General features: G+C 38.4%; 7 protein-coding genes across 9 annotated transcripts; 3 read left to right on the forward strand and 4 right to left on the reverse strand.

The window, feature by feature from the left end:
• Nucleotides 1-2,444: 2,444 nt before the first annotated feature.
• LOC139145696 (mitogen-activated protein kinase 7-like) lies at nucleotides 2,445-9,981 on the reverse strand. Its single transcript, XM_070717002.1, has 4 exons — nucleotides 9,837-9,981; nucleotides 6,875-8,666; nucleotides 3,701-5,051; nucleotides 2,445-3,218 (listed from the first exon to the last, which is right to left on the reverse strand). Exons 2-4 carry the CDS (start codon nucleotides 8,631-8,633, stop codon nucleotides 3,065-3,067), a joined length of 3,264 nt encoding a protein of 1,087 aa, XP_070573103.1. The 5' UTR covers nucleotides 8,634-8,666; nucleotides 9,837-9,981; the 3' UTR covers nucleotides 2,445-3,064.
• A 79-nt stretch (nucleotides 9,982-10,060) lies between these two features.
• On the forward strand, nucleotides 10,061-31,261 carry LOC139145697 (max-like protein homolog 2). Its single transcript, XM_070717003.1, has 3 exons — nucleotides 10,061-10,831; nucleotides 12,541-12,679; nucleotides 22,983-31,261. Exons 1-3 carry the CDS (start codon nucleotides 10,519-10,521, stop codon nucleotides 23,188-23,190), a joined length of 660 nt encoding a protein of 219 aa, XP_070573104.1. The 5' UTR covers nucleotides 10,061-10,518; the 3' UTR covers nucleotides 23,191-31,261.
• On the reverse strand, nucleotides 31,190-38,264 carry LOC139145699 (vitamin K epoxide reductase complex subunit 1-like protein 1). The gene is made up of 5 exons (XM_070717005.1): nucleotides 38,158-38,264; nucleotides 35,624-35,931; nucleotides 34,609-34,718; nucleotides 33,442-33,975; nucleotides 31,190-33,348 (listed from the first exon to the last, which is right to left on the reverse strand). The coding sequence occupies exons 2-4, from the start codon at nucleotides 35,803-35,805 to the stop codon at nucleotides 33,791-33,793; spliced, it is 477 nt and encodes a 158-aa protein (XP_070573106.1). The 5' UTR covers nucleotides 35,806-35,931; nucleotides 38,158-38,264; the 3' UTR covers nucleotides 31,190-33,348; nucleotides 33,442-33,790.
• A 4,403-nt stretch (nucleotides 38,265-42,667) lies between these two features.
• Nucleotides 42,668-47,360, forward strand: LOC139145698 (vitamin K epoxide reductase complex subunit 1-like). The gene is made up of 3 exons (XM_070717004.1): nucleotides 42,668-42,884; nucleotides 43,672-43,781; nucleotides 44,970-47,360. The coding sequence occupies exons 1-3, from the start codon at nucleotides 42,691-42,693 to the stop codon at nucleotides 45,182-45,184; spliced, it is 519 nt and encodes a 172-aa protein (XP_070573105.1). The 5' UTR covers nucleotides 42,668-42,690; the 3' UTR covers nucleotides 45,185-47,360.
• Nucleotides 47,361-48,050: 690 nt separating this feature from the next.
• LOC139145701 (protein rolling stone-like) lies at nucleotides 48,051-61,400 on the forward strand. 2 transcript variants are annotated; one of them, XM_070717007.1, is made up of 4 exons: nucleotides 48,051-48,191; nucleotides 56,599-56,723; nucleotides 58,245-58,479; nucleotides 59,852-61,400. In XM_070717007.1, the coding sequence occupies exons 1-4, from the start codon at nucleotides 48,164-48,166 to the stop codon at nucleotides 60,379-60,381; spliced, it is 918 nt and encodes a 305-aa protein (XP_070573108.1). In that variant the 5' UTR covers nucleotides 48,051-48,163; the 3' UTR covers nucleotides 60,382-61,400. The 2 variants fall into 2 exon arrangements, with proteins under 2 accessions (XP_070573108.1, XP_070573109.1); XM_070717008.1 differs by having other exon boundaries at nucleotides 48,064-48,191; nucleotides 56,410-56,723.
• A 1,835-nt stretch (nucleotides 61,401-63,235) lies between these two features.
• On the reverse strand, nucleotides 63,236-92,348 carry LOC139145700 (glutathione hydrolase 1 proenzyme-like). The gene is made up of 11 exons (XM_070717006.1): nucleotides 91,781-92,348; nucleotides 83,878-84,078; nucleotides 78,073-78,293; nucleotides 72,280-72,472; nucleotides 70,632-70,789; nucleotides 68,320-68,466; nucleotides 67,931-68,067; nucleotides 67,309-67,502; nucleotides 66,623-66,863; nucleotides 65,387-65,500; nucleotides 63,236-64,753 (listed from the first exon to the last, which is right to left on the reverse strand). Exons 1-11 carry the CDS (start codon nucleotides 92,029-92,031, stop codon nucleotides 64,607-64,609), a joined length of 2,004 nt encoding a protein of 667 aa, XP_070573107.1. The 5' UTR covers nucleotides 92,032-92,348; the 3' UTR covers nucleotides 63,236-64,606.
• Nucleotides 92,349-95,722: 3,374 nt separating this feature from the next.
• LOC139145702 (syntaxin-1A-like) lies at nucleotides 95,723-107,009 on the reverse strand. Of its 2 annotated transcripts, XM_070717009.1 has the most exons (10): nucleotides 106,634-107,009; nucleotides 103,755-103,859; nucleotides 102,999-103,098; nucleotides 102,600-102,674; nucleotides 102,294-102,373; nucleotides 101,836-101,944; nucleotides 101,335-101,408; nucleotides 100,631-100,768; nucleotides 100,244-100,354; nucleotides 95,723-97,831 (listed from the first exon to the last, which is right to left on the reverse strand). In XM_070717009.1, exons 1-10 carry the CDS (start codon nucleotides 106,661-106,663, stop codon nucleotides 97,754-97,756), a joined length of 900 nt encoding a protein of 299 aa, XP_070573110.1. In that variant the 5' UTR covers nucleotides 106,664-107,009; the 3' UTR covers nucleotides 95,723-97,753. The 2 variants fall into 2 exon arrangements, with proteins under 2 accessions (XP_070573110.1, XP_070573111.1); XM_070717010.1 differs by lacking the exon at nucleotides 100,631-100,768 and having other exon boundaries at nucleotides 106,634-106,925.
• Nucleotides 107,010-112,694: the final 5,685 nt, after the last annotated feature.

A 112,694-nucleotide genomic window follows, 5' to 3' on the forward strand; every position in this document is an offset into this window, starting at 1 on the left:
GACGACATCAAACACCGGTTGAAACCACCTCTATATCACAACTTCCAGTTGTGATAAAAATCAGGAGTCAACGCGTTGTAAAGAGACATATATAACTGAAATGTACCGTCATTTGTACCGGTAATGCAAAATGACTGCCGTCCCTATTAAAATTCTATGGAGAAAAATAAAAATTTTGTTTTTCTAAAAAATAAGGCAGTAACAGTTCATTTACTCCACAAGCTATAAAATGAGCCAATATGAGCGATAGACCAGAAAAGTATTGTAAAATTCTGAGTCTGAATCTGTTCTCGAGGCACATACTGTACTACCATAAATTAGTCTAGATGACATGAACAAAATCAGGGTACATCAGTAATGTACGTCTTGATGTCAATACTTGGAAAGTATTAATCATGTATTTTGCTGGAAATTAATTATTCAAACCTCTTGGGGAAATATCAGTTGATTGCTTTGTCAAATGTAGTCATCATACATAATTAATCGCATAAATTACTTATATTAATCACTTAAATGTTGTGGTGTATGTTTTCTACTATGCTGATTTCTTTGCAGTTACAATCACATATGTTCATGTTTTTGAAATCAATAGCCTTCTCTGTCATTGTGTTTGATATGTATGTATCAACGAAAATTGCATCTTAATAGAGTTAGATATCATTGACTTTCAAAAACTACCAGGCAGATTAGCTGTACAGTCATTCACATTTAAAAACTGCTATGCATACTTTGTGGAAAACATCTAAGATTTTTTTAGCTCAGATGAAATTATTCAATGAATATGAATGAATACTATATCCTATCATGTTTGAATTTATCTGCTACAAGGTATTGAAAGAGTAATAAGTAGCTTTTTTTAAATGTCCTTTCTCTGATCAGTGATACGGTAATTCATTGCTCACAAAAACAAGGAATTAAGGTTTCATCATATAACGCAGTGCCTTTCTAAAATAATTGATTTGGGAAATTGTCCTTTCATGTGTGCTGAGGGACAATTCAATATTTTCCAGATATCTACAATGCGATAACCATTCTCTGATTTGACATATATGAGTGTCATAACACTGCTAGTGTCATCATTCATAGATTTAACCATGTACAACACATGTGCCTTCCGTAGGATAATCTTCTGACAGCCAGATATAGTTTTTATACATTATCCCACGGTCAGCTGCTTTTAAAAATTAATCACTTTGACAAATTACTATTTAGATATGTACAGAGTCTAGTATTAAATTTTCCATCCTCAACTGATTTCCTCCTGAGGCCAGACATCTGATATTGGGAGTTAGTATTTTCCTCATTGAGAATCGTGTTTTTCTTCTTGTACACCTAATACTATGGTTACAGTAATGCTCACAACATAGTGTGTTGTGTTTTTGTTTCTGTATGTACAGTGATCAGGTAAGATTTCCATAGATGTAACATACTACCTGCATCGGTTTGTACTTTGAAGACATAATTGTTTAATTTCATTCTTCAACAGAAACACAGTATTTTGAGATTTTCAGCATTTTTTGCCATTACATTATTGTTGTTACGTCTTTACATCATACATTTATTTTTCATAGTGTGGATCCACAACAGAGATAAGTATAAAACAGTCAATCAAAGTGTATTTGCAGGTGTCTATGACAAAACAACTTCAAAGGGACTGGTGTAAATAAATACTTTCATGATCTCGACTTCACTGATAGAACTTTATATTTTAGTAAATAATCCAGTTAATCAAAGTTCAAGGCTTATTTCTGAATGGACATCATAATTACTGGTAGACGATCTCACAAGGATTTCGTAAATTAGAGAATTACATACATGTTTTAGCTATTGAAACACCAGAGAGGTCTGGACTACATCACCAAACAACAGATAAAGACATATACACACTGTGGTGTATCAACTGCAATGGTTGACTTTCTGAGAGCAGGCAAAAATTACTCAGATACATGGGATATCTGTCAGATGGAGCAATATTGAATCACAATCAAGGAATTGGTAAAAAATAATCCTCACTGCTCAGTTATTGGGTTGGTAGGTTGACAAATGAAGAAAAAAATGCATATTAAGTGATGGACTGTGGATAAGTGTTCAATTGGGTATTTAGTGTACTGTTTTGTGACAGATCAGTTGTATTCTCTCCATACATTTTACATCGGAAATTCACTCCTTACATACTCATGATGAAATATGTTCAAAATAATTGTTTAAAAAGGGATTCATGTGGGTGAATCCATATTGAAGGGGGAGGAGGGGGGAGAAGCATTACTGAGAGGTTGGTATTGCTGTCTGTCCATTCATTCAAAATTTTGATGCATAGCATTAAACACTGGTATTTACCTGCAGGGGATCATGACTTAGATGGATTGAACCATGAACATCTGTGCACTTCAAACCAAAATCAGCTAATACCAACATAGCAAAGTGATTGCACTCAACATGTACTGTTTTCATATAAAAGCTGTGTTTTATTCTGATTCATCACCATAACACAAGTACTGGGGATAATAATAAATTATAAAAAACAAAATAATGCACTTAGTATATCAAAACATGATGGATCGCTCAATGAGTATTATCTATGTTATCAGTCTGTTTCACACTGCCTGCCACAGCAGAATAGCTTGGGAACTGTCCATGTGTATAAAGCCTCTATCATGCGATTTGTCAGGTGGACAGTGCACCATTTGTCAAAGTGCGGTCATTTCCTCTTTCTGGAAAAACTTTGTTCTAGTGAAATTATTTACTGGTACTTTCAGACAACATTGAAAACCTAAATCTTCCAGCGTTCCACTCTAAAGCAATGCAGTGCAGTAACCAATGGATTTAATTAATGCATTTGTGTCTGTTCATGGCCAAAATAATGTTCTCTTAAAATTTAAACGAGTTTGCTTTTACCATATGTCTTGTACAAAGACTCGACAAACTTTTGTTTCAGCCACGGCTGTTGGAGATCAATTGGACTAGAGGGCAAAATCTCTTGATGAAATATTCTGACATGTTGGATGATGGTGAACTTTGACACATATCAGGCTAATTGCACGTCATGAAGGCAAATCTCTCTTTGTCATTGGTTGGTTGAAAAGTCCTGGAGGTCACCAAAGGTCATGGGTGATGTGATGCCCAATTCCTGTTGCAGTTCCATCATGTCAGCCTGATCCAGGTGTCGCACATCCAGCCAATCAGCTATCAGGGACGCTGAGAGGGGAGCGGAATCTTGTCTAAAAAATAACAATAAGTAGAAAAAGTAGGTTAGTCATTGTCATATCAAGTGAATAAAAATATAATTAAAGGCTGACTCTCTGAAGCATAGTGTGTTGTAATAGAGAATTAATCAAGGTATTTGGGACAGGAGAGGTACTGACATCAAGCACAATGACAAACAGGTTCAACAAACAGGAGGTATATACACTCAACACTCCAGCATGCAAACACCAGTGAACACAATATTTGCTGTACTATTTCTGTATGTAAATAAAACCACTACAACCAGACGATAATTTGAGTGTTCATAAAATCTACGAAAGCATGAATTTTCCCATCACATGGATGGATGATCTGCACACTGCGGTTCACTGCCATCAGAAAATAATCTACAGGTACTGATTTAATTGAACTGTGCAGTCCGGCTGGCAGTCAATGTTAAGTTTGCAAGCTATGCCAGATAGATTTGACACAAATTTCACTTAGTATTGGTTCTTACCTTTCTTTTAACACATTACTTTGGAGCTGAGTCTCTGGAATGCCAAGCGATTGGTTCAGGAGTTCATCAATGTCAAAACCAAGTCCATAACCAGAGCCATCTCCCTTGGGGGTCAGTTGAAGCAGTGGTGGTAGTGTGTCTTCCATTATATTCCTAGACAACTGCTTGGTTACCATGGCAAGGTCCGGTGGAGAGTTGTGAGTCTTGGCATAGAGGTCAAGGGTAGGGAGGAGCGCATCGGCCGGTGTTTGCTGATTTGCTGGTTGCTGGGCAACAGATGTTGGGTTGTTGGTCTGCATTGGCGGATGTTGTGCCAATGGCTTTACTAAATTTCCAGGCATTCCACAGGTCACAGTTGTGGTACTAGAAATTTGTTTAGTTGCCATGGCAACAGAATAGGTCGGAGGGGATGTCTGGTTGGTTGTTGGTGGGGAAGGGGTGTCTCTTTCTCTTGGCGTTCTGTACTCGTAGGGACTCTCAACAGCTGGGACATCACTGCTATTTGTAGCTTGCACAGGAGGTAGCAAGGTTGTGGGTAGGTCTTGAGAAACCAGTGGTAACGTTGCAGCAGATGGCTGAGATGTTGATGCTGCGGAGAAGGATTGACTTAGCTGAGCTGCTGGCCTGGGAACAGTCAGAGATTGCGTCACTTGGCCCAGTCCCTGACAAAGCTCTTTGTTCTCCTGGTTTGCCGTAAATAGTGACACCGGTAATGACTGGTTAAGTATGGTTGTTGACTGGTCATTACACACTGGCTGAATAGTTGATAACTGATCTGTCAGTTCTGCTGTTGATGGTAAATTATTCACTACTACCTGTTGATGGTTGGGAACACCTGCTTGTGATACAGAAACATCCTCACCATCTCCGTTCAGACCAGCTACATTCAAGTTAAAAGTTGCCAAAGGCTTGTTGACTAATGGTTGCATCTGGTTAACTGGGAGCTCTATTGGTGTAAACCCTGTAGTCAGTGGCTGACCTACAGATAACTGCTCAGAATTACTGTCCCTACCCATACCTTGTCCAATTACTTTCACATTTTTCCCCAACTTGCTCTTTTTCTTGTCACCTTTCAGCTCTTCTAACTCCCTGAGATGATTTCTGATTGGATGCACAAATGGCTTTGTTGTCTCTCTCATTTTGTTCCAACGTTCCAGCAGCTGCCGGTCGCTGGCTGTAAGCATTAGATTATCCGACTCTTTGGTTTTGTTCTTCTCCTTCAGTTTCTTTTGCCGCTCCATGGATCGCTGGAGTTTCTGCCGTCGTTTCTCCTCTCTTTCTCTCTGTCTGGACATGGCTGTCACTGGCTGCTTAACTTTCTCTTTCTTGCCATCACTCTGGGTTGAACAACCTGATGCAGTAGAAAAGGATGGATATAGTTAAGTTGTGTCATGCTTGGGACAACAATGATCATTGCAAAAAAATAATTCTGATGATTTCTGATTGTAAGGCGACTGAAAAAAACATTTCCATATACCTAAATTCTCTTAACTTCTTCCATTTTCTTATTCCGAAATAAATCATTATTAAAAGAGATTTTACCCTTAATCAATAATGCTTTGATTCATTCACATGCATTTAAAAGGGAAGTTACAGGACCATAGGGGATTACTGATGGCGCAGCCATTTGCATACACCGGAAAGGAGTTTTTTGAATTCTCAGAACATTGCTTTGACAGTATGAAAAATTTGCATAATCATGATCGGTACTTTCATATGCAAAAAGGGGTCAAATGGTGTACAGGGAACACATTAAAACAGAACTTTTTTCCGTTTATTTTTGACTCAGGTTTAGTCACTACATATTCACAGACATCATATGCCAGATTCAATGACAATGAACACCTGAATCATGGCAAAATTATGGAATTCTTGCACCAAACATGGCACGTCCGATCAGTAGCATGGCTTTTTTATCATTTGCATAGATTTATGATAATCTGGCTTTACGATAATCCTGTTTAACTGGCTTGGCAAACTTTTACACAGAACAGTATTGCTTCTCCTCTGACTCAAGAAAATACTACATATTATCACAAGTACTAATTGGTATCGGGCTGATTCAAGGAAAACTAAAGGTATTCATTTACTAACTTCAAGAGTTCAGAATTATTGCAAATGAGAAGAGATGTCAGGAGTAAGCTGTACAGCTTGGCTTGGCAAAGTAACAATAAGAGTCACAGACTTACAAGAAAACTACAAGTTTGAAACATCTAGCAATAGATCAAAATCAAAAAATACCGCAATTATACGGTGTCGCTCAAATTTGATCAGAATTGGTATATACCAGTATGGGTACCAAAGATCAACAATAAATGTTGTTCCTATCTGTTCAGTGCAGGAAAATTCTACGTTGGGTTCTGCACAGTAAAACCAGAAAAACAACAAGAATATTTAAACCAGAAAAACAAGAATGACAAAAGTAATTAAGGTCTGAAACTTTAGCAACATGCATAGCAGAAAGGCAGCTAGCCCCTCTTAGTTTGAGCATAGACGGTCTTCCCCCTCTACTGTCTATGGTTTGAGCAGGTCTGTTAATATATAACAGTTGATAAACAATGACAGGAAATGACTCAAGGTCAGTGGAGTTTGCCTGTTTCAAGTCACTGGCATGCCATCACTCCTGCACATTTGCAGGATTTCCCTTTTTCTTACCTCATTTGCATATTTTTGACACTGACATGTTCATTTGAACAACGTCACATCTCAACCTCTTCATCTACCTGTACACCAAATACTGAGCTGGTAGCTTTGGCGGTATGGGAGCCTTTGTGTGTGACAGACATACATCTGCACATACATACATACCCACATACAGATGCCACCGACTCATCATATAAGCTCTTTTTGGTATTTATATACAAAACCAAGTTGAGATAAAAATGAAGTTCAAAAATGTGCACGGCCAGTTCAATCAACACTGAAAATAATAGCTTTTAATTGGTAGACATACAGACATACACAGCAGTGTGCCCTTTAAGCCAAAGTGACGTGCCACGGTGCAAACGAATTGCCTGTGATGCAAGCAAATTCTTTGGTTTACATGTAAAGTTATAGGGCTGATGCAAAGAGTTTTCCACCATTCCTAAAATTCACGCAAAGTTTTCATAGAAACATGTTAGTCAGAGGGCATACCGATATACAGTGATCTAACGCTTTTCCATATTGTCTCACCTGGATTTTCTTTCATTTTGTTTCTCATTGCTGAATTCAACAGCGCTGCCTTGATGAGGGCCTTGGTGTTTTGAGATACAGTCTTTGGTTGAGAGGGCACACTGGATCCTTTATTTCCAATTTCACTCTCTGCAGAACTCTCTTCCTTCCCTTCCAGGATATCCTTGGGGCCTTCTCCAGTTGCGCTGATCATCACCACATCTGAAGTAGCTGCAACAAGATTCCTGGTGTCCCTTGCTGTCATGGTGACGGGGTCCCTATCATCGGGCAAAGAAGCACTGTTCATGATTACATCATTTGTTTCTATGTTGTCTGTGTGTACTTTAGGAGGAAAGAGTGAAGCCTGAACAGTAATCTCTGCTTTCGGTGATGGCCCTTTTGTTGCCATGATTTCCGGGATTTTGAAAAGTGACTCTGTATTCCCATCACACTTATTTCCAACACTCTCTGAAGGCGGTAAAGATGGTACAATTTGAGAACCGACTTGTCCCTGACTTTCAGAATGTTTCACTGCTTCTTTGCCAGCCTGTAGCAGACTCTCCCACTGCCTTAACAGAGAGGGCGCCATGTCACCACCATTATCCTTGGGCACTTCCTTAGTTGATTTTGAAGCTGGCTTTAAGAAAACTTCAAGTGGTACGCTTTTCTGCATCTTTGGTTTGTGGAATTCCTTGATAAGGTCACTGATGGCATTCTTGATTTGATCTTTGGTCATTTCTGTCCTTTCAAAGCTGAAGTCAAAAGCTGGTCTGCAGATGGGCTCTGGCGTGGACGAGTGATACTCTGCCAAGTACGGGTGTTTAAGGGCCTCCTCCGTAGTAATCCTTGATGCTGGGTCAAACATCAACATCTTTGTCAAGAGATCCAAGGCATCAGAATGCACCCTGGGGAATTTCAGTTTCCATGGCAGGGGCAATTTATTCCTATATTTTTTGGAGAAAAACTTTCTGACCTGGTCGCTGGTTATCATGCTAAGCACAGAGTCTGGGGGTGTGCCTAATATATCCGTGATCAGATCCATCTGATGGACAAAGTTCTTTCCCCGGAAAAGATGCTGCCGGTTGAGCATCTCAGCAAAGATGCATCCAACTGACCATATATCGACAGCTTGAGTGTAGTCGTCAGAGTAACAGAGAAGTTCTGGAGCACGGTACCAGCGAGTCGCCACATACGTTGTCATGAAAATTTTGTTACTGTCCTCCGAGTTTCCTTTCCCGCTGAGTCCACGGGCCATGCCGAAGTCTCCGATTTTCAAATCACAGTTCTCATCCACCAGCAAGTTGCTCGGCTTCAGATCACGATGAATTACGTTAGCCGAGTGGATGTACTTCAGTCCTCGGAGTATCTGATACAAGAAATACCTGCAGTGCTCATCTGTGAGTGGTTGTTGTGAATGAATTATTTGATGTAAGTCACTCTCCATGAGATCTAACACTACATACACATCTCGGAATTTCTCCAAGTCCTCTGTCGGAGTAAGGATATCCTTGATTGCGATGACATTATCGTGTTTAAAATGTTTCAAAATTTTCAGTTCCCGATATGTGCGTTTTGCTGTCACCAACACATCGAAGGCATTTGGAATTTTCTTGATTGCAACTTTTTCTCCAGTCTTCTTGTTGAAGGCTGAACAGACCACGCCATATGCCCCAGTGCCAATATTCTCAATGGGTCTGTATTTTGTATTGACAAGGTCAAAGCTGACATCCAGGGACCTCCTGGATAGAGTCTGGAGATTTTTCAGAGTTGCCTCTTGCATCTTGCTTCTTGTTTTCTTAGTACTTCAATACACCTTAAAGTAAAAAGATACAGCATGTCACAAATGTGTATTGTAGGCAATACTTCACAGTACCTTGCCCTCAATCTTTAACCCTTTCACCTCCATGGTTTAGCCCAAATCCATTGTTATCACTGGTGAAGATGGCCCTGTTTACAGCGTTTTGGGGTTGAATTGGCTAAAACAAACTATCAATTTCATCTCAGCATTTGAAAATAGTCAATTTGTTTGTACATAAAGTGGATGTAAGCCATAGCTGTTACGCTACAGTATTTGGAGTTCTAAAACTGGGATATGGCATAGACCCTCGAGAAAGTTTTTCTCAAGGGTCTATGGATATGGCAAGTGATGACAGAAAAGTTATGTACGTGGTAATTTATCACTTCACATTCACTGTGCATTCAACACGTTTGATGTGCATCCGATGAGGACTAATACCCTAATGGAGACTATTAAAATTCCACATCACTGTGGTTGTTGAGTGGTGTAATCTCATTTCCTTTCCATTCTTGAATAAACAAATATTATAACTAAACCAGGAAGTCAAAAATATCCTCGAATCAATGAATTGCGTACAAATCAGCTTAAAGTCACAAAGTTTTCACAATGAGCCTACATTCTGTGGCTTTCTTATAATTAAGAATACGTTTTAAGAATACATGGATGAGTGAAAGATGTCATGCGTTCACACGCGCGCGATTTTCACTATCAAGTTTGTGCTGAGACAAAAAAAACTTCAGTGTGGCTGTGTGTATTATTTATTTATACATAACAATATTCCTAATTGTACATAGAATTTGCAAATGTCTTCCCCATTCATTATTCAACTTTTCACACACTATTATCATAATGAAGATGGCGAATCATAATTAATGAGACGCTTTAGCTTTCAAAAGCAATGATGACCTTGTCCAGATGTTGTACCGCGTTTTTCTCGTGGTCCCCAAGCCAGCGAGCTCATGATATGTAGAAACAACACAGAGCCTTTAAATATTACGATAAAACAATCGGTATTTAAACAGCGGGAGATTTGGGGCACTTTTATCACGGCAATCCCGCAGGCGCAAAGCGTTGAATGAAAACATGGCATGCACCCATCATGCATCAACAGAGAAATGGTTTTTCACATCAGATCAGAAATTATTCGATTTCTCACTATTCAAGATGAACACGGGGGAAGCTTACCTGCTTTATTTCATTTGAGGGTTACTTTAAGTACATCTGGGTCCGAGTGTACGCTGTAAGGGCCGTAAATTTAGGCAGTAAGGCACATCACATACTAGACATGTACACCAAACACTACCGCCATTTTATACTATGGGAAACCTGTACCTAAAAATAGACTGTTGCTACTTATGTCATCACTGGCCAATCAGATCTAAACTTACTCTATTAGCATAAATATGAGCCCCTTGCCTCGCCATCTTGAAAGTGACAACAGAACAAAGGCGACGAGTGCATGTCTAATTTTATAATTTGATCATCATATTTTATATCCTTTCAGAGGCCCTTCTACACCGCGTTTTTATGCATCACGCTTTCATGGACGAGTCGATGGGGACTATTGTTGAGAAGAATGAATGGTGTAGATACATTGACTGAGCTCTAGAACCACTGTAATTTGATTGTTGTACACTGTACTGCAGATCCACATGAGACAAGACACCGAAGTAGGAAAGAGGTTAGCCCCGAAAGATGTAATTATTTTACGGTTTAGTAATTTTGCAGCTGGTGAGCGGTTTTTCCTCGATATCTTAAGATATAGGACACGGAGTCTACGCCACAGTGATTTCAGCGGAGCGGAGTCTACAGATTGGTGTATTTGCGCTGAAACAAGTGATGTTTTCTTCGCCGAAACTGTCAAATTATGAGTTCGGACGGAAACTCGGACACAGCCAGCACCAGTAGCCCGAGCGGTAGCAGTGCCTCCCAGAGTCCTCTCCTGGACTCGCAGAACAATTTTTCCTTCGACAAAGACGGCTCAGTTTCGTCTACAGACGATTTCGAACTTCACTTGACCAACCAGGTGCACGCTCAGATTCGCAAGGCCACCCATAAACTCTCGGAGAAAAAACGCCGAAAAGCGATCAACAAAAGATACGACGAGCTCAAAAAACTGCTACCGGGGCTGAGCGTAAACGGCAAAACCGTCCATAGCAAGCAAACCATTCTCAAACACGGTAAGCTGAGTGCCTTTTTTTGTGTGTGATTTTATTTTGAAACTTGTTCGCATTAAATTGTGGTCATGTTAGTAAAACTACTTGTCTTTGTGATGTTTTGTCGAACACATGGCGTAAGCAACAAAGAAAAAGATGTCAAAAGAAGCTCGAGTCTTTTTGTCCTTCGAGGACCATTCGACACTATTGGCTAGAAGTAAGATTCGTTTATTACGACCTTTACGAATTACATCCGTTTGTGTGCGGAGAGTTTTACAGAAGTGGCCGTGTTTATGGCATACTGCGAAACGATGGGTTTGTTTTGGTATTGATCCGAGATAAATTTACCCACTGAACAAGGGGGATTAGAAAGATTGCAGGTGCCACTCACATCAAACAGGTGGTTCACTTTTGGCAAACAACATGGACTACAACTTACTGTTGTGTTGTGATCAAGAGCATGATGGGACGAACCAAAACAAGGCTACCAATTCACAACATTAAAGCTGACTCGGAGGGATTTTTCGGCTAGTGGGGAATACATCCGACGAGAAAATAAAACTATACAATTCATGAATGGAAATTTTTGTGAAAGGGAATACAGCTGACCTTGAATCTGGATTACGACCAATGGGATCTTGTTAATAGTCTAGTTGGAGAACATCTGTTGCAGTAGTTCTGACCTTCCTAGCAACAAACTGTTTATCATATTTGTATCATGTTTGATCATTCATCATCGATGATTTTCAAAATTTGTCGACAGTGATGATATTGTTTAATGTTCGCCCCCATACATTACTAATAACCCTTGTTATGACATTAGATACCCATCCACAAGTACAGGTTTTTATTCCATGTTGACACACATGGAGGGACCAGAGGGACCGTGATGTTGATTAACTCGTCGTAGACTCATTTTGTACATCTGTTTCAATGATTATGTGTACTGCTTATTCAGTTATTGGCATGAATTGTTATAACAATACTTGTGGTTTGTATGTACTATATACTGTGTATTTAGCTAATGGTTTTATTGCTTTACACATATGGTACACCAAGTGTCAACAGAATCAGGTGGAAACTTCCCTGAAAAAAAGAAAAATTACTTTTATTCAGACACAGAATAAATATAAATATGGCACTGATAGGCACTGTGCAATTTACCAACAGGTTAAAAAATTTATGGCTTCAGTAGAGCGTGAATTAATATTTTATTGGTAGCAGTCGTATATAGAAACAGCCGCGGGGATTTCGGTCAAGTCCCAGGATTGAAACAAGCTTAAAGATATCACCGAGTAAAGGTCTATTTATTGGATGCCTTTAGAAAACCAGTGTTGAATATATATATCTTGTAGCTTGCAGGTTACAAAATATGCAGTATTCTGATAAACTTCTGATAGTCAGTGGATGTCTTCTATTGGTTACACTAATCATGTTAATCTAAACCATTGTTTTAGAGGAAATGTGTTGTGATTTTAATTGTGTGTTCATGGCTTGTCCAGGTTATACCCAAGATATCAAGGCAGTGTCATTGACAAAGAACACTCTTCAAATTATCTGTTTGGTTTTCAAGAACTTTACATATTGATCTTTTTGTCATGTGTATATGTATGTTAGGTATCAACCACACACACAGAGGACAAGAGAGGTATTTAAGCATTTGACACCTCATCAGTCATCAGAGCCATGCAACAAAATATGAAGCTAAATGATTCATCAAATTTGTTTTTCAGCTGTACAGTTTATCGATAGGTTGAAAGCTGACTGCAGGCTCTCGGAGCGACTTCTCAGAGAATTGGTCAAAGAGAAAGAGAGAAACCTTGCCTTAGAATCAGAGAAGAAAATGTGGGATGAAAAACTTCGAAAACTCAGGTACGTTTATTGAAAGTTTCATTTGTAATGTGGTGGCAATGATTAGTTTTCGAACACTGTGAACACTGTCTCCTCCAGACTAAGTTGTTCGGGTAGTCCATTTTGTTTTGTGGTGAACACCTTTTGTCCCTCCCCAAACACTTCCACCCCGACTGCTAGAGCAGTGGTCCAACTTTGCTTGTAAAATACAAGCATTGGGTCAAAGTGTATGACAGATCCTACAAATTTAACACCTTCATACCAAACTACTCAAGTGAACTAGTGAGCTAGCACAAAATAAATGACATTTTTTGAAGCCAATGTCTACTTACTATTTTCTGTTAGGTATATAAATTTTCTTAAGTAGTCTGTAACAATAGAGAAAAACGTTTCCACTTTTTTGGATTGTATATGAGTTTTTGACATTTTCTTTCACAAGAGACTGATGTGTGCATTCCAATTTATCAAGCGGCAATTCCCACTTGCAACTTCAAAACGCCCATGAATGGTGCAAATATTCTATCACCAGGTTGTGAACAGTATTAGGACGTCTAGATATTATTTATAAGATTACATTTCTTTGTCATGGTAAGTTGACCCAGGTGACCACTGTCCAGCTTTCCCCGCAACTTTTTTTGGTCCTCACACATGAGAGGCTTAGCTGGACACTGTTGTGAGTGGACATCATGTTATTATTTACATCGGCTGACAACTTTGCAATCCATCTGTGTATTTCTTTCACCACAAACAATTTTTTGTCCCGCAAATTTTCCACAATTGCAAAGCAAGCAAAATTGTTGGCTTCAAGTAAACACAAACTAAAGGGAAGGTTTGTAAATGGGTTTTTCATGCATGTTTGTTTTGTAATAATGTTTGTATATGGTTTTGCAGATGGTGATAAATTCATCATTGTTGACCAAAGTATGTTTGATGTTGTGAAGGCAGCTCATTCAGCCATGTAAACCCAAGTAAATATGCATTCTCACCCCTGTCAAATCTCAATTGCAAGTTGACTTCAAATCTTGGAAGCTAATAGAAGATCGAATACAGTCTGTCAGCTATTAAGCCAACACTAAAAGGCTTATCTATTGCACTGGCCGCAGACTTGATTATCCCATAACCTTATGGATTACTCACTTTGTTATACAAGCCAATTTACTGGTATCACATGTACAGTTTATCTGTATGATTTTATAAATTGCATGGTTTCAACTGTTAGATGGTTTTAAAATTGAAAAGTGTCAGTGAGTGACCAATCACATTAATACAGTTGTACACCCGATGATTCAAGTTTAAAACCTCAAGATTGACGCGAAGGGGAAATTAAGTTTTCATGTCAAATTTTAGAAAAATGCATAGTGCTTTGGTGAATTAATCACACCTGTGGTCTTAATTAAGAAATATCTTGAATTTCATATGCCTAGATTGATGCAGTGAGACAAATTTTATGTTGATGGTTTTCTTGAGTAATGTTTCTGATCCATTTGTGCAATTACCAGTGAGACAGTCAAAAATTAGCAGACAGTGGTACATGTAGGCTGTTACAACTTCACTCATTTTGCCTCCATCTCTGTAATGATGACGTACCCAGACAGTTATGGCTCCATTCTGAATATTCATCAAAGTTTTCTCTATATAGGACCATAAAATTATCACTGATTTGCCACATTTTCAGAAAAATACTTGACTGATTCACAAAGTTAATTACCTAGGGGTTTATGGAACATCAGCTTTCACATTGTAGTCAACAATTACAATAGGAGTATTACAAATGAAGACGTAATATTTATTACCAAATATGTATACTCTTTGTTGTTTGAGAGAAACCAAACTCCTGATTTCATTACCAACTTTATCATCTCTTATGGGTTTGAATCCTTTTATCTGAAGTTTGGCATTCTGTAATCGGTAAATGTATACCTGCTTTCAAAGCTGTTGACGGTATAGTGGGTTCTGTAGGAAGACTAAAGTTTAGGGCACAACAACAGCTTGTACAATAGAATGGCATGGACAATACTGGTACCGTAGCAGTCTGTTTATAACACTCACTGTCCGAATAAACAACCGGGCTGAGTTTTTACTAGCAACGCTGTACAGGTACAATTTGCTGGTAGGAAAGGAAGATTAAAATAAACCAAAAATATTGTTTTAGTACTGGCAATACATTATTTTCAACACGTGGCTGTAAGCTGTTTGTACTGTTATTTGGTGACAACGTATGTATTTTGAAATATCTTGAGGTTGTTTTGATCTTTCACCCAGGTGACAAAATGCCCTACAATTTGTCGATACATGTAACGTAGAAAGAAAGAAAAATGAGGTGCATCTTCAAACATGTAAAGAATGTTTTAACCCCTGGTTTGGTCCAAATCCATTGTTATTAATGATGATTGTAGACCTGTTTACCTGTTCAACCTTTTCACACACATTTCTAATTCTGTGTTCATGTCCACACTTGCCATGGAAACCATGGGGTGTAGCAAAATAGTTGAATTTCATTCGATTGATGCCTGTGACTTTTGTCCACTGGCAAAACGTGGTGGTTTTTGTAAAAATCTAAGTTTGACTGGTCAAAGGGTATTTTGTAGGTTGATAGGTTAAAGGCACCTTGGCTGGTCAAAGGTCAACCATAGGGTTGTGTTATTTCATCCATTGAATTCTCTGTCATTCGTTTGTCCTATTCACAACATTTTCATCAATCCTCACTGTCACAGCTGTGTTTTAGATTTATGAAGGTTGCCAAGTTGCGTTGGCATAGACTCTCTCAGTGACTGTGCCCTGACTGTCTTAGAATGTAGGGTTCCCCACTCTAGATGAACCTTTCATGGGGTACGCTGCTCCAATCACTTGAAATCACGTACATGTCTGTGTGAGAGAGAAGAATGGCATGTGTGTGGTGTGTCAAGAGAGTGTTTACTTTTACCTTCGGTTCTCTTGTTACTACGCTGCTTCTTACAAGTTGTGGCGACATCTGCTAAAATGGCCACAATCTAGACTTAAAGCAACAAAATTGTTGTCATAATGCAGGTGATATGACTGATATGACCGTATATATATTAAACAATAAAATAATACTCTCCATAGGGTTTTGGCATTTCTGTCGCTCTGTTACCTAGTGTCTAATGACAGAGCACAGTGAGATGTCCCATGAAAAAATTCAACTGATTGGCTACAATGTAGCAAAACACAAAGATTGTTAAATAAAGAACACCAATCAAAGACTTGCAAATTACTGTGTGCAGTTGAAATTACTGTGACTATTACAGGGTCTGGATGTATGTAGAAAATTGTGGCTCAATTCTTGTTTCTGGGTTTTGAAAAGGACAAAAAATCCTGAAGAACAGTATAATGTGTGTTGTCATGATTCTGTCGTCACATATATCTTTTCATTTTACATGTTGGAAATAAACTCAAGTGTTCAGTTTTGTACTTTACATGGTATACATGTGTACTTCAGTGGAGTAAGTGCCTTTGTGTTGATGTTTGTTGACCCTGTCAGTTTTGTTGGACAACTTTGTATCAACATGAAACAGAGTCTGTCAGTGATGGCAACAGCTTGTGAATGAAGCACATGAAAAAACAAATGAGGACTGTTTGTTGAGCCTCCACATTACAGCCGTTTACAAGAATAAATAACAGGGAAACCAACAAAATGGTGATTATTTACACTGTTCACCAGCCAACAATCATTGGGTAAATTTTGTAGTAAAAGTGAGGTTTTAAGGTCAAGTGGCCAGCAAATTCAGGTCATGACCTTTCAACTCGAAACCATAACGACAACACCATCACAGTAGTCCGCAGTCCTCTGCAGAATAAATACAAATCATTGCAAATACCATTATCAAACTTCACGTAATCTTAAGGTAGCATTGCACATAACACAGTGTGTTTTGTTCAAAAGAGCTTTTTACAGACTGATTCGTTCAATTTTCATGAATTTGTTGACCCAAAATACTGGTAGAGTTCACCTTTTAGTGTGACTGGTATGAAGTTGAGTGAGTGTAAAATTATGCAAATACACTGTACATGTACTTACCCAATTTCCTGGCTTCATTTTTTTCTTCAATGTTCAACCTTTCAAAAAAATTTAATACCAATTCTAATTTAGAATCATTTCAATTTTGCTGGTTATGAATTTTAGTCTGTTCTTTTTAATGTCAGTCTTTCAACCTCTGCCATTTATGAATCAGAATAAATAATTCAAAACAAATTGTTGTTTTTGAATGTATATATTCTAGTTTCAATTGAGATATTAAATTTCATATAGTAGTATTAAGTGTTTGACTTAAATTAATCTGTATTATAATGCCCAAATTGAGGTTTTCTATCCCAAATACATACCCCTTCACCCTTTGAGTAAACTACTGATACCGTACTAAACGTAAGATTCTCTGGTTGTAGAAAATATATAGTACAAGGGGGTTTTCATGTCATCTTTGATAAGAAATATTGCTTTGAAAAAACTGTGTTGTTATGCAACGCTACCTTAATCTATATACACTGTGACTATCAGCCACCATAGAGTGGATACAGGCCTACAAGGAAGTATGGCCTACACAAGATACTACTTGTACGATACTAGCATGTTCACAACACATCACAAGATTATCCCTAAATTGCAATATTCATGACATTTATGATCTAGCTTTCAATCAATCATCTGCTGCTGAGCTATTTAGATATTTTGCTTGCGTCCAACTGATGATTGGTCATGCATTTAGAGATCAATGTAAAAACTTGTGGTATTTTGTGATCTAAATTTCATTCACTCACCGTCGTACTGAGATAGTTATTTTAATGGTATTTTCTTACCTCCAAAATTTAAGAGTGTATCACTAAGTGATTAATATGAAAATTGGAAGTAGAGCAGTTTAACATTTTAATCCAAAGATACTTACATATTGTGGCAATCATATGCAAAATAATGAGGAAATTTCTCATCTTTGTTTCTTTTGTATTCAGCGAAGGCTTGAAGAAGGAAACTTTAACAAATGGAACAATATAACTTTAATTTCCTGATGTGAAATAGGTAAATTCAAAGCATAGCTCTTCTGTATAGAGAGAATACGTCTACCATTCTGTATGAAGTAGAGCATAGCGGTAAACTGCATGGACGATGTAATAATTTATTTACATTGTAAATACGCAATTTTGATGTTATAGTCAAATGTGAAAACAAATGAGAAGACTTGTTTAATTAAGTATTCCTGTCGATGAAAAAATTGTAGAAAGGTAAAGTTCTTGTAGGTCTTAAAATATTCATGAACTGTTTTACTATATTGGCAAGAATAAATTAGTCGTTGCTGAACAGTGGCACTTCAGGAATGTTGCGGTTCTGTGAAAACCGTTCTAGATGTAAATTGAGTAGGAATTACACTCAGAATTGGTCTCCAGTGGCCGTCTGTTTCTGGTTTAAAAAATTACATGCTAGTACATTTGCATTTGCTTGGTAGATTTATCCGGAGAGCCCATTCCAGCATACAGATGAAAGTTATAGTAGTGTGTCAAGAAAAAAATTCGATCTGGAAATACCATTTAATTTGAATACTTCTGAAGTTGAGAGTATGGAAACTCAATATCATCAGAAGTCTTGTGTCATTGACATGTTTTGAATGTAGATTTGTTGTCCAGAATGGAAGTTTCTATCTACAAACAACAAGTTTCCCTGACAGAATTGTCCTCAGGTTCTGATATACTGTTCGTTGCTGTATGTTACAACAACAGTACATGTACTTATGGATGTCGTGTGTAGTTAATATGTCTTCATTATTTGAATATTAAGGCAACTGTCATAGTGTGCGTACTTCACATATCAAAGTCACATTGTTCTAGATACACACTGTGATACTCAGAACAATTGTGAGTGCTATTACATGTATGTGTCCTATTTGTCCAGATGGTTTTCAGCGAAAAAAATCAACACATCACAGAGTTGCAATATTTTCAGTATTTATTTCTATTCTGGAGAGATGGTAATAAAAATGACTTGTGTAAGAGTACAACAGAAGTTTACATGTTGTCAGGCATGCTTATATAAATAGTGAATCTGCAATTTTTCCTGTTTTAAATGCGACACACTGTAGGTTTTTACTAAAAAGGATTGCAAATATTTTTAATTTTCCTTAAAGGTCTCGTTCTGGCTTTCTAAACCTGCAAATAAATTGAACTTTTGCTGGCAGACAAACTTGTAGAGGTCAAAGTTCAGAGTTCTCAAAGTTTTTGATGTTCTTTGTGTTCTGTTCAATAGGGTTTGTACACTCTGACATTCATGTCAGTCATTGTTCAAGTTTGATCTGGCAAATAAATGTAGACGAATAGTGCATTTATGTTTATTGCAGAATGAAATGTCAAATAATATAAGAACGACTCAAATTTTAAGAAATTGTGGATTATGGATTATCACAAACCTTAAACATTTTTTTATGCTACAAAATTTCCCTAATCGTGCTAATGTGCATTTACAATATTATGGAGAAGAATCTGTGCAATATAATCAGGGAAATTAAATCAGTAAGTTGTCATGTTTATAAAGAATACGGGTAATTAAAATATCAATTTTTCATCAAATTTAGCAAAATTTTATGAAATTTTCATACATAAGATAAAATAGAGAAAAACCAGGCGTAAGTTGTCTAGCATTTATGCAGTTTGTATGATTTGCTCTTTTTTTTGACATGATGGTAGCAAAGGTTGATTACATAACCTTTGAAGATTTTCTTATCTGCTTTTACCACCCATTAGCAAAATTGTGATTTAGATGGCCAAAAATTTCCATAATATGACTAATTTACCTCATAGTTTTGATTGCAAATTTGAGTTTTGAACATCTATGTAAATTGTATGTGGTGTAGTTTCTTACACAAAAAATATCGGTGTAATAAAACGGTTTTAGGATACTGTGTTATGTCACTAGAAATCGTTCACCATGATTTTAAAATGTTTAAAGTAAATTTTTTCATTTCAGTTTTGATAACCTACATAAGGTATACATGTGAGTGAAAAGTAGGTAATTTTACACAACAAAAAGTTACCCGATTGCTTTACAGAAAGTTTGTCACCCACGGCATCCGTTGCAAATTTCCTGCTCATTGAAATGAAAAGTTGCCCTACTTTCACAGATGTTGACGTCAGTTTGTTGTTAATGTAATGGTCCTGTGAGAGAGAGTGCTTTTCAATCATTTTATAAGCAAAATTCAGAAAAGAAACCAGATGTCAAAATTTCCCAAAAAACAAGATTTTTTTCCGTCCCATTATAAATCTCTTATCACAATTTTATATCCTCAAATATGGAGAACAGATAAGTTCAGTTACATCTTTATTCAACTAATCTAATTAAAATTGATAACAAAAGAAAACAGGCAATCATTGAAAGTGGTAAAAATCATTTTAATGAAAGCAATTATTGTTAAAGTGATTATATGAGCAAATATAACCATGAAATATTTCTTTAGAAGTGCCTATAAATGCTCTTCTTAATTAACCTTGAATTTAATACATTACATTCATAATTTTAGTTTCCATGGCAACAGTGAATACGGCCCGCATGTCATATGTTTTCATGTGTTACAAGTTCCTGTTTTTCCCGGAGTGGGTTCAGTTGAATGGATCTTAAATACACTTTTGAAGTACGGTTGTTTTGCCAGCTCTGTCTCCCCTAGGGGTATGATACCATTTACCAACAGAGGGCCATTCTTGTTAGTTGTTGAACCGTGAACAGGTTGCCAGGTGGGTTGTGTCGTCTGCGAAGGCTGTTCTTCTAAAGTGGACTCAAACTATTTGCTTCACCGTTTCCCAAAACAGCAAGAAAAAACTTCTGAGAAATTTTCAAAAGATGAAAAAAATATCTGAATACTTAGAAATAGTTACCTAAATTATGCAATTTGTCAAAATTATGTGCGTCATTCCCTCTTAATTACAGTACCTCATCCTACTTATTGATTAAAGTTCAGTAAACATATAAAAAATAAATCATATGATAATTTCAACTGGTTGTTTTCATTCATTTAATTTGAGTGTCTCAGTATTTTATAATACTGAAATGGCTTTCTGCCTTTGGAAAAAGTGAAGACATTTCAGCCCAACCCTTGTGAAAATAGTGTATTGCCAACATCGCTATCACAAAGAGCCTTGTGAAACAGGTCATTCATCTATCTTCAGATACTGCAGAAATAAATAAATATTCTAATGTTTTCAATCAAATGACATTTCACTAATGCTGAGGTTCATAAAGTGTACTGTAATATTTGCTCTCATCTTGAGTTTCACATGATTCTATTCCCAATAAAAAAGTGCAACAACATAAACACATGTAATTCATTTAAAGAAATCAGAAACATTTCTCTCACATGATTGTTCTAGCCGAATAAAAGAAAAATGAATTTATAATGAAACGATTGTGTGACATTTTCTGCCAGATTTTCTGTTCCAAGTATTGTCGGAGCACAACCAGTCACGGTGAGAAACCTTGAGCAGAAAAAAATCAATAAATAGTGAATGGAGTCGGTGTATTTCTGTCAAAATAGAGTGAACATGTGTCTTGTGAAAACAGTCAACCTGTGCTTAGCTTTTAGTGCTGTAAAAACAAGATTATGCTTGGCATGGTGTCCATGAAAAGCAAACACGGAAAAATAGTACTATAACATGATACAACTCCTTTGTAAAACCTATGTGTAAGGTTGTACCGTTAGTAGACAGGTTTAACTGACACAAATATGTCAAAGAAAATCTAGGGGAAATCTGAGGGTTTTTCATGGAGATTTGCTATATTTCTTTTCTATTTTAAGTATTTGAATGAAAACTTAGCCTGTTACAGACCATCATCTTTGGTACCGCAACTTATATTGCTGAATGCCAAACATAATGGATGCCTGGAGAGCGACTTCCATGATCCCAAATTAATTAGATTGGAATAGTTCGCCGAGAAATGAAATTATGAAGAAAAAGTCTTGATCAGATGGGATTGGCATTGTTTGACTTCTTGATCTGTATGTCTGTACAGGGAATTTGTCGGTTGTTAGAGGTACCATACCGCTGTCTGCTAATGTACAGAACTTATTAAATTTCTCTAGAATGAAATTCCAATGCTTGCTCATTGCATTGTGATTACCCAGTCAGGGCCTGATACCTGCCTAAACTGACAGTTTAACAGATTCATGCAGGGCCAATCAAATGACTTGTTTTAAATTTGAAAAATGCATATATAAAGTGACTTCTGGTTGGTTATTTTGTATCAACTTGATCAAATTTCCCACCCCCACCACCATAAAAAAAAATCGCCAAATTTATTTTAAATGTATGATTGACACTGCAAACCTAATGTATATAGCATTATCTAACCATTTGGTCTCTCACACAACAAGAATCACAAGGTTTTAATGATATATGATTTTATGAAATACCAAGAAGACAAAGTTCAAGGAGAAATTGCAAGCTCTGACACAGATGCAAATCTCCTGTCAGGTTTTATTCAGAACAGCGGGTGATTTCTGTTGAAGTGATCTTTTCATTCATACATATGTCAGTGATTTCATTCACTGCCACAGATATAATGGCATGAAATACTTGGCAATATAGACATTTGTCAGGCTTGTATTCATGATTTGCAGATCAGAAGTTTGACAGAAAACATGACAGCCATATTGTCATTTGTGTCCAAATCATCTATGCCAAGTGATCATTCAAATATACATTTCAGCAATCTGCCGGAGTTGCATGTAAAGAGTGAATAATTGTATATATGTACAATCACTAAAGGAGAAATGTTACCAGGCTTCCCAAACCATTTGGCCATATTTCCCAGCTTTGGCGAAGAGAGTCATTTATTTTCTGTGTTCAGTTGTAAAATTTTAGAAATTTTAAGTTTTGCATTGGTTATAGGCCTGTTCAAGGAAGCAGGTCTGTTACCAAACATTGCTGAATGTGGGCCATGTTGGATACCGCTGCTAGAAATTCAGACGAATTTTGTCAATGTTACATGCGTTGCTGTTGTTGCAGCTTGTAGTCTGAGCTATCAATATATCTTATCAGTTGTCCATCATAACATTGGCCATCACCTAGTTAAGTTATACTTTCAGTGCTCTTGTATGCATTATTTCAAAAATCATAATGTTCAGACTTATATTTATATTTGCATATTAATGAGAAAACAATGATATCATTTGTAAACAGCCCTTTTGTGAGGATTGGTAATCACTTATATTGCGTGACAAAGTATTGCGTATTGCCAACTAATGTACATCTATAAATTCAAATGGAAAGTGACGGTTAAGATTTATGAAGGGAAGACTTTGAAGATTGATGTCTGTTTGTTTGGTTTTTCTTTCAGGGAAAGCAGAGGACTACTTCCTGTCAGGCCTCCACAAGCCATCGCTACCACGGCAACCATAATACAGACTCAGCCAATGTTACAAGGCCACATAGCTCAGCAGCAGACTATACAGTTACCTATAGCACAGTTGCAAATTCTCAATGGACACTTGCCAAATATAGACTTATCAAAAGCCTTAAATATTCACCCGACGACCAGGGCGTAGCAAATAGTCCCTGTTGGTTCTGATGATTAGGATGATACGAAGATGTCAAAGACATTATGCTTTTTCATGAAATATCATGCAGCTTAATTTAGGATTGCGCTAAATGTTTGATGGCAGCCACAAAGAATGGATCACTTCTGCAAGGTGACGGACATATTCTTTCTAGTTTCTACACTTTCCAAAATGGCGTCTCAGGATTGTAGCGTGTGTGGATAGAGTTTGAAAGTGACAACAGTCTCAACGCAGTGCTGCAGAATAATAATAATAGTTATTGCAAGACAGAAAAAACTTCAAATGTGGCAGCATTTCAACTCTGACAGCATCCACAAAATGGAAAAGATTTTTTTCTTTGAGGAAATTGAAGCTCAAGAAACTGGCCGTTCAAGAAAATTTGACCTGAGGAATACAGCTTCAAAATTGGTGTATTTTAATTTTTAAAATGCCAATAGAGCCAACGTGTGAGGTGAAGTTGTTTTCTTTTAATGTTTAATGACTTTATAAATAATATTGTTTTTGGCTTGCAAAAGCTGATGAATCCATTCAGAATGATATTTAATGTGCCTTTCCAATTTCAAAAGAGTACTAATGTGTTTGTAGGGCGGGATAAACAACTTTATTTACAATGAACTTGACTGACAGAAGATGTCAGAACAGTTCAGCATATCATTGACAACAGAAAACCAAAACGCAAGATTCGTGACTCTGTGTCCTCTCTCTGATGAGAGGAACGTCACGATTATTGTAGAAAATAATACTAACACAATTAAATATTTCCTTGTCACTGACAATACTAATCTAAAAACCATTATATGGCAGGCAGTATGCGATACGTATTGCTACATTTAATAATTTGTAAATGTGTTTCCCCAAGTAATAGGGATGTTCACCAAAGGTTTGTTGTATATGTTCAAAGAATCAGCTGTATGTTTCTGTATGCACAGTTCACACCCATTTCTGGATTTCTAGCAGCATACAGTTTCTATGAGATCGAGGTTAAAGGTCATAACCTGCGTACGTGTGTTGCACCACTACTCTATAGTTTGCCTTGTGAGGGCGCTCTCACATCCATGATGAATCCAGGCAGCAAAGACGAGTACAGATTTTGCACCTTGTCAAAAATTTCCATGTGCCAACATACTTCAAAAGCGGATATTTTGTAACTTAAACCAAATGAGGGAACATTCTTTATTGATGTAAAAATACATCAGGAGCGGTTAAGTGTGTTAAATGTTCCAACTGTGTTTGTAATAATGATTGCTATTTTAAGGGGAAAAGTGTATTTTGTAACAAAACAATTATCAAAGCAGGAAATTGATAAGTATTTTAACCACCCTCTGCACAATTACTTTTATTCTTGGATAACTTTAAGATTTTCATGGCTATTTGGTAAATGGGCTGTAGTTACTTATATTTTGCTGTTTTATCTCAGACTCTTTGATGTGGCTAAACAACAAGCAAAATTCATCAAAAGTGACTTTATTTATCCTAACTTTGGTACTTTGGCACAATGCTGAAGTTGTGAAGATAGTGCCAGATTATAGGCAAATATGTCAAGATAGATTTCGGGATAAATTTCCAATAGTAATAATGATAGGTAATCCAATTCATGGTTTTAGTTATAGCGTGATTTCTATCTCCGTTTTTCCCTGCAACTGACCAAGCATTTGACAACTGTGTCATTAAAATGTTGTAGTGAAGCAATATTTTTAAACATCTGTCGATCAGAGTGAAGATACAACACCATCTCTGATTGGCTGCTCAGAAATGAAATAAGAGTGTACAAGGCCATTACTGATTGGCTGAACAAAGACAAATTGAGTTGGCAGGTACAGGGCCATCTGATTGGCTAAAAAAAAATAAAAAAGCTTTGTTTTGTTTTAAATTTAGAATTCATTCAGAAATTTGGTAAGTTGTTCATAAAATGTCGTGGCACATTTATGACAGCGAATGTGATTATTCATAAGGTTCACAACTTGAAAACGTATCAAAAGCTTTCCATATAAATGCTTACTTTAAATCAAATAAAACTTACATTGGTCAGTATTTAAAATCATAAACAAAGATAACTGAAAACTCATTGTGAAACTAACCACTTCAAATCAAAATCCATCACCATATCAAATTCAGTGGATTGAAGTGAAACATGCCGTTCATAGATTGCCTGCTAGGACTATCAAAGCTGTGCTGAATAGTCATGTCTTGTGGCCAGTGATTTGTCCATGGCTGTCTGTGAGCCATCAGTCAGCCAATCAGAGGGGGCTTTACATCAGCGGTTTACTTGCCCATTATAAATTTGACATGAAGCATCCCCAGTGTTGCTTCTATCGAGAACAATATATACCTTATTTTAACCAGATTTATTCATAAGATTTGTTTTATCGTGCACAACGACCAATCAGAAGTGTCATTTTTTTCGTAGTGTGGATGTCTCACGTAACACACACTGGAAAATGACATTTTAAATAGCTTAAGTACACACAATGCAGTTACCAACAGCTTGTGTTGTCTTGTGACAACATAATCACATTATTATTATTGAGATAAATGTATAGCATACTCAAAGGTGTGAAGTTTGTCAGGCTTATACTGGATGAAGCTGCCACACTGCATGCAAGATGCCAATCCCTCATACCAATGTAAGAACCACAACTTTGCACTGCAAATGGACTATCCAGTAAGGTTGTTCAGAACTTTACAGTATGACTGGTGTACCCTCTTCCAATACACAAAGTTTCTGAGCTGTGTGAGTCAATGCAGAATTTTTCTGAAACATTCTGTGCATCAGCTCACTTATTCCTTGTGTTATGAGAGAAACAAACTGTCTTGCAGTATTACATGGTAGAAATCCTTTTTATTTGCCTAGAGGGCACGTTAAACTTTGTCTGATTTGAGATAAAAACCCGTCAAATTAGCACTTGAACCATAGATCCTCCAGAGTGAGGAGAGTCTATGCTGGAACCTTTCTATGAGTTCACATTGAAACTTATCATATTGGCTTAGAGGGCGCTCTAACCTTCGTTCATCCGAATTCAGAGAAAAGTTGACAACCAAAGTTTGTGAGTTCAGCAGCTAGGTCGTTGTGCATACCGGTAATACAGATACATTAACAACATGACAACATATAAATTTTATGTTTCCAAATCATTAATCAGGATCATTATTTCCACAGTGGTATTTTTCATCTGACGAAGCAACCTCTGTTGCAAGTTTTCATTTTCCTAACACATGTATGGTTTTATCACGACGGCACCATTTCATCAATGGTAATTCAACAAGATATTTAGTATTAACCCTCGGGTCACATAGGTTGAGGTTCAGACAATTTTTTTGAAATTTTTAAGACAGAATGTCTTGTGAAGTTAAAGCAGGTGGTTCTTACACTGTAATGCAAATTAGGTACTATGAATGTTTATAGAAAAGAAATGGGATTTTTGTCACTGATTGCATTCTCTGAACGCTATTCACAAATACTATACCTTCTCTTGATCACCGCTATGTTTTTTTAACAAAGTTAGACATCTCTGTAGGGAGATGGAATTGTTAAACTGTCTTAAATGGAAACATTTAGAAATCTATGCAGATTTTGGAATTTTCAAAATCATATTTTCAAGAGAATAAGTTCATTTTCTTACACTTTGCATAATCTTGTAATTTTCTTAAAGAGTTTTGATCTCAGTACATTTGAGGTGATTACCAGCAGTTTTAACTCCTCCAATTTCCAGATTCAACAAAACTATTAAAGTTATAATACGCCTCATGGACAGTTATCTGGACTGTCAAATTTTTACTATTCTTTTCTTATCTACCATGTGTGAGGACTCATTTAAAAGCTCTTGGAATATGAAGAGTTTTTTTCGTCTCAGTTTTCTGAAAATTGACAGTTTAATTTTTCTCAGTGGTAGCAGCCATTTTGAATTTCAAAAAGCAGTAAATGTTAGGTAATTTGTTTCTCTGGAACAAAATTTTGCACAGAAACCCCTGATTTTCTTTCTTGATTTGGTAAAAGAATGGTGGAAAGTTTCATTGAAGAAGGGTTGAGCAAAAGTATAAGTCTTACACTTTCAAGTATGTGAGATTTGTTAAGAAAACAAATACTATAGAGAATGGTGCAAAAAATATCCCATCTTCAAGACACTGTCCACTCTTCAAGACATTGTCCACTTCTTCAAGACAGTGTCCATCTCTGTAGAGCAACAACTTTTTGAGATTTGTGAGCTTGAACTTTAATTGCCAACAAAATTCTGGCAATGTGCAGTGCCTCGGAAGGTTATGTGGGATTGATAAATTGTTATTTACAGCAACTTAAGGAGTCTAAAACTAGGGCTATTCTCTACCTGATTGGCTGTTTTGAAATAATAAGAACAATGAGTTTCTGCCAACCAATTGGCTAAAAGCTTCTGAGAGACTGCATATTAGCCTACAAAATTTATTTGATAAGCAAATCCTATACCATATGAGAAGTTCCATATTTCATACTTTGTCCTTAATTCCTCACCACATTTCTAAACATCATAAGCTACCTTCAAAGTAGAGTGAAGAACAACTTGCTAGACTTCAACAAAAGACAGATGAAAAGTTTTTTTGCTTTTTAAGTAATTTATTTAAATATCCATTAAATGACAAAGTTCTACCAGTCCACGCAAGATAGAAAGTTGACATACTGTTTGTTGGTTGTGAAGCAGTGGTGATTGTATTGCCAAAACAAAGAGATATATGTACATGCAGGCCAGGAGAACAGAAAACAAACGTTGGCATATGTCTGTTGCAAGTTGCAGTGGCCATGCTTTAGCAGACAAATTTAATTCTTCACGTTTAGCCCAAGCAGTTACAACTTACATAGCTTGCTCAAGGTGCCTTTATTTGTTTATTTGTTTTGTTTTATTTTTGTTTTGTTTTCATCAACAGTTACCACTCAAATGTACCACTAAGGTTAGCCTTGCAATTCTGCCACAGAAGAAAGTTAGTTTGTCAAAACAAAAGACAATATAATCTTGCTAAATATGGAGAAGGAGAGATATTAAGATCATGGTACTCTGGAAGAATTCACAATTTTTGAACATCCCAGGTTAAAACTGCTTTATGATCGTTTTGCAATTTTTAAAAATTTAGTTAATGATTTCGGAATGAGATGTCCCTGGCAGACATACTTCATTTTCCCAGAATTACACACTGAGAGGTTGGTCAATGTAACAAACAAAAAACATACATAAGTGTTAGGAATAAAATGATCAGGGATTTTCCTTGTTTTGTCTGAGATGCCGCAGCTTTTCCAACTGTGCAGCTGAAATTGATGTGTTGGTGCCATCTCTGACTTGAAAATCAATGTTGATAACATAGTTGCATTCAGATTGAGATTAAGTATGTACTGTGAAGGATATTGACACCCATTACCCATGTCTTCAGTTCCATAAAACTTTTAAAGATTTTCTTTGCATCAAACTAGTTAGAATGCTGCAAATCAAAGCGAGGAACAGATTAGGGGTTGGATTTACTGTTTCAAGTTTTTTTCATGTTTGCACACTTCATCCAATTTTGCACTCAGCAGGTTCAGGTTTGCCTTTTAGCAATATGCAATAGCATTACAAGTGTACTATTGCCTGTTTAGCGCATGGGCGTGATGTCAACTCCAGGTAATAATAGCAATGTGATATATTCAAAGTGAGACGGCATTACCATGTAATATGTGAAATGACAGTAAAATATTGTACTGCCAAAGACTTTTTGGAGCCAGTGAAATATTTCTTTCATATAATATTATTGTTCTGTCATGCATTCGATGCAATATTACCTGTTTGTGATGTCAATCCCATGTAATACAAGAAATATGAGTTATTTGCTTATAAGAGATTATTTTCTTAGTGCACGCTGTCATTTCAATTTTATCGCTTTAAAAGAAAGTTTCTATCAAAAACACTGGTCTTTTGAATTAGAGGTTAGCGTGGACTTTTATGTGATCGCTGTGTTTTTTTGCGACAGCACAATCATGTGTAGAGAAACGGCCGCTGAAGCGACCATGGATCTGTACCAAAGTTGTCAATGTTGGCCGCTGTGCTCTGCTCCGTACAGATCCAACTTTCAAGACAGTAATAACAGAATTGTTTAGACTGCAGGAGGAGGGTGGATGGAAAGAATTACCCAAAGTTAATGAAAATATTTTTTGTTCTATTTAAAGAAGCAATACTAACTCTATTTTTTCCACTTATCAAGGGATTTCAGTAAATCTAATTTTGTAGCGATAGTTCTGTTTTTAGAATTGCTTATATCTTGCCAAGCTCTTTCCATGAAATATGTTTTGCTGTGGTTTTTCCTTACTTTAGTTTCTTACATTGTATGAAAGTGTAGATTTTCTTTTTAAGGGAATATCATAAGCCAGTGGTAAATTAATGCTGCCTATACTTTTCAACAGACTGTAAATTTCAATTTGTTGTCATACAACACAAATATATGCTTTTATGTTGCAGTGTTTCCCTGTATATCAATTTGATATTTTCCAGAAATCAGACAGGAGCGTATGTATTTCCTCACTACAAAAAAGATGTTCTGTGAAATGTGGCCTTGTGGATGCTTTGCTAATCTGGAAACTTCTCAGCTCCAGATATGTTTGTAAAGCTGAAACTTATCAGTTGAATAAGAGTTTGTCTATCAAGTCAGAACTTACCCCTTTTATCAACCTGGTTTTACCCAAACCCATTGTTATCAATGGTGATTGTGGACCAGTTGATAGAGATTGAGGGCTGAACACAATCAGGGCAATACTGATGCCAAGCCTCAGTTCTTAGTAGCCAGAATTCCCTGCATTATTGAAATCTTCCCTGAGACAAAATTTTACTCCGTACTCCTGCCATGACTAACTGAGCATCACAACATGTAGTGTACTGTTCTATGTTTTTCATATTTTTCAGTGTGACAACTTAGTGAACTGGGAAAGTTGTCCAGAATGTTCAATATTTTTAGTTATCTTGGGGCTTGCACCAAATAGATCACCCAGTAGATGTGCCAGTTTCAGGTCACAATGTGATCAAGTCATTTTGACAGCAAATTTCATCACATAGTTTAGGATATCCCATTCTAAAGAACTTCAAACTCCTCTTCAGCAATGGGCATCCTTGCTCTCTCACCCCCTGATTTGATGGGAGTGTATTCATTTCCTTTGTTGTTGATGGACCTTAACATTAGAAATAGGGGTGACAGGCTGTTCTCCCACTGCTAGCTGACTGCCGACACTGCAATATGCACGGACTGTCATGCTGCAGTGAAGTCCAACCTCTGTGTTTCTCACACTGGTATTACTCCAGTCCCCACTACCATCCATCATCAAATGCACACTAGAAAATGTTAATACTTGTTTCATATGGTGTATATGGTGGCCAGGAGAAACAAATTTTATATTCACATCACCAATATCTGTACAGTCCCATCACAGACTTATGAACTTTTCTTTTTCTCCCCACATAGGGAAATGCAGCAGCTGAAACAAAATGCAAATTTCACATTTTCTTCGTATTACTTGTATTGTCTTTATTCCCCCCCCCCTCCCCATGGTTTGTTAACTTCCCCAAGGGCAAGGTACTCCCAGGGAAATTTTGACTTTTTTGAAGTATTTTCATCAAATGCACATGCTTGATACCTCTACGTTCAAGCGATATGTGCAGCCTCTCCCTGTCAAAATTTGTATTTATCGATGAAATTTTTCTGCTCTCTTTTCACACTGCCTATACTAGTATTACTCTAGGTTCCAGCAGCAGGAAAGTGCTCTAAACAGCAATATATATTCATGGTTCAGGGCCCGCCTGGCAAACCTATTGGTCAGTAAACATGCAAATCTCACCAAAGTGCTTTAGATGAGTTATAGAGGGCGCTGTTTTATTCTTGCTCTGTCAACTTTTCTTTTTGTTATTGATCTGTATTTGTATATATTTTGGTCCGTATGCTTTCTTCAGTTTGATAAATATGTCTTTTTTTATTTATTTGCACTATTTTGCTGAAGCAGAGCCTGTAGTGAGTTGATTACAATTTATTTGTTCTTAATACTGACATGAATCAAATAAAAAAGAAAATATTTTACATAAAAGGAGGTCTTTGTGTCTTTGTTGAACGTTGATGGTCAGAAAATATTTATATGTGATATACAAATTTATTGTTGTTAAGATTGTTGCTCTTAGTCTGTGCTATTTAAGCCATGTTTGTTGAAATTTGGAAAATCCAGCTACTAGACTAATAAATACTTCATTCTTTTTGGAACTTGTTTTGGCACATTTTAAATAACAGACGCAGCTTAAATTTGCTTAACAAAGCAACAGTTACCTTGCTTTGATTTAAACATCACTGACTGTCAAAATTCTGCAACGTGGTTTCTTGGAATGCTAGACATGAAGAAGGCCAGCAACAATTACTGAATATAGTATAATATTATACCCATCTCCCTCTGGTACCTTGTAGCTGTTGCATAGGATTGCTCAAACCCACAATTATGAATGGTAAGTTTCTCAATCATGTTGATTGGATTTTACATACTTTTATTTCCCTCCAAATTCCAGGCTATATTTTTGCTTTTTTTTTTGTCCGCGGTACCACTTTGATTCTGCACAGTCACTGTGGCTGGCAATAATACCTTTATAGATCACTGCTGTCAGTGCCGGCGTAGATTTCAGCATCTTTCAGGATTCTTCAAGGCGGTACACCGTCACTTCTTCATTTGGAAAGAGGGAGCCAAAAGCCAGTGCAAACAACTGAATACATTCCTGCTAATAGACATGTGACGTCATGCTGCTTCAAATGCCATAATGCATCATTCTTGAATTTCCCCTTCATCTTTCAACACAAAACTGTAACAAAAGCGGTCTTGCTCAAGTTCCCCATGCAAGAAAAATCCCAATGTTTCAAGCAATGGTTTCATCTCATAACAAAAAGGGACAGTGTTGACCATAACACATACCTTGTATTCAGCAAATTACATCTACAGATGCCCGTGAGTATAATGAACAGCAGTCCATACAGTAACACAATTATTACCAAGATTACTGAAATCTCTGGTATGAAACAAACCAAATTTCCTTATATAGCATTATTGATAGGATGCAGGCAAAAATATGATAAAAATGTCTGTTTTCAATCATATGGCTTTTCTAAACAGATAATCAGGAACTTTCTGGGGGTGGGGTGTCCTAAGACTCGAAGACACAGTCTACATTTTGCAGATTTCCTCTCTTCTCAGGATTTTGCCGATACATGTATGTGAAAGAAAGTTCAAGGAGAGAAAATACCTGAGCTTGACGAGGAATTTTATATAGCTGTTTTATTTTTGAGAACATCAATAAATATAACCATAACTCTATAAATATAACATTCTACATTCAATCTACTGACAGTTGACTCAAAAAAGTACATATAACGTATGGTTTAGATGTCCCACAACTTTGCTTTGGGCGTGATGTGATGATTACTGCTGCTGTGTACTCATTACGTGTGGCCGTCACGGTTCATGTGGGTTGTCTCTGTCTGGGCCACTGTGCATGGTCTGTGTGAGCGCCCCCAAACGCGCCCAAGAAAATTGCGCCGTCAAAAAATCACGATAGGCGCGAAAAAAGCTTTCCAAAGACAAATCAGCAAATCGAATCAGAACTAAAAAAAGCAGGAAAGAACTGACAATAACGGCCCAAACTTATGGTTAAGATGACCCATAGGTCTGGAACATCTCCGCAGTTTATGGCATGGTAAACAAAAGTTTTAGTACCATACCAAAACTCAGATGTTTTGAACAATTAAACCAACTAGAAATATGGATATTTGAAAGAGCTGGGAGTGTGGTTTTTAGAATGACGTAATTTTGTCGATAAATATCAACCAAATGTATACCTCCAGAGAGTCGACGTCCCTATGGCTCTTATTCTACGTTTCACATAATTTGTTTCAAATATAATACATACAAATATTTAGAGAGCTTAGGATTCGACATTTTGGTTAGGATTGGGAAAACGTACGACTTTCATGCATCTGTAACAGAAAACATGAACAAAACTCAAAGAGCGTCGTGGAGCTGAAATTTCTGTCGTGAAATGTGCATAGAAAGCTACTTGAACATTTCCAATGCTTCAATCAGCTATATCGTTTTACGCAATCTTGATGGTAGCAGCTGACGTTGTGTATCCTATTTCCCACCTAGCTCTGCATGGTAGGACAGCGTGTTAGCGGCGTTATACGGAAACACACAGCCGGTAACACACAGCCCTGCCATGCAGAGCTACTTCCCACCGTACGTGATCCTCCCTCATCCGTTCGACAAGCATATTAAACACGGTTCAGGACACATCGCACAGTCCCTTGTGGTTATGGTTATGGTTTGTACCCTGCGGACGACCCCTGTAACCAAGAAAACGTGTTTCCTGTGTCACAGGGGCTCTCCGCTATTTAACCTTACCCTGTGCGCAGTAACCTGTGCCCACAGTGCTGTTGTTTAGGGTGCTAGCTTGGAAAGAATAAACAAATCTTGGAAAGGACCTATTTCACCGATGAGGGCGCGTGTATGTACTGCTTGAAACGGAATTATCTCAGGTGTAGAGAAGCCAGCGGGCCAGGCTCGAGGGTTGACTTGATGAAGACATTATGCATTGATGTAATCAATGTAAAGCAGGGTAAAGTTCACGATGTAGGTCGCTATGCAGACGACACAGAAGTCATTGAGGACGAAGTACAGAATGTAACCCAGATAGATGGAGCCAATGCACGACATGATTGAACTGTACAGTAAGAACTGGATGAGAATGGCGTTTGCGTAGAACCACTGACCTGTACAGAGAGATATATATAACAGGAAATGACTGTTAATTTATAAAGATCTGATTTTAAAAGACAAGTTTGTGTTAATTGTTTAGCATTGATGTATGTTGTTTTTTCTCTGATTACATCGCAGCTATGCGTGCTACGCGTCTATGATGATTTTTTTCATCACAGAGCTGCAGAGGCTGCCCTAAAAAACCTTCTCCCTTCGATTTATCTGTGCCTTTCTTACTTTAGCCGTTCCTGTCCACACTTAAAAACCACTTCATACTGCTGTTTCAGCTCAACTTTACCTAATGGGTGCATTGGCAGATCTTCAGAAATGCCATGAGTAATAGTAGATGCAATTTTTTTCACATTTCAGACTCCACATAATTCATGAGCAAGCACACAACTTACAAATCAGTTTCAGGAATTCCACGAGCTTTCACTTTCCAGTCACGTGTAAATTGTTTTGCTGGTGAGAGGTGAGGCCGAATACATTTCTTTACCATTTCAACCATCTCAACTACGATCTAAAGATGCATCCTGTTCCCCTCTCTCTCTCTCTCTCTCTCTCTCTCTCTCTCTCTCTCTCTCTCTCTCTCTCTCTCTCACAAACACACGCACACATTCTGCACGCTGCACAAAACAGGAACTTGCCTATAATCAGCTGGAGGGAATAGAAGACGATTCCCAGTATAGGGTTTGGAAAGTTCAAGATGTGATCATCGCCAAGCAATGGACCAATGATACCAAAACCTTTCCCATATCTGAATGGAGAGAAGGGTTGTGTAAGTAAGGAATATGTGTACTTTTACGTCATGAACTGTCTGGTTTATGAACTTTTTAACATCGTCGTCGGTTGCATTTTGCGTAAACAGTAGTATATTTCGAGGCTAAGTGAGTCTGAAACCAAGTTGTTGTTTCCCCCTCCCCCCACAGTCAGCAAGGTAATTAAACCATAGACGAGAGCTGTGCACGACATAGACTGAAGTAGAGATTTATGTCCGGTTGTCATGGACACTTGTTTACGACAGATAGCAATGCCATTAATGTATGTACATGCGTACATCTGTTACCGTAGATCGAACGAATAATGGTAACTATCATTAAAATACGCATATTTCTACCTAGTTGTCAAATATAAAATTCAATGCCGAATCACAGGAAACCCATAACACTACTCAGGGTTTTTTTACTTTTGTTTTTTAGTGTCATAAACGTTTTCCTTTAAATTTCTTTTAATTTCCGTGAGGATGTAGGCACCAAAAATGAAATAATGCCGTTCTTATTTTTGTATGTTTCAGAAAATTAGCGGAAATAAACGCGGAAACAATCGACCAAACCCGCATAAATCATATACAAACTATACACTCCTAAACAGTACACAAGATTGCAGTCAACTGCCGATAACGGCAATCACAGGCAGTGGAGCAGACATATGTACTGTCTATGCTACAATAAATGTAGAAATCAAATTAGATTGTACCTCAAAGGTTTGCAAGCACCTATTACTGCTAGGGAACGGGCCTAGACATGTGAGACGATCAGACGGGTCGAGGTCTATGTCTATTTGTCGTATAAAAGCGCCTCAGTCCATTTGAAATAAAATTCCTCCTTTTAATATCAAATACACATTGCAACAAAATTTACTATGTAACTTCGTGCTACTTACGGAGACATGAAGGCTTTTGTACAACTCATCCGATCGCTGAAATCACATACTGCGACGTAGTTCGGGTCTCTGGCTTTACACAGCTCAACTTTCAAGGCATACGCTGACAGTAAAAGGCCAAGCACACAGGCGACGGCGTGTTCCAAACTCCAAATCATTCCATCAGACGCTAGACTTTCCATTCTGACTACTCACAATTAAAGACTTCAGATCCTATTCTACTGAAGTTTAGTGATTCTCGGCGCTGAATTCTCCGGGCCTCTTCTCGCAAAGCTCAAAGTGTCACTTGGTCAAGACAATCTTCACCTCTGTTGTGAAATACGCACAGGCAAACTAGAAGTAAATAGTCTGAGAAATATGATACTAATGTCATAATTATCAAATAATATAAAATTAAATATTATTATTGAAATCATTTTGGTATTGCATCAGGGTTTGGCTTATTTTCTGTTCAGCAACATGCACTCGATAAAAATCACGGAACGTGTATGAATTATACTTTACATCATTAAGGGCGCGTCCTGATGAGAATTACATATACTTACAGGGCTCGCCGTCGACTATGATGTTAAAGCGCAGTGGTCGTCGCGCCGCGCTTGCGTGGTTTTTTGTTGATAAACATAAATTTTTGTAAACATAAGTCTTCTCAACTTCAATAGGAGTGAGATGGGAGCAGTCCCCCACTTTGTTAAGGCCTTTGTAAGACTCAACATCATGCAATAGTAAAATATTAAGATCGGAAACGAACTTCAGCGGTATAAACTCGTGTAGAGCTACGAACATTGGGACACTACACTCAGCACATTATGTCGCTGAGTTCACTGTACGCAGACACAGTGAACAAAAAGCTTTGATCGCGCGCGATCACGCTAGTTATACACAATGCTATGTACAGTACAGTGAAAATACATAACTAAAATGATCAACATTGCCTATATATGTAGACCAGCAACAAGCACAATGCCTAACACAAAAATTACACTCAAGACCATGATCGGCTAGCCTGAGCAGGACACGGGAGATGTCGTTGGGAGACGGTCACCGCGTTGACGTACACAGATATAGAGAATCCGGTCCCACAACGTACCGGCCGGCCCGCGACGACTTGGCCCACAACCAACTGTTGATCACCATGTCTTACTTCTCCTAGTATTACGTGGTAAGAAATAGTAAATGTCAGGAAACAATAGACAAAACGAGCGGGTTTTCGCGGCATTTGGCAGGAAAATTGCATGGCTACACCGTGCATAGACGTATCGAGAGATCCTGTGCCCCGGGCCTGTGCACGGTCATGCAGTGATCCAACCGGTGCTGGGCAAACTTCGTTGTTGTACCTCCTGATTGCCGGGTAGGTCTGAATCCTCTTTCAAGTGAGATAACCCCCACATAACAAGAAGACCTATGAAAGGTCCTTCGCTTGACTTGATACCTGTACTCAGAATTCTCGTTTGCACCCCAAAACGGGGTAAACTTTGTTGTAGTTGAGTTGGATTCTCCACAGCCGAGTGTAGCGCGCCATATACCCGGTTTGACACGGACGTTCATACAGCCCACGGAACGGAACAGATGCAGAGATGCTTCTTGCTGCAGCGGGCATTGCTCTGCGAGCTGTAGATTTCTGTAGTTTGAGTTGTTGTCTTTGTACAACTTGTTGTACTCCTGTCGGGCCTCTTGAAATGAAAGCTCTCGTCCTTGCTAGAGCCAGGTCGTTGATAGTCTGTTGGCGTATACATGCGTACATGCGTACGTCTAGCTCTATGGCTCGAGCGATAACAGTAGCCGAGCCCCATTCAACTGATTCAAGAAAATCATGAGCAAATGTGATCTCAATCCAGCGTGCAATTATTGTTCAATATTCAGCAGATATTTAACTTAGATTAATTGACCTTTTATTGCGTGTTACACTTGGTTAGTTGGTATGCTTGTGACAGATCAGCCGCCATTTTAACAAGCGGCAATATCGCAAACATTACAATCAACCCGTAACATGTGCGGCGTTCTTGGATTTGTTTACAACAGAGGGGGACCCCCTCAGGAGGATGCGCAGCGCGACGACCACTGCGCTTTAAGTGTAATTCATACACGTTCAGTGATTTATCAAGTATTACCTGGTATAAAAGAAGCTCTACCCTGATGCAAAACCAAGACGGTTTTATCGATAATATCACTATTTCATATTATTTCATAATTACGGCATTAATATCATATTTCTCAGGCTATTTACTCCTAGTTCGTCGTGAAATACAGTGTCTTTTAGTAATTCGGATCCCTCTGTCAATTCTGGCTTCCCCTTCATCGCAATGCCACTTACGAACCAATTAATTGTAGTGTATACGACTCCACAGAGAATGGATGCCTTTGTCTTTGTAGCGCACGTCTGGCAGGCGACGGCTTTTAGATTATATTACCACATATACGAATTAAAGCCTATACTTCATAATTTCGTCGCCATTTGGTTGAAAATTCGACAAAATTGGCACACGGAGATATAACGGCCTTGCTGAGGTGGCGAACCATAACTAGTATCAACTCACCGGTTAATTAACCTGCTGCATCAGACAGTAATGGTCGCTCAAATCATCGGCTTTTTGTGATAGTCGTTCAACCTTGTGAAGACTGAATTTTGAACCTTCGATCTCTGCTTACCGTGACGTCACGTGAAAAACGACCCCCTGTTAAAATATCATCAGTCACGTTTGCTTTAATAGTTATTTACCTCAAAACCGCGGAAATGAACAGTCTGTACTTGTGTTTGATTGATTTACGATGTAAGAGGCGTGACAATTTGCTAAACAATCCCCCCTCTCTCTCTCTCTCTCTCTCTCTCTCTCTCTCTCTCTCTCTCTCTCTCTCTCTCTCTCTCTCATTTCAGTCGTACTGACTATCAATGTAATGTGACTATATTTGAGGAGGGACCGTGCCTCTACCATGTTCGTTTTTTGTCAACCAGATAACAGAATCGACTCTTGATCGTGGTCATTAATCGTATTACATAGATACATAGATACACACACACACACACACACACCACACACACACACACACATATATATATATGTGTGTGTGTGTGTGTGTGTGTTATACACGAGGACATGAATGTCACTACGCGTGGGGTCCCGTAGAAGACCCCATTAGCCTGTCAACGCAACCTGTTATCATCTTGTGTCGTGTTTTCGACAATGTTAATGCACAATCCAAAATCTAATAAAGAGTAGTGTGCGTGTTACATTACAACCCGTAATAAATATACTAAAACAGGAACCTCTTTTATAACACATGTTCATTTCACACAGTATACAAAACATGATCGAATTCATTCTCTTAGGCAGTATGCGCCCCGAAATGAAAGACTTAGGCCTAAACTTTTTCTCAAACTTTCAAAGCGCATCTTTCAACAGGTCTCTTTCAAAATCAAGAATAAAACTTTGGGGTCACCGGGCAAAGTTTGGTACTGGAGCAACAAATTATCCAAGATTTATCGATAAATGAAATTCAAAATGGCCGCCATCCCTGTATGAATTCAACAAAGACAAATTAACTTTTCGATTTTCGAAAATTTCCGGAAAATTCAGACGGTGAATTTTTTTCTTACACCAAGAGCTTTAAAATGAGCCCCCATAAGTGGTAAATCAGAAAACTATTTAAAAGTTTGAGTGTCCGAATACCTGTCCCCGAGGCACATACCACCTTGAGATGGCCGTTGCGTATGCAACAATACACATTGAAGAACAACGATAACTTGTACACTGGCAAAATGTTACAGATATTTTTGTAATCGTGCAACAGTCCTATCAAGCATCGACTAATAGACTCAGTGAACTGCTTTGAATATAGGCAGGGCCAAAGGAATACAGCACCCTTACCTGTGATATAGTTTTACATTCAGGGAATCCAATTCATTAAACTCTCTCTCTCTCTCTCTCTCTCTTCTCTCTCTCTCTCTCTCTCTCTCTGTACTCAAGGAGTCGAAGAAAGCAAAATGTGACTGACTTGTAATATTATACAAACTGTTATAGGGTTGAATACCTTTAGAATGCCGAAGACGTCGACTGATTTTGTTAAGTTCAATTTACGGCCACCAACTCTAACAGAATCGAAGAGAACACTCGCCAAATTATGTGATACAAACATACGATACGTTAATTTCTAGAAACGGTCTCTGAAAAACACTTTTCATTTCGCGATACAAAGTCGACTTTGATGAAGCTCACTTGTCAGTCCCTATTCAAACATCGTACAAAAAGCGCTGACGCAGGAGCGGTAATTGGCACACTGTGCGGCTGCGATCAGGAACTTCAAGGGAAACGTATTCACACTTTCTTTGGAGGTCTCGATTAAAAAGTTTATCATTGTGAATGCCAACACTGGCAATAACTTGTTTTATATATGTACAGGACGCTCGACTTCTCAACGTCTGTAGCGTGTGCAACATTTTGTTCGGTACTTGTTCAGAATACGAAGAAAGGGACAATGTATGTAAGACGACACTCTAACAAATTAGGCCTACGTACGAAAGAACATTCAAAAAGAGGATTCAAAAAGCAGAAACATACATTCAGCTTTTGCACTGGCATCAATTTTTGTTAAACGTGCCAGCGATTGTAACTTTGTCAGCAACAGCTGATAGTCCAAACTACAATTATTCGTGCTATTTAGGGTCAAAGAACTTGGACGGAAAAGACGTTATGCCTATCTAAATCTTGGCGCAAGATGAAGATCACAAAGTACGTGAGCTTGAGAAGTAACGCACCAATAGTGATCAGTTTGACAAGATAAGCTTAATAATAACAGTACACAGTTATGATGTGAATATACCGTGCGCTCTCGGGTACGAGAAAAATGATATCTGGCCAAAATAATCCTCGGAACAAGGATAGTTTATTTAGTCTGATTTATATCAATTGTCATTTGTAATTAGACATAAAACATTCAGGTTGCCAGGCAGAGGCTAGCTGTGGTTCCATAAGCTTAGTTGTGGTGTTTTCAGACGGGATTCCTGCCTTTTACGGGGCTGATTTTGACTTTTGCAAATTTTAACGCCTCTACGACAGGCGTTAAAAGTTGTAAAAGTGAAAATCGGCCCGTAAAAGGCAGGAATCCCGTTAGGGACTGGTCAGTTTCTTCGGCCTGGGGGGGCGGTGGATTCATGGGGGTCACCCTGTTTTTGACTTTGTTGGAAGGGGGGTCACCATGTTTTTGAAATGCCCAATGGGGGGGGTAGTGTGTTTTTTTAATTTCGACATGGCTCATACTTACGAAAAATGCATTGTGCGAGCCACAAATTTCATCATTCAGTTGCATTTTTCGGCGCGCCCTTCGGGCGCATAACTTTAATAATAATGAGACAATTTTCAGAGCCCCGCCCTAGTGCAAACTTTATATGTATATATATATATATATATATATATATATATATATATATATATATATATATATATATATATATATATATATATATATATATATATATATATCTGACATACTTGTATGTTTAAATTTTTTCGGCGCGCCCTTCGGGCGCATTTCTTTAAAATATCAAACAATATTTTTCAGCATGCCCTTCAGCTACATGACTTTCATATATCAGATATGTATATATATTAGAGATATCTGGATGTTTAATATTTTTCGGCGCGCCCTTTGGGCGCAGTAAATTAATATATCAGAGATATTATGTCAGATATATCTTGATGTCTGTAAATTGAAAGTCTGTTTTGCAAAATGTATTGATCATTATGAAATCTGCATTTCATATGAAAAGCATGACAAGTTCCTGATACTTTTCTGTTTCCTCTATGAGAATTCAGTGTTAGAGAGCAACATGCACTAATATTTCAAAATCACATTTTTCTCACAACAGTTCTGGACATCTGCTTTATGCATGAAAAGAGTGGAGTACATTCACAGCTCATTCAAAATACTGTATTCAAACTTTAGAATTGACACTGTTAAGTTCCTACCTTACAACTGACATGACAACAATTTCATTAAAACACAGAATGACTGAATATTTAAATTACATATATATATATATATATATAATATATATATATAATATATATTATATATATATATATATATATATATATATATATATATATACACACACACACTGAATTATTCAATTTATATTCTACCTTTTTTACCGTTGTCGCGCGCGGGGGGTCACCCTGTTTTCGAAAGCTGGAATAAGGGGGTCAGCCTGTTTTCAAAAGTTGGAATGGGGGAGGTCAGCCACTTTTTGACGTCGGCAAAAAATAATCCACCGCCCCCCCCCCCAGGCCAAAGAAACTGACCAGTCCCGTTAGCTCTGCGTAGCAGGGCTGTGTGTTACCGGCGTTATACGGCCTCCGGTAACACACAGCCCTGCCATGCAGAATTACATGTAGAATCCCGTCTGAAAACACCACAGCTATGGACCCACAGCTACCGTTGGTACGCCGTGCTCTGTGTATGGATCTATCATGATGGTAAAAACACTTCAATCTGCTTTAATCTACTGTATAACAACTTGAATGCAGTCTGATACAGTTCACGATTCTTGAGACATTTCTCTTAGAGCTTGCTGTAGCCTAGCAACTTAGACCGAAGCTCACTAGGATTTACCAGAGGATGAGCTTAGGCCCTAATCACGTGAACAAAAAGAGAGAAAACACGATTGGAACTAATTTGGGACAATTGGATAGTGAAGTAATGCCGATTTAATCTACAAATGTAATCTTATCTGCTTTGCTTTTTACATTACACACTTGTTTTTATGAGTAATTTGCAATATTGCAACATTCAGCTATAAGCTTACGGCACCTCACGCTTTTGAGAAATTTGAAAAATATGAAAATCCAATTATCCCAAATTAGTTTCAATCGTGTTAGAAGTAAATTTTGAACTTGTTTCACTTTTATCATCTATATATTTTAAATAAAGTTACGTATCTCTGACATTTTCAAATGTATAGGCCTACACGCAATTGAAATGGGGAGGGGGGGGGGAGCACAGCTGCCAGGATTCAGATTAGACATCAGATCATCATTTGATATGAGATTACCCAGCATACACTTCGCTCAAAGATGGCGACGTCCAGGGGGAAGGGGAGACGTACTCCAGCGTGGCAACAGGTTGCACGATGTATATTGTGCACCGCAGGATTGGCGCTGTCAGCGTACGCCCTGTACGTCGAAACGGCAAAGGAACGCAATTCCGACTACAAGGCGATGTGCGATGTCTCTAAAACGATCAGCTGTTCAAAAGTATTCACTTCAAAGTAAGTGCACGAATGTATGTGTGTGTACAGTACTGTCTTGCAAGATGATAAACAAGAAACACAAAAAATCCTCTTTCGGTCCATGATCTATTCAAATAAAAGAGTGAAGCAGTGTGCACCTTTCGTGCTGCGGTAAGATCGAGGATTGTGGCCAAATACATTACCTAGTGTGCAACGGATCCCGGATCAATCGTCAGAGGTCTGCTGTTAAGTCATTTAGCCCTTGTTGCAACCAGCTGACTAGCTAACAGCTGGCATGACACGCAAATGTAATGTCAAGACACGGCCTGCACAATGACAGCAGTTGTTCGACTGTAAGGGTGGTCTTCAAGCCTGGCTTCGAGCCGAAAATAGTATTTCTAATCTTACTGTGAAAATGAACGTCACTGTTTACCGACATTTGTCTGTCAACAAGACAAGCTACAGTAACAATTTGACACGCAATATACTTTTACTTCCGGTTCAGCAGGAATGACTATCAAACTCATCCCCAAGTGAAAGCCATAGACCCTTGAGAAAACTCATTCAAGGTTTATGTTATAGCAATCGGTAATGTGACATCCCCAAATTTAAAGGTAGAGTTTGGCAAATACTTTTTGATCAAACGTCATCAATGTCTTGGTCAAATATTGATGAAAATAAGAGACTTAAAAAACTCTCCTTTGATACAGATCTTCAAGAATTTATACTATCACTGTGAAGTTCCACTGGAGGATATACCAGTATTTTAAAATGGAGGATTTTCAAAGAAGGAACATTTTTCTATTTTTTGTTTCTCTTCTTACAGATATGGACGGGGCTTTGGATTAATAGAACCACTCTTTGGCAGAGATTGTATACTAAACTTACCCAATAGTGTGTTTGGACTCATATTTTATGTCTTGCAATTTTTTCTAGGTAAGTGTCAAGCTAAAACTGTATTGTTTGTGGGGTGAATTGCTTAAGGCAGTATGTGCCTTGAAAGTGAAAGACTTAAACTTTTGCTCAAACTTTCCTGAATGAAACTTTCAACCATTCTCTAAACAAATCAACAATAAAAATAAGTGGTCACCATGCAAAGTTTGGAACTAGCAAAACAAATTACCCAACATTTTGCGATATTTGAAATTCAAAATGGCCGCCATTCCTGTGTTAACTCTATGGGGGTAATTCAATTTTGGATTTTCAAAAAACGAAGTCAATGAAAGTTTTTATTTCTCCCAGAGGTTTAAAATGAGCCCCCACAAATGGTAGATCAGAGAATAGAAATTTGAGAGTTCAATTATCTGTCCTTGAGGTGTGTTGTACCTTAAGCAGTTGATCATCAAAACTTCTAATTCCACTCTGTGTGTCGGTAGATTTGAGCAGCGAAGCATATTTGGCAGCAAATAACACAGAGACGTCAAAGTAGATATAGTTTTTGGAAAGTTGTCTGCCCTGCAAAGAGCTACCTGCCAATACCAGCTGCTAACAGGCAAATAAATACACACTTGTTAAACACTGTCAAACTACATGTGCATAACATTTATTGCAGTCAACTGATTTCAAGATCTTCTGAGAACCCCAATACCAGTCAGCTTGCTCAGTTTCAATAGCATGTTGACTGAGGGATATACCATGTGACACTATGTCCACTATGTTTGTATTGCCCTTTGTTGAATGTAAATATTGATTATGAACTATCAGTAATGTATCAATACTGATTGAAAAACAAAATTCTGCCAGCCCATTTGGATGGTAGGTTGTTAAATTTAACTGGCCTAGCTAAAACTGTTCATTCCTGGTCAGGCAAGCAGGCAGACAGGCAGCAATCATACTGCTTTTCCCCACAATAATGTAAGACAATAATATTTCATAAATACATGTATATATTTGGCATATAAAATATTGTATTGTTCACATGTTACATTATGCTTATGAAGCTATCGTATGAAGTTGGTATTGGCTCTCGGCCAACTGTTCCCTTCTGACATGGAGTGTCATGTCATGAACTTACCTTATCATGTTGACCTTTACCCTGAGAGTTGACAAATGCTGCACTCTAATATGCCTCTTAACCTTAACCTATGTAAATCTGATTGATCGTTACTTCTTTCCTCATAACAGGTCAATCCAGTAATCCGACAGCGTCACTGGTACTGGTGATTTTTTCACTTTTATCCAACCTGGCCACGGTGTATCTGGCGTACATCCTGTACTTCATTCTAAATGATGCCTGCCTGGTTTGTATCTCAACCTATGTTGTCAACGCAGCCCTGCTTATTCTCAATCTGCGTCACCACAGTGCAATCAGCCAAGGAGTTATCAAAAAGAAAGTATGAGGCTGCCAGGCTGCTGCTAAGCATAGCGCCCCAAGGATCTTTCCATTCTCCCAAGTCTTTAAAAATATTTTGAAAATACTATAATATACTGTAATATTATGCAACCTACAGTGAAGAAATAATAAAATCATACACACTGAGGCAAAATAAAAATATGCGTTTCCCTAATCTCAACCTACCAATTTTAATTTCCTGTCTGACCCTCAACTTTTTTTGCATTTTCAAAATCACACATGATTTTGCCAAATTTGCTTTTTTTCATGGGTTACCCTACGATAAACCCTTGAGAAAATTATAAATCATTTTAAAAATGTTCCCAACCAACCCAATCTATTTCCCTTGGGTAAACGCACTATATTTTTATTAATGCCATTTGTGATCAAAGCTGAAAAACATTTTCAGTGCTTCAACCATCTTGGAAATATCATTTCATTTATATACCTTTGAAACTCATAAAACTTCAAGAAATGTAGTCATTTTTCAAATGTTTAAGAAATTTTTCAGAATTACATTTATATCAATGATGCCTGAAATAATACCATTTGTAGGTCATTCCATGGCTATGTATCAGCACATTGCATATTATTGAAACATTAGTGTAAATTATTTATATCTGTGAGATATGTTGTAGTAAAATATCTCGGCAATCTCTCCTGTGAAAAACAATAGCTGTAAGGTCATTCCCATTGGTTGAATGATAACTATACACCTACAGTATGAAAGTATTGTTGGTAGATGTGATATGCGTGTCTTTAAGGAAGGCATGCATGCATATTTTAGTGTCAGCCTATTAAGTATTTTCTGTCCTAATATGACAGAACCCCATGGTGAGACAGTTCAAGTGTTGACGTATTCGGAGCATTTGCACAAGTGTTTGTGAAGTTTGCAGCCATCCAAGATGCTCGTGCGGGAACAGCAGCAGAATGCACCGCAATCCTTAATGAAAATACCCAGAGTACGAAGCACTTAGACTGTTTCTATGAGGTTCTGTTGTTATTTACATATGTGTTTTGGCAGTGCATTGCTGAAAGAAATCTAAGAAAAGCAAGATTTTACTCAATGATAATTCAGATAAATATCCTATAAATGTATTTGGTGATTTTATTTGTTAGGTGATGATAGTTGTTCTAGCGAGTCAAACACCATTCATAAATGATGAGTTAGAGCAGTGTTATTTTGAATGTATAGAAATGATAAGATGCTGAATTAGAAAACCCATAATGCTACCATAATGTATTAATATGCAACATTGTTCTTGTCACAGCTAAAAGGCAAATGAAATTGCAATGTCAGTGCCAATCTCACATACTGAAATATGTGCGGTATTTTGGTCACATTATCATGTTCCATAACATGATCATTTCACTCCAGCTCTGATATTTACATTATGGTACCTTGGACCAAGGTCCAGCTTTCGTTCACATGATCTCAGGCACATATCATGGATGTTAAGATTGTTGTCTCACAATGAATATTTAGCAATGCCACAAATATGTCTCCTGTATCTCTATGCTGCTACACTCATTTTTTCCTCAATCAGTGGAAATATTTTTATCTCCTGTAAAATATAATTTCATTCAGCAAAGCAAGTACATGTGACTTTTGCAACATTTTACAGACATGAAATGACAACTGAAGTATGGCAATCAAATTTTGATCACTGTGAATTTGGCAATTCAGGGTAACACATAATCGGAGTGTGTAGATCACAAAAGTGAAACTTGACAGTTTCTCATAGAGCACAATCTTATTTTACAAATAAAAAAAAAAGCTTTTCTTTTTTCTCAGGAAAAAAATAAAAGTTGTGTTGTTTCAGAATAGTCGTTGGAACTGCGCTCAAAGGTCGTATGGGACCCATACGACCCATGGCAACAATGTATCTAAGGCACAATGGTGATTGATGACAGTTAAAACATGTCTGTCATAATCTATCATTGTATAATTTAAATGTTGCAGCTATGATGATGAGGTGCATCTTGATATCATGCACGAAATACATTGTTTGTAAACAAGAAACTCGCACAGGCGCAGTTCCGACGACTATATCCCTTTAATGGAGTTGTCTGTGTAGTATCAAGGCAGCAAGCGAAAAGCTGTTATTTTTAATGTATTTTCCAGTACTTTTTTCCATCAGTAGAATAAAGTTTCTTGTGCCACTTCCAAGATAACAACGAAATACTTGTGTTCATATTGTCAGTACAGACAATATGGTATTGTGTGTGAGATAATCTGCTACTGTCTGCGGCAGATGTCCACTGTTTGTTTGACGACTGAATTTAGTTTGGACTGTACTTCATTCGTCAACAATGATAGTGTGTATGTATACAATGTGGGTGTTTTTTGCAAGGCCATCCTTTGTATTTCAGCATACCATGGGGAAAAATAAAAAAAGATTATGTAGCTCGTAAAGCAAAACTATCAACTAAAAATATGGCTAAAAATTCTTGTCTAGGATTTTCCGGTCTGCCTTTGTTTTCACACAATAAACCCATAAAACAACAGTCAAAAGACAGCAACGATGATATGATTATGGAAATCGATCCCAGGGCCTAGGAGTGGCACATGTAAAACAGTGTGTATCTTTGCGTCAGAGGCGGAATAAACGATGAGTGTATCTATTTATCCAGGAACTCTTAATCCCGACTGCTATGTTTGTACGCACATAGAGCCAATCGACATTAGGGACACACAAAACAACACGAGGAACAAACAGACAGGGGTTTTAAACAAAATGTAGCCGGTACTTCAACGATGTCTGTAACTCCATACATGAAAATATTCGTAGCTTGACGCACTTTGAACATAGCTCGTAACAAGGACAGTGGAAAGCCCATGGAACTACGTGTACAACTATATCATGTAGTTTGTGAACAGTGAAGATTTTTTCCGGTCAATAACTTTGACAGATGGTGGACTGACCTTTCCTACCGCAATTGTTATCTCCCTCGATTCAGCACAAAATTTTCGTATGGACTGTTGATGCGGTGTTTACAGTTGTTACGTGGTGGTAAGTACTAGTCGTATTTACGACTGCTGCGTAAACAGTCACTGAATAAATTTTGCACGCATTTACGAGCACTGGATATTTTTACAGTTTTTAATCGAAAACCGTCCGTATACGCGTATGACAGTGACAAAAACAACACACGGAATCTGGCGTATATTGTACTGAATTACTTTGACCAACAAAAATTCACCCAAATGCCGAATGGTGATCATACAGAACTCTGCAGGTTTCTGGACTAAACGACCCCAAACCGACCGGATCTCAGTCAACTGTGCCGGGCTCGACGTCTACTCTATCAGCGTCAACTCAAACTTTCACTCCAGACAACTTTACCCCACAAACTGGGAATATACTAAATTTACCTTGAAAAAAATTCAAACTGAGTATCGTATTGAAAAAATCTTACCGGCGCCACGGAACAAATTAAAAAACCAACAAATCCCAACAGAAACAGTGGAATGATCATTAGTGTGCAAGGTCGCTGTATTATATGTCAGGGTAAAAAAATCTAGTTTTGAAATTTCTGGACGGTACAAAAGGCGGGGCAAAATTAGACAAGACTACGACCAATGTGTTACCGCCGATGGTATATACGTACTGTTGATAGCAGGTAGTTCGCGTGTCCGTGAGAACCTATCCAAGGCGAGTCACAAAACCCGGACCGAGACGAGTCGAGACGAGACCAAAAGACCCCCTATCTTACTGATAGAAAAGTTACGTTTTTTTGCACATAGGCAGCATCTATACCAATGCCACGGGGAAAAAGGGACGTTGTCCCAATTCTGTCTTAGTCAAAGAAGTGATATCCCACTCCTACCATCGACTTTATGCTTGTTCATTTTCGTACATTCTAGTCAGTGGTTACATAGCTCTCCGAATCTGAATCTTAATCTGAGGCTGCCTCAGATTCCACACACATAACATACATGTACTACAGTATCGGTAATGTAGAAAAATGGTGCAGAGCTACTGTAATAAAATTTACGGAGTGTCTATTGACAGGCGCCTGTCAATAGACAAAAGTTGGCTATTGACACGCGGGACGTTTTTTGCCATAATTCACCACATTTTAGTGAAATAAACTGCTCTTCTTCCACGTAAATGAAGAACACGTTGTTCTGCCATGTAGTAATTACAAAATAAGTTCTAATACGTCGGAAAATCAATATTTTGCAATGCTAGCGAAAGCCGTCACGGTACGTCGTACGCGTTCACCGTGTCACTCTAGCATAACCACGGTCCTGCATACGCGTATTTTTGCCGATTGGTGATACTTATTTGGTACAATGCCACCCTTTAGTGATGATGAAGTCCGTTTTTCATTGTAAAAGTCGGAAAATCTTAGTAGTTCACGTCAGAGAACTGTCATGACAGGCATCGTGATTTCAGATGGCCGCGACATTGACAGCTTGATCGCTTTCAACATCCGATAGCTCCGCAAGCCTGCATTGAGAAACGACTATTAAGATAGTGACAACATTCTAAAGCTTCGTCAGCTAATCCAAAATAGCAAGCAAAATGCACCCGAAGCGTAACTTCACGGCCTAGAACGGCGCGAGGCAAGAGCCAGAGAGAAAGATACAAGGAGTCTCAACACGGGGAGCCGACATTTTAACCTTGACCCCCCAGTTCGGGTCAGCACTTCTGTGCTGCCTCCATGGTATAGCAAAGCCAATGACCTTGGGTACGACGAAACTGCACCCGGAAATTAAAACACTTTGGTAAAAAATTTTTCTCGCTTCAAACATCGTAGTAAACATTGCTATCACTTTTAATATCATATGTCTTTCCTTCTCAATGTGCAAAAAAAGTTCTTCAATATTGGTCTGTACTTGACAAATAGGTTGGCTGGGGAAGCAAAGTCGCCTTGCCCCCACAAAATTGATTTTTTTACCTAATAAACTTTTTGTTTACTTTATAACATTATTCTCAGAACTATTCTTAAAAGATGTTGCCATTCAGGAGAAATTCCTGACCCTCCATTGCAATAGCATTACCTCTTATCCTCGTATTTCGGCTTTTCCTTTGCAATTAAAGGAGCGTGGATGGTAAGGAAGACGACGACTTTATTCATTCTTACGAACAAAATGGCAGAAGAAAACATTCTGAGAAGCATGAGGAAGTTTATTTCGCTAAAATCCGGTAAAATTTGGCTAAAAAAGTCCCGCGTGTCAATAGCCAACTTTTGTCTTACGCCTGTCAAGTCAATAGCCGGATAGTCTGTCTACTGACAGGCGTTGGTGCAACATCGTATACGGTAAAGTGTACGGTGCCTTGTCCATAATTTCATGCGTAAGAAGGCTATATGAAACATTTTGAGAAGCATGGGGCACTTAGTTTCGCTAAAATCGGGTAAAATTTGACTAGCGAGTCCCGCGTGTCAATAGCCCGCCAACTCTTGGCTATTGACAGGCGCGGTGGTGCGGCAACATCGTACACGTCGGGTTTACGTGTGTACGCTAAATTGCGGCCTAAAGTTGAAGTCTACGGGCGCCTTGTCCATTTTTCATGCATAAAAAAGGCTATGTAAAACATTCTGAGAAGCATGGGCCAGTTTATTACTTTAAAAACCATTAAAATTTGACGAACGAGTCCCGCGTGTCAATAGCCAACTCTTGGCTATTGACAGGCACGGTGTTGAGGCAACATTGTGCAAGGTTAACTTGTGCAATACTCAAAAAATGCGGCGACTTTGTCCATATTTCAGCGAAAAGGCTTTGTAAAGCATTCTAACAAGCATGGGGCAGTTTCTTTCGTTAGAATGTGGTGAATTTTGGCGAAAAACTTCCCGCGTGTCAATAGCAATTTTTTGTCTATTGATAGGCGCCTGTCAGTAGCCGGATTCTGTCTAATTACAGGCGCCTGTCAATAGCCACGGCCTAAAATTAAACATATGAGCTCTCAGTTTACTTTCCTATAATGTGCTTATAAATGGTGAATCTAATTTCTAAAAAATGATCACTTCAATCTGCTGTATGTATGTTTCTAATACAAGGTTACCTATATCATAGTAGAATCTGAATCTGGCGCTTATCGCTTAGTGTTTCTGTATTTCTGTTTCTGTAGTGTTGTATATATGATGTATTTACAACGCCTGGCCTGAGGGGTCATTATGGTCTGGTCTCGAATCGTCTCGGTCCGGGTTTTGAGACTCGCCCTATTCCCAATATACCATGGCTGTTGATTTGAGCTGCCTCCGATCGAAAATTTTCTATACAAAGACATAATATCAAATTTTGCGAGATTATAAGTTTACCTGCTGTCTTCTCGCCAAATAGCTGCGATCAAGATCATTGTGATAGAAGCAATTGACCGCCGAACACCCGCTTGCTGTTCTTATACACAACAAGTAAAAAATGATTATTTCTGCTGAGAAATACGACAGCAAATATTGCAACGTGAATTTCTTACTATTTTCCTCGCAATGGTTTCACATCTGTTTCTATTTTATCACGGTCACTGGACCATTTCTGACGATTTTTACAAACAAAGAATCAGTTCACACTCATCGTGGGAACACATTGCAAAGACGTTCAAAAAATGTTCATCACATGAAAGATTACCGTAATCCCCGTTTCAAAGATGTAGGAAATGTATAATGTGTTGTTCATCTTGAAAAATCCCGACTGCAGCCTCTAGATACAACTTCCCGACAACTTGCCGACACTTTACAACACATTCCGGTCATCACATGACGGTTCTAACCGTAAGCTTACATGTGCTGCCGCCAATGGAGAATCAAAAGACTTCAAATCAAAAGTAAAAAAGTATAGAAAAATATCAATATCCAAGCATTGTAAAACAGAGTAATTTTGATAAGGTCAATTTATTGTATATTTCAAAAAATCTCCAGGCCACTCGGAACAGCGTAAGATTATGATCTCACTCGTTCGAATACAACACTCACACGACATATTATAAGTTTCGAAGACAGATTGAGATGGTGACAGTGCGGGGTTCTTATATTACATGATAGCAATGAACGCTGCCGCCTTACAATTGCATCTGAACTTCCTCGCCTCGAATCGATGCCGAGAACATCAGTCTGTAAGCTCTTAGTCGAACTAGCAAAAATGGACCTAAAACAGGCTTGGCATGACAAAATGAGTACGGTGCGGTATTGCTGGAACACTGAATATCCCCATAATAGCTAGGTTAGCCGTATGAATGGCTTGCTTTAAGCTCTTCTTGGCTATTCAAGCTATTATGAATTTCCACAGGATGTTATTAGCCACCTTGAAGTAGCTATCAGCTGACCAGTGGCAATATCTTAGACCTAGCTGGTTAGCTATTTAAGCTATTAGCCGTTACTAGCCGCTATTAGCCATTTTAAATTGATTATTAGCTGGCTATCAGCTAACTAGTTGTAATTTCTTAGACCTAGCTGGTTAGCTATTTAAGCTATTAGCCGTTACTAGCCGCTATTAGTCATTTTCAACTGGTTATCTATCAGCTAACCAGTTGTGACTTCAAAGGAGGCCTGGCTAGTCAGCTATTCAAGCAGTTAGCCGTTATTAGCTTCTACTAGCCTTTTTAAATAGGCCTGACTAGTCATCTTTAAGCTATTAGCCGCTAATAAGCCACTTATTTTCAAGCTATTAGCTGTTTTCAACTTGCTATTGCCTGGCTACAAGCTGACTAGTTATGACTTGTGAGAAGACCTGGCTAGTGAGCTATTCAAGCTATTAGCCCGTATTAGCCGTTTATAGCCCTTTTGGCTGGCTATTAGTTGGCTACCAACTAACCAGTGGTGACTTCTTTTACATTGTAAGGCCTGGCTATCAGGTCTTCAAGCTATTACTAGCATTTCTTGGCCACTAATAGCTGTTACGAGCCAGCTGTAAGCTGCTATCAGCTAATATGTAATAATTAACCCAATATGTGATACTAACCCAATATGTAATAACACTTAACCCAATATGTAATAACACTTAACCCAATATGTAATAACACTTAACCCAATATGTAATACTAACCCAATATGTAATAACACTTAACCCAATATGTAATAAAACTTAACCCAATATGTAATACTAACCCAATATGTAATATCAGCTAACCAGTGGACGTGTGTGATACGGCCGAACATTTACTTAGTACATTAGGAAGTTATACAAGAGTGACTTTAATTTGACGTACAAAGAAGACGTCTCATAATATACTGAGTAAATATTGTTGAACCAAGAAAGTAGTATATGGATGTCTTGGTTGTGACCGATGACAACAAAAACATCTTTAGCAGGGTTTAGGGGTGCTCTGAAAGTATCATCTTAAAGTGAAACCTCTAGAAGCTTTGTTTTTGTGCGAGTACCCATAATTATGACCCCATGACAATCAGTATAATAATGACTGTCCTCGGTTTATACTGACAAAAGTTATCGTTATGCAAAAGCTGCTGAAATTAAGCATTCAACTTATGCACATGTCCATTGGGATCGTGCATGTTACGGCAATTGTGTTTTTCTACTTCAGCAAAATTACTATTGGCAGCCAGAAGTTGTAGTTGACGTATAACTGCAACTAGCGGTTTATTTTCAATGAACGTAACGTATAGCGTATGAATTCCGATATCGACGCTAGCGTCCCACCGGTATCTGCGTGTGTACGGTGTCGAAGACTGACTTCGGTTTCGAGGGAGAAACCGCTTCGAAATTTGCCCTTTCTAAGGTGAGTTCAAATTATAGAGTTTGTTTATTTGCCGACCTCGGATCAATCTGTCTTTATGGAAGCTCCCTCGGCTACTGATGAATGGTATGTTAGGTCACAGACCCTAGAACAACAACAACAAAATCTATATAAACAAAAAGTTGAGGGAATCATAAGGGCTTACGCGTCCGTGATTCAATGTAACGAATGTTAATTGTTGTCGGGGCGGAGGGATTGTATTTGGCGATGATGCAACTCTTCATTGGGTTCTTTAAGTGGTTTCGATTTAAAAAATCTATTACTGTGAACTTGCCGCTACACTGAAAGGGCAACATATTCCAGACAATTTTTTAACAAATTTTGCCCGGGCCGTAAGCAATAGAAACGATAGGAAGACAACTGCATGTACTGTAGATGTATCTCATTTGATGCGTACGGAAACAATGATAGCTTTGGATAATTGAAAAATGAATTCGCTCATTATGAAAACAAAAGAAAAACACAACAGTCATATGAAGTCCCAAACAAATAACCAAACAATTTGAAGCAACGGATTGCCAACGATTACTTGAGGGCACGATTCTACAAAAAAAGTTTTATATTCTGGTGGTTGCGTGCTGAGTGTACGTATGATTATCAATATCGTCAGCTCGTAATAGTTCGACTACAGTCTCGGAGAGCATCAAGCTGCCCGGAAAAGAAACCTTGCCAAGTGAAGATAGATTATCAATTAAATCCAGAGATATATTTTGTTAGAATAACATCACAATGTTCTTGCTATGAAAAATATCCCCATAGCCATATTTCGACTGCCTAGGTCTCAACCCTTTGAGTGAGTGCAGGCTATAGCGGCTATAGTTCTTGGTCATATCAAGCACTTCACAGGGTAGACTGGAAAATCCATCGCTGGAGGGGGCTCTTTGAGCTCCCCAGTAAGAGGAGGGGAGCGTAGGGGGCATCCTCGAGCGATGGATCTTCAGTCTATTCACAGGGAAGAGAGTGATCGATGTTGGTATATTGCCCGATACTCCAAATCTAACCATGGAGGTAGCAGCGGAGACCTCACTGATCTAACCAAACACCTACTGATCAATCAGTCAATGCAGTGTACAGATATTGGAAAGAGAAAGGCCACGTTAATTTAGTTTCACTTCCCCTCCACAAATTTCAACCGAGCTCGTCACATGCATTTTTTGAAGTCACTATCTCGGTTGAAGAGAGTCAGTCCGGTAGAGCCTCAGGTTTAAATTATTGTCCGAAAGGTATACTCGTAAATTATAACGGCTAACTTTTTTGATTGAGTATTGTTTATTTAAAGAAAAAGTGCATGATGCCTGGATATTATGAGGCTGTAAGCAACTGTAAGATCGCAAGTGTTTGGATATGTAACCATCCGCAGATCAGGAGAACTCTTCAATCGGGCCTAGTTATGGTTTACTTACCTGACTTTTACAAACGCGATGATATTATGTGATCCCAAGCTTTAGAACTCTCTACAGCCTGAACTCTCTATTATTATAAGATGGGGTTGAGAGAGAAGTTCCCCGATAAGGGTACTTTTAATTCATATAAATCGGCCTCGCAGCTAGCTCGATCGCTAAATTTTAATTACGCTGTCTATTAAAAGAGCCTTAAAAAGGCAGTCCTCTATCCCTTGTTCTCGCATTAGTGTCTGGTGGCATTGACAATTTACCCAATGTTAGTCCTTTGTTCTCATATGAAAATCGCATTCAGTTAATCAAATTGCTTAGAGATAGAGTTGATAACAAACTGCCCCTTTAATTCCCCCCCCCCCCCCCCGCAAACCAGGGCAGACTGGGCCTTTGAGTTTGTATCGATAGCTTGGTCGAGTCACAGTCGCTTGGTGGGCTATTCAGCTCTGGGACTATTCGCCCCATAGACGAGTGTACAGAAGCGAGAAACTGTACACTCGTCTATGGGGCGAATAGTCCCAGAGCTGAATAGCCTACCAAGCGACTGTGATCGATTTGTTGACAGCTCATCTTCCGACATAAAATGTCATCAAATGCTGAAATGGGACATCATGAAGTTTTGCCTGCTGGTGTTCATGTTCTCAACACCCTATGACTTTCTACAGTCCCCTGTGCCTTTTCTGTCTCTTAATGGTGTGGTCACTCGCACATGTGGTGGCGGAATCGCAAGCGTAGCCGGGCATTCCGAGAGCAGCTGCGAGTGCCGAGGGCACGAGGTGTCAATGTATGCATTCGCTTGCGATACCCCCGTCGTCGTATGTGCGAGAGACTTCACCAATAAGAGACAAAAAAAAGGCACAGGGCCTGTCGACAGTCTACACATACTTGGACTATAAACCATGCAAACACTCCACAAGGACAGCAGGAGCACAAACAATTTTTAATTAACAAAGAAACATGGAAATTCTCAAGATAGTTGAGAATTGGTGCGTCCGTATCCAAAGAATAATTTTCTTTGACAGAGCTAGGGGTGTCGTGAAGCCACGGAGCCTTTAGAATCCTTGTCTTTGTGCAAGTACATCCAATATGACTCAACAACAATCATGCTAGTGTAACAATAGAGGTACATTTGCTTTCAGATGAACACAGACCGTTTTGAGTTGAGTAAACCAGCGGATTTGCTCCTTCAGAGTTCACGTTCAGCAAATTTGGAGAGAGGACTTGGTTTTTGGTCGAAGTAAACCATGAAGACGTAGCCTAGCAAGGCTGTCACGGTTGCCGACGCCATAGCTCTACGGGTCCTACACCAATTTCAATCTTTGTTTCAGTTCACGTAACGGAGCCGATGAATGCCGAGGTTAAGTCGCGTCCCACCGGTACCTGCGTGTGTAGGCTATCGAAGTCGGACTTCGGTTTCGAGGGAGAAGTCGCTTCGAAATTTGCCTTTTCTGAGGTGAGACAGAATTTGCTCATTTGTCGATAACGGATCAATCTGTCTTTATTGAATGGCCCCGATCACCGATAAGTGGTTATAATATTAGGTCATAGACTCATGTGAAAGGCAAGGTCTATACAACGAAGAATCTGCGCAATTATACACCTACGCACAAGGATTTAAGAAGTTAATTGTTGTAGCGACGTTGGGAATGTGTATGGCGATAATTCAGCAACCACACACTGGGCCTTGAAGTGATCTTCGGTTTAAAACCAATTTTGCTTTAAAGATATTCCGACCAACTTAAATATTTTACGCCCCGGGCCATAAGCAAGCAAAGAGCAAAGAAAGAAAAATGCCTGTTTATGCCTCATTTGAATTAGAAGAGTGCGGATGCCTGTGAACAGGAACGCAATGTATTTGCTCGTTATGAAAACAACAGAGAAAAACACAATGGTACAGGTTCTCGATTATCCGCCATCTGAAATCAGAAACAAAGAAACAACCGACATAAAGCAATAGTTTGTCAACGATGGTTTTGCGATTCGACAAATAGGCTTTATGTTAAAGGTGACTCGCGCAGTGTGTACTTATGTCTATCAAATGAACCCGGACAGGCCTTTTAGTAAGTCTTTCATTATAAGACTCGCACTATACGTTCCACCCAAAATAAATCCCACTCACACTGCATGCATCGACACTGACTGGGTCACGACCTGTGCGAGAGAGTACTTACCAGGTCATGATATGTCATTCAATTCAGTGTTCGAAGAAGATAGTAACGATTTGATAGAGGGCAGTTTATTGCCCGACGTCACAAACCTACCGATCCCTGTTGATCAAGAAGTCAGGATGCAGGTTAGAGTTGAAACATTTAAAAACGACCTTTTTTACTGTTTTAGCTCCACAAATTTAATCTACCTCCCAGGCGCCATTTGTATCAGTCATTATCTTGGTTGAACTGTGCAAGAAAGTCGAGCCTTGGGTTAAATCGTTGAAAAGGTAAACCTTTTGGCAACCATTGAAAGAAAGCTATACAAAGGAAAATCAAAATCTTTCTCTCCTCTTGGGATGTACCATTGCTCTTTGGTAAAAGAGTTTTAAATCAAAATAACCTTTTTTGCAATCCGTATTCGTCGTCCATTTTGTGAAACATAATTCTCGGAGTCGAAAGACAATGCTTCAACAGTGTCAAATGATTTTTTTAAAGTTTCCAGTCCATGTGAATTTTGTTGCAAAAGCAGCCATGTAGAACCTCTCCCCGATTACCGTGTCCGCTATATGCCCCTTTTGGTGGGAGCGTAGCGTACGTAAACGAGGATACGTCCTAGACTACAGTGCTTCTTTAATCAAACATAACCCTCTTCAAGGTTGATTTGGCGAACGTTTATATAATAAAACTCGATTTAGGTACAATTTGCTCCACGTGGCGTTCGCCAAGCGGCGCATGCTATATATCACACGTTGCATACCCAAATTTCATATATATCCGCCTGCGGGTTATTTATATATATTGACAAGTTGACCATCTCTCCACAGTGGCGATGTATACCGCCGATGATATTTCTGGTTTACCGAACCGTCGTTGCCGTCTACATGCTCTTCTGGGCTGTATACTTCATACCAGAGGCTATAGATTACAACAAGGAACAATTTCTCTTGTTCTTCTCCAACATTGGTTTTCTCCTACTCGCTGTCTACCTGGTGATCGCATGTGTGACGTCATGGCACTATTTCGTTATCCTGGAGATCCAGGTTTCCCGAGGGATGCGAGGTAAACGTTATAATATAATTGCTGGGGGGCAATGTCTCAACCCTCTCTTTAAATGAACAAATAACACTCATTTTTAACATTAATCGGGACCTCGTCAAAGAACAAACCACAATTATCTAAGTGTTTTAGACTCTCTTTTCACAAAAAAGTGCAGTGAAATACTTAAAAAAAATACTGACAAAATTACCAAATGTAGTACAGCTTTACCAAACTTTGAATTTTGAAACCATTTCTGCTGCTGATACAGAATATTATTGTACCACATGATGTATCTGTAATATGTTGAGCAGAAGATTTCAACTTCTCTTTATAAGCCATGCTTACCTAATAGGCTGTATTCTCAGTTCTTAGATAGCACTCGGTTCACCATATTTCAATATATAATATATGAAACTCTGAAAATGACTTCTGATTCGTGTGTGAAGATAACACTCGTGCTAATTTGATGGTAGTAAAATAAAATGTGATTTTGATAGTGTTCGTTTTTCTCAAACTGAGTACACGAATGGGAAATAAGACAACCAAATCCTAAAGGCAAATGGTGCCTTGTACGTTTTAAAGCGACATCCTCAATTCCCGATCCTAGCATTATTGCCTTCGACATAGTCTAATGCCGTGATACCGTGAAATAAGGAGAGAGAGAGAGAGAGAGAGAGAGAGAGAGAGAGAGAGAGAGAGAGAGAGGGAGGGAGAGAGAGAGAGTTTCAAGGGTTATTAAAGTGTTTAACTGAGAGGACATTACACAATCTGTGTAAATTTGTATATGCAAAGCAATTCAGTTGCGTATGAAAATTATTGGTGATGTTAACTAATACTTGTGTATACGTACTTCTAGCCATGGCTATTGACAGGTGCCTGTCAAAAGACACTCCGTATATATTGCCATGCTTTGGGGCGTCTTCTGTCTTATGCAGAGGACTAAATTGCTTGACGCCAAGTTCAGAGAGTTTCAGACATAAATCATTTTAAGTGTAAGGTTTCTCGCGTGTACGATTGTTGTGATCCGGGAATATTTGAGCAACTCAAACTAATGCTATAAAAACCGCTATCTATTCATGCAATTTATAATAAGGCATTTAAGGTGGTATGGGCCTCGAAACTGTGTGAAACTTTCGACCATATTCTAACCAAATCACGAGAGTCAGAATATCTACCATCGGGGCACATTCTGCTAACACAGGAGCTGATTACCAAACCCATCGTCGTACACCACGCCCTCTTCGGCGAGTCTCATCACCCAACGCCGAAAAGGTTGCGTAGGTCAGCGGAGCGGAAATTATTGCTCTGGCCTGCGAGAATGATTAATATCAAACCTACTGGTCTAAATTGTTCATTGTTACCCACTCAGTTTCATTCCTATTTAATCTTCCAGGTAATCGTTCTGCAGAAGACGCATCTTCGGAGACGAATACTCGATTGCTATGGTATTTCAAATTGCTGTGGTTTCTGTATCCAATCGTGTCGGGGTCGGCTCTGGTCGTCACCATCGTCTACTGGGGCGCCCTCTATCGGGAAAGCGAGTTCCCTAGCGTCATCGATTTCCACATTCACGCAATGAATTCCGTTATTATCCTCATCGATATCTCCATCAATGCAATTCCTGTCCGATTCGCACATTGCATTTACTCTCTTCTTTTTTCAGCGTTATATGTTATCATGACTGTCATTTTCTGGGCCGCTGATGGCCACAACTACTACGATGGCGGGAACTATCTATACACCATTCTGGACTACGGCGGTTCTCCGATACCGTCGGCCATAGCTGTATGCGGGATTTTCGTAGCTGTGGTGGTCTTGTACGCGCTACTGTTTGGTGTTTATAAAATGAAAATTTGCATACATGGTGGCGATGAGCCCCCCGATACATCAAGACAAGAAGCAAATTCATCTGTAGCCGTCTAAGTGAATAGGCATGTAAATTTGTATTTACTGCCCGCCTATACTTTGCACATTGGAAGAAGAACGAATTCGTTGCGTTACGCTTAAACTATAGTATTAAATCGCCGATAAATTCGTCGATGGAACATAGAGCCACTAACATATGTCATTAATCACATGATGTTGTCAGGCAAGATTCAGTTACTGCGGCCAACATATGCACAATCGCTGTCCAAATTAGAAACTGAACTTTAAACCATCTACGTTCCAAATCTCTTAATTTTAGAACGCGCCTCGGTGACAGATATTCGAACTCTCAATCTGTTTAAATATCTTTTGGCCTACCACTTGAGGCGAGGGGGGGGGTCATTTTGAAGCTTATTGAGTCTTCATAAAGTTTTCACAAGCTTGTTTTGTGAAAATCGGGAATTTTATTTTACCCACAGAGATAACGGGAATGGAGGGAGGAGGGGGTCATTTGAATTTTATATTTCGGTAAACGTTTAGGTAATTTGTTTCTTAAATTTAGTACCAAACTTTGCACGATGACACTGATTTTCATTCTTGAGAGAATGGTTGAAAGTTTGCTTGACGAAAGAGTTACTAAAAGTTCAAGTTTTTCATTTTCGAGGCATGAACTAACTTCAAAATTAGTCCACCTTTATCTTCGGTCCATTAGTCCATACTTATCTTCGGTGCGTGTTTGAAATTAGGGTCTGGAATATTTATTTGCTTTGGTGTACCGAGAGTTGAAATATTCTTCTTTGAGCAGGCATAGAATGCACAGCTCTAAAAATACCGACCTTCCTTCCAAAGATCTGACGGTTAGTCCTAGACTTGGTTCAAGTCGGTGAATTTAAAAAAATAAAATCATTTATAATAGTTTCTCTTGTGTCTCTCCTATTTCATACAAACCTATTTGGACTTTGGCAGCCCAGGCCAGGTTTTCCTAGCGATTGAACGCGTTATCTTTGAGTCTGCGCAGTAGTGAGTTAGTTTCTACCTGTGATTCTGGGTGTAACTCCCCTGTATAGCGTTCACCCCTCTCATTGCGTTCACCCCACTCACGCGTTTCGAATGAAAACAGAACACAAATCATCGCGTTCACTCCACTCAAACATTCACAGATCACAGACTTGAACCAATTATAGAAATAACGGGCGACGCGCTGACCATTAACGTCTATTTGTGGGCAAGGGCGAGAGGAAAGCCAAAAATTAACGGGCGAGGCTTGCCGAGCCCGTTAATTTGGCTTTCCTCGAGCCCGCGCCCACAAATAAACGTTAATGGTCAGAGCGGAGTCTGTTATTTCCATTATATTATCAGCGAACCCAAGAAAACCGTCAAAATTTCCGAAAATTTCAGGAGTGAACGACAACTGGGCCCAGAAACTGAGCAATACGCGACGCACTGTCACGCACGCTGTAAAAAATTGGCAAATCCGGAGATGTTTTCAGAAAAAAGTATCTCAACTTGACCTACAAGTGCTCCATTTTCTTTTGTGATTGATTATGATTTATGTTTGAGCTGTAAAGCTACGATAATTTGAGTTGTTAATCTTATTATTCATAGTCACGGGCATGTAAACAAACCATTACCGTGTATGTGGTCAGTCACGTGGTTCAGCTCGACCAATCCAAAATGCGACGGCCAGCGCATGGTAATATAATCTGTGTTAGTCCCTTAGTTTACAGTTTTGCCACGGTATTGCCTAAGAAAAAACATTGACAGGAAACCCGACCAGAAAGGAGAAATATTATTATTATCGGCAAGAGAGCTTCGATGTTTTCCAAGGAAACATTATGCCATATCACAAAAAATTCACAATTTGTAAAAATTCTATGGCGAACTGTATCAGTGAATACTGCACCAGCAACGCCATTTATTTTGCCGAATGCATACTACACAGTACAATAAATTACCCGCAATTCAGTATGATTTGTTCACACGACATTAAAATGTTATAAATGTCATACACAGACCTGCCTTTCCTACAATGGCACTACAATAGCACCAGCTGGATTAGATAAACATAACAATGGAACATTCACACCTTGGGGGATTAAAGTCTTCTGTTTGTCACCCAAGTTGGTCAGGCAAGGACCGGGGTTTCAGGTACCATGCAAGTTAATGCAGTCTTTCCCTAATGACTTTTTCAGTACTGCCTGAAAGCAATAATATAAAACCTCTAGATACTTGATTAATTATATCTATTGAAAGTACGATTAGATATTTCAGTATAAATTTCAAAGAAACGATTTAATGACGGTAAAAGTCACTTTCTGCAGGTACTACAAATGCCATACTTTTAGGCAGCAAGTATGACAAACTGAAGGGGTCATTCTGTGAGGATACTTAGCATGCAAATTTCTTTTATCTTTCTGTTTGGAAAAAAATCGATATCCTTTTGTTTCATAAAACAGGTGCAACTAGTCTTTCTACTTTTCATTACATTATTCTGTATGGCTGAAGACACAATCAGTGGAAAATTTTAACAAAAATGCTATCTCCTCTCTCAATCAAGCATACTTTTCTAAATCACTTAAAATGGGAATTGAGAAGAATGGTGTCCTCAAAAGTACGATTTCAGAATTTAAAAAACTTGTCTGTGAATTTGTCTACACATGGGAGACACAGTAGATTTCACTGAGAAGATCCGTGTGTACAAATCATGATGAATTATGGGATATCTTCAGTACTGAAATGTTGCGTAAGTGTTAAAAGTCGATGACCACAATTTTAAAAAAATATCACCAGAGCATAACTTGACCATATTTGCAAGTCTCGTTAATGTATCCATGTGGTGGAGATAACCTCGCCTATCCACTTCAAAATAAGTTGACAGAGAACTGTAAAAACATCAAATAAAACTCTCATAGGTAGTGAAACATTCAAAATTTATTATTTTTAGAAGAATAAATGTTAAATTCTATATGATGAAAGAAGTTGACAGACAATTTGAGACAAAATATTGCTTTTTTCGAACATTGATTCTAATAATTCTGAAAAAAATCAAAGCACGGTTTTTTACCCCAAAAATTATCGGTGTTATCAACATAAGCACATCAAAGCAAACGTGTGGCTATACATAATTATACAGACGGAATTTATCTATGAAAATACATAAATGATTGCATTGATATTTCCTGGTGACATTTGCATAAAAGATTTCGATTATAAATTAAACAAGAAAGGAATTTAATCATTCCTTGAATTCTATCATCTTGAAATAAAAATATGGAAATATACATCAAGAGGTGAAGGTGGCCAAATGGCCTTATCTCAGTGTCTTTATGACTACCACTGCCAAAGTCGGCAAATCAACACTAGCCGTTTACAGATTTTATTACCTTACTCAGTAATTACTGATCTGTTATGAACTTATACTTTTCTTTTATTTTTTGTCTTGAATAGTGTCTGTTAGTAACAAAATAACGATGAACTAGAAGGCCAACAACTTAAACTTTCATACAATTTCCGTCATTTTTGCTCAAGAATACTCTCTTTTTTATTCCCGGAGTGTGCAGAGATACAACGCATTAACCAGGTCACATACTGTATCGTGTACAAGGAATGTTCGTTTGGACTACAATCAGCTCACTCAACTAGAGCATTGGCCATGAACCTCACACGCAGGCAGTGTTGGGAGACTTTCAACACTGTGCATTTCGACATAATTTTGGAAGTAAAACTGTATTTTACATAAAAGACAAAAAATAATGTCAAATAAATCAAATCAAAGACTTACAGATACTGGAGGGTTGGATTGCTAGTGAAGTAATAAACTGCATTAGTGTCTTTAAGCAGTTGTCAGATAAACTGTCCCGCGATAATATGACAATTGTCGCGAGACATGGGACTGAATTTGTTATTCTCGCTTTGTGTACCTATGACGCTATTTCAAAACGTCGTTTATTTTTAGAAATCAATTTTTGATATGTCTGTGATCGTAGAAGAGACCGCGTCTTCACTGTCAACAAAAAACGATGAAGCAGTTTTTATCGTCTGCTTACAACAACAAGGGAAATGACGTCATCATTGTTCCCCTGTCAGGGAAAACATCTTTCATGAAAAGGGGCAATACGGGATAATTTAATGCCTCTAAAATCAACAATACACAAATTTATCTTACAGAGCAAAATGTTAAAATTGTTTTCCCAGGCAGACAAAAAACATACCAGGGCAGAAATTTTAATGAGAAAGATGGACTCGTTTGCTCTGGTGCCCTCACATGCCATGTGGTTCGACCCTAATATCCATCCGCGATGCCATCTTTGCGGTCATCGCAATACGCATGCACCTTGTCTTCAACCAGCTGTATTCCCTGAACGACCGATGATGTCCTGCTGTACGTCGACGTCACGTGATTTTTCTGTCGGAGACCTTCAACAATAGTCTGGAAAGACCAAGAAAGAAGTGGTTAGAAGTACTGTCTGCGCATTCCTTGATTGAAGATACAAATGTTTTGCATTGTAGAAACGAGTAGCGATGCAGGTACATGGACCAGGAAGTTGTTCAAAACAACGAGAGGACATTCCTAAACTTGTCTGCGTGGGCAAAACGCTATTTGCCGTGTCGCACACTGAATACCCAATATACCTCGCCTTTGATTTCAGAAGACAAAACGTTTGAAACTATTCTAAATTTCTGTAGAGCCCAAAATTTACCTTACCGGACAGGCAGTTGTTGCCTATTGTGGTGATACTTATGGTACATGTGACATTATGCGACACAAACAATTTTCTAGGATTTTTTATGGCATTCCTCCTTAAATTCTGATTTTTCTGTCAGCCTTACTGTGGCTGTTAAAAACGGCAAAGCCACGCATGATTATCAGGTTAGCGATACTCCCGACGCTTTTACTTGTCTTTGTTTGAGTCCTAAATCAGATTTCACGTCACATTTTTGAGTTTAGTACACAACTTATTTTGTTTTGATACCCCTACTTGCATTGCCTTCAAATGCTCTTCAGAATATTGGTCCGATATTGAAGAGCGGTCACTCACGTGACTTATGACGTTCCTCTTACCTCATTAAACTCCGGTTCGTGGCCCGCTTCATCCGGTACCAGTTGATGGTGTACTCTTGGTCGCATTATACCGTCCCCAAGATTGTCCCCAAACCAAAGTACATTAATGGCAGACTGTGAACGAATAGAGTAAATCGTTCAGTATTAATCTCATACGGCCACCTGCGCCATCTATCCCCGGGCGTAGTTTTCATTGCCTGCCATCAGGCGCACAAAGCAGTTGGCCGAGCGCGAGCTCGAACCTTGCTATATCTTTTGTGTATCGACCCCACACTTGAGAACTTGGAGTCTGTACTGCCTTACTGTCGTTTGCATTTCGTCTTTTCATTCTTTTCACAAAAATGAAAGAAATAATTGGCTGAAACTTTTACTGCACTAAAGTTGTCTTCTGAACGCAGAAGGCCCTTTCTGTTTGAAATTTCAGTTTCTTGCAGATAAGGTTAACACGAAAGTGACCTCTATGTATACACTCGAACTTTTTTCAATATGACAATTTCAAGTTTTGACACCATAATTTTGTGCACTACTGACAACTGCATGTATGTTTTAGGATAACATTGCATCGGTCTTTTGTTTCAGCTAAAACGTACCGAACAATTCTTACCAAAAACATACCATGAGCGCTAAAGCTTACTAAGTCAGCTGTCAGTTGGTTTTACCACAAGCCCGATGGTGGTACTCAAGAAAATTGGTCTTCTTCGTGTTCCCGATATCTAAGAAAAGTTTTTTTTGGGTTTATGTTCAAGGGCCGTGAAATACAAGAAATTGGTACTTTTTCCAACTCCTTGCCCGTGAAAGGAATAGAATACCCAGCAGATACTCAGAACTCACAAAATAATATTTTGTTCCCAAGAAATTATCAATAATGTAGACTGTGATGAACATTAGCTTAGAAGATAACGACAACAGACTAATATAATATACAGGAGTGTTAATATTGAAAACAATCTCATCGTTCAATTCAGCATTGTCATCGCTCTTACTGTATTGTGAAATTACCGTCCCTCTGCAAGATTTTGGAGGTTGTCTTTCTCAACAAAGAGTATCGACTTTTGTTGAAAAGTCCAAGAAAAGGGTCATCTTGAGATTTTGCGGAACGAGGCTGGTTGGACACTCCAGCCATCCTGGGAGTGCAACCGCCAGGATCTCATGGCTGTATCACCATGTAGAATATCGAGAGAGCCTGCAAAGTGAAAATACGGTGGTACACATATTTTCAACCGATCATTCACATACCAACGCTGTCGATGTCGTTATCCTCGTGCCGCCTGATCGCCCGATTGTCAAGGTCGCGTCTTTCGTGTGGTTGAGGAAAATTAAGGGATTCATTGAGGATAGAGGGCGCTTTCCTGGTTCGATGAAATTCGCTTCGGACGGAGGTACGCCATAATGATTCGTCTGATTCGGTGTTGAAAAGTCATCCATCTCATTGTTGAAAATTATGCCAGTTCTCCTGCCAAGGACCTTCGATCCAAAACTAAAACAAAGGAAATCAATTAATTTCGAAATCGTGTAAAACCTTAAATATATTATCTCTATCACTTTCCAACTGTATTACGTTTTGTACGATTACTTTCAGATATCGGAAACTTAAAATATTTACAATCCGAGAGGTCACATGCCGCGACAAGTTTCAGCCGACGTGAGAACACGATGTCAGAATGATTCTGACACCGGCAAAGCTCTCGTAGCTTTGGAAATGAGAATTTATAACGTGATTAATCTCGTAGATATGTTTCAGATTCGTTGGCGAAAAGTTTGGCAGCCCATCGACCCTGAAGTACACGAAAGGCCAGCGTTTTGAATGTATATTTGGTGTCAGTCGAAACCACCTTTCCAAAAAAGCCAGTTTCATCAATAAAATGAAGGAAAACCTCGCATGCGACCTCCACTGTGATTGGTGCAAATCTGAATGCACTTACTAAGTATTGATAGTGGAGGTGACAGACACGGCATTGCCGTACTGATCTAAAATGGAAATGTGGCTGGTGCCGCCGCTTCCAGTTCCCGCGTCTTTCACAACATCATAATAGTGATAGACGTCGTATGTTGTGCTGTCGTTTATCAACTGACGTATGCTCTCTGCGTATTCTTTTGAGGTCATGTCAGCTACCAACTGAGAGTATGGGGAACAGAGAGAGAGAGAGAAAGAGAGAAAGAGGACAGAGAGTCAGAGAGAAGTGTTGCAGTATAACAGACATATCGGGAGAGACGTAGAAGTTTATAGGAGACAGAATTCACTACGAAAAATCTCCCCCCCCCCCCCTGGACAGTAACCACGACGGGTCTATTAAACCTAAAAGACTAGACTGTGAAGCGGGCCTGTCTACTGCCTATAATCACACTCAAAATATTACACTTTTTATCTTAAATCGATCTTAAGAAGGTACTAGGTATCACTTCTAGAATTATCATTCATTATTCATCCATTCGTTCGTTCAATTAATGCTATCACAACAAAGGTAATTTTACACTTATTGAGTTATATTGCACAGACACGAGCTTCCTTGCAAGTGTACGCTGTTTTGATGACATCATACTTACGTCTGAGATGTCCACATAATCCTCATCGCCTAGCTCTGAGCGATGCGCGAACGCGTGCTTGAATGACTCAACGATGCGATGGTAGGTGAGAATAGATTCCTGATCTGTTATTATACTATCTTCGGTAAAATTGTAACCTAAACGGATGGCGAAAATAGGGAAAACAGTTTTAGTTAGGTGAGTGTTGGCATAGAAAATACGGTCGACGTCTGTATATGTGGTGACCACCCAGTACAACACATGTCACGAGTAAGAAGTGCCATGTCGCCGGAGTATGGGCGTCACTACCTGCGAATGGCATGATGTGACAGATTAAATCAGCAAAACTGGTTGAATTAAAACGATAAACAAAAACGTACACGACAAAGGCGTTTCGTCCGAAGTCTTACCTTCCAAGATGTTGAAGATGAATGATATGACTGCACCACTTGCGGGAGGGGGAGGCGAGTACAACGTTAGGTTCCGTACCGTCACTGACAGTGGCTGCTTCCGTTTCGACCGGTAAGATTTGAGATCGTCCAATGTAATGATACTACCTACGAAAGCAATGTAAATAATAATAAGTTGAATCGTCCCAGCTCCTGGACTTGGTAATACATTTAGGCCTAAATGATGAAAACTGCCTTAAAAGAGGACTGAAGTTGTGTCACACACGAAAGGGGGGGGGGTGTCAGAAGAAATGTTAAAGTCCAATGTCGCCCTGTCAGTTCTCTTTTACTTATAATATGACATTGATTAACCCACAAGAATTCCTTTTTTCACTTGCTTGTTCAATATTTTTGTAGATTGCTCAAATCGGACTAAATTCTGTTGGTTTTCGAAGCAACCGTACAACGGTAGCGAAAACGAGGCTCCCTAAAAATCAATCATGGTTGTATATCATCCGAAATCAGTTGCATAGTTTTATATAATTCTAGGCATTTTGTCACATGGAGGGTTATGGATAATCCGTTAGTTGATACTGGCTAAAAATAATTGAAACCAGTATTTTGGTTAAGAGTCAGGAAAAGATGGAAGGCGCTACGTCACGTAGACATGGATGTCCAGTTACGCACTCTGTGCTATTGATGTGTCTAAAACTACGAACTTAAAATACGTATATTTCCTCATCAGAGGTTTAAATTTTTATCTACCAACCCAAGAATGAGTTCACCGGCATTTTACCATGGTTACCAATGGTATAAACCTTAATTTTTTCCCTGGCAAAATATCTGCATGAGAATTTAAATAATCCAACCTGCTGTTTCGCTCGTGATTTACTCTCATGCAAAGTAAAGGTGACAATCCTGTCTTTATATATCAATTTTTTCTATAATTTTGACATTGTGCATATCATGGCTGACGTGTCCTGTTATTTTATCATATAAAACAATGTTTCCAGCCTCGTTATGGGCAACCATGTCCCTCCACCAAAACCAGATAAATTTTAGACACCATTAATTACTGAATAAACAGTAAACAGTTTGAGCAAGTTTTAGTATTTTAGCGAAGGCAAAGCTACGGCCTTCAGTTACGACATGAGTGATTGAACGCTGTGAATATAGAAGTCAACAAAATAGAAGACTATACAGTACGCTATCTATGCATCGCGTCTTTTATCATCTTACCGTGACGTAAAACAAAGTATATACGTCAGAAGTGACTCGCTAAGTTATTGCTTATATGTAAACAATGTGCCAAATACCGCCGTATACGATATGAGGCTATAAAAATGAAACTTAGAATCATGGTTTCAATTGCTTTGATCCGTAAGACGCTCTTAATAAGGGTACAATCTTTTAATAAATATTTGCTCTAGCATACGACCAGAACCTGCTTTGCAGAGTTATGCCAAACGTATCTGTTCAGGAAAATTTCAACCATTCTTGTTCCAAATCAAGAATAAAAAATCAGGGGTCACCATACAAAATGTTTATAATAGAGAAAAAATTACCCAACATTGCCAATATTTGGAATTCAAAATGGTCGCCATCTCTGTGTTAAATCTTGTGGGAGGGGGGGATGAGGTAAGACGATGAAGACTTTTCTTACTCCAAGAGCTTCAAATTGAGTCCCCGTAAGCGACATATTATAAAGTTTTGGGAATTTGAGAGTCCGCAAATCTATACCAGAGGCGTATTCTACCTTAAAGGTATACTGTCACCTGTTCCAATTTTGCCACAGTTACCATGGAAAGAGAAAATCCAACCAATCACAGTTTTTAAGCGGGTGGCCGCTTTTTAAAAAACAGCGCCCTCACATGGGCATTTTGAATACCAAGGAACGCCCCATATATTGGGACCATATATGGGCATATTTAGATTACAGGTGACTTTTTATGATCGAACTGTTAAATTGTTCGGCACAACCAGGCCAAGAACGAATACTGTATCCGGTTGACCCACATACCGTATAACCGAATCTAGAAAAATCAGTCGAAATACAATTAAACCTGTCGCGTTGATGGTGGGCCGATTGCTTGGCGAGCAAGTGGTTATGTTATTGCGTATGCCAGAGTGAATTATAGACAAATGGTATGCCAAGCAACTAGTGGGCTTGTCTACACAATCTGCACATTTCTCTACAGCTTCATAGACCAAACGATGGTCCAGCCTACTTATGAAACTTCCATAAGCCTTGGTATGGTGTGTTACGGACTTTTCTTCACCGCCATTTTCTGGTTGAAGCAGGAGCATTCTATCTCTAAACAAATGTAACTAACCTTTTTCCTCGATATCCTTGATAATTTCTTTGGCCAATTTTCCTGTGTAGAAATCCAAGCCCCCTTCTTCGGCGATTAGTCTCAGCGTCTTGCCCAATTCTGGCATGACGCAAATATCACCTTCCTTAAGTACCTCCCCGTCCTTTGCAAATACGTTACTGGTAAAGAAAAAATACAATCACATGTATCACGCGTCAGCGCTTTTTCAATTCTGCTACTAGCGAATGGCGAAGTGTTTAGAATTGCAGGAAGGGCGAAACGACATTTGATTAATAATCGGGTATGATATTAAATATATATGGTCTCGAGGAATTCGACCTTTCGTGCTAATAATTCCCGCGCTACTGCCTGTTCAATAGGAGCTGTAAAACTTTGAGAGACAAAATATCTGTCCCCCAGGCGCATTGTACCTAACTTCTGGCTTCAGTATTACTTCTTTTCAAACTAGCGTCTTTGCCTTAATAAGAGAGATCAGCACCAGGGAATAGATCAAATATATTAGCATGGGGAATACCCTGCAATTCTAGGGGAAATGACCGTATGCTCTTGTACCAATATGTGTCAACATAAGTGTTGTGCGACGATAATGTCATATTTCTAATAACAAACAAAAATGTACTTTCCACTTGATGTTCTTCTGAAATCCTGTACTTTCCTTGTGTATTTTGTGTAAATGTAATATTTTTGTATTCGATCTATATTTGAGACACCTTTTATAAGGCTTGAGGGCAAGCCTTTGTGGGAGAAAGAACGATGTCATGTTTCTATAACTTAACCCGGTTACTGTAAATCTTCATTTAGTAATTCGCCAAATTTCAACATTTCGCCACTTGGGCTTGAATTCCCACCATTTACCGGAGGTGTAATTCTTCAAAATTGGCGGCAAATTCACATTTTCAAGTCTCTTCTGTTTAAATTCAATGGCAACGCCATTCCAGGCACCCGCATGTCTCGTGAATTCCTATGATTATGCATGAAATGTCTCACGCAAGGTTGGACAATAGAAAGACAATGTAGTCGAACTTTTATCAGAACTGTAGCTGTCAAGTATAGCTTTTCATATTTTCACAGCTTGGATTTAAAACAATGGTGTTGTGACATGTCCCATGCATGCACATATTAATCATTGTGAAACTAGCGTTGGCAAGTTTTCTTGTCGACAAAGTATTGTAAATTTGGGAGTCGGACTTTGGGGGCCTTGGAGTGAGCATATCTCCAGGCTCTCGGAGCTAAGGGTTGCCCCAGGCAGCCATCAGGCTGACCTGGGGAAATAAAGTTTCGAGCGCAACGTTAATTCTTGTGTCGCCTGATCTATATATTTACTCCATCTACGCGTACTGTGGTTTGAAGTTCCCCTGAATCCTGATTCAGAACAGCAAGAAGTTTCCTTTACAATTTGATAATAATATAAACGGATCATCACAATGCAAACAAAGACTACGAAAACAACGAAAGACAGGGAACTATCGATCTGACTAACATCAGATGCACAGATGGCGATGTGTCCGCTTTTGCTTGAGAGAGGAGACACACTGTTAACGGACACGTTGCAACCCCTACATCTAAGTCCAGTCTAATGGGAAATTATAAGACACAATGCAAATGATACGTCATAAGTCAGTCAACTACATGTAAATAATTTCCTCACCTTAAATCTGGATCTTCCAATATTGTGTCCTCGTACCTTTCGATCGCACGTGCTAATGCCTCCCCGACCTCAAATCCATTTTCGGCCAAGTCTATACTTGGCTGTATAAGGTCTGCCCATTTGAGACTACCATATCGCTGGAAAGCAGTCCACATACCTTCAAGCTCCCCGGGAACTGCAATGGCTAGGCCACCTGGGAAAGATAGCGTATGGTAATGGGAAAGATAGACATGGAAAACGAATTGAAAATAAAATGTATTAGAGAAGTGACATTGTCTGGCAACTTAGTGGCCAAAAAATTAGACAATTAGTTCGTGGGCATGAATTTCCTTTCAACAATATTGTAGTGATCGGTGGACCCATTTTCTTGCCAGTTAGTTGTTTCAATTTGAATTCTCAGTCATAGTGAGTTCCGATAATTTTCCCTGTCATCGTAATAGGCCGTGGGCTAGAGGGGGTCTACGTGCCCCCCTACAGGATAACAAACCTATATTTTTCAGAAGCCTTGGAATCCCTAGAATACGAAATTGAATTTTTACAGAAAAAATAGAGGGACTCAATAGCTGCAACGGCAATGTTTTGAAGGGTACCGCAAAGTTACGATTTTGCGACCCACATGCATTTTTGTCAGACCTGTCTTCTTGTAAGTCATCTGTTGAGCTTATTTTTTAATATAACCAGCTTTGTGGGGTATCACTGGAAAGGCAATTTATTCCTCTTTATAATGATATATGATAATATACAATATCTTCCATATTTTTCATGAAATAGGACCAAAACTTACCCCATACCCAAAAACTTTATGTCGCAAATTACAGCTAATTTAAATTCTACCAATTTTTACCTGGATATAATACAAAATGCAATACTTTGTATTAAATTTGCTTCATTTGCTATCATTAGAAATGTAAGCTATTGCTCTTTAAAATGATATATTGTTATGTACAATACGTTCTAAAGTTTTCATGAAAAAGGACCAAAACTTACCCCAAACTTTAAATGGCAAATTACTGTCAAAACTTACCTCAAATTCTGTTTGTGCCAAAACTACCTATTAGAGAACAGCTGTAGTTTGCAAATAAGACTTGGTGGTAGGGGCAGGTTTTTATGATATTGCATGAAAACTCTAGATGATAGTGCACTTTATAATGCGGCAAAATGAAAAGATATTCTTTCCAATGCTACCCCACAATTCTGGGTTGTATCAAATTTAAGTTAACTGGCAACTTTCATAAAGATGCGTTTTATAAAAATGTATTTGTTTCAGCGAATTTGCCATATCTGGGTACCCTTGAAATATGATCTCAATGCTACTAAATCATATTATCTTCTCGCTAAAAGTCCATTTCATATTTGTGACATACTTCTGTAACAAACAAAATTGGTATATATTGAGATTATTTGCAATATCAACTTTCGAATATGGGGTAATATAAGTTTTGGTCCTCTTTCATAAAAACTAAAATTGATATTGCATGTTCTATCATACCAGTATATTGATGGTGCAAATACAGCGATCTGATTGGTCGAGACGCGAAAACAACCGTATTGGCGATATACCACGGCTGGCATGCGCGCTAGCTCTCTGCTTGAGGAAAAATCCTTTTATGACGTTCCACGCCAGAATTTCAATATATTGTTATGATATAATAGCGATAAATCACACCAAGCGACGGTATACCACGAGATTTTGACCATTTCACTTCATATATGCATCTTACAATATGCAATTACATGTTCCTCTTTTGTAATATGTCTAGTGTTACGTAGTTGTATATCGTGACCAGGTGTAAAAGTTTAGCATGTTTTAGTTTTCCCTTCCATTGTGTTACGTGACCAGGTGTGTTGATGAATTATTCATTTCTGACAAAAGCTCGCTTATTGCCATGTCGCGGTGTTCTTCCTTCATTGCTGTGATCAGCCGGTGTCCACGCCAGTTTACTCTCTGTTGTACGATTGCGCACTGGAAACACAATTCTGCGGTTACTGTCATATATATATATCTGTGGATTCGGGTGGACATCCAAAGAAGCTCCGATCCGGTGAGTGTTACCACGAGATAAAAGCCCTATTTGTAGGAAGTTGTGCTGTTTTTCTACGGACTATAGGCCAGACCTGAGTGTCGGGGTCTGTTATTCGTGGACTGTCGCGCGTTGCAGGTCGGTTAAAGTCAACAATACCTTAGGTAACGAGCGCTCTTGTCGGACACTGAACACTTTGAGTTTGCCGTTAGCTTAGGTTCATTTAGTCACCTGGTCACGTTTAGGATAATAAATTGTAACGTTTTGTTAACAAGTGTTTTAATCACTGTTTTCTTTGGTTAAATAGATTAATTTACTTTGCTGAATATTTGGAGCACTGTCTTTTGTTTGACCAGCGGTTTTAGGCCGGTTTGTGCCATTATTCTACGGACTATTTCCCAAACCTGAGTGTCGGTGGTTCGTGGACTGTCGCGTGTCGCACGTCGGCTGAAGTCAGCAACACCAAGGTAAAGAGCGCTCTTGTCGGACACTGAACATTTGAGTTTGCCGTTAGCTTTAGTCACCAGGCCACGTTTAGGATAAGAAATTGTAACGTTTTGTCAATTTCTTTTTATCACCGTTTTCTTTGGTTAAATAGATTAATTTACTTTGCTGAATACTTGGATCACTGTCTTTTGTATTGACAAGCTTTTGGCCAGTTTCTTTTAACATAGGGCCAAAGTCCCTGAAGCTACTATAGACATGGATACAAAATTAAGTATTTCCTGACTGTATGAAATCATCTCACTAAGGTCATCCTAGGGACATGTAAACCAAATATTAAAGCTGTCTGACCAGCCGTTTTGAAAAAACAAGCGACTCAACAGTTGACAGAGCTCTGCTGTGTTATGTAGAGAATAACCTTTTGTGACACATGTATTGATGGAGGTGGATATCTTTGATAGCTCATTTCAGGATGGCCTGACCAAAAATGGAAAAAAATTCCGTAAAAATACAGATTTGCATATTTCATCAGACTATATTAGTCTACATAGCAAATAAACGAGAGTTAATTACATTCTAATTAAAGTAAACAAGACTTGCTTAAATCAAGATTTACGTCATAAAAAAACAGCATATCTGTCAGGTTATAAAGAATCTTGAGCTGGTTATCTTTTAATATCAGTAGTTTCATCCTATTAACCAAGCACATTTTAACTTTCAAATTAACATTGTAAGTAAGTTCTGTTGAATAAGTTGAGACTGTACGTACTCAGAGAAAGCACACTAAAGAGACAAATGTTTGAAACTTAAGAAGTTCAAGGTCATCAAAAGCATTATAAGGAATCATGTTACACTTTCATTGCACTGTTTACACAGATTGCATAATTGCTATAAATAGCACATGAGGAATCTTACAGCCCAGCTTTACCATAAAAACCCTATCACTTTGACCACTCTTTTAATTGACCACTCTATTTTTTTGCTCCAAAAGTAATCTTATTTTATCCTTACCAAGTCAACCATGTATGGAAATTAGAACTTTCTCTATCTCTATTTGTTTAACCACCCTATCATGACAAACTATTATGAGCAATTTCTTTAGATAACATAAATGGTGGTTCAGAATATATCAAAGTTGGGATTCAGGAAAGTTGCCTTTACATGTTTTAATCCTCAATTCACTATGAACTGTCAAAAAAAGTTGAACTTTCTGATAATTCCACACTAAAATTATTTTGGCTTTGATGATTTCCTAATTAATTCAATTATTTAAAAATCATATTAATTATTTTTTTTCTGGGTGAATTGATAGGGTTTTTACAGTACAAGAATTACATACAATGTAAGTCAAACTTTGACCAAAATGACAAAAAAATTCCTTAAAAATACACATTTGCATATTTCATCACAATTTGAACAAATCTAAGTTGGGTTATCCCTAGGGACCTGTATACCAAATAACAAAGCTGTCTGACCAGCGGTTATGAAGAAGAAGATTTTTTACCAAAAACCCTTTTTTTGGCATTAATTTGCCTATTTTCAACAATATCAAAAAATAAAAAAAAACAGTTTCTCAAAATCCTATTTTTCATCTACACAACAAATATCAAATCAGTAAGTACTGCGGTTCTCAAGATATTTGAGTGGACGGACGCCTCACAAACGGACATACATACATACATACATACATACAGACTGACGACGGACGCCGGACGGATACCCATCCCAATAGCTTCTATAGACTATAGTCTATAGTAGCTAAAAGCTGAACTGTCTAGTACGTGGTCGTCCAGGGTTTTGAACAGAAAGATTCAAATCAGTAACTTTCTCAGTGTCAAGATCACATCATGGCGGCTACCTCAGGCGAGTTCAATGTGGTTGAGTTTGTTGCTAGGGAAAGTTTGTCTGCTGATGAGAATTAAAACAACTTCGGAAAGCAGACTAAAGCTAGTGGCTGCTCGTTTGGAGTCCGCCCTGCCTGGTAGTAATATGACAAAGGAAATTATTCATGCAATTTCTAGTCACCTTGATATGGCTAAACAAAGTATGGATGAAACCAATAATACTGCATTCGAATTGTTAGAAATGAATTCGAAAGAGAAAATTAAGATTTCAAGAGAATGAAAGAAAGCCAGAAAGAAAAGAGAAGCTCAACAGAGTTTGAATGACAGAAATTAGAACTTGAACTTAGGTTGGGCCGACAAAATGAGTCTGCACACTAGGCAAATAGTTGGTAGAATTTGAGATTCGTTTTGACAGTAATTTGCCATATAAAGTTTGGGGTACGGGACAAGTTTTGGTCCTCTTTCATAAAAACTATGGAAGATATTGTATGAAACAATATATGATTTAAAGAGAAATGAATTACCTTTCCAATCATACCCCACTAGCTAGGTTAGAGTAAAAAATAAGCTCGCTTAGCAGATAACTTACAAGAAGACAATGGTTTACAAAAACGCATGCGAGTCGGCAATACTGTGATTTTGCTGTACCCTTCAAAATATGACCGTTACAGCTATAGCATGCCAATATTTTTGTTAAGTCTGTTTGAAGTTTCCGACATGTTCCAGTAGAAAATAAAACAAATTTAGTACAGAGTATTGCCTTTTGTATTATTTCTCGGTGAAAAATTGGTAGAATTTGATATTAGCTGTAATTTGCGATATAAAGTTTTGGGGTATGGGGTAAATTTTGGTCCTCTGTTTGATGAAAACTATATAGAAGATATTACATATTATCATATATCATTTTAAAGAGGAATAAATTGCTTTTCCAATGATACCCCACAAGCCAGCTTAATCTGAAACATAAGTTCAACAGATGACTTACAAGAAGACAGATTTGACAAAAAATGCATATGGGTCGCAAAATCGTAATTTTGCGGTACCCTTCAAAACATGGCCGCCTAACAGCTTTTGAGTCCCTATATTTTTTTAAAATGCAATTTCGTATTCTAGGGATCCTAAGGCTTCTGAAAAATGCAGGTTTGTTATCCTGAGGGGGGGGGGGGAGCACGTATACTCCTTCAAGCCCACGGACTATAAGCATCATACATATTCTGGAATGTCGCACAATTATAAACTAAGGGCCTGTTTACGGCAATAGCAACACGCGTTACCTAAGGGTTAAATGATAACACATGCTAGCACGGGCAAGATGACGATTTCTTTCCCGCCCATGTGATGGTGCTCATGACGGTGATATTGATGATGCCCGATCCAAAGGCGAGGGTATCAGTAATACTGTTCAATTGTAAAATAATGACGTAGTTGCCTGTTGCCTTATATAAACCTTGCATACTTTTTTCGATAACGAACGTCTGACTTACCCTCAAATGAACTCCTTGATTCATTGATGAACATGTCATACGTGGCCGCAGCGGGCGCTTCCTCGCGAGCGTCGATCACCTCCACGTTTTCCGTCCTCCTGTTGTAAATTAACATGAAATGACCTCCACCGATGCCCATGCTGTGACAATTCAATAATCCGGTACAGAACAGGGTAGCGATTGCGGCATCCACAGCATTTCCGTCCTTGAGAAGCATATCCCTAAGTGTCAGAAATCAGAATATGTACACAGTCTCTTGGTGGGCTATTCACCTCTGGGACTATTCGCCCCATAGACGAGTGCACAGAAGCGAGAAACACCCCGCTTCTGTACACTCGTCTATGGGTGGAATGTCCCAGAGCTGAATAGCCCACCAAGCGACTGTGATATATACGAGACCTTGGTTGGTAGCTCAGCGCACATGCAGACTCAAGTTACACATATTTCAACCACAGATCACTGAACGCAAGGGTAAGTATTTTGAACAAAGACCTTGTGCAAAAACCTTGTTAATGTTGAAGGATTAGGTGATCTTAGTCTGTGTGATACCCTTATGAAGGGATATACGCATATTGCATTATAGTATACCCCGAATATCTGATTATGTATGTACAATGGCATCACAATCGTTGCACAGGTATTCCATGCCCAATGACATGACCAGAATTCAGGAAGGGTAACGTAAATCATTTGAAACTTGGCAATTTCTAATATGCTGGTCATAAATATGACCACATTCCTATCAAAACAGTAGACGGGGAAAACATGTAGTCACCAAAATATCAATCTCGATCTCCCTACTCAGATAAACACTTCCTAAAATAAATGACCAGATTCGCTTTCAGAACTCTTACGTTACAAAATATTTTCCGACTGATGTAGGGCCTACAGCCGATACTGCTGTTTCAATGGTACAAATTATCCATATACCGATAATAAGATTTCTGTCAGTATCCGGGACAAAAAGGCGGCGATGATGTACGAAACAATGGTGACCGTTGGACATGGTTATCAGCTCTGCCCTGGACCGCAGGGTCTCGCGATATTGCGGACAACACTTAAATGAGCAACTAGTCTAGCCAGACAATTCCTTTGAACCAGATATAATTGTGCCCACAGTCCACTGCTAGGCAGGACAGTCTATCATTTACACTTTATCTTGCCATTGTAATTGCTTTTGTAAACAGGATTATGAAGTGAGCACGCTTGAAATCTGCGTCCAAAACAAACTGATGTAACATCGCTACTTCAGGGGAGTGACTGCAGACAAACATAGCATTGTCTCTAGGTAGTCGCCATTCACGAGAGTCCGTGCCAACCGGTGAACAAGCAGCCACCCCGATAAAATAACTTGTCACGCCTTCTCTACCCACATTTCATTGTTTATTGTGGTAGTTGTGTGAAGTATTGACACTCGAATTTTTTTTGGAGTATATCTGTTTTTATGGTGCTTTTCAAAGTTGGTTAACATAACGGACCTTCTGTTCTCGAAGCGATCTCCTTCAGCAAACTGGGTGAGATCGGGAGCATAGTGCCACGAGAAAGACTTCAACTCTGGGGTATCCTTAGAGAAATGATGCTTGCAGAGTTTTACGTGGATACAATAACAAGATAGGACTCTGAATAACACATTGACAAGTAGCATGTTGCAAAACATTTGCAGTCTTAAATTTTCTGAGTAAATAAACCCTTTTTACAGAGGGAAAGTGTGATGCGTTTCCAGGCGACAGAGACATCGACAGTGAACTGGTCGTGACTTGTTTGCCATGGGAGGCGCATTCATTGGACTAACTTTTTTTCTCACAGCACGTACACGCCGGGGTGACCAAGGCAATTCGATGGATAACCAGATATCAAGATCGTGTGGACCAGTTGACAAAGTCTTTCGTGATATTTTATCGGGCAGTCGAAACCCACAATTTCGGCGTCTGTGGTGCTATACAACATCCATGTATCCTGCCAAATGCAATGTCAACATTCCTAACGTAAATGCATGTCGTCCTCTTTGAACCTTGGTCTTTGAATTTTCATCTGCATTAATGATCAGGTATGAAGCAGTTGTACTTTCCGGGGAGAATGACCTTTGTGGTTTTTACTTGGGATCATTGGAGAATTACTATCACAGATCGATCGTAAGAACCATTATCGTAAATTTATTAAAGCATCTGTTAGATAAATATTTCTCGGTGCATTCCATTACAAAGAGCTGGTCTCGGAGCCCTCTTCATCTTCCAACAAATTACACGAAGGCAAACTAATAATAAATCTAAAAGCTAAATGAATCTGAGATAAACCACCTTGTTCTTAGGAAATAATCACAAAGAGCGTCCGAAAGCGCTAATTGTCAAGGCCTGGTACTTGATCGCAGTTTTGATTGCGAAAATAAGTCCAATGGCACCTCTACTGCATCATTATATAATCTGATTAAAATCAGGTGCAAGGGTGATGGTATTATTGACTAGTATTTGATCCTCTTTTATGGCCCTCTGTGTATTACGATGTTGCAAAGAATCCCCCTGTAATATTTTTCATCAAAGATGACAGGAAAACCATTCATATTAATATATTTTTAAAAAGCTAGGAATCAAAAATTTAGTATAGAGCAAAAGTTTACTAGAATGATGAAAAGTTGCACATTTTGGGCAAAATACTCAATTTTTGTATTAACAGTAGAAATTAATTTAAGTCAAAGCTTGATACTACACAATATAATATCGCGATTGAGACTAGATTTTAAGAACCAAAACATTGGTATACCAAATGTGAGCTAAAAAACGACAATTTTGTGTTGCATTAATTACTGTCATTCTTAAGAGTCAGAGTTTATAAGGTTGACATTCAATTAATAGTCAGAATTTTAAAGATTGACATTCAAAAAAGTTATTACAATCATAAACAAAATTCAATGACTCTTGTTCCAAATGTAGATTTTTATTGCCAAACAAAATTTTCATTTTGTTGTACGGTATTTAAAGGATGAGATTTGAAAATTCACAAAATTCGACCCAGCCATATGGGAAGTTATGTAGGGAGAAAAAAGAAGCAACGAAATAAGATGATTTGTATAAATTTGCATACAATTGCTTTTCTTTCTCACTCAAATTACGACTGCTTGTCATGCTGAAAGGTGAAGCCAACAATATTTCAATCTTGGGTCAATAAATCGCTGAAAATTGAATGAATCTTTGCAGAAAAGTGATTTTGCAGAGCAAAATACGCTGAGTTATGTCATGGTTCCTCCACCAAGGATCACCGTTACGTGCAACGCCCCCTAAGTAACGGCCGACAGTCGAACACTGGGGACGGTAACGCATGCGCATGTCCAGTAGACTTCTTGGATTTTAGTTTTCACACTTGCACGTCTATTGCTGCCAACTTTAACTCGATCATAGAAATAGTTAGGGAATTACTTTCTGTGATCTGATGGATAAACTTGTCAGAATTTCTTGAAAATCACATCATATTCGGATTGGGCATCCATCGGATTGGCCGAAGACTTCCGAATACGTATGAAAGGTCCCGGGCACCTCCGTGCTCCGAAAACTGTCATGGCCACACAATGGGGCCAGTTTAAATGACACCTCGATCTCCGCAATAAGTCCCGTGTTTTTCTCTCCGAATGTTCAATAATTTTTATGGTATGTTAACCTTATACACACTAAACAATGATTACTTGCCTGTCCATCACACGGACTGACGATATACGGATGTCTCAAGTAGTGACATTTGAACTGTCTTTCCTGGGCCAAGTTACAGTAGCGCAGTTTATGTGAAGGCTTGGAGTGTTCATTGATACAGATCTGACCTCAACGTGCCATTAACCTATCATTGAGTACATTCTGTTGATAACCCTAAAAACTGTATCACTTTGCCAGGGTTCTTGTGAAATGAAAAATGGTTATAATCTGCAGGTGATAAAAGCACTTTGTACCGTCAGTAAGTAAACCCAAGAAAAATACACAAATGCACAAATGAAGATGGTATGCGTGGATGTTTGCATGAACCCTGTCGCCAAATTTTTCCGGTATTCTACAAAAACAAAAAATACTGCGATTTTACCAACAGCAGAAAGGAGGGTACAAAGTCTCTGGTTTCATGAAGTGATATGTTTGTTCATTGCAACTTAATCATAGCCTAATGGCCTATCTTTGCAACTGATGTTTTGTCTTGTGACAACGCAATGTCCCGGCAAGAGAGGATTGATTATTGGTTCAAGTCGGCGATTCTATAAAATAGAGTCATTTCAGAAAGTTATTACGCGTTGGGTAACTTTCTTGTATAAAACTCTAATATCTGCATGGTGTGTTCACAGAGTTGTACGAAAGCGTGGCATCAGCACGTGTGATGGGGTGAACCCGATGGGCAAGTTCTAGCTGGAATCTTGCGATATAAACTCTTAACTACCCCGCGAAAACTCCATTATCTCGAATTCGAAATATAGTTTTATTCACATACTTATACTAAGCTTGTACCATGGAGGTAAAAAAGATTTTTCTTCCATGTTTGTAGAAAGTCTATCTGTGACTTTAAATTGAATTGAAAGACACGTGATCTAAAGGCTTGTTTATTTACATGAGATATCGTTCCATGTCAGCTGGCTGCTCTGTATGTTGACTACAGTGTTTTTCTATCAGTTCTGATTCGCGCTTTCATGAGCGCTGATGATATAACGCCAAAAGTTGTGCTCAAAGCTGTCCAAACTGTGAAAATACCAACAATTTCAAGACCTGTTGAGAAATCGTCGTTTGTTTTACATTAAAATCACCCTTTAATGTACTGTTTCGTTTGGTTTCCTAAATACATTTTAAACTTAAGGTTACCAATAACGCATTAATATTAGTGTAGATCGCATTGTTTACGTGAAATAATTGAGAAAAGTTTGAAGGTTTAAGCGTCGTTGCATCACCTGACACCAAAGGTTATCGTAACACGCCGTACCACAGCTAGGTGAGTAGTAGATGCTGATATCGTACGTGCATACCGTTAGAAATTATAATCAGGCAGCATGACTCAACAGGATTGCTCATCAGCGTCCCTGAAACACGTCCTGTATCAGTTCTGATCCATTTAAAGGGACCGAAGCTGTAGGCCCTAACTTTTGATCTTTTTTTATTTTTTTCCACACTGTTTTAGTTTCATATGTCAACTTACAACTTCTTGTCCCACTCCCCAAAACATGTTTAGATACACTAGAATGAAGTTCGTCAACTCAGTCTGGACCTGTTTAGAGTTCATTGTTATTGTTGACAAGGGAGTTCTGGTCTTGACTATAAATGTAAACAATAACTGTGCATTTTACTCGTATAGATACTGTGTTGATAAACTAAATAGAGGGTGTTTCAGTATGCGTGGGGAGCAGAACAAGAACTTGCACTTGACATACAAAATAACGGTAAAAAATCACCCAAATTGCGACTGCTACTGTCCATTATAAAGAATAAATGGCACACGAGCCGAGGCACATGATTTGCGCCGCTAATGAAGAATCAATTGTTGTAATTTGAATTCTTAAACTTGTCAATACACTTTGCATAAACGGCTGCTAGGTATTTTGCGTTTGAAGGTACAGAGTGAGCCATCATTGCATTCTAAAATATTGTTCATTAATATACCTGCATGAAATCCAGCATTAGATTGTTTAAAAGCAGATGATATGATACAGCAAGGCACACCAATATAGATAATGAGTCATTATCGTTAGATTTAAATACATAGACAACAGTCATTTACACAACTTGCATCAATGAATACTACTACGTCACGCTTCAGGTATTTGACCGTTTGAACACTCAGAGCCATACTCACTTGCCGACCGTTGAGCACAGGGCGGCATCCGACGTCACGGCGGCGTTGTCGTATATCGTGTGAAGGAACGTCTCGTTCTTGGCTTCATCGCAGTCGTCGCAGCGACGGCCGTAGACCATGCCGATCACGAAGGCGGTGACGAACGACGCACAGAATATGGCGAACATAATCAGCCAAAATTTGTTGTAAGTCCAACTTTCACTGAAAGACACAAAGATGAAGAGATTTAGTGTATTCAAAATATCACAGTCGTGTGAGATTTGAAACATAATCACATCAGAAAAGTCCTCAAAACGAAAAAAGTTAAAATGAGCTCCTTTATGACTGTATTTCCATGTTGATATAAAAGAAACTTGCACTGACTAGGCCACGAAAATATTTGGTGACTAGATCCACTCAAATAAGACCTTCTGAGACCTCAAGGTGTGCGTCGTGAAGGATTCACACGAAATTGAGGCGGGTTTTACCAACTTTGAATAACCTCATGTTTCGTGGGCGCCAAATAAAAGGGCATTTTTACTATAAATTGTTTTGCGCGAGCCTATCCGTCCAAAATACATGCAATATTGTGTCCGCAAGCGAGAAAACTTGGTCATCTTTCCGCACATCCGGAAGTTTGTACGGTGGTTTGAAAGAGAAGTATATAGAAGTAGAAAAAAAAACAAAAAATTCAAAGTTTAGTCACATCTGGTAAATATGTGATAGGAGACACACTCTGTCTTGGAAAATATATTTGACCATCAAGCTGCTTCAGATTGACAATGTTCAGTCCTACATGAAGAAATGACACATCACCGTTTGCCGTTTTCTTCCATACGTATTTCCTGTGGTGTCAATTTACAGGCGTGTATGACCCGAGGGTCAAATTATACAATATGAATTCCCATTTACATCATGTTATGTAGACTTACAAAGACGTATCGAAATGACACATTCAGGAATCACTACTTTCGTTTGTTTTGTCAGATTCCCGATAGCAACGACAAATGCATAAATTACTAAGTTATTTTTCTTTCGAACGACGCAGTCATGCACTTCTACGAAGCGATACATCATGGAATGGAATATTGACAAATTACGGTAAGACCGAGGACATGACCGAAGTGGCATTGACAGTTTGTTTGTCAACTTGTACTGAAGCAATGCTGGTGAAGTGTTAATTTTTAGTTTGTCTGCCTTAATATGCTGTGATGGCCAACGACATTGGCATCCTTTCTAAAGAACACATGACGGTTTTGTTGATCATGCAGTCGGATATCTCTGGAACTCGTCGGATTTAAAGTGCGCTACCCCACGCAGAGACACCCACAATTCAACATGATTCGTATCAGCAATTATTGCCTATGACGTCTGGCAAAGAATCTGGATGTATCGACGAGCTTTGGTAATTTGTAAAAATGACAAAATAAAATTCCGAGTTTTTTCCTTCCAAATGTACACGAATTGCAAAACTCCTGATAGGATGCGAAGTAAAATGGTTATAATTTGAAAAGAAAACAATATTCTGAGAGTTTCGGATATATATATATATATAAACAGTCCTACAGAGTAACTAAATGGAAAACATGGAAAAATATGCAAACAGTTGAGTCTGCTTCGGCAACGCAATGAACAGCTGTTTATGCATACAAATGAGATAAACAATTTACACGTGAATCCTTCTTTTGCCCGCTTTGAAAAACTGCAATAATTGTCGGACAGTATACTTGAAATCCTACTAGTCAATGCATTTATGTACTCGAACTGGTTTTCAACATAATCAGTATGTAAAAACCATTGTAGTTTTAATTTTGAAATTAAATTATGGAGGACGTCATGGAAGAAATGATTATACCAATGGGGCAATATGGGAAGTTATTGAGCTCGGTAATGATAAACCGATCCTAGATGCGACAGTATTAAAATCATTGAACTCTCACATAGTTCTTATATATGTGACGTATATAGCAACAACGTAGGTTTAGACTAAAGAGATGGTAAAAAAACTTACTCTCTGTGGCTTAATAGACCCCGTGATCGTTCTTTCTTTGTGCTAGCAGGCCAATTTATTTTAAGAAAACGATTGATATCAATATATCAACACGTTGTTAAATAATCTCGTCATGTCATGAAGGAATTGTCAGCATTAACAGTGCATTCTTTGTGGCGTTACAGCATCTGTCTATGGTTACTGGTTGCTGTGTTAGAACACATCAAAGAAACAGCTACTGATACAAAGAGGGATCGTGAGCAAATGTAGTGATCTCCCTCCCCTCTCTCCTCTCTCTCTCTCTCTCTCTCTCTCCCTCCCTCCCTCTCTCTCTCTCTCTCTCTCTCTCTCTCTCTCTCTCTCCCACTGATCCCCCCCTCTCTCTCTCTCTCTCTCTCTCTCTCTCTCTCTCTCTCTCTCTCTCTCTCTCCTTTTGACCTTTTTTTGCTGCATGCAACCGTTGTCACACACCAGCAATACATTTGAAGAGGTCGATGTCCAACACGCCAGTACGTAAATTTCTGTAACATTTCTCACATTATCAGGCAAACTATCGAGTTCATATTTGTTTTGTGAGTGTCTGCAATCGAAAGATAACACACAGACAAAACTTTGCTAGACATCGGAGTCGTGGAGATAGCTTTGTCAAGGTGTGGGGTGGACAAAACCTACACAATGTCAGAATTGTGCTTTATTTTGCAACCGTGTGCAATTCAGTTACTTTGTAGCTAATAAAAGTTTTGGTATAAGCTTAAAATATTGTTTTTGATCAATTGCATATTAGAAGGACAAAACAATGCTGAGAGCCTGTGCACATGTCTGGTACTTTGGCACGTCATGCTTGTGAAAAGTGTCATAAAGTACGATAGTGATGGCGCCTTGCCAAGTTGAGAAACAACATAAATCATCACTCTATGCCTTCAACAATCCTTTTCTGAGATATATGGTACAACAGACAGCTGTCACGCGAGTTGCTGTGTTAACAAGAATGTCAAATTTACAGTCTTTTTGATCCATAAATTATTTTAGGGATTGACCATTATATCTTTTAGGGGTGGTAAGAACATAGACATGCAAGCTTTGGACTGAGGCGAGCAAAAGCTAAGATGGTATAGTATCATTTCTTATTAGCTAAAACACTCCCAGCACCTATGAGAGATAGCATGCACAGATACCGAGAAAAAAGTTTGATTCAATCAAGGTTTGGAAAAAAATATTGTATGGAAACTAAATGTTGAAAGAGAAAGAAGAAAAATCTGTGTTTTGTTGTAAAACGGTTAAATGTGATGCCTGGTGCATGATTAAGTATTGCAGTTAAGCCAAAGCGATTATAGTGTGAGGCAACATGTTTCATTTTGGTTAAACATCGGTGTAAAGAGCTTTAAGACTACACATTAATTACTGTTTTTAATATTTATCATTTTCATGTGTTTAAATGGACAAAGTCGCTCTTTGTTATCATTTTGTGACATCGAGAAAACTTGGAATAATTGCAAAACGTCATTAAGGGTACAAGATGATGTTGGTACATACCTGTAAAAGTGTCATTTGCAATGCCCTTTTACTAAATGCAAACAGATGAGTTCGTTTGTGACCTCAAGACAAAATTTATTTTTCCTTTTCCGACTTGCTTTCCTAAGACGAATAAACATTGCCACAATGTTAGGAAAAACTGCTATCCTTATTTATATGACAAGGCATCACCAATTAAGATCTTATTACAAAAACTTGCATGAAGTCTTAACTTGACTTTGTGTATATTCAGCCGAGTTGCAGAGTTGAGGTTGTGCACATGTATTTCAGCATGTTTCAAGAAATCAAAACTACACAAAATACTTTTCACATAAAAACATTCATGAAAAAAAAGATACAAAAGAGCTACTTTATCCCTTTCATTGAAATGAGATATCATGTTACAAAAGCTTCAAATATTACACGAAGATTTTCGATGTGCGCTTTGTTTACTCGGATGTCAATTCGAAACGGCAAATGCTATTTGCACTCCAGCGGTTCTTTATGACGAAGCGAAGAAAGAGACAACATTTTTGCAATCTATTTATCACCATGGAAACAAATGACCATTCACAAGAAACTGTCGAGGAAACAGCTGTTTGGTAAACTTCACAGTGGAGACAAAAAAATACATGTAAGGTCTGGATCCCTTGATAGGTCCGCAAATTATAAACTACTTTTCGATATATAACAATTGCCGGTAAACATCGGAGACGGATATCTAATCGATAAGATATAATCAAATGACACATCTTTACATAGAATTGAATGAGGTCAGTGGAATCCTATTGTTAAATGTTTGTGACATCAATCGAGGAAGGCGCAAGGGATGGACCATAAGATTTGGAAGGGGTGGGTAGTCAGGATGAGAACATGATTTTTTTTACGCTTACGTTTGGAATTTTTATATTTTTTTGAGAGTTACCAGAGCATACATACTTTTCCCCCCATAATTGTTTTTTTCTGCTTCAACTCGCATCAACATTTGTGTAAGTATGCACGTTTATCGCAATCTTGATCATCCCCTCCAAGGATCTCGTGGTTCATCCGTCACATTACGTGTGCACAGTTTTAAAAGTTACGTTTGTTTCGTCATGTCTAAAGGCAATTCGTAAGTGGCAAGGGGGTTGTCTTGACAAATAACCAGGATACAGAAAATCCAGGAAGCTAGGCTTGGCTTGAAATACCGGGATATTGCACTATTCATGTCCATGTTACCTTGACTGCCAGACCAATGTACACACTATGCATGTAATGTTACAGTATACATTCTGATGTTTATCTGAAGATTCTTCGCCACACTGCTTTTGGTCGTTTTGATCGGTAACAAACTGGTAATAATTGGTAAAAAACTGACAACGTGACGTCACAACACCGATGCTGTAAAGCATGAAGGCACTTGTTGCCAAGCAATGGGATTTTAACAATGGAACGATGCCCATAACATGACCATGAATACTAACATAAGAACACCTGTGGAATGATCATTGATTGGGCGAGAGGGTGACTTGGAATATAATAGACACTGTACACCAGGAAGCAGGTGCAAATATCGATCCAAACCTAACATACACACAATGTATATGTTCGCAAACAATCCATGTTCGTGCACTGAAAATAATATGGTTATTTTGAACGATATTTGTCACCACTTCTCATACTAAATAGGACGCGGAGTTTACATTTATTGCTGTATAATTTTACTGCTGTTTATAAAACTACGATAAGTAGCATATATTGGTGTTCACCCTGGATCCACATACTCCGAAAAGCGACATCATGTTATCCTTTCTGCAGCTTCGCTCTCATTTCAGTCGGAAAGATGATGAACATATTTTACCCGGGAATATTGATTTATTTTTAAATTTTCTAGATTTCGTGCTGTGATCATTTATGTAAGGATCTTGGACAAGGTGTAAGAATCTGGTCCTGGCAAGGTTGGAAGTAGATCCCTTGGGCACAGTAGGCAATGCGAAACAAAACTTTCCAGAAATATCTGGTGACCAAATTTATTTCAAAAGGCGCTATTCAGTATTGACGATGTCCATGGTAAATATTGATGTGCTGCTTGTTGGTGTTCTTAGAATTTTTCAAAACGTGAAAACTCTGGGGTTTTGTGCAGCGGGCTCAAAACTTAAAGTAACGTTGTTGAAGTCATAATTTTTGCTTGTTCTCCCGGTCCAAAATGTTGAACTGGGGGATTAACATGAATACAGCATAACAACAGGAGGATCTTTGACGTAATTGAAGTAGAACCCGTTCTATGCCGACACACTAATGTTCTATTTCCCGGTATAATCGGCCACTATTCCGTAGGTCTAGTTTCCAGTTTAAACAAATTGCAACGTATTCAGGGCACAAAACTGCTATGTCATGTTGCCCTCGTTTTAATATTTTATGCTAATAACTCATTCTGAGTGTAGGAAAACGCAAACATCGTACCCAGAGACCTATATACGTGTATAAATAAAAGTCTCAGGGTGACACTACACTTCTGAACGATGTTTACACTTAAGTCAATCAAAACACTAAATATCAATCAAACACTACAACCCTACATACATACTACTATGACCATGGGTCGAGTACGCTTCGTATTCAAATAATTTCCCGAATCTAATCCAAAAGGACATAAAACGAGAAACTATAAATGTACGAAATAAAACTTTTGATGTTCATAGAATCTGCTCGACGGCGATGTGCCAGATGAGTGGCTCTCACGCGATTGGACAGATTGAAATATAGTATGATTGTTACTCAAACGATAAGTGGCAACATTCCAAACCTGATATACAAACAACAATTCAGTGATCCAGTTAGTTAACAGTGGGATGTGACACTTAGGGACAAATATCTGGACCCATATGCAGGGGGCTTGCACTGTACGCTCAGTTGAGGACAGGCCACCACATCTCTGGAGAAGTGGTTGAATGGGAAAACATTTAAAGCCTTACATGAAGATAAAAAGTTGTTGAAAATTCAGACTGCTGCTTTTTCGAAGACAATATATGATTGGAAACTGAAAATGCGTAGAACTCAGAAATAATAGAAATAAAGATGTAATAAATGTTAGATCTTCGAAGGCACAATATTTTCAACGTTTTTATCATTAATACTCCCTCCAAAGATTTAATGGTGCCTTCCCTTACCTAATTTGGCTATTGGATATGTACTGTCTGGATGGTCATTTGTTTACTTGCCATTTCCAATTGACTCTTCTCTTATAATTCCCAAATCATTTCATAATTGATAAAGATCATCTCAGTTACTGAGTTATCAATCATAATAATGCCATAATTTAGCGATGAGAGCGAGCATGCGTAACAGCCTATCTTTTTGGCATATTCTCAATAGTCGAACACTCCAGGGCAGAATACACCGGCAGCTGTCCATATCGGTCGCTGATGACGACTTACGTAGATACAGATGGTTTATTTATAGCCTAGTCTGCGTAACGCATTTCTCTGACACGTATTTAAGTCATCAAGTCACATTCTTTCCATACGATTTCACTCATTGGCCATAGACCAATCAGAGAAAACCTTGGTGGTATCTTGAGTGAATGTTACAAGCATAAAACCCTACCTATCTATATGATATACAAACACTGGCCACCTAATTTGGCGTGTTTGGATAGCATTCAAATATGTCCTTCAAGTGAAATAAATGACCAACCAAGTCATAAATGGAAATAGACCCTTTGTGTAAGTTGATGAACACCTGACAGCAATTTTACACTCTTCCGACCAAAATCTGGCGATGAAAGTCTATGCTCTCATATTCATCATCGGCGACTGTGTTGTATATACGATCAATATAAAAGCGTACAAATAGAGTTAAAGATCCTTTCTGTCAGTCGCATCAACTCGCTGTAAACTCGTAAACTGTCCGAAGACATACGCCGATAGTACTGGTGACTCAGAGCAAATTTACGACCGCGTATACGACCTCATACTTGGCCGGTTTGGTTTCTTATCAAGCGCAAAAATGTGTATTCGAGACGTCTGCTTGGATTACAACCCGGCGTTTAGAACATACTGGTACCAAACGTAAATCTTTCTGTTGGATATATGGTAATAAATACAACACAAATATAGGAATATAATTTGTGTTACAACGCATAAGAACTGGACGAGCGCACGCGAAAAATTGTGAATGTCAGTCCAAATTGTGCGTTCTAGAAAGTACATTGGAACTTATTCAGTGCGCTAATTAGCTTGGGTTAATGATTAGCGTCGACGTAAACCGCGACCTTTGTCAGATTTCCTGACAGCTTCAATTATACAAACTTTGTGCTATTTTATTGGCTTTTCAAACTTTGAACTGTGTGACGTAGGTGCCAAGCCCCCAGACAAGATCCACTCTGCAAAAAAGTCAAAACATTCAGAATATGAAAACACAAAACCGGTTAAATGCACTTACTGTTTAGTGATCTCGTCTTCATCGTACTCCAGTCTTTTCCCGTCAATGTTCAGTTCATCGGTTCCGATAATGTCAACATTGACGGTTTTGTCGTCCGTGTTTTGTTCAGTCTCCTCTGTTATTTCCGCCGCCACGTTTTCGATCCCCATGAGTTCGATTTCCTCTGTTTTTCCCGTCGCGGCTTTCTTGCCATTCTGGTCGCGCGCGTCCGTCGTCTGTGTTTCTTGTTCACATACGGCCTTGCTGTCCATCGTGCCACATGTGAGTGCCACGTCCTACTTGTGGTGTTGTCGAGGTTGTCACTCGATGGTTAGCATCGGTTATGAAAACTGAATGGGCCCAGCGTTAGGGTCGAAGTGCACTGCTCGTATCTAATCAATTTTGGCGATATGTAACACGAACCGCGCCATGCAAAATTAAAATTTAACTAATTTTCATTCGCGCCATTTTCGACCGACTTCGATACGATCACGTATACTGGGTACGCCTATATATCTGGCGCATTGGAGAAGGTCAAGTTAAGGCCGTCTGCTCTCACTAGCTCTATTTACGACAGCCAGTCACTTTAGATCTCACGCTCTGCCACGTGTACATGCGCGTCTGCATCAATGAACAGGATGGAAAATGCATACCAAGCGCGCTAACAGAAACATGTAGGCTGGAAGACGCAGAAGACGTTGAAGTCAAAAGGAGGTCATTTCCAGTAGGATAATCAGTTTCGCTGATCCGTTTATAAAATTGCAAGTCGATACGATAGTTCCCAAAATCTGAACATATTAATGAATAAAATAACATCATTCTCAATGATCAATAAGATGAAATATTAGATGACGGCGGAAAAGATTAGACTACAGAAAATAGATGATCATGTCACAAAACCGAAAAATTTCCATCTTATGTCAAAATACTGTTTAAGATCCCATAGTGCATTACGGTGATTCGGTCTTGAAGACCGAATATGAAATCTAACCATTTATACAAAAAATGTATTTCATGCACGATATGATATATATATATATATATTATATATCACTTCAACATGGCCGCAACATTTATTATAAATTTTACGATGTACATTATGACCAACATGTTTTAACTTTCGTCAATGGCCAACGTACGTTGAATCCGTGGCACATTCATCCGTGGCACTGCACATTTCGGCCAACAAATAAACCGATTGGCATCTTCAAAAAGGAAAATCGAAATAGGGCTTGCGTTGATTACAGTGTTTACATCGGTCGTATGGGTCGACGACCCTGTCTCCCTTTAAACAAAGCTTAGAAATCAGAACTTCTGGCTGATGGGGTACTGCGATAGTTTCAATAGCCCTTATACGTGACCTTATTCGTAATCTATCAAAATTTATATTTTACGCAACGTTCTAGTGCAATTCTAAATATAACAAGTCCAGTTTATCTGAAATGAAATTTTGTAGAGTACATCAGTCTATTTACAGCGTCTTCAGAGATATAACTATATTTTGTGATATGTATACTTACGGGCCGGTGGTCTACATGTGACCAAACACCAACTCTTCCTTGAATTTTTGAGTTTGTCCGTAAAAACGATAAGATTTATGAATCATGAGAATATTTATGAATTTGCGAATCATAGTAGTGTGTCCACAATAATGGTGCACCTTTGAAATTTTGGGACCTGAGATTTTGTAAATGAGTGTTTCATTGCGTTGTGTCAACGCAAGCTAGAATTGTGTTCGCCACAGAGTTCGATGTCATGACAGAGTCCCGTGTCGACTAAACCAAGGGTTGTGTCCGTGAGATAAACTTGTGTCGACCAAATAGGAGTTGCGCTCTACAAGGAAAATGCATCGTTGAAAATATTAATTAATATAATTATAGTTTTAAAGCTTGGTCATTGGAAACTAGACAATTGTTCTCGAACACAAACATTTTAGCCAGAGAAAGTACACAGATTTTTCCTCCATGAGCACTAAAATGAACGGATTTAGCATCGAGGGAGATGCAGTTAATTAGGCTGTGGTGGACTGCCGATCCCTATCTTAGTTCTGCCAAAGTAACTAACTCCTGATCCATCAAAAGATAGTAAAGATCCATTCCTCTGAAGGAAAACAAAATTTTGCCCGAACCTAGGAATTTACCAGTCCTGTACTTTTTTAATGCAATGTTCACTAAGTTCATCCTTCAAAACAAAGATACTGCTGAGGAAAGGATGGTTCATTATCGTTAAGAATTATACGGATTTAGAAGTCAAAGAATCACATACACTGGTTTACTCTTTGCCAGACTATGAACTCGTCACGCGTTTGTTCACTGCTGAAGTAAGTGAGTTGAGGGCGCTGTAACAACTCCGTCCACAACCCGTGTAAACTCGCACGATTATCAATGCAGCCTACAGGCGGCAGTACAATGGATTCGTGAAATGAATGTCTGCGCGTACTGTTGTGGTGGTTTATGCATCGCACGCCAGTGAGTGAATAATATATTGGGGGGCACTCTCGCCCCTCGAATTGGATACAGGTGTACTTTGGACAGTTCGACCCACAAAGCACAAATTATACACAATTTTACGTTAAATCGGAGGGGTAGAGGTCAAAAGTGTACATTTTGGCCCAAATACCGGCGTCAAAACTCTACATTTCCTAGGAAAACAGCAGGTCAAAATCGTGCTAGATGCAAAACAGAGCAAGAGTCTCCATTTTATCAACACTTCCTTGGTCGTAAGTCCAAATATGGCGGCAAAGGCGAGGTAAAAACTGCGACATATTTTTATCTGTGTATACACTTCCAACGGCTGAGTGAAAATGACAGCAACAAATTGACACGTATGAGAAAGGCTCGGTTCAAAACTAGGTGGCCTGTTCAAAGTTGTCTTGTGGCTTTAAAATTACAGAGGGTGAAATTTTATTCAATATAGTAATACACCGACCACATCATCGTCGGATGTCAGAACTCACCTGCGTAAAATAGTGTAAAATACGTCATAGTAAAAACTGGAGCCATACGACTCATTCATCATTAAATTTGCAACTGAACATCGGTTGTCTGATTTTTCTCGGCGAACATAAGGGCTTTTCACTGATTGGGAAATAAGTATTGAAGTGCCAGTATTTCTCTCTTTTTGGTGTTGTATGTGCAACTGCAAGTTGTTGTTCCACATCCAAAAGCATGTTGAAGCACTATTTAGCTTGTCAACACAGTGTTTATGAGTATAAAATGCAATGATGAATTCTATTCCTGAAAAGAATTCCGTTGTCAACAATAACAATGCAGTCTACAAATGTACAGGCTGAGTTGACAAGCTGAATATTGTGTCTCAATATACTTCGGGGAGTAGAACAAGAAATTGTAATTTATACACAAAACAAAAACTGTTAAGAAAATCATCAAGTTACAGCCACTGGCCTTATAAGATAGAATGCGTCTTGGGAAAAAATAGTCGGACTCTCAAATTTTTTCCAATACTTTTCTGACCTACCACTTATGAGGGCTCATTTCGAAACACCTGACATCACTTCACTTTCATGAATTTGACTTTGTTGTGTGTACCGGTGCTTTACTGTCTGTTCTGTGTCTATGTAATTGACCATGTATTACGAAATTTGACCTAGTGTCATCGGATTATGGATGGGTATGATTGCGATTATTTTTCGAAGGTCTTGGAGTTAGTGAAATTTTAATCGTCTTAGTTTTGTGAAATTCAAAATATCGGTAAATCTCGGGTAATCTGTTTCTCTGGAACCAAACTTTACACAGTGACCCCTGATTTTTATTCTAGATTTTTAAAATCAATTGTTGAAAGTTTCCCAGGAAAAATTTAAGCAAAAGTTTAAGTGTTTAAACTTCAAGGCGCGTACTACCCTTAAGTCAAGGGGACACAAGAAAACCGTAAATGACGGGTCTGCTTAGTTCGGGAGAAGATGATCTTAAAGTTACTGAACATTTAGAAAGATCGTTGCAAAGGTTAGTGTAAATGGTATAATTTAATCAAGAGTAGTCTTGCTATCAGAAAGTCATTTTTACAACAATATGTAGTCTGTTGGAGTTGCTACAACTGCAAATAAGAACTTGAAACACATTTCAATTCTATGTTAAAGACATACTTATTTCCGAGGATATCATTCTCTGCAAACGAACGTTTCAAATAAACTGACCGTATCATGCACAACGATATTAATATCATACAAATGAAGTGTCACTTTTCTAAATGTGACGTAAATGGACTTTTTTCTGTAAAACGTGCACGACAACGCTAAACTAAAAATGTAAACTTGTCTTTGTCTACCGCCATAACTCAACAAAAAAATTACATAATTTTTCATGTGATACTTTCGCTTCAGGTTGACAAATATACACTGTTTCACTGACGTGCACTTGGCTCTTAAACTTTATGAATAATGAATAACTAACTACATTTATTTCACCATTATCATCATTTCAGTACCTCAGGCATTTTGCAGTTCCGTAAGTTCCGATAAGTTTTTCAAGAGTTTTAAATATTAAACTGACCTTAAACAATAATAAATCTTTTCGGAAAATGTACCATTAACGAGTAGATTGTTGTAATGAACTTGGAGTTTACGGAAACGAGTGGTATTGATCAATTACTTGTTCTCATGAAAACAAAATTATGCGGTTTCTGACGGATTCGCAAATATTACTTTGGGAAACGCAGAGATGCGAGAGCAGGGGAGTCGCAGGGGGTTCGGTGTGGTACACATTTACAGACCGCCTAGGCCACTTATCGATAGCTGTTGGAAATACATTTCGTTTATATAGCTTTTTTCAACTCATCTTCAATCTTGCTGAAACTTAGTACATGACTGTGTCTGATGAACGGTTCAAGCTGTTACATACAACTGTGGACATTTCATCGACTGTTTATAGTAGCTGTTTCGGGGTTATTTTAGTGTCTTAAGGTGGCGCTGCACGTATCAGGGCGTATTTTGCAACAAAATAACAAGTTTGCAGAGATTCTTTCAATTTTAAGTAATTTGCAAACCCAAGATTAAAATAGTGGTCCAGATCACCTTTTAGCTTGTCAAGCAGTCTTAAGTGGGGTGAGAAAAAAGTGTAAATTTATGAAAATTTATGCAAATCACCCAATTTCCTGGTTTCCTTTCCTCCCAATTTCAAGATTTCTGGCTGGGTCAAATTTTCACATTATGTTCTTTAAATACTATTCAGCAAAACGAGCGTTTTGTTTGGTAATAAAGTTCTTACATTTGGAATATATAGTTTTAATTTTGCTTATCATGATTTTAGTCACTTTGTTGAGTGCCAGTTTTGCAGCCCCTGCCATTTTAGAATCAGGATAGAAAATGAACAATAAAACGGTCGTTTTTGCTACATATACTCTTCGTTTCAAATGAAATATTGAAGGGAAACAGTCGTCGTAACTGCGCCTTTGCGAGATTCTTGTTTACAAACAATGCATTTCGTGCACGATATATAGATGCATCATCATAGCTGCAATATTTAAATTATACGATGTAGATTATGACAGACATGTTTTAACTTTCATCAATCACCGTCATACCTTTGATACAGTGTTTACATTGGTGGTATGGGTCCCATACAACGTTTGAGGGCAGTTCCGACGACTGTATCCCTTTAAATTCCTGAAAATAGTGTTAAGTACATTAATTTTATCACTATTGCCAAAATTTAGGATTTCTACCCCTTCATCCTTCGAGTAAACTATTGCTACCATACTAAACTTTAGATTCTCTGCTTTTTGAAAATATATAGTATGAGGGGGTTTCCTTGTCATCTTAGATGAGAAATATTCCTTTGAACAAAACTGTAGATGCAACTCCACCTTACAATCTAAAATGGTGGGATAAAATTTCAAACAACCCTCCCAGAAATCAAGTTTGTTTTATCGTCACTTTGAAAAACAAGTCTTCTGAATGACCTGCACACCGCATAGCATTCTGGGATTTGATCGCTCGTCACTGATAAAGCACTCCCATGGCGTTCATGGTACGAGTCCTTACGTCAGTAGAATCACTAGTAGCGTAACAAGAACTGCTATAGCGACGGTTATAATGATGATGATGATTATCTTCTTCTGCAAATAAATAAACGAATAACAGACATGTGAAGAGAGGGACATAAAAGCCACAATGTCAAAGATAGAAAGCAAACTAAGAGGGCAACATATTGTTTTGAAGTACGTATAATTTCTGGTACCTTTATGATTAGGGTAGAATGCGCCGCCAGAAGACATGTTCGGACTCTAAAATTTTTCCAATATTCTTTTGGCCTACCACTTGTGGAGGCGTATTTAGAAGCTTATAGAGTAAATAAAGATTTGAACGGCTTAGTTTTGTGAAAATCGAGACTTTTATATTCCGCCATACAGATAATACAGGGATGGCGGCCATTTTGAATTTCAACTATCTGTAAATATTGGATAATTCGTTTCACTAGTACCAAAATTTGCACTGTGACCTTCAAATTTTACTCTCGGTTTTGAAAGAGAATGGTTGAAATTTTTGGAAAAAAAGTTTGAGCTACAGTTTGTCTTTATTCGAGGTGCAAACTACCGTTAGGAACTGGTCAGTTTCTTCGGCCTAGGGGGGGGGGGGGGGTGGATTAATTTTTTCCGACGTCAAAAAGTGGCTGACCCCCCTACTCCAAATTTTGAAAACAGGGTGACCCCCTATTCCAAATTTCGAAAACAGGGTGACCCCCCCCCGCACGTGACAACTGTAAAACAAAAGGTGGACAGAAATTATATATATATATATATATATATATATATATATATATATATATATATATATATATATATATATATATATATATATATATGTGTGGTATATATATATATATATATATATATATATATATATATATATTTATTATATTTTAAATACATTTCTATTTTAACAGTCATTCTGTGTTTTAAAGAATTTTTTGACATGTCAGTTGTAAGATAGGATTTTCAAAGTGTCAATCTTAAAGTTTGAAAACAGTACATTTTGAATGAGCTATGAATGTATTTCACACTTTCTATGCTTAACCAGATGTCCTGAATTGTTGTACAGAAGTGGATGTCAATCATTAATATCAAAGAGGACAAAGTAGTAAATCAAAAATTTTGATGGGTGTTAAGACTTGCCAGCCATCCAATTAAATCTCCTGAGGAGCCATATATAGGCATTTTAGCCAAATCTGATGTGTGCAGTGTCTGAGATGACCTTTTCTTGTAACATTGAAACCATAAAAGCACAGCTAATAATGACAAAAACTGCCTTTTTAACTGTTATTTTGTTCATAAAAATGCATCATTCTACAGAAAACCTGAGACACAAAGGAAAACAGTTGCATCAATGAGAACGAAAGATATCTTGTCATTTTTCTATCTCTAAAATAAGTCACTGTATCAAATATATATTGTGAAATATTTGTGCATGTTGCTTTCTCATACTGAATTCTCATAGAGAGAACAGAAACGTATCAGGAATTTGTCTTGCTTATCATATGAAATACAGATTTCATAACGGTACACTTTCACTTAGCAAACATCGAGATATCTCTGGCATATATCTCTGATTTATTAAAGTATGGTGCCCGAAGGGCGTGGAGAAAAATATGGAACATCCTGATATCTATGATATATATGTCTTGTATATTAAAGTCATGCACAGGAAGGGCGTGCTAAAAAATGTCTGATATATTAAAGTAATGCGCCCGAAGAGCATGCTGAAAAATATTGAACATACAGATATCTCTGATATATGTATGCCTGATATGTTAAAGTTGGGCATGCTGAAAAATATGTCTGATTATTAAAGTTACGCGCTAAAAGGGCGCGCCGAAAAACGCAACTGAATGATGAAATTTGAGGCTAACACGATGTCTTTTTGACAATGATGAGCCTGTGTCGAAATTCAAAAACACACTGACCCCCCTATTGGGCATTTCAAAAACATGGTGACCCCCTATCTCCAAAGTCAAAAACAGGGTGAACCCCCCCCCCCATGAATCCACGCCCCCCCCCAGGCCGGAGAAACTGACCAGTCCCTTAGTGTTGAAATGAATGTCTTGGGAAAGGAAAATCTAGCATTTTTGTCAGCTTACAGTGGTGGTATACTGATGAGATGCCATAAGCAATTTTGAATACGATCCGATACAATATCTATACAACATCATCGCATTACAACACACTTCAGAAAGTGCGACATAACTTGTAAACACAACTTAAACATCATAGACCTCATCGTCATCGTCTTAAATCACCGCTGCCCCGGGAAAACGTCATAATGCCATATCCGTTTACATGTACCATGATAATAAAGCGATGGCCCAATTAGGGGTGAATTTGAGATAAGTCGCTCAACGTTTATAAAATAATGGCATCTACAAAGTTTTTAATTACATTCTCTTCGGCCTTGACAAGATACCAACAATCAGCTAGGTCATGAACTTTGGGTTTTCCCCAGTATGAACAGGACTTCGCATCACCTAAACTTACCCGTCGTGCTTTGCTTTGATACGCCACGGCCTTCTTAGTTGACTCCTGCGCTTGCGCAACGTAATCGGCTGCCTCACTCACATTGCGTTCGACGTTATTGACCATCTCACCCTGCAGGGAGGCAAAAGATTGGTTGGTATTTCTGAGCTACGATGTATTTGGTATTGATGGTATGCGTATCATTCTTACGATAATACTTCCCACCATTTATTCCTCAGACAATTTCATCATCGACAAATACCTAAAACACTGAGCACTGCTCTGCCGCTAAAAATACTCTACCGCCACGACTATCATCACCATATTAATCATAGCTTATCAATTTGATTTCCAGTATTACTTTTTTCATCTACATACAGGTTCGCACTAACAACGCCCTCAACCTACCTGTTCTTCTACTAGAGTTGCTAAATCTACAAACATATCATGGAGTTCTTTGATGCTTTGTTCAAGCTTGATGAGTTCATCATATCTGGCTTCGATGTCCCCCAGTGCTTGTTTCGCCTGCTGGGTCTCCGTAATGATCTGACCGACGACACAGAAATAAAATCAGAGTTGAAACGACAATGAACACTTAACGAATGCATTAATTCCTTACGTTGGTTTACTTTGTGTGTAAAGAAATTGAGTCACGTGGGCACACGTGTTTCGCTTGGGCACCTGAACAACACAGGGGCCAATATTCCTTACGAAAACAATCGGTTTCCTAGGGGGCTTCACACAGTCAAGTTTGTTAAAGGTGTGATCTTCTAAGAGTATGTCACTTTGTAATGTTATTCTATGCTTAGTAGCATAGTTTCTTCAATCTTAACAATTCCACAATTTCATGACATATCAATTTTGACGAAATCAACTTTTCCGGAATGCGTGATGTATCACAAATGTCGTGACAGTGGTCAATGAAATTGCGTGACAATCATCAATCTATTGATAGTTAAGCCATTTGGCAGTCTTTAGACTGACATTTGAAACACTGACTAGTTTGTCCAGGGAGGGGACATTTCGTTTGATGTTAGTAAATCAGTCATTGTTTTCTACGGCTTGTACTCCATGCAATTGATCAACTACTGTCATCCGCCTTAAAGACTTACACTTGACGTAAATACTGCACTGCTGCCAGACTCCAACATATTTTCTATTTCTTCTTCGGTTGTGCTTTGACCCGCTGTCATGAGAGAACAGATAGTTTCGCTTTGTTCAAATTGTGCAGACAAAATACATTTACATCTTCAAAATCCTAAATCGTTCAATGTAAGCAAACGCAGATGTAGTGATTTCGTAATGTTATGAATTATTTCCCAGTATTTGTTTATCATTAAATTGGTAATACAACACCATCAGTAACAACAATATCAATCAAAATCATCATCATCATCGTCATCATCGTCATCATCATCATCGTCATCATCATCGTCATCATCGTCGTTGTCGTTGTCATCTTCGTCGTCATCATCACCACCACCATCATCATCATCATAATCATCATCATTATCATCACAAGGGACTGGTTAAGGAAACGAAGATAAAAAGATGGACATTTTGAAATAATTTTAAAGGGAAACAACCAGCAAGAATGAGGGAAATAAACTCACTAATTTGAAGTTGTCTTTGTATTCTATCTTTACACTTTTCACGGTATTCCAGCTGTGCGTTGCTGTATTCCGTCATTGCTTGCAAGAAATCGTGATGCAGTGATCCATACTGTCGGCAGAGATAAGATTGTCAGCGCATGTGCATTTACAGAACATTTACCCTTGGAAATTTGTTTTCTGCTCAGAATCTGCCTTGGTAATTTGGTCTCTGAGAATTTATTATTTGGATGCAGGCAACAACTCTAAATCGTAATACATGCTTTCGGTTTCTACATGACGATTTTTTTCACGATACGTCACAGGTGTGTCATTGAATAAAGGTTGATTATCTAAAATTTTAAACCTATGTTGGTAACATGCATGCGTTACATACAGGTATAACTTTTTTGCTTTATTTCCACTGTCTTTTCTACCGGATTCTAAATTGTGAATTTAAACCCGGACATGACGACACAAACCTGGTTTTTCCGGATACGAAAGTCGGCGGGAGATTTCAAATTTTGTTGCATTTTATCTTCTTCTATACTTTTCTGGATGTCTGGAGAGAGAGAGAGAGAGAGGAGAGAGAGAGAGAGAGAGAGAGAGAGAGAGAGAGAGAGAGAGAGAGAGAGAGAGACGCATTTATTGAAACGACAAAGTAGATTTCTTGTAATGTACTAAAAAGTATTATGTTCATTTCACGGATATACGACTATTTTGATTATGTTAATACATACAAAGGACAAGCCAAGATGCGTGACACTTCATCATCGGCACGTTCTTACCTTTCAGCTTACTTCTTACTTTGGACGCATGTTTCTTAACTTCCTTCACGAGTCTGTCGACTTCAGCTTTGTCCTCTGTGAAACGTAAAAGTGACCGTTGAGACTAGCAATCGTGTTAGATTTGAAAATAGTTATGTGAATTCAACCGGGTTCCTTAGCTATACATTAGCATGTATGCGCAGCATAATTCAGTTGATTTTTTTCAAGGTGTCAAGAAGAAGTGAAATTTTGCTCACGCCGCTTTCTAAATATCTTAAAAGACTGACAATAACATGAATATCGTCTGAACAGTATATCTGTACATACTGAACTGCGACAGTCAGGTCATATCTACTCATCTGTTAGTAGTTCGTTCACTGGTAAAATATTGTTTTCAGGGTATTACTGAAAAGGCCCTACCTTTTTTGGGTTGTGGAGCAGCTAGAAGTGCACTGTAAGTTTTCTTCAACTTGTCCAGGCATTCTCTGATACTGTCGATAGAACCGCGAGTTTCCTCTACCTGCAATAGTGCTTGTTAAAAGTGGTATCTGGAGTGCATTCTGCGTCTTCTCTATAAGTACACAGCAGTCCCTCCCCCCCCCCCCCCCGTTTTAAAGGTATACAGTCACTGTAATCTAAATATCTGAAAATGACGCCAATATATGGTCAAAAGGGGCGTTCCTGGGTATTCAAAATACCCGTGTGAGGGCGCTGTTTTTTAAAAGCGGTCACCCTGTGATTGGTTAGATTTTCTCTTTCCATGGTAACTGTGGCAAAATTGGAACAGGTGACGGTATACCTTTAAGTATACATTTGGCTATACATTGAAATTGGCCTCAGATGCTATGATATACATGATTATTTCAAACTTCTTACACATTTTTTTCTTGTGACCCATTCTTTGTTTCTGGGTTGCCAGGTCATTTTGCCGAGCTTTACAAAATCTGTCAACATCGTCATGTTCAAAGTTTGTTATAAGAGCACCGATAACCTTATAAATAGTTGCACCATCGGTACTTCTGTTGTTGCATACACGCTGGGCAAATATTGACGTCAAAGGTCACGTGACTCTCTCCAAATATGGATAACAAAGTGGCAGACGAAGATGAACAACACGTCGTCTGTCGTCTAATGTTGCTTTGTGACTGGTTTACGTGAATATAATACGTAGCTTACCTCTTGAAAGAATTCCTGCATAAAATTGGCGCTGCTATCGTCCCCAAAATTGATGACGACGCCGCTATCTTCTAACTCCCCTTCCTCGTCATCGTTGCTCTGTGCCTATAGAAAAGAGATGTTCAGTGACAATCGATGGTGAAATTTTCGAATGGTGCTTGAAACTGTGACAGCTGAATTTAACCTGCTGTACGGTTGCTTTATATAAGATATAAATATAAAATGGTGAACATACAAGACGATATACTGGTATTCACCTAAATGATAGATTGAATTTCGAATTTTGGGCATATATATGTATGTGAATATATATATATATATATATATATATATATATATATATATATATATATATATATAATAATTTATATATATATATATATATATATATATATATATATATATATATATATATATATATATATATATATACATATACGTTGTAGAACAGCGAACAACCATATAGTATGTCGATTGAGAAAATTACAGTCTTTCCATTGCTGGGACCGATTCTGTATGCATATGTGTTTGTGTGGGTGTGTGGGTGCGTGTGTGTGTGTGTTTATGTGTGACAACATCGGGCAACTCCGATGTGTGTGCGGTGTTTGCTGTACATTCAATGGGGTGGCGGAAGGCATACCCGAGCACAGCCCCTCCACCACACTGTGGCCTAAGTTATAGCCCCCAATATGGTTGACGAACATCGGATCACTCCGGATGATAGCGCCTCATTTTGAGATATATGTCTGTTGAAGATTATAATAGATTTGGATCGGGGCAACACACTATTATTTGCAAAACTTTCGAGTTTACATTCCCTCAAATTTTTGTTCGAAGTATTTGTTCAAGATATTATGATTTGCAAAATGTACGAAATACAAAGATACAAACCTTGAGATATTCACGTTTCAGGGCTCTATTTATGTAACTACATCGTGACAGACTAAATTAATAACTTATTTGTAGGTCGCCTGACGACCATATGGGACGGATGAGTTTACGTATTTCTCTGCGCAATGATACCTAGTAACAAGCTTATAATTGATACACCTAGCAATAGGGCTCGTGCTCCGCACTTACGCGTTAAAAACGACTGCGATCTATGAAGAATAATTTTAATGTCCCTTTCGCGTATTGCGAATAATTTTGTATAAACACACGTTGGTTAAATTTGTGAAAAAAGAAAGCCTCTCTGACTAATTCATCAAGTGGCCAGTGTCGCATCTCACTGGAGATTACCCACTCTAGAATATTTTTCTCGTCAATATCTAGCGACATCGTCAGTTGCCCCCTAACGCGAATGCAATGCTGATAAGTTGATCAAACTCAGCACCCTGTTCGTTTATTAACTCGACAACGTAAAGTAAGCGACATAGTTTTCCTGCCATGTCCATAGGCATGATTGCCACGTCAGTACTGTACAGTAGTCTAACGTGCTTTAAATGTGTTTTATTTCGTTCAATCTTTAAACCAAGTATCGTAACCATTGTACTTACGTGCGAAACGATAGTTTGGATGAATCAAAGACGTATACGCATGCGCTGCCGAAAACTCGATTATCATATACCTACATTCACGTGCCTGTGTAAACCTATGGGAGGACAACATTTTTCATCTGTCATAACTTTCGATCGGTGAGTTTTAGTTTTAACATATATATCAGTCAATAAACGTAAATTGTGGAATGTACACCCCCTCTCTCTCTCTCTCTCTCTCTCTCTCTCTCTCTCTCTCTCTCTCTCTCTCTCAAAGTATTGCATGTCTATATTGAACGGCCGATGTATGTATGTATGTATGTATGTATGTATGTATGTATGTATGTCTGTATGCATAGACACGCACCACTGTCTATAACCTATGTATAGACTGTAGTTTTCCTGCCATGTCCACAGGCATGTATCATGTATGTACCTGTGAATGTATTGCTATATTGCTGTAGCATAGAAACAATCACAATTCAAAGTGTTTCATTATATACACTGAAGTGTGTAGGGCATGTAGAACTTGAAACCTCGCTCCCCTCTCACGTGTAACTGACTGAGTCAATGAATAGGGTCGACTTGGTTTGGTTTACATCATTCTTGTTCTCCTTTTCCGACAAAGACCTCAGATTTACACCGGTTACTGACAAAGGAGATGTTTTGTAACTAAATTTTTATGACAAAATTCGTAAAATTACAACTTCCCCTATGTTACTTTAGCATGGTATTATTTTTAAAAAAAGAAAAAAAAAGAAAGAAAATCGCATACATCTCGAATATTTTGGTGCTTTCAGCGTCGTCTGCTCACTTGGCAAGACAAAGTGGCCTTCATGCATTTTCACCGGACAAATGGTGCAAAACATTCCATTTGAATAGTAGGACAGTTCGTAATCGGACTGCAAAGCGTGGTCCAGACCAGGTCATGCACGGACGTTTACTTGTACTTCCCCATTTCATTGAAGACTAAGAGTAAAACAGACTTCCCTAAACATGAGTGGAACACTCCGATTGACCTATCTCTTCGCCCAACTGCCAACACACCGTCATCGCATCGTAAAGTAATCAGACCTCCCTCCTGTGACGTCATGACTCTAAAATAAGCCCACAACAGGAAGGCCAATACGTGATAGAGCTTGTCCAACCCTGCTGATCACATTGTTGTTGTTCAATACAAAATGAAAATGATTATCAAAACAATATGGATGACGACTAAATATTGGTCGTAGACTCATTTCAATGTCGACTCTGCGTTAATCCATGACGTCATCTGTATACTATCCAAAGTTCGCAACCTTCTTCACTGATTCCCTTCGTGATTTGAAATTCTTTACAGAGCAGGAAAATAAAGCCTACACTGTGTTTTGATGTAATATATTAGGGTAGGATATGTTAACTTACCGACTGAAGGGCGGCCAATCGGTCTCGCATATTTACCACTTGTAGGTGTTTTTCGGTAGCTTGTGTGAGTCAGTCAATCACGGTAGAAGGCGTTACCAGCACGTCTTGTCACGTCCGCCTTGTGTATAGTGGACGTTCTCTATCAATCCCATAGAATCAGTCTGAGACCCACAGAATCAGCCTATGTTATTCCTGTGCCAAGTTGTGTCTACTATCTTTGCGACGCGGATGGAAGACTGTGATACAGTATTACCGGGAAGAGATAGATCCTGACTTCGGCTCAGTCGAGCCGGATGACCTTTGACCTCCAAAGAGAGAAGGATTTAAGTTGATATTAAAAATAGGTTTAATATTTAACTGGGCGGCACTGTGCGGTAATGAAGGACTGGAAAGTTTGTGAAGTAGTTTTGCCACTATTAACACTCGCGTTGTTTTGTAACGGAAGTTGAGATAAGGGATATAAGATACGGAAGTTTAGAGAAAGCTGTCAGATGATATTGGCAACGCCGCGGAGATAATACAGAACGGAAACGAAGATGAAAACTCATCGTGTATATAAAAACAGAATATGGAAAAGTTGTATACAGCCGAAAGCGAGTTCGAGCACAGTCACCCGTGGTCTACTCCGCTCTGCGTCTATGAGCCCCATCGAAATAGACCACAGGTGACTGTGGTTCAAGTATATATACTAGTAACCTTTTCACACACAGTCGCTTGTGAACCAATACACTGCGGACTATGTGCGCTAAGCACTACGTGTAATTTCTAATGCGTAGCGCACAGCGGCCGCAGTGTATCGGTTCGCAAGCGACTGTGTCTTCACAATTATTATTTGTGACACAGGAGAAGTTCAAACGTCAGACATCCTGTGTTGAGGTATGGTGTACTGTCTAGGGGTATTAAACATATACAGTAATCATATGAAAGTGAAAGCAAAAATGAAGTAGATAATGTTCTTACATCGAATACGGGAAATTCCATATGCCTTGTCTTTCAACGTTAAAACTGTAGACTTTATGAAGCCGATAATGGGACAAAATTCAAAGATGCTTTTCAATTTTGTAGTGAAACTTGTCAGATCGGAGCTGAGCTGATATCGCTGCCGTGCTTTGCGGATTGCATGGACAATGAAAACATGCGCATGGCATTTGACATCAAATCCCCCTTCTCTAAACGAAAAACTTTGGAAGTACGAAACATTTCTATGGAAAGATTTTTGAGCAGCAAACATTTTGAGCAGCAAACATTAAAAATCTGAACATTGCGCATATTATACGCGGTTTCAATGACGTAGCCATAGAATATTAGAGCCAATTTGTACACGATAATCGAAGTAGAATTAAAGGGAGGGGCTCGTTCCGTCTGCGGCTGTGCGTATGGGACCAATACAACCGATCTGTTGCTATGCACAATAAGTCCCAACATCAGTCGTGCATTTCCAAAATTTTTAAATGGCAGCTGTACCGAAACTGGAGACCGCGGCTGAGACAGTTTCATATAACGTAGGGACGCAACCAAAGTTTGTTTAGCCAAGTTATGCATTGATTGGAAAGCTACAAAACTGGTAAACTGTGAACATGTATAAAATGATGAATTTGCTTCACATTTTTTCGACATGCAATTGTTATCAATGAGAAAATCGCGCAGCCGCAGACGGGGCGGCCCCTCCCTTTAAACCTCAACCTCTCATACACAATGCGTTTTGTTTATTGTGCACGTAATTTCATTATCGACTACCCCTTACGAGGTTTGTTGAAAGGATATTTCCTGATTTTTTTCCTCAGATTTACAACCTCAATGTAGGCGATGAAGTTTAACATCTATTGATCTGATTTTAATCTGCAGCCCTTGGTGTTCTGTTCTGGACGTGCTGACACAATCCTCATACTTCTGGCAACCATCATCAGTTCTAAATTTGTATTTCCGACTCAGTGTCTTCTGTTGTACGATAACTGCGAAAGACATGATAAATGTCAAATTATGATTTCATTGGTGAGTGCAACAAGGTTCAGTAATTCCAAGTCTTATCTGAATTTATCCCTATTGTAATAGATATGAATGATATCAATTTAGCTTACACGAATAATCAATTTTCAGCTTTCGGATGACACTGACGTATTTCAAATTTTACTCCCCTTTACAATCGTTGACAATGTTTACTACAGAAACTATTGAAGCTCACCGTTTGACGATCTGAACTTTTAAAGTTACCCAAAATAGTTGAAAGATTACGGGAAGTTGTAATAAATATCGGTGACCTTTAAGCGGCTTGTCTAAGACCGAAGGCACCATGAAAAATTCTCCACAGCAGGCTTTATGTATTGTATTTCCATTGTCACTATCACTTATACATGTATCACATCAAGGGCAAGTTCTCGGTGTGAAGGATATTTCAATGGCCGCTGCCATTCTTGGCCAGACTGGAAATTACCAATTGTTGCTATTTCAATGAAACTTTCAGTAAATTCAAATGAATTTTCAAATGTGAAAACCGCCTGGACGTCTGGCTGCGATAGGGTCTGCAGTAATGCTGAACTTTTTTTTTTTTTTAAATTTTTTTCCCATATTTTTTTTATTGCAAAAAAACAAGACACAAGAAAAACGAACAAAACAGAGAAATTACAAAAACAGGAGACAAAAGGAAGGAAAAACAAAAAAACAACAAAGAGGCACTGTCTTTACAAAAAAAAAAAAAGGACCAAGGAATTTAAAGTGTCACATCAAAAAAATAATGCTGAACTTTAAAAACAGAGATTGGCGAATTAGCGATGGAAGGACTGTGGTGATATGATAACAAATTTAGTGTCAAAATCAACAAAATATAACTTTACGATTGTAAAAGCGACTAAAAAACTCATATCACAGGGAGTCAGTAGATACACCAGACGAGACTTCCTCAATCAGGCGGTCTGCTGAAAACAAATTTGCCAGTCAGAGGCTGAGAGGCAGCGTGTTTGCAAGGTTATATCTGATTGGTCGATTGTCACTATTCACAGCAACTTAGGGAGTTTATTTGTATTATTTCATTATAACGGTAAGATTCTGCCAACCAATTGGATAACAGCTTCGAAATCGCTGCGAGTCGGCAACAAATTTGCCAGTCAGAGGGAGGGTCGTCGGAACTGCGCATGTGCGACTATTTCGTTCACAAACAATGTATTTCACGCACGATATCTAGCTGCATTTAAAATTTACGATGTACATCATGGCAAACATATTTACAGAAACTTTCATCAATCGTCAACGTACCTTGCATACAGTGTTCATATTGGTCGTATGGGTCCCATACGACCTTGAGTCCGGTTCTGACGATCGCGTCCCTCTAGAGTAAGAACGTAGCAACAAATTTAGCTCACAATTAGTGTTAATTCTTACATGAGATATTATGTGCTAAAGTCTGGTATTATCGTTAAATAGAATACTTTTTATATTATCACATCTTCTAACATTATGCTTAGAATTGTCGGGCAATTCTAACCATTCCCTCTCAAACCTAGTCTCCGTTAGCAGAAAAGGGTTGGATGGTCGATCTTTTTTGCCGATTTCGCTGCACAACCCGAATTCATGATTTGTATTCCTTTATGGGTAGAATAATTATATTACTTAGAAAAAACTTGGTGATGGATAAAAGTCAAGGTAGAAAACAGATAAAAGACTCGGGTAAGTGAGAATCTGGAAATATCTAATAGAGATAGTTAAGTATGAACCCGGCCAGGTAAATTTGTGTGGAAGGACAGAAACGAGAGTTGTAAGGTGGTATATATCAGTCCTCCAAGTTGAACTTTTCGCAAGAAAACTTTAAATCATTTCCTTTCAAAATCAAGACTAAACTTTATGATCACCGTACAGAGTTTGGTAGTGGAGAAACGACTCACCTAGTACTTACCGACGCTTGGCCGCCATCCCCGGGTAAAATCTCTTGAATTTCCGATTTTTTTTCACCAAAGCATACTGGTCAAAACCTTATTTACTCCAATGGCTTCTTAAAGTCGTAGATCATAAAGGTATTGGAAAGTTTGAGAGTTCCAATATCTGCCTCTTTGGTGCGATCGTCCTTAAAACCCCGAAATTCTTCAAACCCGAGAAATATTTTCCAGTATATTTGTATTTAACCTTTGAAGCGACGATTTTCCTACATAGCACTGTCTTTGTATTTTCATTGTCGTCATTATTTTTTGATGCCAAAGTAATCGTACGCCAAGAAATTTTGTTCTGCCATTGAATCCCGTAATGCCTTATCACTCTTGCTGAGTCAAATAGCAAAATATCTCTGTCCATTTTGGGGTCGATTTTTAAAGGGAAAGTGATATTGCAAAGTTATTGTATACCCGGTCTGGTATCTCAATATCAAGTGCGACTATTCTGAACATTTCCACGAGTATCTTATTAGGTATGTACAATCCTAAAGTATCATGGATATAGGGACTCGCCGTTGACGTCACGTTCCACATGTGACATGGTGGGTATAGGTAAGGAGAGGGTGCAAATGGAAAGTGGGCTGGGTCTTGTCATGGATCGTTTCGTGTATGCTTTCACGGTCAGAAGTGGGTCGAAAATATCTATAGAGTGCAAAGATTTGGTAGCAGGTCAGATTTCCGTAACACTGATAACAAGAGCGGCAAAGTTAGAATCTACTACCACAGTTCTTCCACTCACTGTACTACTATTAGTGATCAAGCCAACGAAGAGGTGTAACTGTCAGGAATATCGTATATGATTTTTCCTATAGGGGACTGAGTAACACAATATGACGACGTTGGAACGTGTCGCGGGAACTTACCATTCTGTTTAGGAAATTATTATTATGTGAACCAACTTGGTGTCGTATGTTGATCACATTAATTTTATATACTGCAAACTTAAACATGTGTAATACACAACTTTCAGATTCAACTCACTTCAGGCTAGGTACTTATTGATACGAATATATGACACTTTCACGTGGTCCAACCATATTTCAGCAAAAAATTCCCCTACATTCGACTTTTCATTCTCTAGACGCACTTATACATTTTTGTCATTCAAAAATTATTTACACTGGGATTAGCACCCAGCATGCAAAATGTTCTTTCTTAAACAATTGATTATTGATTATTAAAACTTTTGCCGAATACCACCTTTCATTCACACGCGACATCTACAAGCTTTCTTCATCTCAACACACAGGAAAAAACACTGAACAGGATCAGACAACAATTACCAAACTGAGAGATTGTGGTTTATTGAAGTAATTTGTAGAACTACATCGGAAGTGGCTAGCATCGGACACAGTTTATATAGGCAGGATCAATTTCAATAGCCGACAAAGTACAGTAGATTACAACTATATACATCTGTGTTTTTTTTCTTGAAGTCGATTTTAATCATGGAAATGTTGAACAAAGACAAACAAGTGCAATAAAATAAACAAAGACAAGACAAAAGACTACAAATTCATTTTGAAGAGAACATCCAAGCCGAGACAGTGGAATTCAATTACTTTCTTTGTAAGTTTTCCAGGTGTGGATGGGGCGGGGGTTGAAAAGAAATTGTAAAATATCGCCAACTTACTGTTTGCCCTCCTTTTTTCAGGTAGGGAAGCGTTTTAAGATAAGTTGGCCAAGGGGTGATCAAATATTAGTCTTTCGGGATTTGGAAGAGCGCCCTCAACAGGCAGTGTTCCCTCTCCGTGCATTTAAATCTTTGTTAGGTTGTTTCGCATTTCATAGGGTGATCCACTTTAACAAAATGTGATGATGTCATGTTATTTAATTAGTGGTAGACTATGTAAGGGGAAATATTTGATTTCCACTCTTTCAGCGACAAAATGCTTTGACATCTTTGTGGACTGCGTGGACACGTTGGTTCTTTTCAATCACCCTTTTGCACCTTTGATGGTTTTGGACGGTGAACTGCAATTTTACAAGTTTGTTCTACATGAGGGATGAAAACTCCATAGTAGGTATACTCATAGAGGGATTGAACAAAGGTGCTTTCATCATTTGATACCTTTAAATATTGAACACAATTTATGGAAGAACAAATTTCTTTTCTTCAAACAGCGTAAGCATCCACGCAATCC

Source organism: Ptychodera flava, chromosome 12 (assembly GCF_041260155.1).
Source record: "Ptychodera flava strain L36383 chromosome 12, AS_Pfla_20210202, whole genome shotgun sequence".
In the NCBI taxonomy this organism is placed as follows: Eukaryota; Metazoa; Hemichordata; class Enteropneusta; family Ptychoderidae; genus Ptychodera; species Ptychodera flava.

Bases quoted from the DNA above. Each gene is read 5' to 3' on its own strand.
- LOC139145696 (XM_070717002.1), bottom strand. From the start codon at position 8,633: ATGCAAGAGGCAACTCTGAAAAATCTCCAGACTCTATCCAGGAGGTCC. The intron at 5,052-6,874 runs GTGAGACAATAT...CTACTGCATCAG, and splicing joins CAAAATGAAAGAAAATCCAG to GTTGTTCAACCCAGAGTGAT. The intron at 3,219-3,700 runs GTAAGAACCAAT...GTTATTTTTTAG, and splicing joins AGTAATGTGTTAAAAGAAAG to ACAAGATTCCGCTCCCCTCT.
- LOC139145697 (XM_070717003.1), top strand. From the start codon at position 10,519: ATGAGTTCGGACGGAAACTCGGACACAGCCAGCACCAGTAGCCCGAGC. The intron at 10,832-12,540 runs GTAAGCTGAGTG...TTTGTTTTTCAG, and splicing joins GCAAACCATTCTCAAACACG to CTGTACAGTTTATCGATAGG. The intron at 12,680-22,982 runs GTACGTTTATTG...TTTTTCTTTCAG, and splicing joins GAAAAACTTCGAAAACTCAG to GGAAAGCAGAGGACTACTTC.
- LOC139145699 (XM_070717005.1), bottom strand. From the start codon at position 35,805: ATGGAAAGTCTAGCGTCTGATGGAATGATTTGGAGTTTGGAACACGCC. The intron at 34,719-35,623 runs GTAAGTAGCACG...CTCTCCATTCAG, and splicing joins ACAAAAGCCTTCATGTCTCC to ATATGGGAAAGGTTTTGGTA. The intron at 33,976-34,608 runs GCAAGTTCCTGT...CTCTCTGTACAG, and splicing joins TTCCCTCCAGCTGATTATAG to GTCAGTGGTTCTACGCAAAC.
- LOC139145698 (XM_070717004.1), top strand. From the start codon at position 42,691: ATGGCGACGTCCAGGGGGAAGGGGAGACGTACTCCAGCGTGGCAACAG. The intron at 42,885-43,671 runs GTAAGTGCACGA...CTCTTCTTACAG, and splicing joins TCAAAAGTATTCACTTCAAA to ATATGGACGGGGCTTTGGAT. The intron at 43,782-44,969 runs GTAAGTGTCAAG...TCCTCATAACAG, and splicing joins TGTCTTGCAATTTTTTCTAG to GTCAATCCAGTAATCCGACA.
- LOC139145701 (XM_070717007.1), top strand. From the start codon at position 48,164: ATGCGGTGTTTACAGTTGTTACGTGGTG. The intron at 48,192-56,598 runs GTAAGTACTAGT...TCTTTGTTTCAG, and splicing joins TTTACAGTTGTTACGTGGTG to TTCACGTAACGGAGCCGATG. The intron at 58,480-59,851 runs GTAAACGTTATA...TTAATCTTCCAG, and splicing joins GGTTTCCCGAGGGATGCGAG to GTAATCGTTCTGCAGAAGAC.
- LOC139145700 (XM_070717006.1), bottom strand. From the start codon at position 92,031: ATGGACAGCAAGGCCGTATGTGAACAAGAAACACAGACGACGGACGCG. The intron at 72,473-78,072 runs GTAAGTCAGACG...TATCTTTCCCAG, and splicing joins ATCAAGGAGTTCATTTGAGG to GTGGCCTAGCCATTGCAGTT. The intron at 64,754-65,386 runs GTAAGAGGAACG...TGGTCTTTCCAG, and splicing joins ACGAACCGGAGTTTAATGAG to ACTATTGTTGAAGGTCTCCG.
- LOC139145702 (XM_070717009.1), bottom strand. From the start codon at position 106,663: ATGCGAGACCGATTGGCCGCCCTTCAGTCG. The intron at 101,409-101,835 runs GTGAGTTTATTT...CTCTCATGACAG, and splicing joins ACAAAGACAACTTCAAATTA to CGGGTCAAAGCACAACCGAA. The intron at 97,832-100,243 runs GTAAGTTTAGGT...ATTTATTTGCAG, and splicing joins ATCAAAGCAAAGCACGACGG to AAGAAGATAATCATCATCAT.